Raw genomic sequence first — 144,179 nt, 5'->3', positions numbered from 1 at the left:
AAAATAATGAAGAAGAAAAACATTTTAAAAACCGAGGGCGAATGCGGAGCATGAGCGTGAACCATAGGCGTGAACAATGGTGGCAGCACCCTCAACACCAGCATTGGTCAGTCGCAAAAGGCAAAGCCCCGTATGGGATTATTTCAAGTACTGTACATTGCTGAAAAGCAAATGTATTGTGGTGTCAGAAGATGGCAGCATATGTGGAACGGAGGTAAAAGGGAAAAACCCAACCAACCTTAAAGTTCATCTGAACAGCTCCCACAAGGTGAGACAGCTATTTCTTTATTTTTGGAATTTGGTCAGGAGTTGACTCCTGGTATCGTATGAACACACATAAGACATGGAAAATTTGTAGAATTGCAGGAAATTAGCTTTAAAACTGCTAAATGTTCTATCCGCTTGATGGAATAATATGTACAATTGCAGAAAATGAGCTTTAAAACGGCTAAATGTTCTCTCTGCCAACTAGAAGTGTGTGAACAGCTTGAACAGTTTGGGGTCGCATGGGTTGCGAGGTGGGGGTTTGCTACTACGCCAATAAATGACAATATCCATCAGGACCTTTACTGCCTACAGATGTAGGATCTTAATTTGAGCCAGTTTGCTACAGCAGGAAAATAATCCTGCAGCAACAGGATATGTGAATTATTATGTGGATTATAATTAATGGGCATTTTTGTAGGGGTTGAACAATTTTCGTAAGGGAAAATAAAGTCCAAAATGTGACTTCAAAAGCCTTTTTAAACCTCAAATACACTACACGTTTAACATTTCACGCTACTTTTAACACTAAAGCTGAAACAAAATAATATAAAAACTAAATAGAAATGTGTTTATCAAACTGAAACTGAATAAAAACGAGTAAATTAAGACTGAAAACTAACTGAAACAAAACTGAAATTCAAATAAAATGTCAAAAACTACTAGAAAGTCACTAAACTATAATAACATTGCTTCATACTGTCTCCGTAAATAAATTATAAAAAATAATAATTATAATCATTGTAATTCATCTCCTGCTACGTCTGGTAAAAGAACATGTCTATCTGCTCATGCTTGGAAGTCAAAGCAGTGGATGTTGTGCAACACTCGGTCTCCAGTGGAAAATGTGTGTGTGAATGTTGTAATGTGCGTGTTGTAATGCAGCATCGACAACACTGTATCCCGAGTGAGGAGAGGTTTCACCGCTCGAGTGTCTGCATGACGCTTGAACTCATTTAGCTGAACATATGGAACGTGTCATCACGTTCCCCCACTGTGGTTCCTATAGTTCCCTTCCCACTACAGACTCCAGTGTGTACACACTTTTCATGTTTCATCTACAAACCACATGTACAGTAAATCACACCGGCACAGGAGGAGAACCAACCAAGCTGCTGTCTGCGAATGTACAATAAAGCATCCACCAACCCATCTACTGTATATACATGGTTCTGTGACAGGTTCTGCCTACAAACGCTCAAGTTGACTGCAATTAGAATTTTAATTGCAAGCTGTAGGGCAGATAGCTTAGTGCAGATATGGCAGAGAGAAAACCAGGGTTTATTTGCATATGAGTTCAAATGCAAATGAGAGCGTGATACATCAGGGACAGTGAAAAAGATCTAATTATTACTCCTTTGGATGTGTTCATGTCTACCACAATATATTTGATTATATCAACAATGTTAGTGTTTGGATTGAGATAGCCTACTTTTGTTGTCAGTGGTTGCTCCATAAAGATTCAAATGTTGATCATGATAATGTAATGCCATTTCATATTAAGAACAATACGTTTCACATTATGTATAAAGTAGCATTATGACCTCTGGGGAAGTCTTTGGAAAGTTATTGAATTTCCAACAGAAAAATAAACCTACTAAGCAACATTACACTATGTACCTGACCTCCAAGAATGACCCATGCATGAGAACCTGCCAGTCCTAGATCACGTTGGAGGCCTACTGAAGTCTGTTAATACAGTTCAGAAGGGTTATGCCATATCACGGTGTTGGCAGCTCCAGTAGGCCATCAGACTGAGCAGAGAGTGATACCAGGCCGGCACCATAGAATGATTAGAGTGGGAGAAGCCTGTCTAAGACCACATGGCCGTTCAAGAGAAATGGTAGAAAAATGGTTTCTAATTTTTTCCAGCTGACTCCTCCTGTCCTCTGTGCACCTATCATTCAGGGACGGTGTCAGAGAAATGACATACAAAATATCAAAACCTGATTCAAGAAAGAGAAGTGAAAATCACTGGCCATTATCCTCCTTCTTCTGCATCTTTTGTTATTTTTCTCCAGTAGCTTTCTCAAGCATCCACTCTTTTTTGTTTCAGGGCCACACCGTATGACACGAGTGTGAGAAATCCTGTGCGTGAGCGTTTCCATGGGACCGCTTGTATCTATCTTTCAGAAATATAGAGACCTATTTCCACTTTCCATTGAGAATCCTTCTCTGCTGTCTGTGTGCCTTGTAAATATATAGCTACAACATTGATGGATATCACATCTCTACTGAGAAATTGGTTTTGGAAAGTAGCCTGATTGGATGGATGGTGGAGGCCCACTGGCACTTACATTAGTTATCATATGAATAACTATAGGTGCAAACATGAATGATACAGATCTTTACTAGGCTAGGGGGAGTATGGATAAAAAGTATCATTTCTCACAAGCAGTCACATTGCCACAGAAATAACTGGGATAACTTTCAGTGAGACATCCAGCACATACATTCTGCAGCTGTGCATGTCCATTGTTTGCTAGTCTCCAACAGAGCTACTGTATATGGCTCTCCACAACACACTCCACAATGCAGTCATCATACTGTGTAGCATTCTCCATGGCAGGAGTTTTATAAACTGCTTACAATGCTTATTCAGACTTGCATAAAAGCTTACCTTATGCCATCTAGGAAAAGTCACAGAAATAGTAAAGTCCTCCAGCTGCAATACCATGTACATACCTAATCACATAAATAATGATTCATTATATTAATTCATTCATTTATATTGAAATTCCTCATTGCAATTCTTGGTTTAAGAGGTACTATTTTTGGTCAAAAGTAATGCACTTTATAGGGAATAGGGTGCCATTTGGGACACACAGTATGTTGATTTGCTCCCGAGTGGCACAGCAGTCGAAGGCACTGCATCTCAGTGCTAGAGGCGTCACTACAGACCCCGGTTCGATCCTGGGCTGTATCACAACCGGCCGTGATTGGGAGTCCCATAGGGCGGCGCACAGCGTCGTCCGGGTTAGGGTTTGTCCGGGGTAGGCCGTCATTGTAAATAAGAATTTGTTCTTAACTGACTTGCCTAGTTTAATAAAGGTTAAATAAAACCTAAAGAAGTGACTTTTAAGAACCTCTGCAGGGATGTATTCCCCATCTCCCTCAGGCTAGCCTCTTCATTAGCTTATTCCCATCTTCCAATCACAACACTCCTCAAAGGAAGGACTAGATAACATTGTTATGTACTCAGTGTTCTGTGGATCAAGAGAACAGCTTTGTAAATTACATTGTTCTATATGCAAATCGATTTACCTAAAGCACATTAGTGCAGATTTGTATTCATAATCCAAGTGGTTAATACCGAATTATTATAGTTCTTCAGTTCCCAAGAGAATAGAAAAGCAATGGGGGGGGGGGGGGGTTGTATGCCTAAAAATACGTTATAAGGGTATACAGGGGCATCATGCATCCCCAAACGCTGAGCGGGCACAAAGTACTTGAAGATGGCTTGGCGTTGGATATTTTTTTAAACACCTGAAACAGATTTTTTCTGCAATCTATCTAGTCATTAAGCTTAATTTTATTAAATACATTTGTATTTTTCTGCATATCTAAGCATACATCTTGAGCTGTCTGTATCCTCCTGATCGGTGTCTCTTTTTTTAAAGAAACTAAATATGCTTCTCTGCATCTAAAATGTGGGTAAAAGATTGAAAGGAATGTGAGTCTAGCTCAGTTATCGCTTGCTTTTCTAAAGTCTACCAACATTGCCAGCAGGCATGCCAGCTAATACAGGTAGACAAGCTAGCTACTCTAACTTGATTGATAGCCTGAAATTGCTTTTTGGTAGCTATGCTGAACAAAAATATAAATGCAACATGCAAAATGTTGGGCCTATATGTTTCATGAGCTGAAATAAAAGATCCCAGAAATTTTCCAAACGCACAAAAAGCGTATTTCTCTCAAATTTTGTTCACAAATTTGTGTACATCCCTGTTAGTGAGCATTTCTCCTTTGCCAAGATAATCCATCCACCTGACAGGTATGGCATATCGAGAAGTGGATTAAACAGCATGATCATTACCCAGGTGTACCTTGTGCTGGGGACAAAAAAAGGCCACTCTAAAATGTGCAGTTTTGTCACACAACACAATGCCACATATGTCTCAGGTTTTGAGGGAGCATGCAATTGGCATACTGACTCCAGGAATGTCCACCAGAGCTGTTGCCAGAGAATTTAATGTTAATTTCTCTACCATAAGCCACCTCCAACGTCATTTTAGAGAATTTGGAGAGTACGTCCAACCCACTGGGGAGCCAGGCCAGGACCACCCCATCCAACTTCTTCACCTGCGGGATCGTCTGAGACCAGTCACCCGGACATTTGATGAAACTGAGGAATATTTCTGTCAAATAAAGCGCTTTTGATTGGCTGGGCCTGGCTCCCCAGTGGGTGGGCCTGGCTCCCAAGTTGGTGAGCCTATGCCCTCCCAGGCCCTGGCTGCACCCCTGCCCAGTCATGTGAAATATAATTAATTTATTTCAATTGACTGATTTTCTTATATGAGCTATAACTCAGTAAAATTATTGAAATGATTGCATGTTTTATTCAGTATAGGTATGAGGTTTGGAGATTGGGAACCTACAGTACCTTCATAAAGTATTCATACCTCTTGACATATTCCACATTTTGTTGTGTTACAGCCTGAATTAAAAATGTATAACTTTTTTTTTTCACGGATATACCCCATGATGACAAAGTGAAAACATGTTTTTATAAATTTCTGCAAATTTATTGAAAATTTAATACAGAAATATACCATTTACATAAATATTCACACTACTAAGTCAATACCTGTTAGAATCACCTTTGGCAGCGATTACAACTGTGAGTCTTGCTGTGCAAGTCTCTAAGAGCTTTGCACACCCGGGGTGTACAATATTTGCATTCTTTAAGCTCTGTCAAGTTTAGTTGTTGATCATTGCTAGACAGGCATTTTCAAGTTTTGTCATAGATTTTCAAACCGATATCACGCCCTGACCTTAGTTATCTTTGTTTTCTTTATTATTTTGGTTAGGTCAGGGTGTGACATGGGGGATGTAGGTGTTTTTGTCTTGTCTAGGGGTTTTGTATGTTTATGGGGCGTTGTCTAGTCTAGGTGTTTGTATGTCTATGGTTGCCTAGATTGGTTCTCAATTAGAGGCAGCTGTTTATCATTGTCTCTGATTGGGAACCATATTTAGGCAGCCATATTCTTTAGGGATTTCGTGGGTTATTGTCTATGTATTGGTTGCTTGTGTCTGCACTTTATATATATAGCTTCATGTTCGTTTTGTTGTTTTGATTAGTTTGTTTAAGTGTTCTTCGTTTCGTGTTAAATAAATAGAAGAATGTATTCGTATCACGCTGCGCCTTGGTCCTTCACCTCTTCCTCCATACGACGAACGTGACAGCCGATTTAAGTCAAGACTGTAACTAAGACACTCAAGAAGATTGTATATCATATTGGTAAACAACTCCAGTGTAGATTTGGCCTTGTATTTTAGGTTATTGTCCTGCTGAAAGGTGAATTTGTCTCCCAGTGTCTGTTGGAAAGCAGATTAAACCAGGTTTTCCTCTAGGATTTTGCCTGTGCTTAGCTCTATTCCGTTTCATTTGTTTGAAAACTCCCTAGTCCTTAATGATTACAAGCATACCCATAACATAATGGAGCCACCACCATGCTTGAAAATATGAAGAGTGGTACTCAGTGATGTGTTGTGTTGGATTTGCCCCAAACATAATGCGTTGTATTCAGGACATAAAGTTAATTTCTTTGCCACATTTCTTTGCAGTTTTACTTTAGTGCCTTATTGAAAACAGGATACATGTTTTAGAATATTTTTATTCTGTAAAGGCTTCCTTCTTTTCACTCTGTCATTTAGGTTAGTATTGTGGAGTAACTACAATGTTGTTGATCCATCCTCAGTTTTCTCCAAGCACAGCCATTAAAATCTGTAACTATTTTAAAGTCACCATTGGTCTCATGGTGAAATCCCTGAGCGGTGTCCTTCCTCTCTGGTAACTGAGTTAATTAAGAAGGAAGCTTGTATCTTTGTAGTGACTGGCGGTATTGATACACCATCCAAAGTGTAATTAATAACTTCACCATGCTCAAAGGGATATTCAATGTCTGCATTTTACCCATCTACCAATAGGTGCCCTTCTTTGCAAGGCATTGGAAAACTCCCCTGGTCTTTGTGGTTAAATCTGTATTTGAAATGTAATGCTCGACTCAAGTACCTTATATATAATTGTATATGTGGGGTACAGAGATGAGGTGGTAATAAAAAAATCTTGTGAAACACAATTATTGCACACAGAGGGAGCCATGCAAATTATTATGTGACTTGTTAAGCACAGTTTTACTCAAACTTATTTAGGCTTTCTATTACAAAGAGGTTGAATACTTATTGACTCAAGACATTTTTGTTTTTCATTTGTAATTAATATGTAAACATTTCTAAAAACAGAATTCCACTTTGACATTATGGGGTATTGTGTGTAGTCCAGTGACTCAAAAGCTCAGTGTAATACATCTTTTATTCAGAATGTGGAAAAAGTCAAGGGGTGTGAATACTTTTCTGAAGGCACTGTATCTGGTCTAGCTAAAGCCAACTTCCTAAGATGTATAGGTGGCTAGTAGTATTACAGAGAAACAACAACACATTATATTATTATATATGTATTTTTTTTTTTAAATAGGACAAATATGAGGGTGCACGTGCCCCTGTTGCCCCTATGGGCATGATGTCTCTGAGGGTATATGGGCATTCTATGTTCTATTTTCTATGTTTTTGTATTCTTTGTTTTGGCCGGGTATGATTCTCAATCAGCGACAGCTGTCTATCGTTGTCTCTGATTGGGAACCACACTTAGGTAGCCCTTTTCCCTCCTTTCTGTGTGGGAAGTGACTTTGTTTGTGGCACATAGCCCTTACGCTTCACGGTTGTTTTGTATTGTTTATTGTTTTTGTCGGGGTCATCCTAATAAAAAGGAATATGTACGCTCACCACGCTGCGCTTTGGTCCAGTTCTTTCAACGGCCGTGACAATATGACTGACACTTGAACTGGTTATTGTCATTATATTGATCCAACGTTACAGTATTCACATGCTGTAGGTTCTCAGATTGCAGTGTAAATGTTTGCACATCTGTGGATATCTTACATATTACATATTAAACTAAAGTAAATCTATTGAGCACCTATTGCATATTAAACAAAAATGTATCTGTTTTATATCAGGTACCTATATGTATTAAACTATTGCCTAATCAGCCATCAACAGCAGAGCTTGCCATTTCCACACGGCCAATTGCTTTTCTGACTTGTTGAAAATGGTGTTTAATTTCGAAATGTCACCCTCATACATATGTATGATATGGCCTTTTGTATTAGCTGAGAAACAAGAGATACAGCAGTGTGTGTGTTTGCATTTCCCTCCGATATTAGTGTATTCTAGATAACAGAGTTCAGAACACAAAATGTAGCTTCTGAAGTTATCTACTAGATAAAGTGAGGGGTCAAGGCACTACGGCAATCAAGGGATTATTAGTGACAAAGACAAGTAAAATATAGCAATAAAAGTAGCACAATAAAAGAAAAACAGAGGTGCAGTGAATTATTGTGATATGATTCTTTTGCGCCTTTTTCTCGCTTGTTAACACTAAAGAAGGACTCCCTACAGACAAAACCAGTAATGTAGAATAAACTCTAGTGCCCTCAGCCTCTCCCTACAAGACGGATACAAAAAAATCTGTGGGAGGGAGAAAATGGAGAACTGCCTTTTTGTACCTCTTTTGTATAACCCTGATTATTTAACGGCTCCTGCGGTCACACTTTCAAGCTGTTTAAATGAGGTAAGATGGTGGGGTCAAAGGCCTGATAACTAGGTCTGCCTTCTGCACTGTTTCCCTTCCTGAGAGTTCTCAGGTAAATGTTAAGATGAGGTTCTCACCACCATCTACTATTATGTGGTTCCACTATGCCGTATGCCAGGGAGGATTCACACAGCCTGGTTCTTAGGCCAATTTAACCTGTCAGAACCACTGTGAACTGCTTGGTAATAATGAGGGTCTTGCAGGCTATAGTAGTTCTCTCCTATGCTTTTTTAGTGCTTTGTCTTTAGCTTTTGAGGATGTAATGTACTGTAACTCAGCCAACCAAAAACATTCCCAGGAAATGAGCTTTTAATGCTTTAAAAAAATGTTGCACAATAGTTTTATCTCATAATAAACACTTGGGAATTTAGTTATTTTTTACCATAACTAAACATATCCTATGTATTCATTTATTCGGCAGGTCTGTTCCCTGATTCTTTCTGCCATCACCGAACTGAAGGCAGCTAATGGACTTGTATTCAGTCAGGGGAGAATCATTGGAGGGAATCGATTTCCTGATGTTCCTCTGAATGTTTAAATGGATATTTAAATGTCAGCAGCCACAGGAGCACATCAATACCGAGATCATCAGAGGAATGCACAGAAAACACCAGGATAAAAAAGAACGAGCTGTCTGATGAATAAACACATTGGAGATGGCAGAACTGTTCAAAACTCAATAGGTCTCCAGGGTCAGTTGTCTGTCTTAGAGCCCACACACTCATAAGCTCCACCATGTACCTTTATTCACAAACAAACAACTGACCTGAAGTGACCTGACGAAGAACCTTGCAGGATTGAAACATTGTTTGCTTGTGAATAAAGGTATGTGGTGGAGCTTATGAGTGTGTAGGCTCTATTTCTTTTATACCAACTTTTTACACTTTAAAAACTAAATAAAGGATGTGCTTGTGATCCCACTTGACTCAGTTATCTGTCGTCCCAGCAAACCAATATTGGTTAGGTTGCGGCAAACGTTCTCAGAACACAAAAACTGTCCAATCGTGCGGATGACTATACAATATCTGTATAAAAAATTTGCCTGATGTTGCAAGAATGTTACCAGTACATATTTAATCTGTTCTTTAAAGGTTCCTAGAATGTTTCATTAGGTTGTGGGAACAGTCTTGTGGGAATATTGTGGGGCATTACAAAGGATAAACTGTCTAGTTGTGCAGATGATTATACAATGTTTATTTTCAGGCGCAAAAAAAACATTCTCTTGATTATACAAGAACGTTCCCAGAACACATTTTTTATGTTCTTTAAAAGTTCCTAAACACTGTGGGGATATGGCAAGAGAAGTTTACATACACCTTAGCCAAAATACATTTAAACTCAGTTTTCAATTCCTGACATTTATTCCTAGTAATCACAAAACATATTATTTTATGTGTTATAGCCTAACTAGACTATATGGCTATAAAGGCCTGGGAAAAGCTGTCTAATTTAAATTAAACCAGAGAGGAAGAGGCAAACTTTAGGTTACTTTGGTGAATTGGCGAGGCATGCAAGATAAGACATGCAAGACATATGCGCACGGTTCTGCCTGCCTCTCCTCTCTCCGTCGCGCTGGCCTGCCTGCTCTTTCTCTTCACTAGGGTTTCCACCATTTACGAATTCGCCAGATGAAGTTTCGCCCCCATTCATTTTCAATGGGAGCACGCCGAGCAATGCGCATGGGATTGTGAGAAGGTGAGCGGCGTGAACCCTGCAATATAAAAAGTTAAGCTCTGCTCTACTTTACGCAAATTGCACGCGGCCACCGCTGCCGATAATGAAACATACTTCCGCCTGTCATTAGTTCCGGGAAAGGAGAACCAAAAAGCATGGAGGAAACCCAATCATTGCTGTGTCTAGTTTTCCAATTCTATATGATTTTGCTATGCTAGAATACAGAGACAAAATCATGAGGTCAATGGCATGGAGGAGGATTGCAGAGATTGTTGTTGTTGATGGTGGGTGAAGAGAGATTTACACAACAACGGTTGCTTGTGCTGCTAGCTAGCAATGAACATCAAGCAACCAAAACCTCAACACTGCGATCAAAAACACCATTTGTAAATGTGTTGAGTAAATTAAATTGTGAGATTTGTCAACCAAAGGATAGAAATCACCCACCAGTAACATACATAATAACATTGTAAATGATACACTAAGCATGAATTTCCCATGTGATATGCTACCAATTGGATTATGGTTTCTTCAAATTATGATTATAATACAGAATATTGTAGTTTATGGCTCTTTCATTATACTTGTGTCATGACATTGATGATTATAGCTCACTTCCTGTAAAATACATTGGCCTACATGCAGATTAATGGGTACTTTGGGTAAAGTAAATTGTGGCTTTGACTTGCAAACATTGTTGTGCACATCTGTCTTTACCCTCCATCAAATCAAATCAAACTCTATTTGCCACATGTGCGTGTAACGATCTCCTTCGTCTGATGAACAGGAAGGATCGGACCAAAACGCAGCGTGGTAAGTCTTCATGCTTTGTTGAAAACTGAACACTAAATACAAAATAACAAAGTGAATAAACGAAAATCGAAACAGTCCTGGAAGGTGCAACAACACAAAACAGAAAACAACTACCCACAAAACACAGGTGGGAAAAGGCTACCTACAGTGGGGCAAAAAAGTATTTAGTCAGCCACCAATTGTGCAAGTTCTCCCACTTAAAAAGATGAGAGAGGCCTGTAATTTTCATCATAGGTACACTTCAACTATGACAGACAAAATGAGAAAAGAAATCCAGAAAATCACATTGTAGGATTTTTAATGAATTTATTTGCAAATTATGGTGGAAAATAAGTATTTGGTCACCTACAAACAAGCAAGATTTCTGGCTCTCACAGACCTGTAACTTCTTCTTTAAGAGGCTCCTCTGTCCTCCACTCGTTACCTGTATTAATGGCACCTGTTTGAACTTGTTATCAGTATAAAAGACACCTGTCCACAACCTCAAACAGTCACACTCCAAACTCCACTATGGCCAAGACCAAAGAGCTGTCAAAGGACACCAGAAACAAAATTGTAGACCTGCACCAGGCTGGGAAGAATGAATCTGCAATAGGTAAGCAGCTTGGTTTGAAGAAATCAACTGTGGGAGCAATTATTAGGAAATGGAAGACATACAAGACCACTGATAATCTCCCTCGATCTGGGGCTCCACGCAAGATCTCACCCCGTGGGGTCAAAATGATCACAAGAACGGTGAGCAAAAATCCCAGAAACACACTGGGGGACCTAGTGAATGACCTGCAGAGAGCTGGGACCAAAGTAACAAAGCCTACCATCAGTAACACACTACGCCGCCAGGGACTCAAATCCTGCAGTGCCAGACGTGTTCCCCTGCTTAAGCCAGTACATGTCCAGGCCCGTCTGAAGTTTGCTAGAGAGCATTTGGATGATCCAGAAGAAGATTGGGAGAATGTCATATGGTCAGATGAAACCGAAAAAGACTGTGAAGCATGGGGGTGGAAACATCATGCTTTGGGGCTGTTTTTCTGCAAAGGGACCAGGCCGACTGATCCGTGTAAAGGAAAGAATGAATGGGGCCATGTATCGTGAGATTTTGAGTGAAAACCTCCTTCCATCAGCAAGGGCATTGAAGATGAAACGTGGCTGGGTCTTTCAGCATGACAATGATCCCAAACGCAACGAAGGAGTGGCTTCGTAAGAAGCATTTCAAGGTCCTGGAGTGGCCTAGCCAGTCTCCAGATCTCAACCCCATAGAAAATCTTTGGAGGGAGTTGAAAGTCCGTGTTGCCCAGCAACAGCCCCAAAACATCACTGCTCTAGAGGAGATTTGCATGGAGGAATGGGCCAAAATACGAGCAAAAGTGTGTGAAAACCTTGTGAGGACTTACAGAAAACGTTTGACCTCTGTCATTGCCAACAAAGGGTATATAACAAAGTATTGAGATAAACTTTTGTTATTGACCAAATACTTATTTTCCACCATAATTTGCAAATAAATTCATTAAAAATCCTACAATGTGATTTTCTGGATTTTTTTTCTCATTTTGTCTGTCATAGTTGAAGTGTACCTATGATGAAAATTACAGGCCTCTCTCATCTTTTTAAGTGGGAGAACTTGCACAATTGGTGGCTGACTAAATACTTTTTTGCCCCACTGTAAGTATGGTTCTCAATCAGAGACAACGATAGACAGCTGCCTCTGATTGAGAACCACACCTGGCCAAACACATAGAAATAGAAAACAAAGAACAAAAACATAGAATGCCCACCCCAACTCACGCCCTGACCGAACCAAAATAGAGACATAAAAAAGGAACTAAGGTCAGGGCGTGACAGTGCCGAAGACAACAAGTGTACACTTTACCGTGAAATGCTTACTTACAAGCCCTTAACCAACAGTGCAGTTTAAGAAGAAGAAAATATTTACCAAATAGGCAAAAATAAAAAGTCATAATAAAAAGTAACACTAAGAATAACAATAACGAGGCTATATACAAGGGGCACTGATGCCGAGTCAGTGTGCAGGGATACAAGCTAGTTGAGGTAATCTGTACATGTAGGTGGGGGCAAAGTGACTATGCATAGGTAACAAACAAACAGCGAGTAGCAAGTGTACAAGGGGGGGGGGGGTCAATGTAAATTGTCCATGGCGATTTTGATGAATTGTAGAGGAGTCTAATGGATTGGGGGTAGAAGCTGTTGAGGAGCCGTTTGGTCCTAGACTTCAAACCAAGGCGCTCTGGTACCGCTTTTCGTGCAGTAGCAGAGAAAACAGTCTATAACTTGGGTGACTGGAGTCTCTGACAATTTTATGGGCTTTCCTCTGACACCGCATATTACAGTTGAAGTCGGAAGTTTACATACACTTAGGTTGGAGTCATTAAAACGTGTTTGTCAACCACTCCACATACGTCTTGTTAACAAACTATAGTTTTGGCAAGTCAGTTAGGACATCTACTTTGTGCATCACACAAGTAATTTTTCCAACAATTGTTTACAGACAGATTATTTAACTTATAATTCATTGTATCACAATTCCAGTGGTTCAGAAGTTTACATACTCTTAGTTGACTGTGCCTTTTAACAGCTTGGAATATTCCAGAAAATTATGTCATGGCTTTAGAAGCTTCTGATAGGCTAATTGACATCATTTGAGTCAATTGGAGGTGTACCTGTGGATGTATTTCAAGGCCTAGATTCAAACTCAGTGCCTCTTTGCTTGACATCATGGGAAAATCTAAAGAAATCAGCCAAGACCTCAGAAAAAAAATTGTAGACCTCCACAAGTCTGGTTCATCCTTGGGAGCAATTTCCAAACGCCTGAAGGTACCACGTTCATCTGTACGAACAATAGTACACAAGTATAAACACCATGGGACCACGCAGCCGTCATAATTCTCAGGAAGGAGACGCGTTCTGTCTCCTAGAGATTAACATACCTTGGTGCGGAAAGTGCAAATCAATCCCAGAACAACAGCAAAGGACCTTGTGAAGATGCTGGAGGAAACAGGTACAAAAGTATCTATATCCACAGTAAAACGAGTCCTATATCGACATAACCTGAAAGACCACTCAGCAAGGAAGAAGCCACTGCTCTAAAACCGCCATAAAAAAGCCAGACTACGGTTTGCAACTGCACATGGGGACAAAGATCGTACTTTTTGGAGAAATGTCCTCTGGTCTGATGAAAGAAAAATAGAACTGTTTGGCCATAATTACCATTGTTATTAGGTGGACGCTTGCAAGCCGAAGAACACCATCCCAACTGTGAAGCACGGGGGTGGCAGCATCATGTTGTGGGGGTGCTATGCTGCAGGAGGGACTGGTGCACTTCACAAAATAGATGGCATCATGAGGCAGGAAAATTATGTGAATATACTGAAGCAACATCTCAAGACATCAGTCAGGAAGTTAAAGCTTGTGGGTCTTCCAAATGGACAATGACCCCAAGCATACTTCCGAAGTTGTGGCAAAATGGCTTAAGGACAACAAAGTCAAGGTACTGGAGTGGCCTTCACAAAGCCCTGACCTCAATCCTATAGAAAATTTGTGGGCAGAACTGAAAAAGCGTGTGCGAGCGAGGAGGCCTACAAACCTGACTCAGTTACATCAGCTCTGCCAGGAGGAATGGGCCAAAATTCACCCAATTTATTGTGGAAAGCTTGTGGAAGGCTACCCAAAACGTTTGACCCAAGTTAAACAATTTAAAGGCAATGCTACCAAATCCTAATTGAGTGTATGTACATTTCTGACCCACTGGGAATGTGATGATAGAAATAAAAGCTGAAATAAATCATTCTCTCTACTATTATTCTGACATTTCACATTCTTAAAATAAAGTGGTGATCCTAGCTGACCTAAAACAGGGAATTTTTACTAGGATTAAATGTCAGCAATTGTGAAAATCTGAGTTTAAATGTATTTGGCTAAGGTGTATGTAAACATCCGACTTCAACTGTATATAGGTCCTGGATGGCAGGAAGCTTGGCCCCAGTGATGTACTGGGCCGTTCGCACTACCCTCTGTAGCGCCTTACGATCAGACACCAACATCTGCAATCCTCCTCCATGCCATTGACCTTCTGATTTTGTCTCTGTATTGTCTCGAAAATCATTCTCAGCAAATAAACGAGGTAGAATTACAATGCTCCCCACGGCACATTATTTTCCTTTTTGATATTTATTATTAACCTACAAATTGCCAGCTCCTTATTTTCATGTTCAGTCCTGTACCTAGAATACAAGGGTTGGATTTGCACTAAACAATTTAATGTCACAAAAATGATGTAGAAAATCTGGCATTATCTACTGGTATCATTTTAAATTGGAGAGCTGACAACTGGACAAAAAAAGACATGTTAATTTGAGAAAGCAACACAGACAAATTGGAGACAGATCCCTTCATGCCTTTTTATTGCAGAATTGTGATCTGTGATGAATGAACATTCACACTAGTTCATCTTGTTGACAAATAAAATACATTTAAACACTTCACTTCAATGAATCAACATTGAATTAAATAATTGAATTTGTAAATGTTAAACATCTTAGTAAGTAGGCTATTATTACTAAAGCACAATTTCAGTGGTGGCCAACCTTCCTCCACTCCCTGATCTACTGGGTGAAGAGGCTTCTATTCCAGTCTAGCAATAATAAACATTATTATCAGCTCATTAGGTTTGATAAGTTGAATCGGGTGTGTTAGTGCTAGGCTGGAACAGACGCCTGCACACCCAGCATACCTCCAGGAGAAGAATTGGCCTGCTACAGTTGTAATACGTTTGTAGCCTACATTGTGTGTGACTTTTAACTGTATTGTTGTATACAGCATTTGCTAACATAAGTACACATACAACCCATGGCATACAAGGATCTGCCAGCAGTCTCTTGGGACATTCACTGGGATGTATTCATCTGCAGACAAGCTTTCACAGCTTTCCATATCTGAGGACAGACATCACAAAGAAACAGGTTTCATTTTATTTCAATTAGACTGCCATGACTATTATCTCTCTGTCTGTCTTCATAGTTTTCCTCTCTAGGGACTAAAACTGGAGAATATTTGCATAATGTTCTCCCACAACCTACCCTGTCTAACTAGTAGTACACTGTACTCCCTTTTCTGACAGCTGGAGTAGAAAATAATTTCACCCTCTTCCATTGCTGTTATCTACAAATGCATTTGGAGCATGAGTTTTTAATTTACAACGATTAATAGGCCTACATCAAGATAACACGCTAAGTTAACTAGATGTAGTATGTAAAGTTGGCTAGCTAGCTAATAATCAGCCCATTAGCCTACACACACTGGCCTGCTGTAGCTAGATAATAATACATAGATTTTGTACATTTTCAAAACGCATTTACCTACTTGATTATGTTCACGCCACGCCTACGAAGTGGCCAATCTTTTGGAGCAAAGAGTTGTCAAGCAGAGGTACCACTTCTGGCTGAAACGAACTGTAATGATGCAAGTGTTTGTTCAGTCTTCGGTCGGTTGCCTGTAGAATATCCTAGTTTATGCATGGGGCCGATGTCGGAATACAGGGGTATCTTCAGGACAGTCTTGCGCGCACATGGTACTCATCGTTTCTGAGGGGGTGGGGGTGTTTTTGTCTCAGTAGGCTACTGGTAGCCTGTATCGATTACTCTTTTCAAGGGGAAAGTGGTCCCTAGAAAGCGCCTCGGGCAACGTCATGTTTGTTCGTCTGTTATTAGGTTAGGCTACACAATGGCTTTTTTAATGCCGACATCAAAACTTTCTCTGGAAATATGAACAGCATTTTACTTGTCTGTAAAGTAATGCTGCGACTGAAGTGGGACTAACTTCCATCACTAGGCGACCAGAACTGTCAATCAAGTAATGTTGAGCTGCTGCAGGCATCCTGACTGCCTGCTGCCTGCAAGCAGACTACTCTCTCCTAAAAAAGTACTTTACAGTTCTTTAAATACAGTGACTTAAAAACAGCACAGCAGCACATCAATCAGCAACATGTATTGTTGTCAGGGAAGCAGTAGAACATTTAATGCTGGAGCAGAATTGTACTGTCTGAAAAGGTACAGACTTCTGATGCTGCAATTTTTAAAATTGTCTGAAAAGCTATCTATTCTTGCTATTGACATGTTACTGTAACAGTAGCTGCTTTCTATGATTGTAAAGGGTTGCTGTAGATGTAACTTTATTGCCCAGCCCTAGCGGTCAAACATATGTAATAGGACTATTATTCGACATTGTGAATTGACACGGAATTTTGTGATTTTGTTTCTTATCGTTTTAACGGAAAACCAATAACAAATGTCCATTTAAATTATCAATTTGTCACATCCCTACTTGTAACCCTATATTGTAAGATTTTTTTCCTTCATCACATGTTGAAGGTCTTATCATTTTAGTTGGATATATATTTATAAAGCTTCCTGTCACGACTTCGACCGAGGCAGGCTCTCCTTCCCGTGCGGGTGGCGTTCGGAGGTCGTCGTCACTGGCCTATTAGCTGCCACTGATCCTTTTCTCCCCCTCCCTATGTGGTTATTGGGTTCACCTGTGGTGTATTAGGGTTAATTAGTTGGGCTTATTAGTCAGCCGGCCCGCACGTTTCTTTGTGCGGGATTGTTTGTTTGTAAGTAGTGGTGTTGGTTGTGTGCTACGTGTTTTCTGGACTGTGTTCCTTTCCCCCCCGTGTCTGGGGTTGGTTATATAGTACACCCAGTGTGTTAATAGGGTGGACTAGTTGGTCCGTGTTCATTAAAGAACATTTTGTATTGGCACCTGCTGTTTCCTGCGTGTTGACTCCACACTCCGACACCCAGGCCTTACACTTCCTTTAAAAAAACGTGTGTTCTTGTGTATTCATATAGGCCTACTTCTTAAATACAGGCTCAGGACATTTAAACTACTATAAATAATAAACAATTTGACTTTTTCTCAATTTCAATCAAAACACATACTAATGCATGCAATACTCATTCTGAAAAATTATACGTCATAAATATACAAAAACAAGTTCAGGTTCAATTAATTCATATTTTATTGATTACATGTTCTGTGTTGTTTTAATCTTAATTTAGCACCTTCAGGGATACAAAAAAAAACAGATCATTATTGAATATGAAAAGACTCTGGCGATTAACACAAAATTTAACAGCATTTGGTTTACTGTGCAAAATGGTATATTCTTCAGATGAGCACCATTATGGTCACTATTCATTCTAAAATAAACCCACGTTCCTTGCACCAGTTCTCCTGTGTGGTGCAGAATGTAGTTTGCCCAATGTAAGTTTCCAGGTCTTTCACCTTCACATTCCTGTGATTACGACGGCATGCACCTAAAACCATTAACTGTACTCCTTTTAAATGTCTAAATACTAAATCCTATCACATTTCATAGTCAACTCACAGATTATGACTTCACAAAATTATTTTAAGAGTTTTTAAATGATCGTTTCCCCTTCCACCCCTTGTAGCTGTACTGTGTTATACAAGTTATTTAAAGGAAGCTTTATAAATATCTATCCAGCTAAAATCCCATTTCATGACTTTCAACACGTGATATAGTAAAGTATAGTGTTACAAATACACAGCATGTGAACAGGATGGGAACATTTTAATAACTCAGAAACTGCGTTCTATGTCATGATAGGGTAATATAGTCAATCTATATACAGTAGACTGAAAAAACCCTGCAATACCACAGCTTTCCCCTGGTGGCGCAGAGGGTTAAACAACCCATGTAAGTCAAAGCCCTTAGATGGTGATATCTACAAAGCTAACACATAGAATTGTTAAGATGGCCATACCATGGATCATTTACCTATTTGGTTTAGGATTTTAGGACCCCTGTAGGTATAAAAAAAAAAAAAGTAAAAGTTATTTGATAATCCATTGAATTTGGTCTTTACTGCTATAGCCACATAGAAATGCATTGAATAACACATTTGTACATGGCAAAACAGATAGTAAAAACAGGGAAGTATGTTTGAAGTGTCTGTCCTACAGTATATCTGAGAGATATAAGAAAACTCGAGATTTGTAGATTTTCTTTTTAGATCCATATTAAAGCACTACTCATGACACTTGTCCCCCCCTGTTCACAGTGTCATATTTACAGCCCGGTACTGGGTTACCTTCAGACGACTGCCGTAAAGCATGTGTGCGTCATAGAGCAAAGCACGTGTCCATGAGAGTCTCAGCTTTCGATGGTGGTGTCATATTAACTTCTAGATCAAACAGTTTGGGTTTGACAGGCGGTTTTATGAGAAGAATTGGGAGGTCCACATCAGCGACTTGAGACGACTGCCGTAAAGCTTGTGGTTGTTGTAAAGCGAAAACAACCGACAACCTTGTGTTCATGAGAGTTTCAGTTTTCGTTGTCATATTAGTTTCCAGCTCAAAGCATTCGGGTTTTATAGACTATTTCGTGACAATTTTTATGTCTTGATTTTCTCGTGTCTGGAAAAACACTGTATTCACAAGCCCTAGGTTATGGAAACGCTGACTGGCGGCTGCTGGCGAACTCAGTAGAATATCACAAAGCTTGTGCAAGAAACAGGTCTAGCGTAAACACATGGGGAGCTATTTAATCAAACGTGATGACGTCACGGCATGACGAGCAGGTGTATCAATTGACTGGGGGGGGGTCTCTAAGATGGCAGCTTGAGCACATGCTTCCTACCAAGCTCTGCATACCAACCTTTAAAAGATAGCGAAAAGTGTATTATTTTGAACTACCAAATAAAAATTTCACTTGCTAAAAACACCAGATCATTGATGATTTAAGCAAACGCTTGGATTAACAACTGCCACAACTACAGTATACTACAACTGGCCTGACAGACTCTATGACACTTACAGTGTCAGATGAGTATTTCCTTCCTTGCCTATAACCCCAAGCAAGCCTCCAGCTTCCAAGAAAGGCATGTTTGAACCTTGATGACGCTGCCAATAATTATGTTATCACCACTCTTTCCAGGCTCACCAATACAAGATTCGATGCCATAGAGAAAATGGTCGGCGACAACGCAATGAAAATCGAGGGCTTGAAAAAAATGGTTGACTTTGCATGCATGGAAATCAAGGATGTTAAGAAGAAGGTCGCCTACATCGAAAAGGGTGTCGAAAAAAGGAGGAAAAGATGGACTTGTGCCAAAGAAGAATTGCGGAACTCGAAAGCTGATAATTTGTGTGAGATTCAGGGCATCTAGTTTAGATTGTAGGATGGAAGGGGTGTTAAGCATGTCCCAGTTTAGGTCACCTAGCAGCACGAGCTCTGAAGATAGATGGGGGGCAATCAATTCACATATGGTGTCCAGGGCACAGCTGGGGGCAGAGGGTGGTCTATAGCAAGCGGCAACGGTAAGAGACTTGTTTCTGGAAAGGTGGATTTTTAAAAGTAGAAGCTCGAATTGTTTGGGTACAGACCTGGATAGTAAGACAGAACTCTGCTGGCTATCTCTGCAGTAGATTGCTACACCGCCCCCTTTGGCAGTTCTTTTGGCGGAAAATGTTATAGTTAGGGATGGACATTTCAGGGTTTTTGGTGGTCTTCCTAAGCCAGGATTCAGACACGGCTAAGACATCCGGGTTGGCAGAGTGTGCTAAAGCAGTGAATAAAACAAACTTAGGGAGGAGGCATCTAATGTTAACATGCATGAAACCAAGGCTTTTACGGTTACAGAAGTCAACAAATGAGAGCACCTGGGGAATAGGAGTGGAGCTAGGCACTGCAGGGCCTGGATTAACCTCTACATCACCAGAGGAACAGAGGAGAAGTAGGATAAGGGTACGGCTAAAGGCTATAAGAACTGGTCTTCTAGTACGTTCGGAACAGAGAGTAAAAGGAGCAGGTTTCTGGGCACGATAGAATAGGTTCAAGGCATAGTCTACAGACAAAGGTATGGTAGGATGTGAGTACATTGGAGGTAAACCTAGGCATTGAGTAATGATGAGAGCGATATTGTCTCTAGAGACGTTTAACTTCTCTAGGATAGGGGGCAGCATTTTCACTTTGGATGAATAGCGTGCCCAAAGTGAACTGCCTCCTACTCTGTCCCAGATGCTAATATATGCATATTATTATTACTATTGGATATACAACAATCTGAAGTTTCTAAAAATGTTTGAATGATGTCTGTGAGTATAACAGAACTCATATGGCAGGCAAAAACCTGAGAAAGAAATCCAAACAGGATGTGAGAATTCTGAGGCTGGTCGATTTTCAACTCATCACCTATTCAAATCCCAGTAAGATATGGATCTGTTTGCACTTCCTACGCCTTCCACTAGATGTCAACAGTCTGTAGAACGTTGAATGAAGCCTCTACTGTGATGTTGAGCCGGATGGGAGGTGTTTCAGTCAGTGGTCTGGCAGAGAGCCAGTTCCTGGTCACGTGCATTCCACATCCTTGCGTTCTATTACTTCTGTAGACACAAAGGAATTCTCCGGTTGGAACGTTATTGAATATTTATGATAACAACATCCTGAAGATTGATTCTCTACTTAGTTTGACAAGTTTATTCGACCTGTAATATAACTTTTTGAAGTTTTCGTCCGACGTTCGCCTGGACCTGCGCGAGCGTTTGGACATGTGTACTAAACGTGCTAACAAAAGTAGCTACTTGGACATAATTAATTAACATTATCGAACAAAACAACCATTTATTGTGGAACTGGGATTCCTGGGAGTGCATTCTGATGAAGAACATCAAAGGTAAGGGAATATTTATGATATAATTTCGTATTTCTGTTGACTCCAACATGGCGGAGAAATGTTGTTTATATCTGAGCGCCGTCTCAGATTATTGCATGGTTTGCTTTTTCCGTAAAGTTTAAAAAAAATCTGACACAGCGGTTGCATTAAGAACAAGTGTATCTTTAATTCTATGTAAAACATGTATCTTTCATCAAAGTTTATGATGAGTATTTCTGTTATTTGACGTGGCTCTCTGCAATTTCTCCGGATATTTTGGAGGCATTTCTGAACATGGCGCCAATGTAAACTGAGATTTGTGGATATAAATATGCACATTATTGAACAAAACATACATGTATTGTGTAACATGGTGTCCTATGAGTGTCATCTGATGAAGATCATCAAAGGTTAGTGATTCATTTTATCTCTATTTCTGCTTTTTGGCTGGGAAAATTCTGTGGCTATGTACTGACCTAACATAATCGTTTGGTGTGCTTTCGCCGTAAATCCTTTTTGAAATCAGACATGTTGGCTGGATTCACAACATGTGTAGCTTTAATTTGGTGTCTTTCATGTGTGATTTCATGAAAGATTGATTTTTAGAGTAATTTATTTGAATTTGGCGCGCTGCATTTTTACTGGCTTTTGGCCAAGTGGGACATTAGCATCCCACATATCCCAGAGAAGTTAAACCAGGTGATGTCACCACATATGTGGGAGGTGTAACTTAATGGTTGGTTAAGGCATATTGAGCAGGGCTAAAGGCTCTACAGTGAAATAAGACAATAATCACTAACCAGGACAGTAATGGACAAGGCATATTGATATTAGGGAGAGGCATGCGTAGCCGAGTGATCAATAGGGGCCCTGTGAGTGGTTGGGCTGGCTGGAGACATGGCGATTCAGACAGCTAGCAGGTCGGGGCTAGCAAGCTAACAGATGGGCCTTAGAGGGACATTGCGACAGAGGAAAGTCTGTTTTAGCCCTCCCCGTGCGGTGACGTCGATAGACCAGTCGTGATGGATTAGTACGGTTCCGAGTAGCAGAGGGGTCCAAGTCCTATTGGCAAAATAGGTATAGTGGCCCAAGAAATTAGCTGATGGATCTATTCAGTTAACAGTCCAATATTACGTCGGTCGTCCAGTCGTGATAGATAAGCAGGGCTTCGTTGAGTGAAAGGGGCCCAGGCCTATTGGCAAAATAGGTATAGGGGCCCGAGAAATTGGCCGATGGGCCTATTCGCTAACAGTCTGATATGCTCTAGACAGCTAGCGGGCCGCGGCTGATGACTTTTGTTTATTATGGGAGAATGTGCTGCTTGGTTTCCTTAACGATAATAAGGATAAAGAAAAACTATTTTACCTCTTAAATCTAATTGTGCTAATAGAAAAATGTCATATTCATAAATGTAAATTCACTAATAAAAAACCACTTTTCCATGTTTTCTATTAAGGAGTTAGCAGTACGCTAAGACCATTCTACATTCTTCCAATAAGAAATCTGTTAAAACAATCAATACGTGTGTATCTTTTAAACTCTTTGTATAATCTGTAATTTGTTGTACCGCCTAGCATATGTTATCATTGTCTGTTTGTATACTTCTTGTATGCATACTAGTATTTCTGCAATTATTATTTAAAAAAATGTTTTATCAACTCTAGGGGGTTTTAATGATCAAGTTTCAATCAATCAAGTTTATTTTATATAGCCCTTCGTACATCAGCTAATATCTCGAAGTGCTGTACAGAAACCCAGCCTAAAACCCCAAACAGCAAGCAATGCAGGTGTAGAAGCACGGTGGCTAGGAAAAACTCCCTAGAAAGGCCAAAACCTAGGAAGAAACCTAGAGAGGAACCAGGCTATGAGGGGTGGCCAGTCCTCTTCTGGCTGTGCCGGGTGGAGATTATAACAGAACTATGCCAAGATCTGTCTGAATATCCGAAGATTTCAGGTTCAAACCCACGTGCAGATTGTCAACATACAGAGCTGTCGTAAAGTATTCAGACCCCTTGACTTTTTCCACATTTTGTTACATTACGGCCTTATTTTAAAATGGATGAAATCAAAAACAATCCTTAGCAATCTACACACAATACCCCATAATGACAAAGTGAAACGTTTTTTTTTTTTGTTTGTTTTTTTTACATTTTTGCTAATGAAAAAATTAAATAAAACAGAAATACCTTATTTACATAAGTATTCAGCCCTTTGCTATGAGACTCAAAATTGAGCTCAGGTGCATCCTGTTTCCATTGATCATCCTTGAGATGTTTCTACAACTTGATTGGAGTCCACCTGTGGTAAATTCAATTGATTGGATATGATTTGGAAAGGTACACACCTGTCAATATTAGTTCCCACAATTGACAGTGCCTATCAGAGCAAAAATGGAGAGCCATGAGGTCAAAGGAATTATCCATAGAGCTTTGAGACAGGATTGTCGAGACACAGATCTGGGGAAGGGTACCCAAACATTTCTGCATCATTGAAGGTCCCCAAGAACACATTGGCCTTCATCATTCTTAATTGGAAGACGTTTGGTACCTGGCTGCCTGGCCAAAGTAAGCAATTGGATGAGAAGGGCCTTGCTCAGGGAGGTGACCAAGAACCTGATGGTCACTCTGACAGAGCTCTAGAGTTCCTCTGTGGAGATGGGAGAACCTTCCAGAAGGACAACCATCTCTGCAGCACTCCACCAATCAGGCCTTTATGGTAGAGTGGCCAGACAGATGTAAAAGGCACATGACAGCCTGCTTGGAGTTTGCCAAAAGGCACCTAAAGACTCTCAGACCATGAAGAACAAGATTCTCTGTCCTGATGAAACCAATATTGAACTATTTTGCCTGAATGCCAAGCGTCACGTCTGGAGGAAACCTGCACCATCCCTACGGTGAAGCATGGTGGTGGTTGCATCATGCTGTGGGATGTTTTTCAGCGGCAAGGACTGGGAGACTAGTCAGGATTGAGGCAAAGATGATCGAAGAAAAGTACAGAAAGATCCTAAATGAAAAACCTGCTCTAGAGCGCTCAGGACCTCAGACTGGTGCGAAGGTTCACCTTCCAACAGGTCAACGACCCTAAGCACACAGCCAAGACAATGCAGGATGTCCTTGAGTGGCCCAGCCAGAGTCCGGACTTGAACCAGATCGATCATCTCTGGAGAGACCTGAAAGTAGATGTGCAGCAACGCTCCCCATCCAACCTGACAGAGCTTGAAAGGATCTGCAGAGAAGAATGGGAGAAACTCCCCAAATACAGGTGTGCGAAGCTTGTAGCGCCATACCCAAGAAGAATCGTTGCTGTAATCGCTGCCAAAGGTGCTTCAACAAAGTACTGAGTAAAGGGACTGACTACTTATGTAAATGTCATATTTCATTTTTTTATATATACTGTATATAAATGTGCAAATATTTCTAAAAAACTGTTTTTGCTTTGTCATTATGGGGTGTATAGATTGAGTCAAGGGGTCTGAAGACTTTCCGAAGCCACTGTATGAAGTGTAAAAAATATTGTTGTGTTTGTATGATTAAATGCTGTTCAAATGTCCTATGAATTCAATTAAATGCCATGTGTGTCTATCACAATACAAGCCTCAAATGCGAATTGCCATTGAATCTGGAGAGAAACATAATGGGGAAGTATTACTAGAAATGTGCATACTGAGAATGTTGTGGTAATATTAGGTCAAACTGAAATATTCTGACGACCTCCAAGACAAGCTAAAATATATATTGTGTAAACATCAATGGAATATTATGTTCACGTAAAACAAATATGTCATAAAAAAAGGACTTATTTGGAAATTGTGGAACATTCTACAATATTGTGGGAATATTCTGTGGAACCTCTTTTCTTTTTTTCTTTTTTTTTTTTTTTAAATATGTGAATATCACAAGAACATTCTTGCAACATCCCAGACAACTCCCAATAATGAACTAAATGTTCTGGGAATCTTTAAAGAACTTAGAACATGTGTGCTGTCAACATTCTTACAACATTAAAGGGAAAATTCACCCAAAAGCTGTCATTATCTATCGCTGTTGATACAGACCCAAAGTGTTTTGGATGTTAGCAGTCAAGATTTCAAGATATTGGACTTTCAAGAAACAAAGTGTCACCGGCCACATCATCATGATGATATAAAATGCAACAGTGGACTAATATTTGTTTATGTTTTTGAGTGGTTTCCCTTTAATGGAATGTCCTGTGCAACCTAACTTTAACATTGTATGAATGTCATCACAACTAATAATATTTTGTGCTTTGGGAACCTATCGCTTGTAATTAGGGATGTGCATCTTTCCCTTCCAAGACAATTTGCTATGTATCTATGTATTATGATTAACGAGACGTGGTGTGATCATCATAACAACACACAGGAACTCAAGTCATTCTGTTCACCTGATCTAGAACTCCTCACAATCAAATGTCGACCGCATTATCTACCAAGGGAATTCTCCTCGATCATAATCACAGCCGTATATATTCCCCCCCAAGCAGACACATCGATGGCCCTGAACGAACTTTATCTGACTCTTTGTAAACTGGAAACCACACACCCTGAGGCTGCATTCATCGTAGCTGGGGATTTTAACAAGGCTAATCTAAAAACAAAACTCCCTAAATTCTATCAGCATATCGATTGTGCTACCAGGGCTGGAAAAACCCTAGATCATTGTTATACTAATTTCCGCGACGCATATAAGGCCCTCCCCCGCCCCCCTTTCGGAAAAGCTGACCACGACTCCATTTTGTTGATTCCAGCCTACAAACAGAAACTAAAACAACAAGCTCCCGCGCTCAGGTCTGTTCAACGCTGGTCCGACCAATCTGATTCCACGCTTCAAGACTGCTTCGATCACGCGGATTGGAATATGTTCCGCATTGCGTCCAACAACAATATTGACGAATATGCTGATTCGGTGAGCGAGTTCATTAGGAAGTGCATTGACGATGTCGTACCCACAGCAACGATTAAAACATTCCCAAACCAGAAACCGTGGATTGACGGCAGCATTCGCGTGAAACTGAAAGCGCGAACCACTGCTTTTAACCAGGGCAAGGTGACCGGAAGCATGACCGAATACAAACAGTGTAGCTATTCTCTCCGCAAGGCAATCAAACAGGCTAAGTCCCAGTACAGAGACAAAATCGAGTCGCAATTCAACAGCTCAGACACAAGAGGTATGTGGCAGGGTCTACAGTCAATCACGGATTACAAAAAGAAAACCAGCCCCGTCGCGGACCAGGATGTCTTGCTCCCAGACAGGCTAAACAACTTTTTTGCCCGCTTTGAGGACAATACAGTGCCACTGACACGGCCCCCTACCAAAACCTGCGGGCTCTCCTTCACTGCAGCCGAGGTGAGTAAAACATTTAAACGTGTTAACCCTCGCAAGGCTGCAGGCCCAGACGGCATTCCCAGCCGCGTCCTCAGAGCATGCGCAGACCAGCTGGCTGGTGTGTTTACGGACATATTCAATCAATCCTTATCCCAGTCTGCTGTTCCCACATGCTTCAAGAGGGCCACCATTGTTCCTGTTCCCAAGAAAGCTAAGGTAACTGAGCTAAACGACTACCGCCCCGTAGCACTCACTTCCGTCATCATGAAGTGCTTTGAGAGACTAGTCAAGGACCATATCACCTCCACCCTACCGGACACCCTAGACCCACTCCAATTTGCTTACCGACCCAATAGGTCCACAGACGACGCAATCGCAACCACACTGCACACTGCCCTAACCCATCTGGACAAGAGGAATACCCATGTGAGAATGCTGTTCATCGATTACAGCTCAGCATTTAACACCATAGTACCCTCCAAACTCGTCATCAAGCTCGAGACCCTGGGTCTCGACCCCGCCCTGTGCAACTGGGTCCTGGACTTCCTGACGGGCCGCCCCCAGGTGGTGAGGGTAGGTAACAACATCTCCACCCCGCTGATCCTCAACACTGGGGCCCCACAAGGGTGCGTTCTGAGCCCTCTCCTGTACTCCCTGTTCACCCACGACTGCGTGGCCATGCACGCCTCCAACTCAATCATCAAGTTTGCGGATGACACTACAGTGGTAGGCTTGATTACCAACAACGACGAGACGGCCTACAGGGAGGAGGTGAGGGCCCTCGGAGTGTGGTGTCAGGAAAATAACCTCACACTCAACGTCAACAAAACAAAGGAGATGATTGTGGACTTCAGGAAACAGCAGAGGGAGCACCCCCCTATCCACATCGACGGGTCAGTAGTGGAGAAGGTGGAAAGTTTTAAGTTCCTCGGCGTACACATCACGGACAAACTGAATTGGTCCACCCACACAGACAGCGTCGTGAAGAAGGCGCAGCAGCGCCTCTTCAACCTCAGGAGGCTGAAGAAATTCGGCTTGTCACCAAAAGCACTCACAAACTTCTACAGATGCACAATCGAGAGCATCCTGTCGGGCTGTATCACCGCCTGGTACGGCAACTGCTCCGCCCACAACCGTAAGGCTCTCCAGAGGGTAGTGAGGTCTGCAGAACGCATCACCGGGGGCAAACTACCTGCCCTCCAGGACACCTACACCACCCGATGTCACAGGAAGGCCATAAAGATCATCAAGGACAACAACCACCCAAGCCACTGCCTGTTCACCCCGCTATCATCCAGAAGGCGAGGTCAGTACAGGTGCATCAAAGCAGGGACCGAGAGACTGAAAAACAGCTTCTATCTCAAGGCCATCAGACTGTTAAACAGCCACCACTAACATTTAGCGGCCGCTGCCAACATACTGACTCAACTCCAGCCACTTTAAAAATGGGAATTGATGGAAATTATGTAAAAATGTACCACTAGCCACTTTAAACAATGCCACTTAATATAATGTTTACATACCCTACATTACCCATCTCATATGTATATACTGTACTCTATATCATCTACTGCATCTTGCCATCTTTATGTAATACATGTACCACTAGCCACTTTAAACTATGCCACTTTATGTTTACATACCCTACAGTACTCATCTCATATGTATATACCGTACTCTATACCATCTACTGCATCTTGCCTATGCCGTTCTGTACCACCACTCATTCATATATCTTTATGTACATATTCTTTATCCCTTTACACTTGTGTGTGTATAAGGTAGTAGTTGTGGAATTGTTAGGTTAGATTACTTGTTGGTTATTACTGCATTGTCGGAACTAGAAGCACAAGCATTTCGCTACACTCGCATTAACATCTGCTAACCATGTGTATGTGACTAATAAAATTTGATTTGATTTGATACATGGGCTCCGATAGATAAGATACAGGAACGATACATTTTAGTTTGAAATGATTCGGTGCGATTATGTTTGATTAGAGGACAAATCGATGCGATACGTTACAATGCACTAACATGTGTTGCATAAACATTCATTCATTCATTTTCCATTCTAAATTCAAATCTGCTGCTGATGGAGCTCATGAGTTGAGCTGAGCTCTCTCTCTGTCTCTCTCTCTCTCTCATTCTCATTCTCTCTCTCTCTCTCTCTGTGTGTGTGTGTAAATGATGTACAGTGCCTTCAGAAATTGCCTTCAGAAACTATACCATGAAGTCCAAGGAACTGTCCATAGATCTCTGAGATAGAATTGTGATGAGGCATATATATATCTGGGGAAGGGTATAAAACACTTTCTAGAGTGTTGTAAGTTTCCAAGAGCACAGAGGTCTCCATCACTGGGAAATGGAAGAAATATGGATGGGGAGCTGTTCACCACCACCACCAACACTTTGTTTGTTTCTGAAATCACCATCACCCACTAATTAACATGTCATTTTTGCAGATTATGTGTTTGAGCTAGTAATGTATCACTATGTATAATTTACAAATTAGAATATATAACACAATTTTGGATTTAACCCCCATCTAAAAATCGAATGGTTTTGACAATTTTGAAGTTTTTAGTGAGCTTCTTTTCTCCTCCCGCTTTGGCCATGCAGTCAGTGCGCCTCGCAAAAGGGATTCCTCATTATAAAATTATCAACTTTACCCTATATATCTAAAATTGACCATATACACTGAGTGCACAAAACATTATTGGACACCTTCCTAATATTGATATGCACCCCACCCTTTTCCCCTCAGAACAGCCTTAATTCGTCAAGGGCATGGACTCTACAAGGTGTTGAAAGTGTTCCACAGGAATGCTGGCCCATGTTGACTACAATATGTAAAATGACTAAATCGGGTAATTTTGTATACATTTACATCGGGACGTTTCTGGGGGGGATTCTGGTAATATGCTGGCAATTTCAGGCTGAATTCCGGTAGACGGAAACAACCAGATGTAGTTGGGCTGATTCTGGACAGTCATTCATTTTGATTCTGGGCCGAGTCCGACACCCGGGTTGATTCAATCAGTTCCGGCCCCCCGGAAGAGGGCCGCTTCTGGGCCGATTCCTCATTGCTAGCTGGGATGCTTAGTTCGACACTGAAGGAGAGGACCTATCAGTTGTCACAAAATATTAGGTATTTTCGTAATGTAAAATGAAAGTACAACAAAAAAGTTCATCGCCGATTCGTAACGTTTGAATAGATTTTCTGACCGATGCATAGTACATTTGGATCAGTTTGGGGTCTGCGGACCGATGCAGTCATATCTTAAACATTTACAGTACCAGTCAAAAGTTTGGACACACCTACTTATTCAAGGGTTTTTCTTTATTTTTACTATTTTCTACATTGTAGGATAATAGTGAAGACATCAAAACTACAAAATAACACATATGTATCAAGGCGAGACCCAAATGCAGACACAGGAGGCAGATGATTGGAGTCTTACAATGTTTATTAATCCAAAGGGGTAGGCAAGAGAATGGTCGTCGACAGGCAAAAGGTCAAAACCAGATCAGAGTCCAGGAGGTACAGAGTGGTAGACAGGCTGGTGGTCAAGGCAGGCAGAAAGGTCAGGCGGTTACAAAGTCCAGAAACAGGCAAGGGTCAAAACCGGGAGGACTAGTAAAAGGAGAATGCAACAGCAGGCAAACGGGAAAAAAGCTGGTTGACTTGGAAACATACAAGACGAACTGGCACAGAGAGACAGGAAACACAGGGATAAATACACTGGGGAAAATAAGCGAGACCTAGAGGGGGTGGAGACAATCACAAGGACAGGTGAAACAGATCAGGGCGTGACAATATGGAATCATGTAGTAACCAAATTAGTGTTCTTCTTTTGTTATGTCCCAACAATGTTCCCACCAGACTTTTCCCACATTCTTCGAATGTTTTCAGGGATTTGATCATCTTAAGGTTAGATCAATCTTAGCTAATGTTCTGGGAATGTTCCCATTTTGCTGGGTTTAGACTTCCTTTTGTGCAGAATAATGCACCATGCAGAGTAAGCCATCCTCAGCATATTCTATGCAGAACATATCCATATTTTATGGACATTCAGATACTTTAGAGGTGAAATACATGTTATGAATGTCATCTCATGGCTTTGTCTTTCTGTAAGAACTTCCCATAACTGCCAATCCCATAAAACAGACACAAAGAAGAGGTTTAGCACTTAAGGTGCTGAATACATATTTTATCACCTGTCGTCTCAGCATAGCAAAGATATTCATGAAATCTGTGAACCTAGCATAGTGACCTCCTATTTCATTGATCTTTCTTGGTCAAGGAAGGATTCACAAACAGAATACCTTTATGGAAGATGCTGCTAATGTAAAATGCACTCATCCATGCCTGAGGGTCACTCTGGGGTTTTGTGAAGTGACCCTTATACCCTAAAGGTCACAGATGGGTTCAGCCCAATATTGATTGACATCAAAACGACATAGGATAGGAGGATGGGGAGACGTCATGATATGAAGTGTGATAAAATTATACCCTGACACATCTTAAATTGGTTCACATCTTGGTTCTGTTTTCCATGGTCAGTAGATATTTCTGATAGCTACCTTGACCTATTATCATATTTACATGTCTGTATTCACAACCGATATGTCTCTATATGAATAATTGAGTAAGTCACATTTTAGGAAATGGTCTTAACATAGTTTTCCTGCAAGGATCTGGTAACGAGCAGCGTATAAAGGCCCACGGGATCAGTTGGGATAGTGGGTGAGACAACATGGTGTGTGTGTGTGTGTTGTAAGTCAATGTGCCTCTCTCTACTCCCTGAGCTAGAGACCCTCCTGACCTGCAGTGAGATAATCAGGAAGCCTCAGGGTTTACAGTACTAGCAGATACCCAGATGAGATATTAGTCGGTGTCCAAAGCAGCACCCTCTTCCCTATAGAGTGCACACATTTTGACCAGGACCAATAGGGCTCTGGTCAAAAGTAGTGCACTATGTAGGGAATAGGGTGGCATTTGATCCGCACATAGGCTTTACCCAGCTGCTGGTATCCCCACAACACCCTGAGAGGATGACTGTCATAAGACCAGCGGGTTCTGAGTCAGTCAGAGGAAAGTCTGGGAATGCCCCAATGGCTGGAGGGGCTGGGGAGATGCATCATGGGAATGCCCTAATGGCCCACGGGGCTGGAGAGATGTCAACACAGAGGTCTGGCTGCAACCTGAGGAGTCTGCAGGGAGGACTTTCCCAAACTCTACTACTAACATTAAGTGACATTAAATGAATTATTGTCTCATGTTTCACGCTTTATTCAGGACACCAGTGAATGGATTAACATAAATTGGGCCCCTCTTCTTTTTTCATCTCTTCTGTTGGGCTATGTTGGGCTTTACAAGCATAAATTCATCCTTACTGTAAATACAAACGGAGCCTGAAGTGATTCTGTTTAGCTAGATGGTTTTTTAATGTATGTGTGATGCCACATTTCCACATTGCGCTGAACAAAAACGTTTTTAATTCTAACTTAAATGGAATGTAAGTTAATCAACTGAGAATCCATCTGCACATTTTTTTATTCCAAATGACTAGCTAACATTCTAGACCTTGAATTGAATAGTGGTGAATAAGCAACAAGGCATCTTTAACTAACTCTGAATAGACATACAGTGACTGTTTACACATTTCATTGACAATGTAAGAATCATTGTTTCCCTAGGTCGAAGGTCAGGTTACAGTTTGTAGTCCTGATGGTAGAACAAAACAAGCTTGAATGAACTGAATGTAGGGAATAGACGCTTTGACATACTGTAGCATTCATATGTCAACAAAAGCAACAGCAAGGGCTCTATCCACACTGCCATACAGCATAGTACACCTTGTCTTCTGGTATATTGACTTGACCCTGGCCATTTGAAATAAATGAAATTACTAGTTGCAGGCACTGTATTTTTGCACTGTGCCTTCTGTATGTTCGACATAATGCTAAGAGCATAATTGGTACTTCTTTCTGCAGTGTTCTAACCCTGTGTTTGGTATGTTACTCTAAAAATGGTCCTGAGGAGAGAACTATGCTTGTTTCCATAGCGAGAAAGTCCAAATTGAGGGCATATGTTAAAAATTCCAGTTTTCTAGACAATAAATAATAATCCTGCCATTGATTTATTTCTGGTATCAGGTCTTGTCTCTGTGGTCTGTCCACCAGTGACTGCCCCAGAAAGGCTGACAGCCTCAGCCTGGGTTGCGTCTCTAGCAGTAAGCTCCGGGTAGACCTGCAACCCCCAATTAATCACACAGTTACCAGGTTAAGTCTGGCTTTGAACAATGTTCATTACTCCTCTTGCGATGCTTGAAATGAAAATGCACAGTCTTCCTTTTCATATGAGAAGCAAAGATCTGTAGCTTGGGTACCAGTCTGTTTGTGCTAACATTCCACTGCTTGTTCTCTGAGTCATATGCAATTTTAGCACAACCAGACTGGTACCCAGGTTAAAGAAAATCCTGATTAATATTTAGATGAATTGCGTTGAATTCTGTCTGAAGACTTGAATCAGAGCATTACAATGTTAAAGGGTTTATTGTTTTCTGGAATAAGGGATAGAGTGATATGTAAAAAAATATATATAACTAATTGTATAATGTATGCCAGCCCAGCAACCTGTTCGTAATGTATTCAAATCCACCTCTTCCAATACCTGTAGTTTGACGACAATTATTTCACCAACTTTTATTACACACTTTGCTGAGCTCTCCTTAGATTACATAACATGTAAATGACCACAATTGGATTCAGGTAATAGGATATGTAGAGGTGAAATGACACATTATATTTTATTCCCCTTCAGGACATAATTATTACCTACCTTATTACCTTCAGCAAGTATTCACAGCCTTTTTCCAAATGCTTTTGTGTTACAGCCTGAATTTAAAATGGATTAAATTTAGATATTTTGTCAGTGGCCTACACACAATACCCCATAATGTCAAAGTGGAATTATGTTTTTAGACATTTTTACAAATTAATTACAAATAGAAAGCTGAAATCTCTTGCGTCAATAAGTATTCAACCCGTTTGTTATGGCATGCCTAAATAAGTTTAGGAGTAAAAAATGTACTTAACAACTCACATAATAAGTTCCATGGCCTCACTATGTGTGCAATAATAGTGTTTAACATGATTTTTAAATGACTACCACATATCTGTACCCCACACATACAACTAATTGTAAGGTCCCTTAGTTGAGCAGTGAATTTCCAACACAGATTCAACCACAAAGACCAGGGAGGTATTCCAATGCCTTGCAAAGGGCACATATTGGTAGATGGGTCAAAATAAAAACATTGAATATCCCTTTGAGCATGGTGAAGTTATTAATTACACTTCGGATGTTGTGTCACTACAAAGATACAGGCGTCCTTCCTAATTCAGTTGCCGGATAGGAAGGAAATCTCTCAGGGATTTCACCATGAGGCCAATGGTTAAAAAAGTTACATAGTTTAATGGCTGTGATAGGAAAACACTGAGGATGGATCAACAACATTGTAGTTACTCCACAATAATAACCTAATTGACAGAATGAAAAGAAGGAAACCTGTACAGAATAAAAATATTCCAAAACATGCACATTTGCAACAAGGCACTAAAGTAATGCAGGCTGCATCACATCCGACAGTGATTGGGAGTCCCATGGGAAGCGCACAATTGGCCCAGCGTCGTCTGAGTTTGGCTGGGGTAGGCCGTCAAATGTAAATAAGAATTTGTTCTTAACTGACTTGCCTAGTTCAATAAAGGTTAAATAAAATGATGCTAAAAATTTGGCAAAGCAATTCACTTTTTGTCCTGAGTACAACATTTTATGTTTGGGGCAAATCCAATACAACACATTACTGAGCACCACTCTAAATATTTTCAAGCATTGTAGTGGCTGCATCATGTTATGGGTATGCTTGTAATTGTTAAGGACTGGGAAGTTTTTCAGGATAACAAATACATGGAATGGAGCTAAACACAGGCAAAATCTTAGAGGGAAGCCTGGTTGAGTCTGCTTTCCACCAAACACTGGGAGATTAATTCACCTTTCAGCAGGAAAATGACCTAAAACACAAGACCAAATCTACAGTCGTGGCCAAAAGTTTTGAGAATGACACAAATGTTAACATTGCCAAAGCAAGTGAAGTAGATAATAAACAAAAGTGAAATAAGCAATAAAAATGAACAGTAGACATTACACTCACAGAAGTTCCAAAATAATAAAAATATTTCAAATGTCATATTATGTATATATACAGTGTTGTAACGATGTGCAAATGGTTAAAGTGAAAAAGAGAAAATAAATAAACATTAATATGGGTTGTATTTACAATGGTGTTTGTTCTTCACTGGTTGCCTTTTTCTTGTGGCAACAGGTCACACATCTTGCTGCTGTGATGGCACAGTGGGTTATTTCACCCAGTAGATATGGGAGTTTATCAAAATTGGGTTTGTTTTCGAATTCTTTGTGGATCTGTGTAATCTGAGGGAAATATGTATCTCTAATATGGTCATACATTTGGCAGAAGGTTAGGGAGTGCAGCTCAGTTTCCACCTCATTTTGTGGGCAGTGTACAGTACACTGGAGTTGATTACCAAGAAGACACCATGGGACTCGCATAGGGCGGTGCACAATTGGCCCAGCGTCGTCCGGGTTAGGATTTGGCATAAACACATGTAAATAGTGCCACACATAAACACATACAGCTTTGATATTTGTTGTCCTTGAGGTCTTTTGTTTTTGCATTGTTTTCTGCTGTGGTTTTCCTTTGTTTTTCCCCAATTTCTCTTTTGTTCTTTTTGTTGGTTGTTGGCACATTAGGTGGGTGGTGGTTTTGGTTGGGTTGGAGGGGGATGGTGGCTTGGGGGTGGGGGCAGCTCTCGGGGAGAACTGTGGGTTCAGGTTCCCGATTCGACTTGGTAGGAGATCTGGCGCATGACCCTGGTTACTCCTGTGGGTCGCTCTAGATGGGAGTCTGCTAGATGACTGAATGTAATGTAAATATTGAGCAGCTTCACTGCAGGTATGTTTTGAAAAGAATAATGGGCAAATGTTCTACAATCCAGGTGTAGAAAGCTCTTCGAGACTTACTCTGTAAAGACTGATTCTCTGTAAAGACTGAATACTTATCTAATCAAGATATTTTATTTTTCATGATAAAAAAATGATGTTCGAGTTTTTCTTCCACTTTAACAATAGAGTATTTTGTGTAGAACACTGACAAGAAATTACAATTAAATCAATTTTAACCCCACTTTGTAACACAACAAAATGTGGGGAAAAATCAAGGGGTGTGAATACTTTCTGAAGGCACTGTACGTATGAATCACTGTGAAGTATAAACTGCAAAATGAATAGGGTGGGCGTTTCAGGATAATCACAATGGCCCTCCTACAGCGTGATGGACAGCTGACCTTGGTGCGTACTGGGGTGTATGTGCTGATTATCTTGAAATATTTCAAATGATTTAAGACAAATTACTGGCTGCGTCCCAATAATCTCTAATTTCTCCTGAAATGTATACTCATTCTGTACTTCCCACAAATCTAAAAGCATTGGGTTGGTAGAGGGATGGGCTAGTGGAAGTTTCCACCATATTTCTTATACCAGTCATTTCCTTTCGAATCAGTAAAGGGAAGTAGACAAGCACAAACTTTGGGAGAAGGGAGAGATTATTGGGATACACAGTAGCCACTGTGCATTTATCGCACAACCGTTTGAAAACAAGTTCTGGGAAGGAGTTTGGGGAGAGAGGTTAGTGTTACAATGTTCAAATATGATTAAAACACGGAAAACAAAAAGCACATTTAACCGCTCTTGTACAAGGCATTTATTTAGGTGCAGTATACTACTTCTTTTGTAAATCTTGAATGCAGGCTTGTCAAATATGAATGCATAAAAGATAAGAGGTGTTGGATCCATTTGATATTCTCTGGGAAGCTCGACCGCAGCCAAAACAATTGCGCTGATGGCGACGTTCTATATGGCCGCCGTTTTGCGAGCTCCAACCCAACTTTGCTATTTTGTGATTGTAGCCGCTATTGAATGCTTTTTTTGTCATTATAATTGTTTTTTTCTCCCCTTTTTCTCCCCAATTTCAAACTTGTCTCATCGCTGCAACTCCCCAATGGGCTTGGGAGAGGCGGAGGTCGAGTCATGCGTCCTCCGAAATATGACCCGCCAAACTGCGCTTCTTAACACCCGCCCGCTTAACCCCGAAGCCAGCTGCACCAATGTGTTGGAGGAACACAGGCGCCAGGCCCGCCACATGAAGTCGCTAGAGCGCGATGAGCTAAGTAAAGCTCCCCCGGCCAAACCCTCCCCCTTCTATAATTCCGACCCAATTTTCGGGGTATCCAAGAGGAAACACCAGCAGAGGCAAGAGAGTGGGAGTTCTGTTGAGATTAAGGTGAAAGGAAAACTGGCCACCTCTTCCCCTAGAAGCAGCAAACCTGACTGGGTATGCAGGTTCCCTGCTTCCACAATCAAAAGCCCTGGATTAACACAGAGGTTAGCACTAAACTAAAGGACAGGGCTACCACACACAAGGCTATCACAGACAACCATGAGGCTACGGCTGAGGACAGAAACAAGTACAAGAAGTCCCACGTTGACCTCCACAGAGTCCTGAAACGAGTAAAAGGACAATATAGGATTAAGGTGGAATCAAATGAAACAGGCTCCGACGCCCACCGCATGTGGCAGGGGCTACAGTCCATTACAGATTACAAAGGAAGAGCCAGCCGTGATCTGCTCAAAGATGCCTCTCTACCAGACGAACTCAATGCATTTTATGCACGCTTCGACAATAACAACACCGTGCCACCACCGACCCAGAGGACTGGGTGATTTCGCTCTCCGAGGCACAGAACAGCTGGCAGGCATACTCAAGGTCATTTTCAACCTCTCCTTGTCCCAGTCCGTAATCCCCACATGTCTTATTAAACTGACCACCACAATTCCTGTTCCCAAGAACTCTAAGCCTTAATGCCACAATGACTACCGCCCTGTAGCACTCACATCTGAAATCATGAAGTGCTTTGAGAGGCTGGTTATGGCACACATCAAGTCCATCATCCCAGACACCCGAGATCCACTCCAATTTGCATACCGCCCCAACAGATCCATAGACGACGCAATCTCAATTACACTCCACACTGCCCTCACCCACCTAGATAAGAGGAATACCTATGTGTGAATCCTGTTCATTGACTGCAACTCTGCGTTCAACACCATTGTCTCCTTAATAAAGCTCATCAATCTTACAAGCCTGGGACTGAACACCTCCCTCTGCAACTGGATCCTGGACTTCCTGATGGGCCGAGCCTAGGTGGTGAGAGTATCAACTCCGCCACGCAGACCCTCAACACGGGGGACCCACAGGTGTGCGTGCTTAGTCCCCTCCTGTACTCCCTGTTCACCCACAACTGCATGGCAACACGTGACTCCAACACCATTATCAAGTTTGCTGACGACACGACTCTGATAAGCCTGTCTGAGTTGAGCCTTGTATTTTATATTAAGTATTCTTATATCAAATACTATGCTCACACACACACCCACACACTTCATTTACTCACACAAATAACATGGACACACATTTATACGGACTCTACACACTCACATACGATCATCATATACGCTGCTCCCACTCTGTTTATCATATATCCTAATGCCTAGTCACCTTACCCCTATACATATCTACCTCTATCACTCTAGTATCCCAGCACAATGTAAATATGGTATTGGAACTGACCCTGTATATAGCTTACTTACTTTCCTGTGTTCTTCTTATTTCTTGTGTTTTTGTTTGACCTTTTTGTTATTTTTAGTACTACATTTATATTGATTGCTGCATTGTTGGGTTTAGAGCATGCAAGAAAGGCATTTCACTGTACTTGTGCACGTGACAAAACTTGAAAGTGGGTCAAAACGTATGAACCCTCGGAGAAAGGGGCCACGGGGGCATGGTCTCTTTTCAGCTGGTGTCTTGTCCTGGAAGGTTTGATTAATTATTGTGGTTTCACAGTGCACATGCCCAGTGCCCCCATATTTACAACGTGTTTTAGAGTAGGAGTGCTGATGTAGGAACTGTTTTTCATTATAGATCATAATGAATAAGATTACATAGACAGGGAGGACCTGTTCCTTGATCAGCACCAGAGGAGGCTGGTGGGAGGAGCTATAGGAGGACGGAATCATTGTAATGGCTGGAATGGAATAAATGTTGTTTCCATATGTTTGATGTGTTTGATACCGTTCCATTTATTCCATTCCAGCCATTACAATGAGACCATCCTCCTTTTGCTCCACCCACCAGCCTCCACTGATCAGCACTCCTACTCTGAGACACTTTTTTAAATACGGGACCTCAGATTTATGGTTCTCTATTTGGTTTATATGATTAATGTATCAATGTACTACTACTAATGTGTACCACTCTATCAGAAGTCAGTCCTTCAACCCGGTGCTACAGATGCACAGAGGCTTGTTGTGGAATTAAACTGAACTTCTTTACTTTAGATCAACATGTTAGCAACTCATATAAAATAGTGTGCACCTGTGCACCTACCCTTCACGTGATACATTCTTAAAGCGACTGATTTAATACTCAACTGAGCTAGAACCCCACATTACTGAACACAACAGCCGGGCTCACCATGACAACACTATCCACACGAAGAAGCACCCACGAGGAATGATGAAACTGAATTGAAAGCCTGTGCATTTGACAACGGGTGTGCCTACAAGGCAATGCACTTTTGAAATGTCATTATCTGTACTCACCTTGGCATCGCCGCGCATTAAGGCACATGTCAGGTTGTTGTTGTAAAAGAGAAAGTGTCCTCCAGTCAAATAAAGGAAACAATTAATAAACAGAGACACGCTGTAAAATGAAAGGGTGTGGAACCCTTCGATCTTGTGGGATGTTCTGCAAGTCAAGGGCCACGAAAACAAAAACAAACCAAAAAAGATCAACATTACACTAGTAGGGTGGGATTCAAAACATAGATACAGGACCGACACCACACACTGTACAGATGCCAGGGTGTAAATACACTACCATATAATTCAAATGTCTATGTTAGATACAACATGCAGGCCTGTAGAGCCTAGATCCAGCCAGGTATTTTTTAAACCATCTTTCAGTTATTATTACCATCAACACCCTGAACAGATCTCTCTGCAGAGACTCATTTAATCTGCAGGGAATAATATATTTTAGGCTCTACTGTTCTCTGATTAAAGTGGTGCTGTGGGCAGCCCTAATCCCTCTATGAGGTTCAATTGCTTTTTTATCGCTCTGTCTGCCGTACTGGAAACACACATTGGATACAGTAAATACAGGGCAGCAGGTCTCCCCTCAGCAGGGGAAATGTCGGCCTTGCTGTGGCTTACTGTAATTTAAAAGTGAGTAAAAAGGTCAGTGTTGGAATGAGGTCTACCGTGCCGTGGCCTGCAGCCCTGTGGTAGTAGACAGGGGATTACTCACTCACTGTATCGGCTGGGTGTGTGTGTGTGTGTGTGTGTGTGTGTGTGTGTGTGTGTGTGTGTGTGTGTGTGTGTGTGTGTGTGTGTGTGTGTGTGTGTGTGTGTCACAGGAGGCTGCTGAGGGGAGGACGGCTCATAATAATGGCCGGAACGGAGCAAATGGAATGGCATCAAACACCTGGAAACCACGTGTTCGAGGTATTTGAACCCATTCCAACTATTCCACTCCAGCCATTACCATGAGCCCGTTCTCCCCAGTTAAGGTGCCACCAACCTGTGGTGTGTGTGTGTGTGTGTGTGTGTGTGTGTGCACCCTTGCCAACTCATCCCTAATGGCTGGCTGTGGGATGAAATTCAGAGGACCATGAAGTCACTCCCTCCCAGTGTGAGGTTATAATGGGTTAGTGCATGGCGTAAAAGTATGCTGATGGATGTCCTATATGTTCACATTCATACACAACAGGTGTACAGCTATTTAGATAGGAGAGTGACATCAGAAATTAATTTACAAGAAATCCACACATATGTTGTTCATCCTGGAGGATCAACAGTGTATCACAGCCAAACGAGAAGAACTAAAGCTCTATTTAACTGAATAAAAAGTGATACATTCTGCAAATGAATTATTCCCAGCACTCGCCGGTCCAGCTAACCACACGGTGACAGTCACAGAGCCACGCAACCACGTATCAATGCCACATCCTACTACACAAGCTTCGTTGTTGTTATTTTATTGTGTTACTTATTGATTTTTTTAGCAAATATTACTTCAACTTTGCATTGTTGCTTAAGGGCTTGTGAGTAAGCATTTCACGGTAAGTCCTACACCTGTTCTATTCGGCGCATGTGACAAATACAATATGATTTGATTTTACATACAAACAGGATACACTAGTGCCTCCCTCCGCACCACACAATAACGCACCACACCACAGCTGGTACCATTCTGAGGAAGACAGACAGGCAGCAGGTAAGCTGTAAGAACATGCTGAAAAACATAACGTGAGTGTGGACATTTCCCCAAAGCATTAGTGTGTGTGTGTGTGTGTGTGTGGACGCAAGCTGTAGTTTTCACAATGAGATTCAGTAGCATGCTCCACTTTGTGCTACTGCAGATGGGGAAGGGACCCAGCTGCTCTCTGTTCTTATGGGGTTGGGAGACACTCCCAAAGTGATCCTCAGACAAGACTGTGCATTTTATTGTCTTGTTATGTTATATTTTGTTTGTGTGAGGGATTAGTTTGTCCGCTCAGTTATAAATACCTCGTTTTTATAACCTACAGAAAGCGGCTGCAGTTTTGAGTATACCTCTACTTTTGAATCCTAAGTTGAGATTTCCATGTATGTTACTTGCTCAAATACTTTGTTCTTAAGTCAGTGTGTTGATGGAGCCAGGCACGGTTAAATATAGAATAAAATGTGTTTTTGAAGAGGTACAAAAAAGGCGTGCACTTACTACTACTGTAAGTCGCTCTGGATAAGAGCGTCTGCTAAATGACTTAAATGTACACATATAGGAATTCTCTCTGAGTGTTGTAGCTCGTATAACGGTCATGCAAATAGTATTCTTTAAAATGTGTCATTAATGTTTGTCCCACCTATTGATTTCCTGTGACCTTTTACTTTCTCCATTTCAAATAACAGATTAAATGATTATTAATACAGTACAATAATAATATAAATCATAATGCAATTTATCTGGCAAGAATAAATATGTGTGTACTGCATTTTTCTGTTTACTGATGGGTGTTCATTGTGTGTGTGTGTGTGTGTGTGTGTGTGTGTGTGTGTGTGTGTGTGTGTGTGTGTGTGTGTGTGTGTGTGTGTGTGTGTGTGTGTGTGTGTGTGTGTGTGTTAAACATATTATTTCTCACAACGCCACCACTGCTGTTTCACCTTTTTTCTATGTTAATTAGATTTGATATGTGACCTCTCAAACAAAACCAGATAAAAGACCAGAGCAGAGAGAACATAGACTAATTCAAATAATGTATTATATTCTATTGTATCGATCTGTGTTTTTCTAGAAATACCTTCTGGTCCGTAAAATATAGAGAAGCAGTATAAGAGAGAACCTCTGAGAGCCTGAGGCTATTGTTTCAGGGAGCCCAGAAGAACAATTAAACCATCTTTACCAGCGGGCACATCTTCCTAAAGCACATTCCACACCTCCCAAAGTGCAGGTAAAACACAATCACTGGAAAACCTTTGAACTCTCAAAGTGTCCACTTTCATATCACTGAGTTTAAGGTGGGTCCGGGGAGCAGAATGCCTGCAGAACTGAGCCACTTAAATCTATTTTTCTATTTTTGAGTGCATTTTCATTTCTCTTGTGTGTCTTAAATGTGGATTAGCTCTATCATGGCTCTGTACAGTCTCTCTCAACATCAGAGGCGTCATGCCCATTGGGGGCATAAAGGCACGTGCCCGCTCAGATTTGTCCTGTTTTAAAACATTTCAGATGTTTAATGAATTACTAAACTTCATTTTTAAGCCCACGTTTTATCATAATTACTTTAAAAAAGGTCTGTTAGCTGTATTTTGGAGAGGGGGCACACTGACTGGACCAGGCAAAGAGTACCCTCCCCCTATTCTCCCTATAAAGTGGTTCCTTCCAATGTGCACCATGGAGCAAAACACATAGCATTCTCAATTTTTAGCTGCCAGTGATGAGCAGAACTCGAAGAAGGTATGATAGGTTCCCAATCTCCCAACCTCATAACTAGCTACCAAGCCATTTCAAGCGTTCAATCAAATTAGAGTAGCTTGTCTAACTATCATAGCTGGCATTCCTGCTGGCAAGGTTGCTAGACTTTAGAAAAGCAAGCAATTACTAAATGTATTGAATAAGACACATTCCTTTCAACCTTTTACCCAGATTTTAGCAGAGATGCAGAGAAACAGGAGGATACAGACAGCTCAAGAGATATGCTTAGATATGCAGACAAATAATTGATTTAAGTGTAATCTGGCATCTTATGGTAATAGCATGATATTTGTGTATTATTTATGATGCCATGACATGTGCCTGTTTTGATCATGTGTGTTATCCCATGTACTGTATTGTACTTTAGATATAATACCCTAGGCATGTTAGTGCAGTATATTGAGATGTGTAATTTACAACATTCAGAATAACACCCGCATTAAAATTACAATTGAACAGTCAAAAGGGTAACTCATATAACCTACGCAGAAAAGTATACATCAAATTAGGCATAATGATCGAGTATGGCTTTCGATTGCAGGAAACAGCTATTTCAAGTGTTTGAAAAATGCAAAATGCCCCAGAACCCTTTTTGGTTCCAGAGGGTTCTGCCTGGAACCAAAAAGGGTTCTTCAAAGGGTTCTCCTATGGGGGCAGCCAAAGAACCATTTTAGGTTCTAGATAGCACCTTTTTCCCCGAAGAGTGTAGGTTTATAAAGAGATCAAAAATAAGTAAGGTAAAATCAACTCGGGGCTATGCATTCTATGGAAAATAATGAACAATATGGAAGCTGTGTTCCACAAGCTCACCTTCCACGGAGTTGCATTATTTTCCAGTGTACGCATAGAGCCCCGAGTTGATTGTCCCTTTTATGCCATGGTAATCATTGTTGGTTTGCTTCCTGTCTTTAAGTTTGGGGTGGGTTTTTCTTTTGTTTGCCTCTTCTTGGGCAAATTTAGTAGGTACTCATTATGGGGGTCTATCAGGTTCCAGTTGTTGTTACTAGTCGACTTTCAGCGGACACATCCATGAGTGTCTTTCAGAACCCCTCCTAAAACCCCACCTGTTTCATTTTGGTTGATGGTCAGTGACTCTTTGTTACTTCCCCGTTCTGTTTGAGTGACATTTTTGGGGAACGTAACAACAGGTAAAACATTTAATGTGTTTAGTACAGTCCGTTTGTAACGCCACTCACTATTGTAGCTGTATAGTCTGTTGTTGGTCTTGGCTACCTTAATGTTCCGGTTGGCTAGCTAGTACTCACTCATGTGACTGCTAGCACTGTCCTGAAAAAAGTCATGAGTCCCTACAATATTAGTGTTTTTCTTAGTACTGAGAACACTCGGGAGCAGGCAATGTCAAAAAGTAATCTTTAAACATTTACTTTTCTTAAATGTAGTTTTGTAATTGACTAAAACAAGCAGACAAAAATAAAATTGTGTTTAAAAAAGGCCAAATATTTGCTGCGAGGCAATAGGGTAATTTAGGTAACCACAGGTTGTTTTCCCCACAAGCGGGCGGGGCTGCAATGTTCTATCTAATACCGACTGGGTCTATACCATGGCATTGTTGAATACTCGTTTCTAATTGGCTTGAAGGGCATTTTAGAGCATGCATTATTTCCATATATTGCATGGTATATCTGCACGGTAGAATTCAATGGCTATAGTTCATTTTTACATGTTCTATTTTTGAGCTGCTTTTGAAAGCAAAATTCGAATTGAAAACATTACTGGCATTGTTGAATTCAATTTTCATAATAGCAGGCTTGGACTGCTGGTTTGGTTACCAAGGCAACTACTGTAGCTATCTAGTAAACTTGCTAGCTACTTCAGTGGATGTTGAACACATTTAGAATGGCAAATGAACACATTTCCAGTGGCAAATGTGTTAAATTATAGCAAATTAACACATTTCTAGTGGCAAATGTGTTAAATTATAGCCATGGTATAAAAGGGATAATCAACACGAGGCTCTATACATACTCTGGAAAATAATGCAACTCCGTGGAAGTTTAGTTCCACTCCGCTAGCGCGTCGTGGAACAAACCGTCCACATCGTTAATTATTTCCCATAGAATGCATAGCCCCTCGTTAATTATCCCTTACTTAATTAGCTACTGAGGAAGATAAATATCCAGAATATGGGCTAGATCTTATTATAGTATTGCTTATTTACACATTAGAAAACAAACGTTTGATTAAACCACGAGGTGGCCTCTGTTATTTGTGGAAGATGTTGGAACAAAGGAGACCACAGCCCACTCTCGCCCCGGTCTCCACAGGCAATGTTTATGTCGAGGACATCCTTTCAAGCCATTAACTTTGTTGTTTCTGTTTCTGTTTTCTCCAATATTCCCTTGTTTCATAGCTATGAATACCTTCACAAATACTTTTTTTGTTGGACACAATGCCGGGGATAATTAGGGAGCATTGTGCATGACAATGGAAGACAGAGTGCAAACTCTGGGAGGGAATAAGCTCATTTCATGTGGGAAAGGATGGGTTGTGCTCTGCAGTGTTAGACAAAAAGAGTGAGCGAGATGGTGACAGAGAGAGGGCAGCAGAGTAAGGCTCAGAATTAACTTTCATTCCTCTCCAGCGATGGCTTGATACTGATTGAGGCAGGCAGCATCATTAGAATATGATACAGGCCCAGCATGAGGTCCTCACTAAACATACACAACTCTCTCAGTGATTTCTCCTAATATATCCGGCCCAAAACAAGCTTCCCAATATCATTTATTATTTTCAAAGGAAGTCAGCGGAAACTCGAGCATGGATGCCAGATGAGAGAATTCCAACTCGACAGCTCTGAATATTTGAGTCTCCAGATTCTCCATGCAACATTTAGCATCCCTGTGTTTGAAGACACCTAAATGAATCAGAAGATATGTATTAATTAACACTCAACTGACTTGCTCCACCTATTGGTGACTTGTTAAATGTCACTCAGTACTGCACTGAGGACACTTAACTGATTAAAACCAGGGCCCGATTTCCTAATAGCAATGGAAAGGGAATTTAGGTTTATGAGTGTTTTAACAATGCTTCTTTCTTACAACGGCCGAAGATGTAACATGCATTTCCCAAAATGACCCGCAGTGAGAGCAGTCGCTAAGTGCATTTATACTAACAGGATCGAAAGAAAGGGAGCGCAGGTCCTGGATCACCTTCCTTCATTCAAATATTTCCTTAACATTATAATTATTTCACAATACTGATAACGGATCAGCTCCTAGGGAGATATTACCACCTACGCATTTATTTTAGGGAGATTGCAAAATACAAAACATTAAACACCTTCCTAATATTTAATTCCACAGGTATGCTGCCCATGTTGACTCCAATGCTTCCTACAGTTGTGTCAAGTTGGCTGGATGTCCTTTGGGTGGTGGACCATTCTTGATACGTGATACTCATGAGCATGAAAAACCCAGCAGCGTTGCAGTTCTTGACACAAACCGTTGAGCCTGGCACCTACAGTACTGTACTTACCTTACCCTGTTCAAAGGCACTTAAATATTTTGACTTGCTCATTCACCCGCTGAATGGCACACATACACAATCCATATCTCAAGTGTCTCAAGGCTAGACTAGGTTGAAGATACCACTTAGCGACCTCTACCTAATAATTATCATCAAAAACAAACATTACCATCACAATAAACAAAAATGTGTCAGAAAGTATATTTGGCATGACAGCCAGAAAGTATATTTGGCATGACAGCCAATGTTTATTATTTTTACCATACATAGTTATCCCATAAACCCATCCTCTAATACCACACATTTTCATTTTGTTCTGTGGTTTGGTAACTTCCACTACTTCGACGGACTCTGGCCAGACTGAAGAAGACGCAGAGTTTAGAAAAATTCAAAGTAAGCGGTGTCTGTCTCGCAATAGAGTCTTCAACCGGAAGGGGGCATTGCATTTTCATTCCGTTGGGGATGGTCCCCATTCAAATGAATGACATCCGGCTCAACGTAACAGAGTGCTTCTGGGTGAATCAGGCATTCGATTACGAGTGTTTTCAAGTGCAATGTTATAACGATGTTTTGGGGAAACAGCTCTGAGATTTAACAATGCTACTACAAAGGTTCTAAAGGTTAATTTAGCTTTAAGATGCTTTTGGGAAACCGGGCCCAAATTGGGATGATTGCTTTCGACAATATCAACTTCAATTTGAGTGTACACATTTCTAAATCAACTTCAATTTGAGCATAGAAATGTATTACATTGAGGTGTGCAGGGTTGCCAATGGAACAAATATGTTTCTTACAATGTTTGTGGTGGCAACTCATGCCTACTTTGAAACATCTTCTTAACCTAAAGCTGTTTTCCCTGAAAATAAGGGAGAGCTGTGTTCTTTCTTATCAATTTCTAAGCTTAATTAAAGTGTATTTCTAAGATGGCGCCGACAGACATGGCAGCTCTGCTTCTAGCTCCTAAGCAACTTGGCAGTATTTTTTTTGTGTGTGTTATTTCTTATATTATTAGCCCAATTTTTTGGGGTGTTAATACATACAGCCGGACAGAACTTTTGGATACCAGAGCGGTGGTAACCCAGCATTACGACCAGGAATACGACTTTCCCGAATTGGATCCTTTGTTCATACCCCCCAGGGCAATTTAACTTATTCCAGAGGTTGCTCCAAAACAAAGCCGGCAGAGAAGAGGTATTCAGAGTGAACTTCTAGCCCGACTCAGGAGGCGTACACACCATCCACCGCTTCCGAGTATATTACTCGATAATGTTCAGTCTCTGAATAATAAAGTAGACGAGCTCAGGGCGAGGATCTTCTTCCAGAGAGACATCAGGGATTGTAACATACTCTGTTTCACGGAAACATGGCTCTCTCTGGATATACTGTCCCCGTCCATACAGCCAGTTGGGTTGTCAGTACATCGCACAGACAGGAATAAAGAACTCTCCGAGAAGAAGAAAGGCGGGGGTGTATATTTCATGATGAACTACTCATGGTGTGATTGTGATAACATATAGAAACTCAAGTCCTTTTGTTCACCCAACCTAGAATACCTCACAATCAAATGCTGACCGTATTACCTCCCAAGAGAATTCTCTTCGGTTATAGTCACAGGCGTGTATATTCCCCCTCAAGCCGATACACGACGGCCCTCAAAGAACTACACTGGACTTTATGCAAACTGGAAACCACATATCCTGAGGGTGCATTTATTGTAGTTGGGGATTTTAAGAAAGCAAATTTAAGGAAAATGCTACCGAAGTTCTACCAACACATTGAATGTAGTACTCGCTCTGGAAAAACATTGGACCACTGCTACTCAAATTTTCGAAAAGCCTACAAGGCCCTCCCCCGCCCTCCCTTTGGCAAATTTGATCACGACTCCATTTTGCTCCTCCCTTCCTATAGGCAGAAACTCAAACAGGAAGTATCCGTGCTAAGGTGTATTCAATGCTGGTCTGACCAATCGGAATCCATGCTTCAAGATTGTTTTGATCACGCGGACTGGGATATGTTCCGGGTAGCTTCTGAGAATAACATTGACGAATACACGCATATGGTGGCTGAGTTCATCAGGAAGTGTACAGGAGATGTTGTACCCACTGTGACTATTAAAACCTACCCAAGATGGTAGCTGAAACTGAAAGCGCAAACCACCTAATTTAACCATGGCAAGGGGACTGGGAATATGGCCGAATAAAAACAGTGTAGTTATTCCCTCCGCTATATAATCAAACAGGCAGAAAGTCAGTACAGAGACAAAGTGGAGTTGCAATTCAACGGCTCATACACGAGACATATAGTACCAGTCAAAAGTTTGGACACACCTACTCATTCAAGGGTTTTTCTTTATTTTGACTATTTCTACATTGTAGGATAATAGTAAAGACATCAACACTATGCGATAAAACATATGGATTCATGTAGTAGCCCAAACATTGTTAAACAGATCAAAATATATTTGAGATTCTTCAAAGTAGCCACTCTTTGCCTTGATGACAGCTTCGCACACTCTTGGCATTCTCTCAACCAGATTCATGAGGTAGTCACCTGGAATGCATTTCAATTAACAGGTATGCCTTGATAAAATATATTTTGTGGAATTTCTTTCCTTCTTAATGCGTTTGAGCCAATCAGTTGTGTTGTGAAAAGGTATGGTGGCCGACGTGAGTAAGACATTCAAGCATGTTAACCCTCGCAAGGCAACCCTAGTCGCATCCTCAGAGCATGCAGATAAGCTGGTTGGAGTGTTTACGGACATATTCAATCTCTCCCTATCCCAGTCTGCTGTCCTCACATGCTTCAAGATGTCCACCATTGTTTCCTGTACCCAAGATAGCAAGGGTAATGGAACTGAATGACTATCGCCCCGTAGCACTCAATTCTGTCATCATGAAGTGCTTTGAGAGACTAGTCAAGGATCATATCACCTCACCTGACACCCTAAACCCACTTCAATTTGCTTACCGCCCCAATAGATCCACAAACGATGCAATCACCATCGCACTGTACACTGCCCTATTCCATCTAGACAACAGGGAATACCTCTGTAAGAATGCTGTTAAATGACTATAGATCAGCAGTCAACACCATAGTACCCTCCAAGCTCCTCATTAAGCTCAGGGCCCTGGGTCTGAACCCCGCCCTGTGCAACTGGGTCCTGGACTTCGTGATGGGCTGCCCCTATGTGATGAAGGTAGGAAACAAAACCTCCACTTCGCTGATCCTAAACACAGGGGCCCCACAAGGGTGTGTGCTCAGCCCCCTCCTGTACTCCCTGTTCACACACGACTGCGTGGCCACACACACCTCCAACTCAATCACCAAGTTTACAGATGACAACAGTAGTAGGCCTGATTACCAACAATGACGGGACCGCCTACTGGGAGGAGGTGAGGGCCCTGGGAGTGTGGTGCCAGGAAAATAACCCCCACTCAACGTCAAACAAAATAAAGGAGCTGATAGTGGGCCTCAGGAAATAGCAGAGGGGGCACACCCCTATCCACATCGACGGGTCCACAGTGGAGAAGATGGAAAGCTTCAAATTCCTCGGCGTACACGTCACTGACGATCTGAAATGGTCCACCCACACAGACAGTGAGGTGCTGAAGGTGCAACAGGGCCTCTTCAACTTCAGGAGGCTGAAGAAATTTGGCTTGGTCCCTAAAACCTTCAAACTTTAACAGATGCATAATTGAGAGCATAATGTATGTATCACCGCCTAGTACGGCAACTGCATCGCTCGCAACCGCAGGGCTCTACAGAGGGTGGTGCGGTCTGTCCAATGCATCACCGGGGGCAAACTACCTGCCTTCCAGGACACCTACAGCACCCAATGTCACAGGAACTGCTGTGAACTGTTAGATATTACTGCACTGTTGGAGCTAGGAACACAAGCATTTTGCTACACCCACAATAACCTCTGCTAAATATGTGTATGTGACCAATTCAATTTGATTTGATTTATGTGTGAGAGCAGAGCCATACTCTGACATTGATTGCTCTGCCTGCAGCCTTTCTCAGTGGCTGAGTGAGTTAGTCCCATGTCTACTGGTATTGATTTAAACTAAACCTTCTTCTCTGTTCCTCCTTGATCTAGTCTAGACAAAGTGTTTGTCTTGCGTTCTTTTTGGTCGTTTTAGTCTTTCCCTTTAAAGTCAAATCTGCATTTGCTTGTTTTTTCCCATCGCCTCCATGAAAGTACTTTTGAAACTTTTTTCAAGCGTGAAAATAAAATTGGTATGAAAAAGATGAATGCATTAGAGATTTGCAGGGGGTTACTAAGACATAAATGCAAAGGACGTACAAAATGTAAAGTTGCCAAATCTATGATCTGTGTATATGTACATAATATTCAATATTCTGCCGTGATCAGCATAACCGTATAACAGACTTAGAATTTGGGTCTCGACATGTCAACACAAGGCCTTTTCAGAATCGAATCATGGGTATATTAGTCAAATTATTAAAGATTATTAAAGATTGCACCTCTCATGATGCTCTGCGGTATGTTATTATGAGATGGGATTAAATTCAGTCACTCATCAGCAAAAACACTCCCTGACAAGCCAAAGTGCATTCCCCTGTGAGCTGCTTCAGTATTTCCACTATCGCTTTGAGCCCTGGGTGTTGGTTTTATACGTGTTCAAGATTCTGGAACAGCTGCCAATTGGACAAATACACTTTTCAAACTACTGTGCCAAGCTGTACTGCGCTAGCCTGGTTACGTAATCCACCATAATTTCTGAAGCCAATCTGTAAAGGACAATGTGATAATAAAATATCCAAGTCAGCAAGGTACAGCTCAGATTGGCACGGTAATGTAAAAAGAGTATAAAAGTATGGGAAGGCATCAGTTGGAGAGAGGGGAGTGGATGCTCTGGGTCTATTCCTATTTGGGTGAGCTGTTCTGCTCTGTTCTGCGTTGAACTGTGATGTTATGCATTTCATAGACTTCTGTTATGTCTACACCCTAAAACATTGTGTTCTGGAACTGTTTCGTGTATAAATAACTTGTGTAAACAACATGATTGCTTTATCACCTCCCACTATATGAGGTAACCATTTCCTCTTTGAGCTCCTTCCATGAATGAGATTAGAGAGGGATCTACCTTGCAGCTGTTGTATTAAAGATTCACTATCATACTTTAAATTAGTCTCTGCCTAACCTTTAGATCGAACTTTCCACAACATTCGGTGCTGTGACACGGAAGTGATCCGTTTCGCTCGACTTGGACCCAGACATCCATCTGGCCACAACTAAAAAAAGATAAGAGACCTTATTCAAACATCTCCCAGGGGCTGTCTGTTTTCCAGCCGAGCCTTAACAGTGAAAGATCGCCTGTCCTCCTCATCCACAACATTTAAGCGTTCAATTTGGCAGAACTATTTCCCTATAATAATGAATCTGGCTGAATACCATTGACCAATGGGAGCACAGGGGTGTCTCCAATAGTAGGGATTGGTTTTCCTACAATCACGTGAATACTGTTGGATCAGTATATAAATAGGGATTGGTTTCTCTACACTTGCAGGTGAATACTGTTGGGTCAGTATAAAAACTGGTGGGTCAGTATATACTGTATATACAATCGATTTGTACACAGAGGGTTAAGGAAGTGAGAAGGATTGATTATGTCTAATGAAGTTGGTCAAATATACCGTTTTTAACATTATTAGCAGAGATTGGATAGCCTACAAGAAAGTAAACAGTCGAATTATCTATCTCTAGGAATTGGTTGGCCTACAATTGAATATATATATATATATATACATATCGTTTTGCCTATAAGGTAGTAGGAATTGGTTTGCCTGCATGAGAGGAGAAAGCGGAAGGTAATTACAGAAATCTGACTAATAGTTTGGTTGGTAATAGGACAGGTTGAGTATAGAGAGGAAGGGATAGACCAGTGGTCGGATAGAATTGTGTCTGTTAAGAGACGTAGTTGGATAAAGAAAGATCGAATTGTATGTGTGTATATGTGTATAGGTTACTAGGTGTGTGGGTTACTAGATGTGTATGGGTTACTAGAGATTTGGTGTAATAATACAAGAGTAAGAAGACAATTAGAAATCATGGGAGATAAACCCTCCAAAATCACCAGTGAAAGTGCTGATCCGGGCGAATAAAAAAAAAAAACTTGTGCACCCGCACGTAGACGTACGTAAGTGGGGTAGACGTTCTCAGAGACGTTCAGAGTGGTCCCCTTACGGATCATTTGATAAAGATAAGGTTAAAAGCACTGCATGACTGTCTAAAAAGGTTTGGGAATAAAAGTCTCAGACAAAGATTGGCATAGCTTCCGCCGAAAAATATAATCGTCAAGATATCAGAACCTTCGTCAAGAATTTAAATACATTAAATCACTGGAACACTTTAAATTACAATGTCCCTATGATTTTCCTCATCCTCTTTCAGCATATGGAGATGATGATGATGATTTGGCCTGTTTAGGTGCTATAAATATAAATATAATATGTACACGTTGATAATTACGAAGTGATTCATCAATAGCTCTTATTCTGATTCGGACAGGCGAGATGGAGAGAGACAGGGCGCTGCCACTGTCGGGTGAGCTACTCACCAATAGTGCATGAGTAGTGTGAGAAAATCCTGTCTCTAGTCTATTTGACTTTTCCTTCAATTCCCTTATGGGATAAAATTATTTCCTTATGAGTTATCAAGGGTTGTAATTCAAATGTTATTTGTTATTCTGATGAGTTTATTTTTTTTAAATCCTTCTGAAGAAATGTAGGGGGGCAGTAAAGCAAAGCTATTCCTACACATTCCTATGCCCTCATAGAAATGTCATCCTGCAGGTGGTTTCTGAAACTAATTCAATGTTTGTAAGAATCCATTGAGCTCCCTGGTTAGGGAGGGTTTCCTCCCAGGGTTGAGAGAGAAAGGCCTGTTGTGTACTCCAGCCAATAACAAGCTACTCTAATCAGTGGTTGATTACTGTAACCAATTATATCAATTTCATACTCTGTTGGCTACATATGGGGAGGGTTTTACGATTCGCCACCGACACTGTTGGGTTACCTTGGAAGCATGTATCACGGTGTGAGTCATGTGTCCAAAAAGTGAATGGTCAGTGCATGCAGAAAATGTACTACATGCACCGATTTGCCAGGAACACAATGCAGGAGAACGAGTACCCACTTCCTTGTCTTGACTACCAGTCCCCTGGGGCCCATTAGTAAAATATGCAAATTGATTTGGCAAGGCCTATGAGAACCCCAGCATCCCCTCCATGTGCTATCCTAGATCTGCATCTGTTGGATGACACTATGATGAAGTACTGTATAGCTCTCTGACTAACTGTATCCGAGCTGTTCACTCACAGGTCTCTGATGCCCAGACTCCCCCAGATGACCGTCCCCATCACGATCTCCAGTCTGGAGATTGGGTAATGGTCAGGAGGCACAACAGAGGTAAAGAACCCTTAAAACACAGGTGGATGGACCACATCAGATCGCCCTCACCACCCCAACAGCGGTAAAGTGCTTAGGAAAAGACACCTGGATCCACGCCTCCCACTGCAAGCAAGTAGCAGAGCAGGAAGAAGATGTTACTCCTGCAACAAAGGAAGGGCACTCTGCTCATCCTGGGACTCGCAGCTATTGTGGCTGTGGGCATCCTCTGGGTGAAAGCAGACTCCGAGGCAGGTGAAAGTGCTAGTAACCTCTCCCCGACCTCTCCGCTCCAACAAGGCCCGGCTTCCACAGGGTAAAGCCAAGAAGAGTACATATGAAACCTGCCTGGACTCTGATGACCCCACAGACCTGAAGAGGAAAAAAAGAGGACATGAACATGGGGTTTTCCCCAGGTCAAACACTTTCTTACATTTAGCTAGTAATGTCTCTGTACTACAGAATGTATCAGATTGTTAGGTTTGTGGATTGTTACTAGACAGTGCTGAGACTATGCCATTACGAGCTATACCCCTCGGTGCTTATCAAATATTGATGTGGACCAAAGCAGGTAACCATGTTTGATTGGGTGGAGGATGAGGTGTTTTATATGAGAAGATTTTAATAAACACACCTCTCTGCCCAAGCAACCCATAACCCTTGTCTACTCTCCCCCAGGTTATGTGTTATATAGCAAATGGAACCGGTCTTCAGTTGGGGGAAAGTCATTGTAAGTATAACCTTTCTGTCTACAATAACATAACCCTGCCCTTCCTGTTGAGAAATGGAACATTCCACCCTAACATGTCATTAGGAATACATTATAAACTTAAGAATGTCAGTGTGTATGCTAAACGTATACTACCGTTCAAAAATTTGGGGTCACTTAGAAATGTCCTTGTTTTTGAAAGAAAAGCTAATTTTATGTCCAATAAAATAACATCAAATTGATCAGAAATATAGTGTAGACATTGTTAATGTTGTAAATTACTATTGTAGCTGGAAACGGCATTTTTTTATGGAATATCTACATAGGCGTAAAGAGGCCCATTATCAGCAATCATCACTCCTGTGTTCTAATGGCACGTTGTGTTAGCTAATCCAAGTTTATCATTTTAAAAGGCTAATTGATCATTAGAAAACCCTTTTGCAATTATGTTAGCACAGCTGAAAACCGGTGTTGTAACGGCTGTCATATTCGTTCTCCTCCTCAGACGAGGAGGAGCATGGATCGGCCCAACACGCAGCGAGGTATGTAGACATAATGATTTATTAAATGAAGACGAAACACGAAGAACACTTGAATAAACTACAAAACAACAAAAACGACGTTAAACAGACCTGAACTTGTGAACATAAAAAACAAAGAACGCACGAACAGGAAAGAACGAACGAACGAACGAACGAGACGAGACAGTACCGTGTGGTGTAACAAACACAGACACAGCAACAATCACCCACAAACAAACAGTGAGAACAGCCTACCTTAATATGGTTCTCAATTAGAGGAAACGTCAAACACCTGCCTCTAATTGAGAACCATATCAGGCAACACATTTAACCCAACATTGAAACACATAACATAGAATGCCCACCCCAACTCATGCCCTGACCAACTAAACACATACAAAAACAAGGAAAACAGGTCAGGAACGTGACAGAACCCCCCCCCCCCCCCCCCCCTCAAGGTGCGAACTCCGGGCGCACCACCTAAAGTCTAGGGGAGGGTCTGGGTGGGCATCTGTCCACGGTGGCGGCTCCGGCTCCGGACGTGGTCCCCACCCCACCATAGTCAAACCCCGCTTCCGTAGCTTTCTCCAACTGGCCACCCTCCAAATTAACCCCACTGGATTAAGGAGCAGCACCGGACTAAGGGGCAACACCGGAATGAGGGGCAGCTCCGGACTGAGGGGCAGCTCCGGACTGAGGGGCAGCTCCGGACTGAGGGGCTGCTCATGGCTGGCTGACGGCTCTGGCTGCTCATGGCTGGCTGACGGCTCTGGCTGCTCATGGCTGGCTGACGGCTCTGGCTGCTCATGGCTGGCGGACGGCTCTGGCTGCTCATGGCTGGCGGACGGCTCTGGCTGCTCATGGCTGGCGGACGGCTCTGGCTGCTCATGGCTGGCGGACGGCTCTGGCTGCTCATGGCTGGCGGACGGCTCTGGCTGCTCATGGCTGGCGGACGGCTCTGGCTGCTCATGGCTGGCGGAAGGCTCTGGCTGCTCATGGCTGGCGGAAGGCTCTGGCTGCTCATGGCTGGCGGAAGGATCTGGCTGCTCATGGCTGGCGGAAGGCTCTGGCTGCTCCTGTCTGGCGGAAGGCTCTGGCTGCTCCTGTCTGGCGGAAGGCTCTGGCTGCTCCTGTCTGGCGGAAGGCTCTGGCTGCTCCTGTCTGGCGGAAGGCTCTAGCGGCTCCTGTCTGGCGGACGGCTCTAGCGGCTCCTGTCTGGCGGACGGCTCTAGCGGCTCCTGTCTGGCGGACGGCTCTGAAGGCTCAGGACAGACGGGCGGCTTTGAAGGCTCAGTACAGACGGGCGGCTTTGCAGGATCAGTACAGACGGGCGGCTTTGAAGGCTCAGTACAGACGGGCAGTTCAGGCGGCGCTTGGCAGACGGACAGCTCAGACGGCGTTGGGCAGACGGGCAGTTCAGGCGCCGCTGGGCAGACGGCAGACTCTGGCCGGCTGAGGCGCACTGTAGGCCTGGTGCGTGGTGCCGGAACTGGAGGTACCGGGCTAAGGACACGCACCTTCAGGCTAGTGCGGGGAGCAGCAACAGGACGCACAGGACTCTGGAGGCGCACAAGAGGCTTGGTGCGTGGTACCGGAACTGGAGGTACTGGGCTGGAGACACGCACCACAGGGCTAGTGCGTGGAGGAGGAACAGGGCTCTGGAGACGCACAGGAAGCCTGGTGCGTGGTGTAAGCACTGGTGGTACTGGGCTGGGGCGGGGAGGTGGCGCCGGATATACTGGACCATGCAGGCGTACTGGCTCCCTTGAGCACTGAGCCTGCCCAACCTTACCTGGTTGTATGCTCCCCGTAGCCCGACCAGTGCGGGGAGGTGGAATAACCTGCACTGGGCTGTGTATGCGAACCGGGGACACCATGCGTAAGGCTGGTGCCATGTATGCCGGCCCGAGGAGACGCACTGGTGGCCAGATGCGTTGGACCGGCTTCATGACATCCGGCTCAATACTCAATCTAGCCCTGCCAGTGCGGGGAGGTGGAATAACCCGCACCGGGCTATGCACACGTACAGGAGACACCGTGCGCTCTACCGCATAACACGGTGTCTGCCCGTACTCTCGCTCTCCACGGTAAGCTCGGGGAGTTGGCGCAGGTCTCCTACCTGACTTCGCCACACTCCCTTGTAGCCCCCCCCCCAAGAAATTTTTGGCCTTGACTCACAGGTTTCCAGCCTCGCTTCCGTGCTGCCTCCTCATACCACCGCCTCTCGGCTTTAGCTGCCTCCAGCTCTTCACGAGGGCGGCGATATTCTCCTGGCTGTGCCCATGGACCTTTTCCGTCCAATATTTCCTCCCATGTCCATGAATCCTGCGATCGCTGTTGCTTTCTCCCACGCCGCTTGGTCCTTGGTTGGTGGGTGATTCTGTAACGGCTGTCATATTCGTTCTTCCTCCTCAGACGAGGAGGAGCATGGATCGGACCAACACGCAGCGAGGTATGTAGACATAATGATTTATTAAATGAAGACGAAACACGAAGAACACTTGAATAAACTACAAAACAACAAAAACGACGTTAAACAGACCTGAACTTGTGAACATAAAAAACAAAGAACGCACGAACAGGAAAGAACGAACGAACGAACGAACGAACGAGACGAGACAGTACCGTGTGGTGTAACAAACACAGACACAGCAACAATCACCCACAAACAAACAGTGAGAACAGCCTACCTTAATATGGTTCTCAATTAGAGGAAACGTCAAACACCTGCCTCTAATTGAGAACCATATCAGGCAACACATTTAACCCAACATAGAAACACATAACATAGAATGCCCACCCCAACTCACGCCCTGACCAACTAAACACATACAAAAACAAGGAAAACAGGTCAGGAACGTGACAGGTGTCCTGATTAAAGAAGCAATAAAACTGGCCTTCTTTAGACTTGTTCAGTATCTGGAGCATCAGCATTTGTGGGTTTGATTACAGGCTCAAAATGGCCAGAAACAAAGACCTTTCTTCTGAAACTCGTCAGTCTATTCTTGTTCTGAAAAAAGAAAGCTATTCCATGCGAGAAATTTCCAAGAAACTGAAGATCTCATACAACGCTGTGTACTACTCCCTTCACAGAACAGTGCAAACTGGCCCTACCCAGAATACAAAGAGGAGTGGGAGGCCCCAGCGCACAACTGAGCAAAAGGACATGTACATTAGTGTCTAGTTTGAGAAACAGACGCCTCACTAGTCCTCAAATGGCAGCTTCAATAAATAGTACCCGCAAAACACCAGTTTCAACGTCAACAGTGTAACGGCAGCCTTCCCTCTCTTCACGAGAAGAGAGGGTGTAACAGGGATCGGACCAAGAAGCAGCGTAGTTGGTGCTCAACATATTTAATAATGATAAACAGTGAACACTTAACAATTACAAAATCACAAAATGTGGCAAACCGATACAGTCCTAGCTGGTGCAGAGAAAACACAGAGACAGGAAACAACCACCCACAAACCCCAACACAAAACAAGCCACCTATATATGATTCCCAATCAGAGACAACACAAAACACCTGCCTCTGATTGAGAACCATATTAGGCCAAACATAGAAACAGACAAACTAGACACACAACATAGAATGCCCACCCAGCTCACGTCCTGACCAACACTAAAACAAGCAAAACACACAAGAACTATGGTCAGAACGTGACAAACAGTGAAGAGGCGACTCCGGGATGCTGGCCTAGGCAGAGTTGCAAAGAAAAAGCTATATTTCAGACTGGCCAATAAAAAGAAAAGATTAAGATGGGTAAAAAACACACACTGGACAGAGGAAGATTGGAAAAAAGTGTTATGGACAGACAAATCTAAGTTTAAGGTGTTCGGATCACAAAGAAGAACATTCGTGAGACGCAGAAAAAATGTAAAGATGCTGGAGGTGTGCTTGTCGCCATCTGTCAATCATGGTGGAGGCAATGTGATGGTCTGGGGGTGCTTTGGTGGTGGTAAAATGGAAGATTTGTAGAGGGTAAAAGGGATCTTGAAGAAAGAAGGCTATCACTCCATTTTGGAACACCATACCATACCCCGTGGACAGCGCTTAATTGGAGCCAATTTCCTCCAAACTTTTGAACTTTTGAATGGCAGTGTATGTCCTCAGTAAGTGGAACTATGTATATGTGGGGGGAACTGTGGGGGGAACTATTATCTGCCTAAAAATTGGTCAGGATCATGCTATGCTGCCTATGTTGTTCCTGCTGTGCGTACTATCCCAACATCCACAAATCACCCTTTCTCCAACTTGTATAGGAGGACAATTGCATCTTGTCCTGCAAAATGTAATTTTTTTCTGCATTAATCCCTAATTATGTCTTGACAGTTGCACTTGATTCCATTAGAGAACTAGCAAATAATGGGCAATGCTACTACTATTGAATAATTTACTGCTGAACTTGTGGCTATGCGTACTATGGTCTTACAGAATAGATTGGCTTTGGATATTCTCCTAGCATCTAAGGGAGGCACCTGTGCGGTAGCTGGTTAAGAATGCTGTACTTATATTCCAGACTCCTCTATGGGTTTTGCTGAGTCATTTGCCACTATCAGACAGATGGTTGATACTGTGGCAAAGCGAGATAACGAGTGGGGTTGGGTTCTGTTTGCATATGTGAAAGCTAGCCTTTGGGAACATTGGAACTCTTGTGTTGCAATGTCTCCTGGTACTGGTTGGATTCCTTCTGCTATTGTTCTCTGTTCTCATGCCTGACGACCTTGGTGAGGAGATTGTGTGAAAATAGCAGTATCCCCTCCCCACCAGATGGTCATGACCACAGAACTCAGCTTAAAATGACCTGACGGATCTGGCCACTGTTTCATCCTTTCACCCAGATTGCCCTATCACAGATGATAGTACCTACTGTCATCGAAATGACCCCGATCCCTATGAACCTCCCTTTTCCCCAGATTATTATTATTAAGTTACCATTCAGGAGTTCCATTCAGACTACCCCTTTTAGTGTAAAATGAAAATGTCCTTTTTCCAGAAGGTTTTAAGTTCTGTCTGACAGCTCAGATATATCGTGTATGGTGATGATTATGGTTTTCATGGCATCAAAGGGGGAATTGTGGTGGCAGAATTGGGGTGAGCTGTTGAAACGTCTTAAGGTTTATGCTCTGTTCTGATGTTAGGCATTTCATAGACTCCTGTTATGTCTGCACCCTAACACAAGACCATTGTGTTCTGGAACTGTTGCTGTATAAAATAACTGTTCCTGAGATTTATTTTATCTCCTAAACAGGACAAACACTTCAAAACCTTGATTCTTATTATTTATTTTTATTTGTTACTTTTTTTTTGGTATTTATGAATGTGCGTTTCTCTGGGCTAGTAGTAAAGGCCTAATTCAATATTTTATCAAATAATTTTGAAATATATATTATTTTTTTACCTAAAGGGGTTCTAAAATAAAATAGCTATGATCCCCCTTAGACTTTAAATAGTCTCTGCCATATCTTTGGATCGAGTTTTTCACAACACAACACTGAGTCCCCTTAGTGAGGACACTGATATCTGACTGCTACAGCAGCTTCCTCCTCATGTCCTTCAAACACTAGCTCCCTATGGTCCCTCTCTGATACACAAACCAGTACCTCTGATACACACACCAGTCCTTCAAGCACAGAACGTCTTCTTTCACATCCCTTCTGATTAAGGAATATAGATACATCTAAGAAATTGATACTACCATCCATCTTATTAGCAAAATTGTATCCAGGTCTCTCTTGAAAAAGCAATTTTCATCTCAACGATACCGACTTGGCTAATTAAAGGTTAAATAAATGTATTATATATATATTATTCCATCCCATCGTTTGCTCACTGTAATATATGTGCCTCTGCTCTCTACTGTTTGATGACACATGGCGTCTGATCTGAATGGAGACATCACTACAGTATAGACCTAGTAAATCCAATTCTTCTATCCCCCACATCTTATGCATTAGATATCGGCCCAGTCAGCAGACAGTACACGACGAAGAGCGGTTCCGTACTTCACTCTCCACTTCATTCTCCACTCAGCTCAGCAGCTGCCAAGCAACCAGGCGACATACAGTACACTACAAACCATGGGATGCAAGACCACCAACACCAGGAGCATCTGGGACCAGGCTACATAAACACACCTTTAGATCTGTAGGAATGCTGTGATGTAGATGGGTGTAGAGGTGTCTGATTGGCCCACGTCTTTCACCTGTCACCTACTGACAACGCCTGGTATTGTTGAAGATTTGTGAAAATGTGCCTGTATGTGTCACGTCTGCTCCCGCTCTTCCCTCCCCCTGGCGCTTGAGGGCGCCAGAATGCCTTGCATCACTCACTCCTGCCATCCATCACGTACACCTGCCTTTCCTTGTCACGCGCATCAGCGTTATTGGACTCACCTGGACTCTCTTATTACCTGTTCATTTCCTCCCCTATATGTGTCAGTTCCCCAGCTCTGTTCCCTGCTTCTGCATTGATTGTTTTTCTGTTTGCTAAGCTGTTTATGTCTCGTTCCATGTCCGTGATTTATTAAATGTTACTCCCCGTACCTGCTTCGTCTCTCCAGCGTCATCCTTGTGATAGATCGTGACAGAATGCAGAAGCCATCACACGAAGCATCGGGGAGTACTGGCGTTCTGGTTGGTATAGTGGCATCGGCTCTGGGTCACCACCGATGGAACCGGGGGTGCCTAGCCTGCTCGTCGGGCTTCCACGCCCTAGCAGGCTCGAGAGGTTTCCTTGCCCCGGTTGGCTCGGATGGCGCCCATCCCACGTCGGGCCTCAGCTGGATCGTCAGTTCTTGTCTGCCCAGCCTGTCCAGGAGTTTTTTGTTTGTTTGTTTTTTGTTTTGTCGGTGACGTCGGGGGTGGATTCTGCCGCCGATGGAACCGGGGGTGCCTAAGCCAGCCCGTCGAGCTTTCATGCCCTGGCTGGCTCGAGAGGTTTCATTGCCTCGGTTGGCTCGTTGGCTTCCCATCCCACGTCACAATCCACCGGATCATCGGGTTTCCTTAGCGGGATCGACAGGCGTCTGGACTCAGCCGGATCGTCAGGCTCCCATGCCTCAGCCGGCTCGCCAGGCTCTCACGCTCCAGCCGGTTCGTCGGGCTTCCACGCCTCAACCGGCTTGCCCAGCGCCCATGTCTCGGCCGGTTTGCCCAGGTGGGACGCCGGGTGGCGCCCCTAGTGGGGGGGTACTGTCACGTCTGCTCCCGCTCTTCCCTCCCCCTGGCGCTTGAGGGCGCCAGAATGCCTTGCATCACTCACTCCTGCCATCCATCACGTACACCTGCCTTTCCTTGTCACGCGCATCAGCGTTATTGGACTCACCTGGACTCTCTTATTACCTGTTCATTTCCTCCCCTATATGTGTCAGTTCCCCAGCTCTGTTCCCTGCTTCTGCATTGATTGTTTTTCTGTTTGCTAAGCTGTTTATGTCTCGTTCCATGTCCGTGATTTATTAAATGTTACTCCCCGTACCTGCTTCGTCTCTCCAGCGTCATCCTTGTGATAGATCGTGACAGTATGTGAGTACGTAGTGTCTGTTAGTATGTTATATGCTTGTCTTCGTGTGTAAAGCATGAAGTGTGTGTGCTGCCATAATCAGGCATAAAGAGCATTGCTTTGTAGTACAACGTAGTAGCCTACATCAGGCAATTATGAGTCTACCTACTTTAACTACAGGCAAAATAAACTAAATCTAATGCAAATTGATGCAAGCTTTTCCTAGCTGATATAGGAAACTTGGCAACTGCTCGGTATGAAAACTGGTTCAGATGTGTGTGCATGAACCTGACACCAGAGGTTGCCTGGGGCAACATTAGGTATAAATAACTAAGGTCAGACAAGAAAAAAAAATGATTTTCCTCCTAGGCAATGAGATAATTAGATGTCAAGCTGCAGTATGGGTAATTAATATGGAAAAGTGTTATTACATATGAAACAAATCAACACCATAACAACATGTTAATTGTTATACTTCCAACTGTTGCAATGAATGAGACTAACATGGATAGCAAGTTTGACTGAATCAAAGTAAAACTGAATTAAAAAGTAATTGAGTGAACGTAATTATTAACTCATATACTGTAGTCACAAAAAAGGGTCGTTTTCAACAAGGTTGATATAGTTTGTCTTGTCTGTTGGACTGAATGAAAAGGAAAGCTCAATCGCTCTATTGGCTGACCTATAGTTCACTGCTTATTAGTTTACATTGAGCCTTTCTATAGACCAATGACTGTTTAAATGAATGGACAAAGCCATTGATCAAATTACACTACTAATTCTTATGTGAAGACTCAATAGCGCATTGAAGCAAAATGAAGTCGGTTAAGATGGAGAGTAATGGAGACATCCCTTTACCTAACATGCGCAGTTTGAGCTAAACCAGGAAGGCTAGTTCAGTGTTGCCCCCTCTCATTGAGTAAACAAGTTGAAGGCCGACTAGGGTACTACAGGCTGCCATTAGCAACTAAATTATCCTTAATTTCTTCTGTGTGCGAATTTAAAATAATCGGACATATACAGTGCATTTGGAAAGTGTTCAGACCTCTTGACATTTTGTTACGTTACAGCCTTATTCTAAAATGAATACAATTTTAAAAAATCAACACAAGACAAAAAATGTTTATTTTTATTTTTTTGAAAACCCCCCCCCCCAGAAATACTTTATTTACATAAGTATTCAGAACATTCGCTATGAGGCTCAAAATTGAGCTCAGGTGCATCCTGTTTCCATTGTTCATCCTTGATGTTTCTACAACTTGGAGTCCACCGGTGGTATAATCAATTGATTGGACATGATTTGGAAAAGGCATACACCTGTCTATATAAGGTCCCACAGTTGACAGTGCATGTCAGAGCAAAAACCAAGCCATGAGGTCGAAGAAATTGTCTGTAAACCTCCAAGACAGGATTGTGTCAAGGCACAGATCTGGGGAAGGGTACCAAAAAATGTGTCCAGCATTGAAGGTCCCCAAGAACACAGTGGCCTCCATCTTTCTTAAATGGAAGAAGTTAGGGTCCACCAAGACTCTTCCTAGAGTTGGCCACCAGGGAGGTGAGTAAGAACCCGATGGTCACTCTGACAGAGCTCCAGAGTTCATTTGTGGAGATGGGAGAACCTTCCAGAAGGACTACCATCTCTGCAGCACTCCACCAATCAGGCCTTTATGGTAGAGTAGCCAGACGGAAGCCATTCCTCAGTAAAAGGCACATGACAGTCAGCTTGGAGTTTGCCAAAAAGCACCTAAAGACTCTCAGACCATGAGAAACAAGATTCTCTGGTCTGATGAAACCAAGATTGAACTTGTTGGCCTGAATGCCAAGTGTGACGTCTGGCGGAAACCTGTCACCATCCTACCGGTGAAGCATAGTGGTGGCAGCATCATGCTGTAGGGATGTTTTTCAGTGGCAGGGACTGGGAGACTAACCAGGATCGAGGAAAAGATGAATGGAAACAAAGTACAGAGAGATCCTTGATAAAAAACCTGCTCCAGACGCTCAGGACCTCAGGGGAGAAGGTTCACCTTCCAACCGGACATTGACCCCAAGCACACAGCCAAGACAACGCAGGAGTGGCTTCGGGACAAGTCTCTGAATGTCCTTGAAGGGCCCAGTCAGAGCCCGGACTTGAACCAGATTGAACATCTCTGGAGAGACCTGAAAATAGCTGTGCATCAACGCTCCCCATCCAACCTGACAGTGCTTGAGAGGATCTGCAGAAAAGAATGTGAGAAACTACCCAAATACAGGTGTGCGAAGCTTGTAGCGTCATACCCAAGAAGACTCAAGGTTGTAATCGCTGCCAAAGGTGCTTCAACAAAGTACTGAGTAAAGGGTCTGAATACTTATGTAAATGTAATTTTTTTTTTTTTTTTTTTTTTTTAAATATCTTTATACATTTGCCAAAATGTCTAAACATCTGTTTTTGCTTTGTCATTATGGGATATTGCGTGTAGACTGATGAGGGGGAAAAAACTATTTCAAACATTTTAGAATACGGCTCTAACGTAACAACATATGGAAAAAGTCAAGGGGTCTGAATACTTTCCAAATGAACTGTATTTGGTGTATTAGAAGCAATTATTGGTACCATGAATGTCTTCGACAAAAATATTTTATTTGCACAAAGATTGACCACAAAGATCTGCATTTCTCCATTCACTATAATGGGGGATCCTATTTTCTGCTAACATTGCCCTCAATACCGTGGTCGGCCTTGAACTTTCGTGGCTTCAATGAGAGGGGGCATTCGTTCTCCCATGCTATATACAGGCCACGTGACACAACATGACACCAACACAGTACACCTCAGACTTGCTATAGGGTTACTGTCATGCAGGACAAGCCAAGTGGTCAGCCAACAAACATAGAGACAACACCCCATGTCACGATTTACGAGTGAAAAGGGAACTTTTACAATTCCGTTCCATAGTGGATTGGTGTACCAGGGATGTTAGTATGATGTGACTTTCTTTTGGTATTCCACAAGCCTATACCTCTGACCTCAAAAAGAAACAGAGGCTAGGCTAATCGCAAAGGCTCATTTCATTACAATGCCCCCGCGCATACTCCCTTACACGCCCTAATTTATCTGACACTTCAAAAAGAGGCTGCTTGTTTGACCCAGACCCTTTGCTCTGCGCCAGGTCTTAGGTTAGGATAATAGACCAAGATTTGCTTTCACTTGAATTATATTTTTGGTTTTTGAGAGACTTGGACGCTGTGTGACATCTTAATCGCTACGCACGCACACACAATTATCATATGACGGAGTGGGAAGTACTGTAAGTGTGTCAGATCTTCTCAGTCACTGGTTGGTTGGTTTAAAAGTTCATTGGAAAGAGGATGGGGATGGCTAAGAGGCTCGGCGTTTGATCTGCACCCTTAAAAGGTCCTCTCATCTTTGATATCCTCAGACACTTCTGGGTCACTGGTATATTATGGATAAACTACAGCCCTACGAAAAATGAACATTAACTCTAAAAGGGACAGCATTACCAGCTACATGGATATTTGGGCAGTCAAAAAACTGTATTAACAATCTGTCAAGTTATTCAACACTTAACCCAATCTGTGGGCCAAACATGGTTGAACACGGATGTTCCATTATTGGCTGTTTACTGTTAGCATGCTTCCATAGATATTTGGTCTTGAGTACAATGTCACAAGCTCTTTAAGGTCAAACCAGGTCAAGCACTAGGCCATGTGAGGCTGACTTTTTTTTTGTTGAGCCAAGACTTCCTTCAGGCGAAGAGGAGGCACAAACTCAGGACACAGCTATTTCTTTACGATAACAGTGGAACAGTGGTCTTCTTGTGTTGTGAACAATCATCGACAAGGACTCCAGCATGTAGCACAGTTTACTATCTGATAGAAAACAGCACGGATAGCACTTAATCCAATGGAGCCACCACAGATCCTCATCCTACGCTTTGCATGCGCGCTGGTTTGGAGTTGTTGACTGGGGTAACCATAGTTACCAAAAATAATACAAGTTTACAACAGGAATACATGCAATGCTCAATATAATAATAATAATTTAAACAATGCGCCTAATAGGAAATAGCACAGCTAGCACATAGCAATGCAGCCGCCACAGATAATCATCCTACTCTCTGCACACGCTGTAGAAAAGACCTGACCCCCCCAAACACATTGAATAACCAGCATTAGCTGAAATTATATTCAACGAAATGCACCGCAAAAGAAACACCACATCTCATGTATAATAATCCGCCAATGTTAATAACAAAATTGATATAACTTGTGCATTCCGATCTGCACTGAGGAGTATAAAAATCACTTTTGATGTACAGTGCTTTGCAACCATTAACTTACCGCTGGTTTGACGCTTGTTGACTGAGATGATTCTAACTCAAACACCGCCCCTCGTAAGCAAGCCACACAAACCAGCCAGTAAGAATCTATATTGAGTAGGTGGAGGCAAGACTAAACAAAAACAAACAAAAAACGTTGGCTGACAATAGAGTGGCAAGGGGAATCACCAATAAAAACTCTGTTACACTAGTAATATTGCAGTAAAATTACCGTTTGATTATTTTCCAATTATACTCCTCAGGTGTCCCGTCACAAACACTTAGCTCCCCTGCCTCTGTAGAGTACATGAATCAGAAGCAGCCAGCAGCCACTGAGCCCACTCTGTGTAATTAACCAGATATGTTGTGACACACCTCCTTCCACAGGTGTGTGTGTGTGTGTGTTTAACCCTGGATATTCTGTGACACACACTCCTTCTTCCACAAGTGGATTACATTTAGAGCTGCTGTGAATGTTTTTTTACTGAGCTTGAAAACCAAAGCAGAGATCTAGCTATTGAACCCCTTGACTCACAAGTCTCTGCTAGATATACTAGTGAACCCAGGGTGGATGCCCCTTCAAATGTTAATGAAATAAGATCTCCTCAAAGGCTATTTGTTTCAAGCAGTGAACAGTGAACAGTATTAAGTGCATAGACACAATTTCTTATCTGAACACAGGAACATGTGAAGCTGCTCACTTTAAGTATGAATCCCATTGCATACCTAGCATCAAACACACCATAATAAGAATCATTCCTGCCTTTCACTGGAGCTGTCGAAACACCTCTTAATCTATCCTTCCTTCATCACTCCCCAGTGGACCAGTGATGACAGAGGAGAAAAGGGCAAATTAATAGGCCTCTGTTGCAACACCATTTCACTGCTGGGTGTACTGAGCCCCCTTTCAATTACTTGGGGTTCAGCGGATTCTCTATTTAAATTTGGCAAATGGAACGTTATTGTTTAAAATAAATGTCAACTTGCAGATTCGGAGTCCTCCGCTTAATAAAACCACATAACCTATTTCAGAACTCATTATGATGTAAATTGAACCCTTGAGAAGGTCGTTTTAAATACAGAAAAATAATACAATGAAACAACAACAAAAAACGATCACACAGAGAAAGAACAAAAAGAGTTGCAAAAAAAACAGTTTAGAAACAAAAGAGTTTTCTACAATGTATTTCCTGTCATTTGTGGAGCGGCAGTGTTACAGCCTGCAGTGGGATGCTGGAGGAAAATGGAGCTACTTACTGTACAGAGAGGCCGAGAGGTGCTTTGTGACAATGAAGTGACAGGGAAAAAACTATTATGAGTCAGAGGCTGTCACAGTTTCTCTTCCATTAGTGTGTGTGTTTGTGTGTGTGTATGTGTGTGCCTGTATGTCACAGTGTCATACCATTAGCAGGAGGTAAGGCTAGATGAAAATGAACTCCGCTGTCATGAGGCAATGTTTCTCTCAGGAGACCACAACCTTTAAATTAAGTCAACTTCCCGATCTGCAATACACTCCTCTGACAGTGAATAATTTGCAGTTTATTAGCAGCTCGATCTGAGCCGAACAGGAAGAAAGAACACTATACAAATGTCTGTGTGTGTCTTTCAGAACCAGATTAATGGCCATAACACCGACAGTAACACCTTTAAGAAGACACATAAATCTCTGTAGATGGACGGTGTCAGAATGAAGCTTTTAACCTAAACTTTACTTCCTACAATCAATACAACATACATTGACATTCTGATTGTTGTACATGTACGTTCTTTTCAAATGTTCCTGCTGTAATAATTATATGCCTGTTGTTACAAACAGTAAGACAAGCAGAGGGGATAGAGAGAAAGAGGGGGGGGGGCATTGCGTTAGGGGTTGTGGCAGTCAGAGATTTCTGAATTGGCCTGGACAACAAACCACCTGATGAAAATGTGTTTCCCTCTTCATCTCTGCAAAACATTTTTGGGGAAGAACTGCCTCCTTGGCTAAGACCTGCAAACAGTAGCCTAGCGTAATAAGGCAGACAAAGCATGAACTAGAGTGTGGCATATGGACTGGCCCTCATTTCACAGATCCCCTCCCCTCATTTCACCTATCCCCTCCCCTCATGTCACTGATCCCCTCCCCTCATGTCACCGATCCCCTCCCCTCATGTCACCGATCCCCTCCCCTCATTTCACCTATCCACCCCTATAATTTCACCGATCCCTTCACCTCATTTCACAGATTCTCTTCCCTCAATTCACCAATCCCCTCCCCATCATTTCACCAATCCCCTCCCCATCATTTCACCGATCCCCTCACCTCATTTCACCGATCCACCCCCGTTATTTCACCGATCCCCTCACCTCATTTCACCGATCCACCCCCGTTATTTCACCGATCCCCTCGCCTCATTTCACCAATCCCCTCGCCTCATTTCACCGATGTAATAAATGTATCACTAGCCACTTTAAACAATGCCACTTTATATAATGTTTACATACCCTACATTACTAATCTCATATGTATATACTGTACTCTATACCATCTACTGCATCTTGCCTATGCCGTTCGGCCATCACTCATTCATATATTTTTATGTACATATTCTTATTCATTCCTTTACACTTGTAAAGGTAGTTGTTGTGAAATTGTTAGGTTAGATTACTTGTTAGATATTACTGTATGGTCGGAACTAGAAGCACAAGCATTTCGCTATACTCGCATTAACATCTGCTAACCATGTGTATGTGACAAATAATTTGATTTGATTTGATCCCCTCACCTCATTTCACCGATCCCCTAATTTCACCAATCGGCTCGCCTCATTTCACCGATCCCCTCGCCTCATTTCACCGAACCCCTCGCCTCATTTCACCGAACCCCTCCTCTCATTTCACCAATCATTTCAAATCAAGTCAAACTTTATTTGTTACATATGCTGAATACAACAAGTGTAGACTTTACTGTGAAATGCTTACTACAAGCCCTTAACCAACAGTGCAATTCAAGAAGAGTTAAGAAATATTTACCAAGTACACTAAAATAAAGTAATAATAAAAAGTAACACAATAAGCTTACTGGATGGCAGTAAGCTTGGCCCCAGTGATGTACTGGGCCGCTCGCACTACCCTCTGTAGCGCCTTATGGTCAGATGCCGAACAGTTGCCATACCAGGTTATGATGCAACCGGTCGGGATACCCTCGATGGTGCAGCTGTAGAACCTTTTGAGGATCTGGGGACCCATGCCATTTCCACTCATTTCACCGATCCAATCCTCTCATTTCACCTATCCACTCCCCTCATTTCACCTATCCACTCCCCTCATTTCAACGATCCACCCCTGTCATTTCCCCGATCCCCTCGCGTCATTTCACCGATCCCCTCCCCTCCCCTGATTACACAGATCCCTCTTTTCACTGATCCTTTCCCCTCATTTCACCGATCCCTTCATTTTACCGATCCCCTCATTTCACCAATACCCTAATTTCACTGATCTCCTCGCCTCATTTCACCGATCCCCTCACCTCATTTCACCGATCCCTCAACTCATTTTACTGATCCCCTTCCCTCATTTTACCGACCCCCTCCCGATTTTACAGATCCCTCATTTCACTGATTCTTTCCCCTCATTTTACTGATCCTGTCTCCTTATTTCACCAATCCCCTCATTTCACCGATCCTCTCCCCTCATTTTACCAATCCCCTCCCCTCATGTCACCGATCCCCTCCCGATTTTACAGATCCCTCATTTCACTGATTCTTTCCCCTCATTTTACTGATCCTGTCTCCTTATTTCACCAATCCCCTAATTTCACCGATCCTCTCCCCTCATTTCACCGATCCCCTCCCCTCATTTCACCTATCCACCCGCGTCATTTTCCGAATCCCCTCCCCTGATCTTACTGATCCTTTCCCCTCATTTCACCGATCCCCTCTCCTCATTTCACAAATCCCCTCCCCTCATTTAACCAATCCTCTCCCCTCATTTCACCGATCCCCTCATTTCCCCGATCTCCTCCCCTCATTTCACCGATCCCCTCCCCTCGATCCCCTCCCCTCATTTCACCGATCCCTTCCCCTCATTTCACCGATCCCTTCCCCTTATTTCACCGATCCCTTCCCCTCATTTCACCGATCCCCTCCCCTCATTTCATCGATCCCCTCCCCTCATTTCACCGATCCCCTCCCCTCATTTCACAGATCCACTCCCCTCATTTCACCTATTCCCTCCCCTTATTTCACCGATCCCCTCCCCTCATGTCACAATACCCTAATTTCATCAATCCCCTCATGTCTCCAATCCCCTCGCCTCACGTCACCGATCCCCTCGCCTCATGTCACCGATCCCCTCGCCTCATGTCACCAATCCCCTCGCCTCATGTCACCAATCCCCTCGCCTCATGTCACTTATCCATCCCCGTCATTTCACCGATCCTTTTTCCTCATTTCACCGATCCCCTAATTTCAGCAATCTCCTCCCCTCAATTCACCGATCCTCTCCTCTCATTTCACCGATCCTCTCCCTTCATTTCACCGATCCCCTCGCCTCATTTCACCGAACCCCTCCTCTCATTTCACCAATCCCCTCCTCTCATTTCACCAATCCCCTCCCCTCATTTCACCGATCCCCTCCCCTCATTTCACCGATCCCCTCCCCTCATTTCACCGATCCCCTCCCCTCATTTCACTGATCCCTTCCCCTCATTTCACCTATCCACCCCCGTCATTTCACCGATCCCCTCCCCTCATTTCACCGATCCCCTCCCCTCATTTCTGTGTTGTATTTTAGAACAAAGCAAGATGGAACCACACATTTTCTTGGATTTCTCTGCAAAGCAGTTGTCCCAAGCCAGGCCAGGGCCCTCAATTTCTAAAGGGAAAGAGGTCGAGCCAAGCCCACAATCCAATCTCAACACTTGGCCAATCTACACATAATATCGGCCTACCCAGTGACTCATCCACTCACAACAAGCTGCCGTCCAATCCAAGAGAAACACATCTTGTTTCTAAACCCATTTGTATGACCTGATCATCTTCCGGTCAGTCACAGCAGATTGTTTCCCCAGAACTCATTCCACCCAATGGACCTTCCTGACCTCCCTTCCTCTCCAGCCACCACTGTATCCTGGGACTCCCCAACCCCCCACTACCACCCAGTAACAGCTGCATGTGTACTCACCCTAAGACAATGAACGTTATTCTGTCCATGTTGTGAGCTATGTAGCAAGTTTTCTTGGATTCAGTTTTGCGTCCTGTTTGCTTGATGTGGTGGGGATTGTTGTAGATGTGGCCCATCTGCCGCTGGTCTCTGGCACACACAACCTGCACACTGCTCCAGCCCTGGCACATGTAGAGGGGAGATCAGGGTAGATGGAAGCATACATCAACAACTGATGGAACGATTCAGAAAGCTACACACGTCATACATGACATAACAAAAAGAACATACATAAAAAACACGAGACAACAAATCTCAGAACTCCACAGTTTGCTGAGGAATCACAGATCAGATATCCACAGTTAGAAGAATTCTGATTGATTTCCAAAACATACAAGGTAAACACATACTGTATAAAGTGAAATGAGGCGAGGGGATCGGTAAAACGAGGGGAGGGGATCGGTGAAATGAGGGAAGGGGATTGGTGCAGTGATTTTTAAACACAAATTCAAACACAAAGACCAGGGAGATTTTCCAATGCCTCGCAAAGAAGGGCACCTATTGGTAGATGGGTAAACATAAAAAAGCAGACATTGAATATCCCTTTGAGGATGGTGAAGTTATTAATTACACTTTGGATGGTGTATCAATACACCCAGTCACTACAAAGATAGAGGTGTCCTTCCTAACTCAGTTGATGGAGAGGAAAGAAATCACTCAGGGATTTCACCATGAGGCCAATGGTGACTTTAAAACAGTTAGAGTTTAATGGCTGTGATAGGATCAACAAACTTGTAGTTACTCCACAATACTAACCTAATTGACAGTGAAAAGAAGGAAGCCTATACAAAATAAAACATATTCCAAAACATGCCTGTTTGCAACAAGGCAAAGCAATTAACTTTTTGTCCTGAATACAAAGTATTATGTTTGGGACAAGTCCAATACAACACATTACTGAGTACCTCTCTCCATATTTCCAAGCATGGTGGTGGCTGCATAATGTTATGGGTATGCTTGTAATCGTTAAGGACTGGGGAGTTTTTCAGGATAAAAAAGAAACATAATGTTGCTAAGCACAGGCAAAATCCTAAAGGAAAACCTGGTTCAGTCTGCTTTCCATCAAACACTGGGAGATTAATTCACCTTTCAGCAGGACAATAACCTAAAACACAAGGCCAAATCTACACTGGAGTTGCTTACCAAGAAGAAAGTGAATGTTCCTGAGTGGCCAAGTTACAGTTTTGACTTAAATCTACTTTTAAAAAACTATGGCAAGACCTGAAAATGGTTGTCTAGCAATGATCAACAACCAGTTTGCCATAGATTAAAAAATATATATTTTTTAAAAAGAAGAAGAATGTGCAAATGTTGCACAATCCATGTGTGGAAAGCTTTCAGAGACTTACCCAGAAAGACTCTTATAGACAGCTATAAGGCAGCTGTAATCACTGCCAAAGATGCTTCTACAAAGTATTGACTCAGGGGTGTGAATACTTATCTAAATGATATATTTCTGTATTTAATTTAATACATTTATTAAAACATGTTTTCACTTTGTCGTTATGGGGTATTGTGTGTAGATCGATGAGAGAAACAAATATATGTAATCCGTTTTGAATTCAGGCTGTAACACAACAAAATGTGAAGTAAGTGATGACTACTTTCTGAAGGCACTGCAAATGAATTATTAACATCTGTTTTTTACGATTTAATATTTCAAAATATAATAGAAGAAACGGGGGGTCTGTGACTAGAGTAATTGGGTGAGATTCAAAGACATTTGACTGGATGTTTTTGCCTAATTGGCAGTAGCTAACGATGTCTGCTAAGCTGAACAAAGTTGGTGTTAATGGCTGTCCTTTTCATGATGCCAATTTAGTAATCCTAGAAATGGAACTGAAATGACAACTTGGTAAAATTGGTTGTTATTTTTGAAGTTGTTTTCTAGTAATTGCAAGAAACCTATTAAAGATTCATAGATTATGAACACACATGATTGTGCTATTTTTGGGTTGTTTGTAACTTATTTTGTACATAATGTTGCTGCTACTGTCTCTTATGACCGAAAATAACTTCTGGACATCCGAACAGCGATTACTCACCACGAACTGGAAGAAGCTTTTTCCTTTAACGAGTTCGACGAAAAGGATATATTGCTTTCCCGGGAACAGGCCCAAATCTATGTCATTTGACGGGGTGCAGGTCGGGCTGCCTTCTGAGAATCTGTACGCGAGCGAGTGAACTCCCACAGCCATCGGTTCTACTGGCTAACATGAAATCATTGGAAAATAAAATTGATGACCTATCATTATCCTACCAACAGGATATTAAAAAATGTAATATATTATGTTTCACCGAGTCGTGGCTGAACGACAACATGGATAATATAGAACTGGCAGGATTTTCCATGCACCGGCAGAACAGATAAGAAGCTACTTCTGGTAAGACGAGCGGTGGGGGTGGGTGTCTTTTTGTCAATAACAGCTCATGCGAGATGTCTAATATTAAAGAAGTCTCGAGGTATTGCTCGCCTGAGGTAAAGTACCTTATGATAAGTTGTAGACCACACTATCTACCAAGAGAGTTCTCATCTATATTATTCGTAGCCGTCTATTTACCACCACAGACCGATGCTGCCACTAATAACGCACTCAACCAACTCTACAAGGCCATACGCAAACAAGAAACTGCTCATCCAGAAGTGGCACTCCTAGTGACCAGGGACTTTAATGCAGGCAAACTTAAATCACTTTTACCAAACTTTTACCAGCATGTCACATGTGCAACCAGAGGGGAAAAAAACTCTAGACCACCTTTGCTCCACACACATGCAAACAAATGCAAACAAAGATCTCCCCCGCACTCCATTTGGCAAATCTGACCATAATTTTATTCTCCTGATTCCTGCTTACAAGCAAAAACTAAAGCAGGAAGTACCAGTGACTCACTCAAAACGGAAGTGGTCAGATGACGCGGATGCTACGCTACAGGACTGTTTTGCTAGCACAGGCTGGAATATGTTCTGGGATTCATCCAATGGCATTGAGAAGTATACCACCTCAGTCATCGGCTTCATAAATAAGTGAGTCGACGACGTCGTCCCCAACCAGAAGCCATGGATTACAGGCAGCATCCGCATCGAGATAAAGGCTAGAGCTGCCGCTTTCAAGGAGTGAAACACTAATTCGGACGCTTAAAAAAAAAATCACGCTATGCCCTCAGACGATCCATCAAACAAACAAAGTGTCAACACAGGATTAAGATTGAAACCGGCTCTGACGCTCGTCAGATGTGGCAGGGCTTGAAAACTATTACGGACAACGAGCCTACCAGACAAGCTAAATGCCTTTTATGTTTGCTTCGAGGCAAGCAACACCGAAGCATGCATGAGAGCACCAGCTGTTCTGATTGACTGTGTGATAACGCTCTCAGTAGCCGGTGTGAACAAAACCTTTAAACAGGTCAACATTCACAAAGCCGCGGGGTCAGACGGAATACCAGGACGTGTACTCAAAGTATGCGCGGACCAACTGGCAAGTGTCTTCACTGACATTTTCAACCTCTTCCTGACCGGGTCTGTAATACCTACATATTTCAAGCAGACCACCATAGTCCCTATGCCCAAGGAAGCGAAGATAACCTGCCTAAATGATTACCGCCCCGTAGCACTCACGTCGGTAGGAATGAAATGCTTTGAAAGGCTGGTCATGGTTCACATTAACAGCATCCTCCCGGATACCCTAGACCCACTCCAATTCTCATACTGCCCCAACAGATCCACAGATGACGCAATCTCAATCACACTCCATACTGCCCTTTTCCACCTGGACAAAAGGAACACCTATGTGAGAATGCTGTTCATTGACTACAGCTCAGCGTTCAACACCATAGTGCCCACGAAGCTCATCACTAAGCTAAGGACCCTGGGACTAAACACCTCCATCTGCAACTGGATCCTGGACTTCCTAATGGGCCACCCCCAGGTGGTAAGGGTAGGCAACAACACATCTACCACGCTGATCCTCAACACTGGGGCCCCTCAGGGGTGTGTACTCAGTCCCATCCTGTACTCCCTGTTCACCCATGACTGCGTGGCCAACACGAGTCCAACACCATCATTAAGTCTGCTGATGACACAACAGTGGTAGGCCTCATCACTGACAACGATGAGACAGCCTATAGGGAGGAGGTCCGAGAACTTGCAGTGTGATGCCAGGACAACAACCTCACCCTCAATGTGAGCAAGACAAAGGAGATGATCGTGGACTACAGGAAAAGGCGGGCCGAACAGGCCCACATTAACATCGACGGGGCTGTAGTTGAGCGGGTCGAGAGTTTCAAGATCCTTGGTGTCCACATGACCAACAATCTATCATGGTCCAAACACACCAAGACAGTCGTGAAGAGGGCACGACAAAACCTTTTCCCCCTAAGGAGACTGAAAAGATTCGGCATGGGTCCCCAGATCCTCAAAAAATTCTACAGCTGCACCATCGAGAGCATCCTGACCGGTTGCATCACCGCCTGGTATGGCAACTGCTCGGCATCTGACCGTAAGGTGCTACAGAGGGTAGTGCGTACGGCCCAGTACATCACTGGGGCCAAACTTCCTGCAATCCAGGACCTATATAATAGGCAGTGTCAGAAATTGTCAGTGACTCCGGTCACCCAAGTCATAGACTGTTTTCTCTGCTACCGCACAGCAAGCAGTACCGGACCGCCAAGTCTAAGACCAAAAGGCTCCTTAGGAACTTCTACCCTCAAGCCATAAAACTGCTGAACAATTAATCAAATGGCCACCGGACAATTTACATTGATACCACCCCCCCCCCCCACCCCCCTCTCATTTGTTTTGTACACTGCTGCTACTTGCTGTTTATTATATATGCATAGTCACTTCACCCCTACCTACATGTACAAATTACCTCAACTAACCTGTACCCCTGCACAGTAACTCGGTACCAGTACTCCCTGTATATAGCCTCGTTATTTTTATGTTACTGTGTTACTTTTTATTATTTTTACATTAGTTTATTTGGTATATATTTTCTTAACTCTTCTTGAACTGCACTGTTGGTTAAGGGCTTGTAAGTAAGTATTTCACGGTAAGGTCCACACTTGTTGTATTCGGCACATGTGACAAATAAAGCTTGATTTGACATGACAGAGTTTAAAAGGGTTAATCAGCAGTTGAAAGACAAACAAAGTGCCCTCCCCGCCACTGTTTCGATAAAAAGCTGAGGGATAGGGATGGAGAAATGTAATCACTCTCAAATTCATAGGCAGAGCTAAGGATGCCAGGACTGATCATCCATGATATCCAAAATTATAGTTTTAACCATGTTTTGAGGTTTTAACCAGTGTTTGTTAATATTTACTTTGTTTACAAGCATTGGACTAAAGCAAGCTTATGTTTTGGGTTCTGATGGGGTATGATAGTTGAATTAAGCACAAGGCATTTCTAACTTATATTCTTCAATAATCAATGGGTACATATAATTCATTTAGTCAAAAAAATGTATGTAACAACTGCTGATTGCCGCTTTAAAGAGTTCCAAAACGAACTGTCAATGTTAACCTGTTGTTTTTTTCTGTGGTGAAAACACACCAAGCAATTTTGAGAATGCTTTGTTTTTCTATAATAAATATTTATTCATGTTTCCCCAAGTTTTACATCATTTCTGTTAAATCTACATTCCATCACCTCTTAAAATAATTGCTGGCGTTCCACCATTTCAGCCCATAGCCTACCGTTGTCGACATTTCAGGCTCTAAACACACTGTCTGTAAAGTGCACATTTGTTAGACTCACGAGGTAGAAGTTCATTTTATTTCCATCAAATGCGTTAGCTCCTTCATATGTGTCAGGTTCGGACGTTGGCTTAGGAGCCTTTAACCAGTGCTAGCACAGTCGCATTCCTATAGGCCGACCTGGCTTTCCTACGAGGATGATACCAGTTGTGTGGAGAGTATGTCCCAGTGAGGGGCTAAGACAATATACAGATGTAGGATCTTAATTTGAACAGTTTCTCACAACAGGAAATGTGAATTATTATGTGGATTATAATTAAATGAACATTTTTGTAAGGGTTAATGCTTTTTTCATTGGGGCAAATCAAGTCTGAACATTTAAAGTGGAAATTATAAACTTTAGAAGCCGCGGTCTGGCGGACTGATTTCGGTAATTGGGAGGAGAGGCTTAGGCCTATAGCCTCCTGGGTCCGAATGGAGTAGACAGGTTTGCCTGCTCCAAGGCATTAAAGTGTTTTTTTTTATTATGAAGTTGATTTGAGAAGTATGTAGGCTAGATATCATCGTTTTTTGCAAGTCTGGACCACCTGATTCATCGGGAAATAAAAGCACTGTAGACTACGTTTGCACTTGATTCTGCCTGTCTTCAACTGCAACATTTCTGTCCTTCCAACTGCTACAAGGTCCCTATTTTACCTTTTCACTGCTCAACTGTGCTGCTCATATGATTATGCACAAAGTCATTATCCAAAGGTGATTACCAAGAAAGAAGCAATAACATCACATTAAGAAGTACATTTATCATCCAATCAGTCAGCGTGCTGATAGCTTGATGTACAATATGATTACAAAATGTCCTCGATTGAACCAAACTATCTCTGGCTCATGCCCCTACCCCTATTACTGTATGAGAATGTTGGTGGCTATAACACTATAACACTGAGTCAGTTTTCTATGCAGAGGTTACATTGGCTACATTCTCTGCCTGTATTCTTGTAAGTTAAAAATAATGAGTGTTATGTGAACAAAGAGATAATGGAATGTTTTGAATCAAATTGTTCTGGGCTGGCCTTCCGTTGTAGTGAACACCTGTTCTTTTAGTGGATGAGAAGTGTGTGTGCGTGTGAGAGAGTGTGAGTGTGATACGTCTAGCGTACAATGTGTGTGTGCATGCATGACAGGAATTTACATCAACTGACACGTTGGACCTCTTGTAGGGAGCAAATTCTATTAAGTGACATTTCCATGATCCATAACAGCTCACAAAATCTAATTTAGCTCTAATTTGCTTTTGTCATCATCATTATTATTGCAATACATGTAAATACAGGAACTCCATATGCCTCAGCCTTTATATGCCTTTATATGTAAATGAGGCTCACTTTTCTCTGTGGATGATCACTGGAGCAAACCAAACTGAATAGCAGTATGTGTGTGTGTGTGTGTGTGTGTGTGTGTGTGTGTGTGTGTGTGTGTGTGTGTGTGTGTGTGTGTGTGTGTGTGTGTGTGTGTGTGTGTGTGTGTGTGTGTGTATGTGTGTGGGTGTGTGGGTGTGTGTGTGTGTGTGTGTGTGTGTGTGTGTGTGTGTGTGGTGTTCATTCTGTTTGCTTATTTCAGTTTATATTTCTATTTGGCTGAAACATTGTCTCCAAACCTACATTATGGTACGAAAGATGCTCTACAATTTGCAACGGTGCTCAGTAGAGCAGCACTGTCAACGCACCGAGCGCTGAGAAACAACATATGTCTCAAATCTTCTCATGAAAAACACATTTGTTGTCATGTCATCCCTCCCAGTGAGTCACACAATCAATGAACAGAAACAATCAAGGAAGTCAATTTCATGCCTTTATAACAGTCCCTCTCCTTGCCCCAACCTGGACTCGAACCAGGGACCCTCTGAACACATCAACAACTGCCTCCCATGAAGCATCGTTACCTATCGCTCCACAAAATCCAACAAACAAATACTTCAAGGTCTCAGAGCGAGTGATGTCGCCGATTGAAATAATAGCACACACCGCTAACTAGCCTGCCATTTCACACCGGTGTTGTGTCTTTGGCTATGCCGGATTAAGTGATATGACATGCAATTCTATAAAATCATTTCTCTGTAATTCATATCACCTGATTAAGCTAATCAGGTGAATGTAATTAACTAGAAAGTTGGGGCACCACGAAATAATGTTTATAGAGCTGTTATCTTCCGAATAAACTCTTAAAGACCTAGTAATCTTTTACATCAATATGATGGCTGCTCGGCCATGGAAACCCACTTCATTAAGCTCCCGACGAACAGTGATTGTGCTGACGTTGTTTCCAGAGGCAGTTTGGAACCCGGTAGTGAGTGTTGCAACCGAGGACAGACGATTTTTACATACTACGCGCTTCAGTGCTCGACGGTCCCGTTCTGTGAGCTTGTATGGCCTACCACTTCGTGGCTGAGCCGTTGTTACTCCTAAACGTTTCCACTTCAGAATAACAGCGCTTATAGTTGATCGGGGCAGCTCTAGCAGGGCAGACATTTGATGAACTGACTTGTTGGAAAGGTGGCATCCTCTGACGTTGAAAGTCACTGAGCTCTTCAGTAAAGCCATTCTACTGCCAATGATTGTCTTTGGAGATTGCATGGCTGTGTGCTCAATTTTATACACCTATCAGAATTGGGTGCGTCTGAAAACGCCAATAATTAATTTGAAGGGGTGTCCACATACTTTTGTATGTATATATATATGACATGATAACATGTCTTGAGATGTTACTTTAATATAGACACAATTTTCCTGCCTCATGATGCCATCTATTTTGTGAAATGCACCAGTCCCTCCTGCAGCAAAGCACCCCCACAACATGATGCTGCCACCCATGCTTCACGGTTGGGATGGTGTTCTTCGGCTTGCAAGCCTCCCCCTTTTTCCTCCAAACATAACAATGGTCAGTATGGCCAAACAGTTCTATTTTTGTTTCATCAGACCAGAGGACATTTCTCCAAAAAGTATGATCTTTGTCCCCATGTGCAATTGCAAACCGTAGTCTGGCTTTTTTATGGCGGTTTTGGAGCAGTGGCTTCTTCCTTGCTGAGCGGCCTTTCAGGTTATGTCGATATAGGACTCGTTTTACTGTGGATATAGATACATTTGTACCTGTTTCCTCCAGCATCTTCACAAGGTCCTTTGCTGTTGTTCTGCGATTGATTTGCACTTTTCGCACCAAAGTACGTTCATCTCTAGGAGATAGAACGCATCTCCTTCCTGAGCGGTATGACGGCTGCGTGGTCCCATGGTGTTTATACTTGCGTACTATTGTTTGTACAGATGAACGTAGTACCTTCAGGCATTTGGAAATTACTCCCAGGGATTAACCAGACTTGTGGAGGTCTAAAAAAAAAAAAATCTGAGGTCTTGGCTGATTTCTTTTGATTTTCCCATGATGTCAAGCAAAGAGGCACCTCCAATTGATTCAAATTATGTAAATTAGCCTATCAGAAGCTTCTAAAGCCATGACATCATTTTCTGGAATTTTCCAAGCTGTTTAAAGGCACAGTCAACTTCATGTATGTAAACTGCTGACCCACTGGAATTGTGATACAGTGAATTATAGGTAAAATAATCTGTCTGTAAACAATTGTTGGAAAAATTACTTGTGTCATGCATAAAGTAGATGTCCTAACCGACTTGCCAAAACTATAGTTTGTTAACAAGAAATTTGTGGAGTGGTTGAAAAACAAGTTTTAATGACTCCAACCTAAGTGTATGTAAACTTCTGACTTCAACTGTATGTTAGGCTTTGGTTGACATTTGAGAAAGCAAGAAATGGTAGTTATGCTGAGCTCATAAAAATGTACCTCTTCAATTTCTCTCTCCAAATGACTTTAGGACCGTCAACTGTCCGAGCCACCCAAGAGGATCAGTCTGATTCTCTGTCCTTGAGTTGGAGCAGGTAAGTCCAGGCCCTGGACTAGAAGACACTAGTGAGGTTCTCATCACTAGTGTCTAACAGGGACAGGTAAGGCCAGCTGCTCTCTGTGGCCGGATGGAGGACCTGCGGGGGGTCATTCTTCCGTCACACTCCTCGTTAGACAATTTTACAATTGATCATGCTCAAGCTCTTTTGCAGGTGCAGCATCCAGAAGTAGGAGGCCTCCTCACGGTGGGAGGCATCGCCATGCTGTCAGCAGTACCAACACTGGCCCAGGGGTTTTTCCAGATAGTCAACCTCAAGGAAAACCACTGGGTCACGGTAAATAACCTTCGCTGCCAGGTAGATACTGTTAAGGTGTATGACTCCAGTGGTCATGACACCACCCAAGAGTTTCTCTCACAACTCACCTCTCTCTTATCTTTTCCAAGGACCTCTCTGACTGTGGAGTGGCCGGCAGTCCAGCAGCAGAAAGGGGGCACAGATTGTGGGCTGTTTTCTATTGCAAACAGTCTTACTCTCTGCAGAGATGAGGAACCCTCCATTGCACGATACCATCAGAAATCCATTTCCCAGTGCCGATTCCAGTCCCCGTCCTGGGTCCAGGCCTCCCAAGGTCAGCGACCACTGCTTCTGTCTGAAATACGTGAGAGAAGGTAAGGAGGTGGCCCGATGCAGGAGATGCGGGAAGCATTTTCATGTGTGTTGTTTGTCTCATGTCGTCAATGTGTGTGAATTTGTCTGTCCATCGTCCGTCATCTGTTTTGTCTGATGTTTTCCCCACACTTGTTTTCACTAATTGGCCTGCTCCCCACCTCAAAACGATAGGTATTTTACTACATTGCATCTTGTTGTATATTGTATGTTATTGTAAATAACCTTAATAACCTGTTGTAATATTGTTTAAAATGTGTATAAAGATGCGTTTTCTTGCAGACATTGGCTGTGAAGTTGGTAAGTTGTTTGGTAAGTATATAGCATATGTAATCTGTCTTGTATTCAAAGTAATGTTTACTTATTTTTCCATTTGTTTGCTGGTAAATATTTGAAACTTGCTCAAATTGGCTGTAAATGTATACATTTGCATATTAAATGTATTCATTGCAAGTAACATTTTCAATTGACTGAAATGGACAGTTCAATTGCCTAGTTATTTACTGGTCCTTAACCCCTTCTCCCTAACCATTAATCTTTCGTGTCCAATTCCAAATCAAATTTTAGGCCAGGGTTGGTATGGAATTGGACATTGGTTTCTAGTTAGTGTTTGCATATCTGGAGGTTCTAGATTTGTGTATGTAATATGGCAGAAGTCTCCCAGAGTCCATTACACAGCAGGGTTGAGTCATCACCATATTGCTACACCTATCCCAGCCCCATCAGGTCAAACACTACAAAGATAGAGTAGGGAGTTTAAGGCCTTAATTATAAACAAAATACTGCTCTCGGCCTTGACGTGGTGAGAGGGCTTCCAACTCAACCAGGCCCATGTTATTGAACCCATGACTGAAACTGGCTGCCTGTCGAGGACAAGTGACAGGAAGAACTAGCCGCAGCATCTCTTGATTCCGCCTCTTTCCTCTCTCCTCATCCTTTAACTCTTTCTCTCCTCTCCCTCCTGATGAAATTCTGCATCTAGTGACTTCTGATTGCCCAACAATCTGCACACTCATCCCATCCCTTCCTCCATCTCATTACATCATTTTTATTTAACCTGTATTTATCTAAAGCTACTGTTATTGTCATGTTGTCATTATTTGCTAATAATGTTTGCTATGCACGCTCACAGGGCCCTACAGATTTACGTGCACTGACACTCCAACGCATACAAACACTCACTCCATCATTTGCTCACACACACATACAGTAATATGCACATACAGTGCATTCAGAAAGTATTCAGACCCCTTTACTTTTTCCACAAGTTACAGCCTTATTCTAAAATTAAAATAAATAAAAAGGTCCTCATTAATCTACACACAATACTCAATAATGACAAAGTGAAAACAGGTTTTTAGAATTTTTTGCACATTTACTACAAATAAAAAATACTGGATAATCTCTTGAAATAGTTGAACACGTTATTTTTATTAATTAAATTTTTATTTAGCCTTTATTTAAATAGGCAAGACAGTTAAGAACAAATTCTTATTTACAATGACAGCCTACACCGGCCAAACCCGGACGACGCTGGGCCAATTGTGCTCCGCCCTATGGGACTCCCAATCACAACCGGTTGTGATCCAGCCTGGATACCAACCAGGGACTGTAGTGACACCTCTAGCACTAAGATACAGTGCCTTAGAGTTGCGCGGCGGTTATTACTCCAACCTGGTGAAAGTGACAAACTGACTGAAGTTTTCATTTTCACCAAAAACAACCTTATATCGAAGAAAAACCTTTGATTTAACGGACTGCACATGCGCAGTTCGGCGAGAGACGACCGTTAGACCCGATGTTGTGTTTCTATGCATGAGCTTAGTTAGCCAACATCGCCATGACATCGCTTACAAGTGTGATCGGGGATTTCTATTGGAGAAACAGTTTCTGCATATCTTAATACTGTACTGTCTTTGATTAAACTGTTATTGTTCCTGTGGTATAACACTAAGCAACATTTTATTGGCACGATGTTAAATAATAATTTGGTAATTGCATTTTAATTGCATAACAGTGAGTTGAGAGTTTTTAAAACTACTCTACACTACTTTATTCAACTTGTGTGATAACTCAATTATTAAGCAATTAAAAAGCCATTTCTAAAGTCCTATATAACAACAATGTTGCTATTGTAGAAATCATAAAGTTACTACATGAACTTGATGTCAAGTTTTACTGTATTAGCTTACATGTATGTCTCACTCATTATGATATATTTCTTAGTCATTTTGAAAATGCAAAACTGTTCTACTCTAATTTTGAGATGAGTCAATTTATGCCTAGATCTAGCTTAATGCCTGAAAGTGTAATTTATCACATTTTTTCAGGCCTAAACATTTGTCTTGTTTGTACATTTGTAGCATTACTTTCAATTCTTTTGATTGATAAATGTTAAAGGTAGACTCAGCAATATGACGTAGATTCACTAAGTAAACAGCATAGTGTGTCAATTTCTGCAACACCTAAGAGCGTTGAAGCGCGAGGCTAAACTTCTCCGCTGTTTTGGTCCCGTGGTTCAAGCAAATCTGTGCACATGCACAGTGTGATTGTGTGAGAGTGAAGTCTTGCATCTCACTCATCTCAATATTTGGTGCTGTTCGTAAAATGTTCTCCAATCATTAAGTATTTAATTCTAGGATATATATATATATATATATATATATATATATATATATATATATATATATATATATATATATATATATATATATATACAGTACACACACATACATACACACACACACATACTGAACAAAAATATAACGCAAGATGTAAAGTGTTGGTCCCATGTTTCATGAGATTAAATAAAATATCTCAGAAACATTCCATATGCACAAAAAGCATATTCTCAACAATAACAAAAATCTCAGAAATGTGTTTACATACCTGTTAGTGAGAATTTATCCTTTGCCAAGATAATCCATCCAAGAAGCTGATTAAACAGCATGATCATTACACAAGTGCACGTTATGCTGGGGACAATAAAAGACCACTCTAAAATGTTCAGTTTTGTCATACAACACAATGCCACAGAAGTCTCAAGTTTTGAGGGAGTGTGCAATTGGCATTCTGACTGCAGAAATGTAATGTTAATTTATCTACCATAAGCCGCCTCCAATGCCATTTTAGAGAATTTGGCAGTACGTCCAACCGGCCTCACAACCACAGGCCACGTGTAACCACGCCAGCCCAGGACCTCCTCATCCGGCTTCTTCATCGTCTGAGACCAGCCACCGGGACAGCTGATGAAACTGAGGAGTATTTCTGTTTCTAATAATGCCCTTTTCTGGGTAAAAATGTATTCTGATTGGCTGGGCCTGGCTCTCAAGTGGGTGAGCCTATGCTCCACCAGGCCCACTGATGGCAGCGCCACTGCCCAGTCATGTGAAATCCATAGATTAAGGCCTAATGAATTGATTTCAAATGACTGATTTCCTTATATGAACTGTAACTCTGTAAAATCGTTGAAAATATTGCATGTTGAATTTATATTTTTGTTTAGTATTAAGTCCAGGCACCACACCCTCATAGGGTAATTTGGCTGATAAATGCTGATATTTGCATATAGCACAAATCCCTGTTTTCTGGACACTGGATGTCAGCCTAAATATTTTGGTTTCATTTTGTTAAGACATTCCTGGACTGGACCTTCATCCTTCTATCTGTAAAATACTAAAGACATGTACGTAAAATGCATTTTTGGCCGTCTAGAAGCTGTCTTTTGCTGTTTTAAAGTTAATTTCCTGCAATTCTACACATTTTACTATCTCATATGCAGACTGGGATAGACTGGCTAGACCTGATCTCGTTACAGTAGTGCAGCCTCGTGCTACAATGTAGCGTCTTGTCACCATGGAGACACCCCGACTCAAATGACTAGGGAACTTGACTGTGGATTTTAGCTAGCAGACTTTGGCATTTGCCAGTTAGCTAGCAAACATTGAAACTCACGGATGAAGAATTATTTCGAGAATTTGCTCTGTTTTGGAACACTCCCGTGGCCAGCGTGCCGACAATCTTTGACTGTAAAGCCAACACTGGACTGATGGCTAGACACATGCATGCCGAGGTTAAATAAAATGACGTTAGCCAGCTAACGTTACTGTAGCCAGCTATTGGAAGTGGTCAAATACCAGTCCAGAATGTTATCTAGCTAGCTAACATTAGTGGTTGACAAAGGAAAGAAGATATCCTACCTGAAACATGTTTAAGAACGAATATCAGGTAAATCTTAGTTTAACAAATCTTCAATGTACAACATAGCCTGACCGTTACCTCTCAAACACTCACTGTCTGTGTCATGAAAACGAATGGCATTTCCTTCAAAGGGTGGAGCTGCTGTAGAGATCTTCAGTGCACAAGGGAAAGATCCTGTTGCAAAATGGAAACTTTGTGGAGGAAAATCAGCTATAAATAAAGTGAGTTGCATATTGAGCCAGACATATTGCATGATTTTTCACATTCAATTGTAGGTTGGAAAAAATAGCACCCTCCCCTCTCTGTGCTTCTTCCTGTTCTCTGTATGTCTCCCTGCCTGTCTGCGCCTTAGGTTATACGTTATAAAAGCCAAGCCGATTTAGGCTGTATTGCAAATTAGTGCCTGTCAAATGTGTTCCCCTGAATCAACACTAAGTGTTAATTACTATTACAGGGCACCAGACTAACATTTTACACTTTTAAGGTTGGTGGCACCAGCCCATGATTTGGTCAGACCCAAATCCTGATCACACCCAAATCATGAGTAATCATCTTATGAAGTCATTCATATGTTTTACTAATATTAAGAAGTATAATAAATAGACTACTGAGGTAGGCCTATTCATAAAATAAGTTGTTTCATCTAACACGTCCAAGCAGGAATGCATAATTCAAGATGTTTTTATGTGCTAACCAATTCCAGTCATTGTCATGAATTTTGGGTTGACAATGAAACTATAGTTGTTATTTTACTGTCAAAATAGGACTCCAGAATTTTTATTTTTTGTTCGTCATAGATTAATTACATACATCTTTATGTGCACTAACTAATATCATAGGCGTATTAATTTGCAATTCAACACTATGCTATTACCCATGGGACATACAGTGCATTCGGAAAGTATTCAGACCCATTTACTTCTTCCACATTTTGTTACATTACAACCTTATTCTAAAAAGGATTAAATACACACAATACCCCATAATGACAAAGCGAAAACATAAAAAACAGATACCTTATTAAGTATTCAGATCCTTTGCTATGGGACTTGAAAATTGAGCTCAGGTACATCCTGTTTCCATTGATCATCCTTGAGATGTTTCTACAACTTGATTGGAGTCCACCTGTGGTAAATTCCATTGATTGGACATGATTTGGAAAGGCACACACCTGCCTATATAAGGTCCCACAGTTGACAGTGCATGTCAGAGCAAAAACCAAGGCATGGGGTCGAAGGAATTGTCCGTAGAGCTCCGATACAGGATTGTGTCGAGGCACAGATCTGGGAAGGGTAAAAAAAAATTGTCTGCAGCATTGAAGGTCCCCAAGAACACAGTGGCCTCCATCATTCTTAAATGGGAGAAGTTTGGGTCCACCAAGACTCTTTCTAGAGCTCGCCGCCTGGCCAATCGGGGGAGATGGCCCTTGGTCAGGGAGGTGACAAAAAACCCAATGGTCACTCTGACAGAGCTCCAGAGTTCCTCTGTGGAGATGGGACAACCTTCCAGAATGACAACCATCTCTGCAGCACTCCACCAATCAGGCCTTTATGGTAGAATAGCCAAAAGGCACCTAAAGACTCTCAGACCATGAGAAACAAGATTCTCTGGTCTGATGAAACCAAGATTAAACTCTTTGGCCTGAATGCCAAGCGTCACGTCTGGAGGAAACCTGGCACCATCCCTACCGTGAAGCATGGTGGTGGCAGCATCATGAGCATGAGGGAAAAAAACAATTTAATTAATTTTAGAATAAGGCTGTAACGTAACAAAATGTGGAAAACGTCAAGGGGTCTGAATACTTTCCGAATGCACGGTATAGGCCTATGCCCGCGCAATGGCATGTGCAAAAAATGGTCCTGCCAATCTGGCATTTGCCAGATGGCCAATCTGCCGCTGCTGATATGAATAACCTGATCATCATAATCTAGCATTTTTGCATTGCTCTGCTCTAGGAGTTTGACAAAGAGGTCAAGAGCTTTGTGTACAGTCTGGAGGGGAGCAGCCAAGCTATTAAAATGCAGATGCCAAAGGATGGAAAAATGGCTCGTAAGTCTCAACCATATACTGTTTGAACGAGACCTAAGAATATTGTACCCAACTAGTCCTATTGAAAAAAACTAACTATTACTAATTTACTGTAGGTTGAATAATGTTTGTTTGTTTGATTGTCATTCCAGTTGGACTGGTACAGAGATTCTTGGTCCTCCAGGTGAATGTTTCCCAATGTAAAGACTTCTCTACAGAGCTTGTGTAAGTAGCCTACCAGACCAATATCCTCTTATTTTCACTTACTTCATGGCCTTGCTTCATACCAGAAAAACCACTGTAATCACACATCTTTAACACTGAAGCTGTCTGTCAGCCATAATCTAACTGCCCCTGGTCACATGTATTCTCCCTCCTCCCAAGATGAGTTGATAATCTATATCCAGCCACTAATTCCTCAGGAAAACAGAGTGACAGTTTTATTGGTTCCAAAAGACATCCATTACCTTTTAATGTAGACATACGCACGCATGCACACAGACTCTCTCTCTCTCTCTCTCTCTCTCACCCTCATTATAATGACAGTGAGTTAGTATTGGATAATTCTGTAATCTTTTGTCTACTGAAACTTCATTAAGTTAAGAATAAAAGCCCACAGTGATGGTGTGTCTGAACTGAAGCAATGTGTTTGATAGGACCTGACCATTTTAATGAAGGGACTGACGAGATTTATCTCTGTGACACATTATACTGTGTCACGCTGGGCAGGCACAGGACCTTTATAGTGTGACCCATTAGGAAACTCTGTTCTGCAGGCAGTAGTATATGTAATTACAGTAGCAGATCATCATGTTGAAGGTCGGGTTAGCTTTACACAAAAGGATTACACATTGTTCACAGAGCAGCAACCATATGCACACACATCTAAATGCACGCACATGCACACACACTTTAATTAATTCATTCACACATTCTCACACACACACACACACACACAAACTTAAATCAGTGTGCTTAGTACACAGTAAAGGAGAGATGGTATACACTCTAAACTCTATGTGTAATCCTGTCATCCGAAGAAGAATTTCCATAATCAGAATTGCTCAAATCAACACTTCCGATGAGGTGGATATTAAAAAGTTATTATAAACAAAAGTAATCAGGTGTTACATTATCTAGAGTGATTCAATTCAAATGTTCTTTTTAATTCAGCAACCTTTTTCTATTTGAGAGAGACAATAACACATTTGTAGAATTGGCTTTTAGCAAGAAGATAATCCATTGTGCTGCAAAACTAATTTCCAGATTAGAAAACAGGCGCTGGCAGTTGATCATATTCAAAGCCCTGGCTTGATTTGTAGTCACAATAATGAAGAGGGTGAAGTAAGTGAAGCAACGGTCTTGGCTGCACACTTTCTTTGCTGGTAACTTGCAGTTCATTCGGTTGAAATGGAAACTTAATCAGTTTGGGACTTTCGGTCTGCCAAATGTGTTCTTCAAACACTTTTGTGAATTGTTCTAAATTGAGTAAATATAGGCCTTAATGTATTACCGGTATATATAGGCCCTATAATGGGCCGAGAATAGGCCCTATATCATTCGACAGAGCAGACTTGTTGGTCCCGCTGCAGTGAAAACATTGATGTGATGTTGATGAATTTCATGCATCATCTTTCTGTGTAGTGTTTGTTATTCTGAAGCACTAATTAATAAAGATGCAATAATGGAAAAACGCAGCGTTTCGATTGTGTCCTGGTCACCGGTACCGTGTAATTATGTAAAACTCCAGGCTGGAGAAAATGCAATCCATTAGAGACATTGGTCATGGTTACTCGCTAGTGTTAATGAAGCTATCGTTCAGATGGAGGAGGGGGCTGTGTGGAAAATGGGCCAGAAGAGCTACTTTAGGCTTTCAGTTTGCTTCTTTCCCTCTATTTCATAAGGTCCTCCTCTCCTACTTTCTCTCTCTCAAACTCCCTCCCTCCCCTTCCCCCCCCCCCTCCCTCCCTGCAGATGATGAAGATACACTACATGACCAAAAGTATGTGAACATCTCATTCCAAAATCATGGCGTTTAATATGGAGTTGGTCACCTCTTTGCTGCTATAACAGCCTCCTCTTCTGGGAAGGCTTTCCACTAGATGTTGGAACATTGCTGCGGGACTTGCTTCCATTCAGCCACAAGAGCATTGGTGAGGTCGGGCACTGATGTTGGGGTGATTAGGCCTGGCTTACAGTCGGTGTTCCAATTCACCCCAAAGGTGTTAGATAGGGTTGAGGTCAGGACTCTGTGCAGGCCAGTCAAGTTCTTCCACACCAATCTCGACAAACCATTTATGTATGGACCTCGCTTTGTGCACGGGACACTGTCCGCCAAATTTACAGTTGGCACTACGTTCTCCTGGTATCCGCTAAACCGATATTCATCCGTCGGGACTGTCAGATGGTGTAGCGTGATTCATCACTCCAGAGAAGACGTTTCCACTGCTCCAGAGTCCAATGGCGGCGAGCTTAATACCACTCCAGCTGACGCTTGGAATTCCTCATGGTGATCTTAGGCTTGTGTACGGCTGCTTGGCCATGGAAACCCACTTCATGAAGCTCCCGACGAACAGTTCTTGTGCTGACGTTGCTTCCAAAGACAGTTTGGAACTTGGTAGTGAGTGTTGCAACCGAGGACAGACGATTTTTACGCTCTACGCGCTTTAGCACTTAACGGGCCCATTCTGTGAGCTTGTGTGGCCTATCACTTCGCGGCTGAGCCGTTGTTGCTTCTAGACGTTTCCACTTCACAAAAACAGCACTTACAGTTGACCGGGATAGCTCTAGTAGGGCAGAAATTGAACAAACTGACTTGTTGCAAAGGTCATCCTGGCATGATGGTGGCATGATGGTGCCACGTTGAAAGTCACTGAGCTCTGCAGTAAGGCCATTCTACTGCCAATGTTTGTTCATGGAGATTGCATGGCTGTGTGCTCAAATGTATACACCTGTCAGCAATGGGTGTGGCTGAAATAGCCAACTCCGCTAATTTGAATGGGTGTCCACATACTTTTGTATATATAGTGTAGATGAATAATAGCATAGTACATTATGATTGCATTCAGAACTGAACACAGTAACAGTAATTGGTGCTCACCAGTGTAGTACCCTGACATTGGGCGAGGTGAGGAGATGAGATGGTTAATCATATCTGCTAGGTGGAGAAGAGGTAACTTTGTTCAGGGGCGGCAGGTAGCCTAGTGGTTAGAGCGTTGGGCTAGTAACCGAAAGGTTGCAAGTTTAAATCCCCGAGCTGACAAGGTACAAATCTGTCGTTCTGCCCCTGAACAAGGCAGTTAACCCACTGTTCCTAGGCCGTCATTGAAAATAAGAGTTTGTTCTTAACTGACTTGCCTAGTTAAATAAAGGTTAAAAATGTAAGTCGCTCTGGATAAGAGTGTCTGCTAAATGACTTAAATGTAAATGTAACAAGTGAAAGGAGTAGAGGTAACAGGTGAACACTGTTCCAAAGCCCATTACAGAGGAAAGACATGCTGGGAGACAGAGGATGTCCCAAATGGCACCCTGTTCCCTATATAGTTCACTACTTTTGACCGGAGTCCTATGGGCCCTAGTCAAAAGTAGTGCACTATAAAGGGAATAGGGTACCATTTGGGACCCTGAGAGAGGCTGTTTAGCATCAGGACAGCCATATTGATAGGCCTTGTCATAATTTGTGTCTGTGTGAATAGAGGTTAAACACACCATCTCAGCTGTAAGTAGAATAAGGTCTTAATACTGTAACGCTGTCGTAGGCCAGATAGCTTGATCAGTTGTTAACGCGCGCGCGCGCGTGTGTGTGTGTGTGTTGAGGACGGAGGAGAACCCAAGCCATGTGCCATATTCTTACGTGTTTTTGCTTAGAATCATTTCACGAGTAGGGTTGCAAAACTACCAGTAATTTACCAAAGTTACTGGAATCTTCAGTAATTTCTTCTGTATTTTCGGTTTAATTTTCAATATTTTGGTCCATATTGTCCATGAGTTTTTGGTAGATAGACCATATAGTTCAACAGAAAATAGCCTCATTAATAAGGTTGATGTTCGTGTTCCCTTCGTAAATCTAATTAGCATAATAAAAAAATCCCCATAAAAATGTGTCAGTTTAAGCTAGAGATATCAGTTGGATGCGTCTCAATCCACCGCATCCGCCTATGTAACACTTCCGAAAATCGGTCTTCTCACAAAATCGTCTGAACGGTTTGGCCTAGAAAAACTTTTATTATGACCCCTCTATGGAGAGATGAGACTCTCAAGAACACGATGGTTTTCTCCGTGTTGCTCTACGACCCCCACACGTGTCTTGGGACTAGTCTGAAGTTGGTACAGCCGATCTGCCAACTTCTGTCTGTCAGTTTGAACTACACTCTAATGTGACCCCTCTGTGTTAAGGTGAAACTCACGAACACGTACATGCCGGTTGTTTTGCTCTAGGACGCCCACAGGCCTCACAAGTCTCGTCTGAATATCCCCAATGTACCAGTTGTCAATGTACCAGTTGAAAAAAATGTGGTTAGACAGTATATATTTAGTGACAAAAAAAATTAACAAATGTTTCCTGATCCACAAAAAAAAATCAGATTCATTTTTGATACTTCAAGGGGTCTTAAAATTCTAAATCAAATAGAAGAATTATCCTAGGTATGACCGTCTTTAAAAAAAAAATGCAAATAGCGTATGTCACGCCCTGATCTGTTTCACCTGTCCTTGTGCTTGTCTCCACCCCCTCCAGGTGTCGCTTATTATCCCCGGTGTATTTATCCCTGTGTTTCCTGTCTCTCTGTGCCAGTTCATCTTGTTTGTCAAGTCAACCACCGGTTTTGTGTCTCAGCTCCTGCTTTTCCCAGTCTCCCTTTTCTCGCCCTCCTGGTTTTGACCCTTGCCTGTCCTGACTCTGAGCCCGCCTGCCTGACCACGCTGCCTGCCCCTGACCTCGATCTTGTACCGCTTGGACTCTGACCTGGTTTATGAACTCTCGCCTGTACCCGACCTGCCTTTTGCCTACCCCTTTTGCTATAATATATATCGCAGCTCAACTGTCACGTTCCTGACCTTATTTTCCCTTATTTTGTATTTATTTAGTATGGTCAGGGCGTGAGTGGGGGTGGGTTGTCTATGTGTGTTTTCTATGTTGGGTTTTTTGTGTTCGGCCTGGTATGAGTCTCAATCAGAGGCAGCTGTCATTCGTTGTCCCTGATTGAGAATCATACTTAGGCAGCCGGGGTTTCACGTGTGTTTGGTGGGTGTTTGTCTTCCGTGTATGTAGTTGTGCCACACGGGACTGTTTGTCGGTTAGATTATCTTTTGGTTATATTGTTTCGTGTAGTGTTCAGTTTAATTGTTAATAAAACATGGACACTTTCCACTCTGCGTTTTGGTCCGATCCCTACACCTCCTCTTCCGACGAAGAGGAGGAAATCTGCCGTAACATCAGCCATCTGCCTCCTGTGTCTGCATTTGGGTCTCGCCTTGTGCCCTAATAGCTAAGTAGTACCTCTCAGCTTTGTCATTAAATGTTTTATTTTAAAATCATATTATTTAATTATTTTATATATTTTACATGTGATAAGGCCACACAGAGGGACAGGAATAAGCACAGACACCTGTGATAATCTGAAGTACCAAAAAAATGCCATTAGATATCATCTTGTAAAATTCCCCCAAAACCTTGAAAGCTACAAAAGTTCTAGTAGTTTACTGGTAACATTTGCAACCCTAATCATAAGTAACATGCTTACTTGCACACACATAACTCAAAATGGTTTAAGTATACAACAGTTTTTCATCAATCTCTGTGCCTCAGATCACACAGTCCTCAACTTGTGACAAATCCGAACTTGAGTTGGCTCAATCTGCCGAAAGCTCTCTGTACCCAAAGTAGCAAATGTTTCATTGTTCGCATTGTTCAATTGAAGGTTGTGTCAGTTTCGTATCAATGATGCATGTATACTTAATTCAGAATAACCATATAACCTTGAGACGGAGAGAAATGATTTGTCCTCTGCCTTTGAGCCATTTGGCTTTTAGCCCCCGGTGCTATTATGCCACTATGATTACCAAACTGTAGACGGAATTACCATGCTATTTATTTTGTACTATGCCCTTGCATCTAAGATGTAACTTACTCTTGCATGTATCCAGAAGAATTTGGTGTCACATTTGTTACTTTTACCACCACCAGCCAAGTGAATTTACCAGAAATTGTGGGTCAACAGTGTGTTTGTGTGTGTGATCTCCCCCTGGCTTTTAATTATTATTTTTTTTACACCTATATGATTTTTTTAATGAAATCCTGTGTATCTGTGTGTGTCTTTGCAGAGAATGCACGCAACATACAATGAATGCCTTAAAAGATAGGCCAATATACAAAATGTTATTATAATGACACTTTGTTTGATGTCTTAATAACACACCCTCGGGTGCTTTAAGCTAGCTGTAACATTACATTTTCACCCCTCAACACATCTTCATTCCTCACACAAATTGAATTCTGTTTTAGGGGTGGGGATCGGTAGATAGGTGCTATAATTCAGTGGAGGTGGTGAAAGTGAATTAGCATGTAAATTGATTAATTCCCTCTTCTCTTCTACCCTCCACCTCTAACAATGAAGGGGATGCATCTTATCACGCTGATACAAGACAATAGATTATGCTCCTGAAAGCTGTGTGACTGGAAAAATAGGCCAGCTCTCCCTCACTGTTAATAGGCCAGCTCTCCCTCACAACAATGGCTTTGGTTAACAGCTGAGGGACGGGCCTGGAGAAATGTTATTTGTTAATGAGCTATTGATGCAAGGACCATCCAATATATCAAAATTATAGTTGTAAGCATATATTGAGACTACAGTTTTGTGTACATTTACAATGTTTACAAATATTGGAGAAAAACAAGCTTATATTTTAGGTTCTGATGGGGTACGACAGTTGAACTAAGCTCATGAGGCATTTAATAATTTTATTCTTCAAGAATCAATGAGTATATATCATCAATGTATATGTCCAAAAATGGATGTAGCAACTGCAGGTTTGTTCCTTTAAAAGATCAATCTTATTTTTCTTATTAAAACCATAGCGTTTCATTTCACATTTTAGTCATATAGCAGATGCTCTTATCCGGAGCGACTTACAGGAGCAATTAGGGTTACCGTGCATTCAGAAAGTATTCAGACCCGTTGACATTTTCCACATTTTGTTACGTTACCGCCTTATTCGTTTAACGATTGTCGTCTGGAGAAGGAGAGGAGGACCAAGGTGCAACGTGGTAAGTGGTCATATTTTTTTTTATAAAATACGAAAACACTTGACAAACAACAAAAACGACAAACGAACAGTCCTGAAAGGTGAAACAAAACACTAAACAGGAAACAACCATCCACAAACAAAAGTGGGAAAACAGGCTACCTAAATATGGCTCCCAATCAGAGACAACGATAGACAGCTGCCTCTGATTGGGAACCACACCAGGCCAAACACACAGAAACAGAAAACCTAGACCTACAACATAGAATACCCAGACATAGAATACCCACCCACATCACACCCTGATCAAACTAAAAATAGAAACATACAAAGCAATCTACGGTCTGGGCGTGACAATTCTAAAATCGATGAAATTAGTTTTTTACCTCAATAATCTACACACAATACCCTATAACGACAAAGTGAAAACGGGTTAAAAAAAAAATGCTAATGTATTAGAAATAAAAACAGATACCTTATTTACATAAGTATTCAGACCCTTTGCTATGAGACTTTAAATTGAGCTCAGGTGCATCCTGTTTCCATTGATCATCCTTGAGATGTTTAGATTGGAGTACACCTGTGGTAAAATTAATTGATTGGACATGATTTGGAAAGGCACACACCTGTCTACTGTATAAGGTCCCACAGTTGACAGTGCATATCAGAGCAAAAACCAAGCCATCAGGTCGAAGGAATTGTCCGTAGAACTCCGATACAGGATTGTGTCGAGGGTATCAAAAAAGGGTACCAAAAATTTTCTGCAGCATTGAAGGTCCCCAAGAACACAGTGACCTCCATCATTCTTAAATGGGAGAAGTTAGGAACCACCAAGATTGTTCCTAGAGCTGGCCGCCCGGCCAAACTGAGCAATCGGGGGAGAAAGGCCTTGGTCAGGGAAGTGACCAAGAACACGATGGTCAATCTGACAGAGCTCCAGAGGTCCTCTGTGGAGAAGGGAGAGGCTTCCAGAAGGACAAACCTCTCTGCAGCACTCTACCAATCAGGCCTTTATGGTAGAGTGGCCAGACTGAAGCCACTCTTCAGTAAAAGGCACATGACAGCCCGCTTGGAGTTTGCCAAAAGGCACCCAAAGGACTCTCAGACCATGAGAAACAAGATTCTCTGGTCTGATGAAACCAAGATTAAACTCTTTGGCCTGAATGCCAAGCGTCACATCTGGAGGAAACCTGCCACCTTCCCTACGGTGAAGCATGGTGGTGGCAGTATCATGCTTTTGGGATGTTTTTCAGCGGCAGGGACTGGGAGACTAGTCAGGATCGAGGGAAAGATTAATTGAGCAAAGTACAGAGAGATCCTTGAGGGAAAACCTGCTCCAGAGAGCTCAGGACTTCAGACTGGGGCGAAGGTTCACCTTCCAACAGGACAACGACTCTAAGCACACAGCCAAGACAATACAGGAGTTTCTTCGGGACAAGTCTCTGAATGTCCTTTAGTGGCCCAGCCAGAGCCCGAACCCAATCGAACATCTCTGGAGAGACCTGAATATAGCTGTGCAGTGATGCTCCCCATCCAACCTGACAGAGCTTGAGACAATCTGCAGAGAAGAATGTGAGAAATTCCCCAAATACAGGTGTGCCAAGCTTGTAGTGTCATACCCAAGAAGACTCGAGGCTGTAATCGCTGCCGAAGGTGCTTCAACAAAGTACTGAGTAAAGGGTCTGAAAATGTATGTAAAAGTGATATTTCAAGGTGTATGAATACATTCCGAATTCACTGTAAGTGCTTTGCTCAAGGGCATATTGGCATATTCTTCACGTAGTCAGCTTGGAGATTCCATCCAGTGACCTTTCGGTTACTTGCCCAACTCTCTCAAGGCTACACTCTTAGAAAAAAGAGTTCCAAAAGGATTCTTCAGCTGTTCCCATAGGAAACCCGTTTTTGGTTCCAGGTAAAAAACACAATTTTGTTTCAGGTAGAAACCTTTTGGGTTCATGAAGCATGCTCTTAGGAGAGGGTTCTACATGGAACCCAAAAGTGTTCTTCTCGGAACCAAAAAGGGTTCTTCAAAGGGTTCTCCTATGGGGACAGCCCAAAGAACCCTTTTAGGTTCTAGATAGCACCTTTTTTCTAAGACTTGAAAGCTTTGTTGTAATATATAATTCCTGTTCACTATTAACTCATGAATTCCTTCACTTGTTTTTCAGGATAACTGATTTAGGTCATCTGAAAAGGAGGCTGTACCTATCCACGGTTCATAAGGAGTTCTCTGCTACACCCTTGCATGCAAGGATACCTTTAGGTCTGAAACGCAACGTTGTGAGTATTGCCCTCGCCTCCACCGCTACCATAAGTACAATATATCGAGGTTGCTTGTGACTTAAGAAAGTTCTGCCAATTTCTACCAGTTCGAAAGATACTATCCCAGCTTACAATTCTAGGGAGAGAGAACATTTTTGCAATGTTATCTGTAATGTTCTCCTGATGTTTGAGTGTCCAGATTTCCATTAGTTGTAGGAACATTCTATCTATGTCAGCAAAAACCTTATGAGAGCCTATTTAGCATGTTTTGGTGTTAGAGTTAGGACAATTCCTTAATGTCAAACATAACTTACCCAGAACGTGATTACCATGTTCTCAGAATATTCAATATTAGCGTTCAAGACACGTTTCATGGGACGTTGCAAGAACATTTGCGTGTCCTGTTTTCTGAGGGTTCTGAGAATATTCTATCAATGTCACACCAAACATACACAGAGCATGGTTGCCATGTTCTTAGAATATAAGATATTTATGTTTTAGACACATTTCATGGGAGGTTGCAAGAACATTAATGTTTTCAGTTTTCTGAGGGTTAGGAGAATATTCCATCAACATCACGCCAAACATACACAGAACATGGTGCCATTCTCCAAATATAAGATATTAATGTTAAAGACACGTTTCATTGTAACATTGCAAGAGCATTCCTGTGTTCAAAGACATTTAAAACATAGGACATTCTGTTATGGTCCCCTGGAGGTTTTTGTTTAGTTCCCGGGTTGTTCCGGGTGACTTCCCCAAATACGTTTTTCAGGATGTCGCCTGATGGTCCCAAAGAAACGTTCTTCCCCCCAAAAAATTTTTCTGATGGTCCCCCGGTTGAAAAAATTAATGGGAGTATATATTGTACCAGGTATATATTGTACCAGTCAAAAGTTTGGACACCTACTCATTCAAGGGTATTTCTTTATTTTACTATTTTCTACATTCTAGAATAATAGTGAAGACATCAAAACTATGAAATAACACATATGGAATCACGTAGTAACCAAAAAACAATCTAAATATATTTTATATTCTTCAAAGTAGCCATCCTTTGCCTTCATGACAGCTTTGCACACTCTTGGCATTCTCTCAACCAGCTTCACCTGGAATGCTTTTTCAACAGTATGTTGACCACTTCAAATGCTGAGCACTTGTTGGCTGCTTTTCATTCACTCTGCAGTCCAACTCATCCCAACTCATCCCAAACCATCTCAATTGGGTTTAGTGATTGTGGAGGCCAGGTCATCTGATGCAGCACTCCATCACTCTCCTTCTTGGTCAAATAGCCCTTACACAGCCTGGAGGTGTGTTGGGTCATTGTCCTGTTGTAAAACAAATGATAGTCCCACTAAGTGCAGACCAGATGTAATGGCGTATCGCTGCAGAATGCTGTGGTAGCCATGCTGGTTAAGTATGCTTTGAATTCTAAATAAATCACTGATAGTGTCACCAGCAAAGCACCCCACACCATCACACCTCCTCCTCCATGCTTCACGGTGGGAACCACACATGCAGAAATTATCCGTTCACCTACTCTGCGTCTCACAAAGATACAGCGGTTGGAACCAAAAATCTCAAATTTTGACTCATCAGACCAAAGGATAGATTTGGTGTCCTTTAATAGTGGTTTCTTTGCAGCAATTCAACCACGAAGGACTGATTCACACAGTCTCCTCTTGATGTTGAGATGTGTCTGTTACTTGAACTCTGTGAAGCATTTATTTGGGCTGCAATTTCTGAGGCTGGAAACTCTAATGAACTTATCCTCTGCAGCAGAGGTAACATCAAAGCGCTTGGTTTTTGCAACTGCACTTGAAGAAACATTCAAAGTTCCGGATTGAATGACCTTCATGTCTTAAAGTAATGATGGACTGTCGTTTCTCTTTGTGTTCTCAGCTGTTCTATCTTCTGTATACCACACCTACCTTGTCACAACACAACTGATTGGCTCAAAGAAGGAAAGAAATTCCACATATTAACTTCTAACAAGGCACACCTGTTAATTTAAATCCATTCCAGGTGACTGCCTCATGAAGCTGGTTGAAAGAATTCCAAGAGTGTGCAAAGCTGTCATCAAGGCAAAGGGTGGCTAGAATCTCAAATGTAAAAAGAAATTGTATTTGTTTAACACTTTTTTGGTTCCTGCATGATTCCAAATGTGTTATTTCATAGTTTTGATTTCTTCACTATTATTCTACAATGTAGAAAATAGTAAAAAACAAAGCAAAACCCAGGAATGAGTAGGTTTGTCCAAACTTTTGATTGGCACTGTATGTAGACTGTTTAGTGACAAATATAAACCGTTAAATACATGTAAAAAATATCTAAATAAATGTTCTGAAGTGTCTATCCTTAGAGATAAGATCAGAATCTTTCCTATATCTCTAAGGATAGACACTTCAGAACCAACTTCCTTTAGATATTTAGGGGGGGACTATCTGTTGTTTCTTATTGTATCTGTCTCTTTCTTATTCAATGCGTTTGTATGTGCTAATAGCAGTAAGGCCAAATAAATAAAACAATTCCAATTCATTTTTGATACTTCAAAGGGTCTTAAAAATTCAAAATCAAATAGAAAAAAGGATCTTTGGTATGACCTTTTTATTCCATATAGTTTAGTAGAACAATCACAGTAAGGTACTTAATTGTTACCCACAAATGATTTGCTATTGAGATGAAAACGTCTGCATTGGACCTGTAAAGGAATGTTCTCTAAAGTTATGGGAGCATTTGTTGTTCGCTGGGATATTGCTTCAACAAACTTTTTAAACAAAAAAACAGGGACATGGAGGACAGCTGTCAACTGTTTAAATTGCTTTAGATAGTCTGAACAAAACAATTTCCTTCTCTTCCCTCTTTTCTCATCTCTAGTGGTGCAACATGTGCATCGACCTTGTGTCATTCACCAGTGAGCTGTTTAAAGGTGCAGGGTTCTTATCCCTGGATGGAATCACTGTCTCTGCCAGCTGTAAGTTACGGAGAATCTTCACCATGAAGACTGAGCCTGCAGGGGCTTCTGATGGAGGTAAGACATTCAGTCAGTCAGTCAGTCAGTCAGTCAGTCAGTCAGTCACACCAAAACACTCTAAACGCTCCATCATGGCAAGACATGTCTTCTTCATTTTTGTCCATTCCATGGATATTAAACTGTAAATTTTTATTCTGATGAACATTAGGCCTTTTTGAAAATGGCCTACCATTGGCCTACCATGGTAGGTTGCTTGGCCTAACATGGTAGGTTGCTTAAACAGTCATGGTAAGCCGATGTGTATCATGTGAATAGCCTCTTCCTACATGGTGAATCAATGACACACCCCAGGGCGAGTCCAACTTCACACCTCCATCCCTCACAGAGCATGTTGAGAACTGTTGATGAGAACTGATATGGCACAGCAACACCCACCTTGAGCAGCAGATTACTGGTGTGTGTGTGTGTGTGTGTGTGTGTGTGTGTGTGTGTGTGTGTGTGTGTGTGTGTGTGTGTGTGTGTCTGTGTGTGTGTGTGTGTGTGTGTGTGTGTGTGTGTGTGTGTGTGTGTGTGTGTGTGTGTGTGTGTGTGTGTGTGTACACCCATTACACTGCCTGCTAATTCATCTGGAAAATGGATAGGCCTGGAATAATTTATTTTTTAATGAATTATAATGCAAAAGCTTATTTTCGCTTCCTTGAGAAAGCCAATACCTCCATGATTATGTTTTCAGCTAGATCACTTTTGGTTTATTTCATTCTCTTGTTTCATGCTTAGTTTTTTGTTTTCCCTCTGTAGACCTATATATTGGTGGAAATGGTCCCATGGACTCGATCCCTCGGAGCTGCCAGTTTCCCCCTGACGTCCACCAGGTGATCCAGGTAATGAACATGGAGCGGCTGAGACTGGCAGACCTGAAGACTTGCCCTCTCAACTCTGAGTCTGGTGGGTGAGACAACAAATCTATGAAGTAAATAGATATAGAACCTACATCCCTTCTGTGAGGTGTTGAATACAAGTAAAAAAGAAAGTTGCACACTCAAAATCATGTGTGGGTGTGACTTTCTTCATTTGAGAGAACAAATGTAACCACATTGCAATCTGTGTTTATTTCTAATCCCCCTCTTTGGTTGGAACAAGCACGTTATGGTTGGGATAGAGCTTGAGTTCTTGTTCATCTGAGTTCTCAAGTGTCAATAGCTGACCAAGTGATTGTCCAATAATAGTAACAATAACCCAGTAATACAAAACAATCAAATCAAGTCTAGTATTTATTTTCATCAAACAGTTCTAGGCTACGTCCATTTTGTTCCGTCTTTGACCAAGAAACAAATAATAATTCAGTTCAATTAATTTCCATATAAGCCAGAGTTTTCCATTTGTTTCAAACAGACACCAGTAATTCTCTGAAATTGGTTTGCCCTTTCTGGCTCCTACTGTTTTTCTTTCCCTGATTGGATATGCTTCATGACTGGCTAAACTCAGCCTCAGACCCCCACATCTAACCAAAGTAAACATAGTCCCATAGTTGCAAACAGTTTTCCATTTATTGAAAGCAGCGTATTACAAATCTTTATCTTTGAAATGTAAAATGTGTTTTGTTTTTCAATATGTCCATAACATGTTTAAACACAAATAAACAGTCAAATATAGATTGTGCTTTTCCAGACACTTTTGTTGCATGTAATCATGAGCAGATAGTTTGCTTGCCTCTCATGGCTTACATAATAATCTGTCAGTTCATCTCCTGTTGATTCCTGAGCTGCTATCACAGATGGTACGTAAAGTCTAATAGAGTTTCTGAGGGATTAAATACATGAAGACAGGGCCTTAAAGGCATACCCAGGAAGACAGCATCATCAGAGTACAGCAATGCCCATTGAGATTATGTGGCTTTACGTAACCATTCCTTCATAACTTTGAAAGGCGGTCAAAGTTCCATTGTTGTTGTTTTGTGTACATTCTTTTGTTGTTTTATGGTTGAAAGCAATGAAAAACCAGAACAGGCAGTAAGTAGTACTTTAAAGGACTTGCCTTTATTCTCACCTAAAAGCTTCCACTCTGCTGCAGGCGGCACAGTGTGATTGTTGCACTCTAAAACCCAGGTGGCCTTTGGAATTTGGCTCGCACATCACCCCGCACCTGTACACCCAGAGAGAGAGAACAGCAATTATATGTGTTTATGAGGGAGAAAGACATGCGCCAGTGATTCAGCAGCCCCACTCTGCTCCCCTACAGACAGACAGTACCTCTGTGGCCTTTTTATCAGCGCATATTTATTTGTTCTGACAGCTGTCTCCAGCATGTTGAGTCACTTGGCCGTGCCATTAGAAATGAACAGTAATCACATGCACACACACACACACACTTGGACGCATGCATGCATACACACACACACACACACACACACACACACACACACACACACACACACACACACACACACACACACACACACCAAGAGAGAGACACACACACACACACATTCACACACATGCAATGCACACACTCGCTCACGCACACACCGTTCGTTTTCTTGTAAATTAGTTCTCATAATTGGTTGGTCTAGTTATTAGCATAACATGCCTAATAATGATTAAAAGGGATTGCTATTAAAGTAGACATCCAATCTAATTGTGTAAAAAAGACTGTTGCTAATTACTGTTTCTTGAGTTTAGTACATTCGTCAGCCAAACAGCAAATTAAAAGATGAAACATCTATAGAGATTTTTTGTTGTTGTTGAGAGAGAACAGTTGAACCAATTGCATGCTGGGTTTTGTCTTTTCAACAATGGTGTGACCTTGTCTTTAGGTTCATCCAATTATCACTAGGCACTTTGCTATGGAAAAGTGTAGGCGGGTTGTTCCCTTTTGGGCAGTGTGGTGAAGAAAACCTTTATTTCCCCTAATTTTAACATTCTGTCATGATGAGCACATGTTCAACTTTTTAAAAAACTATCTCAAGAGGTTATTATTATTATTATTTATTTGTTATATGGTAAGTGCCTATTAAGTGCCAAAGAAAGTAACGGTGTTGAACGCAACAGAGTTGACGATTTCATCTTAAATCAGCCATAAATCCCCATGTGACAGGGGGAATGGAAGCTCGTTGTGTGCAACAATTAGGGGCAATTGGATGCAAGCTTCACAACACCAAAAAATATAGTGAAAAAATTATTGCCTGTGTAATGCTCAACCCACTCAGTTTTCCACCACAAAACCAGAAAATTGCAAAAAAAAGTAGAACCAGCTCACCTGCTTTGACATTTTTTTACATTCCAGTCATTTCGCAGACCCTTTTATCAAGATCGACCTACAGTAGTGAGTGCATACATTTTCATACTGGTTCCCTGTGGGAATCGAACCCTCAATGCTGGTGTTGCAAGTGCCATGCTCTACCAAGTGGGCCACACAGGACTGATGTTTAATGTTTCTTTTGAAAAATAATATTTAAATAGGAGTAGTTTCACCATTATTAAAATGAGTTGTTTTTTTAACCTTAAAATAAATCAATAATCACATTAAATAAATGATCATCTTTAGAAACTACTGTATGAAAGCAACAAACTAACAAGGGGTTTACAAAAATCTGATTTATTGAATTTTCCATATGGTCTATATTAAAGAGCACTTCATTTAATATAACAGGCATCATTTCTACTTAAAATATCAAAAGGACGCAAAAGGGACTCATTTTGTGGAACGACCCAGGCCTGTAAGTTGTGGTGTTTCAAACCAATCAGACTCAAGTTTCTGCATTTATATAAAGGAAGCTATGGTGCTTATTTCCCACTCCCAATATTCCTCCGATTAGTTATACCACAGTTTCTATAACATAGCTACAGTTGAAGTCAGAAGTTTACATGCACCTTAGCCAAATACATTTAAACTCACAATTCCTAGTAAAAATTCCCTGTCTTAGGTCTGTTAGGATCACCACTTTATTTTAAGAATGTGGAATGTCCGAATAATAGTAGAGAATGATTTATTTCAGCTTTTATTTCTTTCATCACATTCCCAGTGGGTCAGCAGTTTACATACACTCAATTAGTATTTAGTAGCATTGCCTTTAAATAGTTTAACTTGGGTCAAACGTTTTGGGTAGCCTTCTCCAAGCTTCCAACAATAAGTTGGGTGAATTTTGGCCCATTCCTCCTGACAGAGCTGGTGTAACTGAGTCAGGTTTGCAGGCTTGCTCGCACACGCTTTTTCAGTTCTGCCCACAAATTTTCAATAGGATTGAGGTCGGGGCTTTGTGATGGCCACTCCAATACCTTGACTTTGTTGTCCTTAAGCCATTTTGCCACAACTTTGGAAGTGTGCTTGGGGTCATTGTCCATTTGGAAGACCCATTTGCAACCAAGCTTTAACTTCCTGACTGATGTCTTGAGATGTTGCTTCAATGTATCCACATAATTTTCCTGCCTCATGATGCCATCTATTTTGTGAAGTGCACCAGTCCCTCCTGTAGCAAAGCACCCCCACAACATGATGCTGCCACCCCATGCTTCACGGTTGGGATGGTGTTCTTCGGCTTGCAAGCATCCCCCTTTTTCTTTCAAACATAACGATGGTCATTATGGCCAAACAGTTCTATTTTTGTTTCATCAGACCAGAGGACATTTCTCCAAAAAGTACAATCTTTGTCCCCATGTGCAGTTGCAAACCGTAGTCTGGCTTTTTTATGGCAGTTTTGGAGCAGTGGCTTCTTCCTTGCTGAGTGGCCTTTCAGGTTATGTCGATATAGGACTTGTTTTACTGTGGATATAGATAATTGTGTACCTGTTTCATCCAGCATCTTCACAAGGTACTTTGCTGTTGTTCTGGGATTGATTTGCACTTTTCGCACCAAAGTACGTTCATCTCTAGGAGACAGAATGCGTCTCCTTCCTGAGCGGTATGACGTCTGCATGGTCCCATGGTGTTTATACTTGTATACTATTGTTTGTACAGATGAACGTGGTACCTTCAGCCGTTTGGAAATTGCTCCCGGGGATGAACCAGACTTGTGGAGGTCTACAATTTTTTTGGCTGATTTCTTTTGATTTTCCCATGATGTCAAGCAAAGAGTCACTGAGTTTGAATGTAGACCTTGAAATACATTCACAGGTACGCCTCCAATTGACTCAAATTATGTCAATTAGCCTATCACAAGCTTCTAAAGCCATGACATCATTTTCTGGAATTTTCCAAGCTGTTTAAAGGCACAGTCAACTAAGTGTATGTAAACTTCTGACCCACTGGAATTGTGATACAGTGAATTATAAGTGAAATAATCTGTCTATAAACAGTTGTTGGAAAAATGACTTGTGTCATGCACAAAGTAGATGTCCTAACCGACTTGCCAAAACTAGTTTGTTAACAATACATTTGTGGAGTGGTTGAAAACGAGTTTTAATGACTCCAACCTAAGTGTATGTAAACTTCCGACTTCAACTGTATGTCCGTTTTTTATCAATCTTGGTTGAAAGGGGTGTAATTTATGTTTGTAAATGAATTATGTGCAGAGGGGTGCTAGTATGCCACTGTAATATCAAGCTCAAATCCATATGTTAAATCAGCTGGAATCCATTTGCAATGTCAGGATATCACTGCCTTTTACATAGGCGGCGTTTGTCTCTTGCTATGTTATTCTTAGCCTTGAGTAATATTAATGAAACACAAATAAGTGCAAAGTGGTGACTGTGTGAGAAACAGTTTAATAGTAATAGGCTGCTGATATGCTACATTAAGCCTATGTGTAATGTGTTTGAGCTGGTTACTTGAAAATTACACAAAACAGCCAAACATTGCTGTTGATCCCTATCACAGTCACGATCACTATCTATTTTCCCAGTATTACATTGAAAGAGATGATCCTATGCGTTGTAAACATTGATAACAAATGAGTATCCAAATGATCTGTTTATTTTTGTACCTTCCAGATCAGTCAGGCAGTGTCAGGGTAGCCAGTGTTGCTCGAGGCCCCAAGATCCAGCCGGACGCCTCCCACATCGCATTTGGGTCGAGGGTTTTAGGACCCCCTCCACTGACCGGAAGGAAGAACAGTGGACTCTCAGAGGGACAGGGACAGGACGGGAGGACACAGGACGGGAGGACACACCGAAGCATGAATATGGTAATACTCCCCTGAGAAGGGAGCTTGCTGTCCAAACATGGGTTGATTTCATATATAAATATATTGCATGCTGGAGTCTCTCTTTTGAATACCCACATGAACACATTTATCATACGATGTGACTCTTGCATTTACCAATAGTGTGAAAATAAGTGTTGGGAGGAGCTGTTATTATTTTATTGTAGCGCTGGCCCACTCTCCAAGCAGAGATATCACATCCACTTTTTGAAGAGCAAACTAAAAGAGACCTTTGTGAATAGTATTTTAGGTATTCCTGCTTTTGTTTCTCTTTTTCTCCAATAGTTTCATGATGATAAGAATCAACGGATGTTGTCTTGAGGCACCGGGAGTTATTTGGTCTTTGACGCATTCGGAACTATTTCTGTATTATTATCCACCTGTAATATCTCCCCTCATTGGAAAGCCAGTGCTGTGTCTTCTAGGACGCCCGGTGAGAGATCCGCTCTGTGATCCTCTTTTGTTTGTTTTTGCTTTGCTGTTTCAGTCTTTAGTGCTCTGATTTTATTTATGTTTTATAATATGTTTTTAGACCTCTCTCTCTCTCAATTCAATTCAAAGGGCTTCATTGGCATGGGCAACATATGTTTACATTGTAAATAGTAAGCATTACACTCACAAAAGTTGAAAAGGAATAGAGACATTTATGGCTATGTACAGTGTTGTAACGATGTGCAAATAGTTCAAGTACAAAAGGGAAAATAAATAAACATAATGTTGCCCTTTTCTTGTGGCAACAGGTTGCCAATCTTGTTCTCTCTCGCTCTCACTCTCTCTCTCTGTCTCTGTCTCCCTCGCTCTCTCCCTCTCTCTCCTTCTTTCTCTCTGTCACAGGGGTCTGTCTCTGGTGCAAAAACAAATAGAACAGCTGCTTCAGAGAGACATCAGGATCATGGAGACTGGAGCGAGAAACAACCTGGTCCCAGTAGCCAGAAGAATGACTCTGTTTATGAGCTGGCAGGTAAGGACAAGTCTGTTCCACACAACGTCAAGTAAAAATGCCAGACATTTACATTCAACTGAAATGCTCAAATCAACCTACAACATTGTTTTACATGTCGATGTTAGGTAACCTTGTTGAATGTTAGGACAATACTTTTAGAACATAATATTTGAAATTGTTCAAGCTTAGAGAGATGTGGCCGCAGCCATATTGAAACAGCGTAATAGGAATGGTAGAGCGTCCGCGCGCCTACTTTACTCATGGCCTTTGGTGTCCGTTCAGCGAGCAAGGTCTAGCTGTGTTAAACATTACAGTAGTTTTGACATGTGCATCGGATCATACTGTGTTTGCCAGCAAGCTAGCTAACAGCAAACAAGGTTAGTAAGCAAGCCAACTGCATGGTAATAAAGTCACTTTTGCAGATCGTGTACACTATGCATGAAACGGTATTCAATCTGGTTTGCAGTGAGGGACTTCACTGCAAACCCAGTAGACGCTCGCAAGCTAGCTGGGCTAGAAACAGCTGGCTAGAAAAAGGAGTATTGACGCTAGCTAGGTGTCTGATCTGAAAGATTTAGCAACAGACATGTCGGGTTGTTAACAGTGTCCACTCGTATTAAATCAATTGCAGCTAGTTGTAAGATTTATGAGACCAAATTATGTTACCAATGTCCATAGTGAAATCCATAATCCATAATAAAATCCTGCTCTGTAGCAAGCTGTTCCGATAACGACACTAGCATGCAAAATATCCATCAAGGATAGCTGAGCATGCCGTGGTTTTGGACTAGCTGGCTATGATAGCCCACAACGCACAGTATAATTTTTTGGTCAATTTATCATGCCATATCACCTAGTTTAGGGATCATCTAGATTCAGCCGCGGGCCGATTTTTTTCTTAAGCCTATGGTCAGGGGGCCGGAACATAATTACAAATCATTTGTAAACTGCAGATTGACCGCAAGAAGCACAAACGGATATAATATATAACTAAAACAGAATAATTTCAAACCTTGCTTACATTTGTATACGATCGCATACTGTATATCTCTTTATTATGTGTGGGAATACATTGGAACAGATTTCCAAAATTAAAATCACTCTAAGCTGATTTGCAGGTGTTTTTACAGTCTTTTATGTCCAACAAGAAAATATATATATTTTTAAATAAAAAATGTTTTCTTAAATTTTTGCAAAGAAAAAAAATAAAATCACCAGCGGGCCAAATTCGTCCAGTGGGCCGCCAGTTGGGGAACCCTGACCTAGCTAGTCTATAACAGGAGAGCCTTCTAAAAAGGGACTTATTTTCATTTTTTTTTTTATTGTTGTCAAAATGAAAACATTGTCAATGAGGCTCTAACATGCATTGTAATCTGGGCTGCCTGTCAGATGAACCTATCAAGTGATGTCGTTGATGACACATTATCAACATGGCAACACACAGTCATTTTTTTATTTAACCTTTATTTAACTAGTCAGTTAAGAACAAATAATTTTTTACAATGAGAGCCTACACCGGCCAAATTGTTTGCCATCCTATGGGACTCCCAATCACGGCCGGCTGTGATAGAGCCTGGATTCAAACCAAGGTGTCTGTGGTGACGCCTCTAGCACTGAGATGCAGTGCCTTAGACCGCTGCGCCACTCGGGAGCCCGAGTAGTCATAAATATATACATAAATACATAATACATAAATACATAAATATTAGTTTTTCAGCAGTTTTAAGGGTAGGAACATGCTTCTTTATCACATTTGGTTATCGAAATCACCTTAACTTACTAAAATGTTTCAGTTCATCTTTAATACTTTTGTCGTTAAGCAGACACTCTTAACCAGAGCGATTTACAGTGCAATCATCTTAAAGTAGCGAGGTGAGACAACCATATATCACAGGCATAGTAAACATGAGGGTGCTGTGGGATTAATCAAGATATTTTTTTGATAAGGTAGGTTTTCAGACGTTTTAAGACGATAGGGCTTCCAGATGTCTGTCAGTGTGGATCCCACACTGTAGTGTCGACCGTTTTCATTAGCATCAGCAAATCTCAAATCGTTGTAAGAGAAATTCAAGCATGAACTGAGAGTTTTTTTTATAGGCCATTAATAATTTGCATGTCACACTACTACAGAAACCATACATTCATTCCACAGTGTGCTTCCCACACTGACCAATAGTCACAGACATGACTTGGAAATTGTGATTTGGCCAAATCTGAAAAACAACTTCCTCCTTAGTTTTGCCTAGCTTGCTTTATTCAGCCCAGTTTGTCGAATTACTGCTCCCGTAAGAGAAGTTAAATCAGTGGGTATATTTAATGTACTTTCAACAGCTGTCCTCTTCCACCAAGCTAACTAACTGTAAACACTGGTTCATTAGTACAATGGTATGACAGAATCATTGACTCCCCAACGTTCATCATAGTTATGGTTTCCCTTCTCAAATCTGAGTGCGTAATTGAAATATTACATAAGTATGTCTGGTTAGCATGCTCCTTTATGTGATAGTAATTCATCCGCACACTGACTCTATACACTCACTGACCTAAATTCAACTATATTAGACTTGGTAATGCAATACGTTTGAAGTGTGATGGAGTGTATAAGAAGATCATTAAAATATCTAGCTTTAGTTGTGCATAGCTAGCTTTATTTAGTCTGCTGCACTCGCTATTGATGGATTGGACAAAGCTTGTTTTCTGAAATACCTTTTATTGAGAATGAAAGATGGTTTTACTGTGGCATACTATTCAGTACTCCGTAAGCTGTTCCGCTAGCCATGAACAAACTGCTATCTGCTCAGGTTCTAAAGTTGCATTATGTGTTTGTCAGGCTATTATTGTGACCCGTGTTTTGAATGTAACCTCGTTGTGCAACGTACAGGGAAGCCAGGGAGCCTGCAGCCGCGACCACCTAAAGACAGAGCGTCATCAGACAAGGCGGGGTCCAGGAAGCTACGGGTCCACAGTGCAGGGAAGGAGAAACTGGCGCCTGGCTCAGGTGAGCTGTGTATGTATTATGAAAGCTTTAGAGAGCCTGTCTGTGTGAACTGGATTGTGTGTCTAAGTGTGAAGTGTGTGAAGTGTGGTGGTCTTAGGGTAGATGTCCTCTTTTCTGTTGTAAATTGGACCCATAGACGCTGGACTTAGCCACCATGGAGACAGGAACCAACAACGTTTGACCCCCAGTGAGATGAGTGGAGACCAAACAGCAGGTCAGACACTTCTCTCAACTGACACACTTTTTAAAATGGACACAGCCGGGCTCCGGCTAGTGCTTCTGTTTCTGATTTGGGAGTGAAGTGAAGACACTTTAACCCCTTTATCCAGTTCCTACTCCAGAGCAGACATCCAACCATCACAATCTGGAGCTACAGTATGTGGCAGATGGCTTATCTGGCATGACACTTCCAAGGATGGTTCTTACCAAGATTTACTTCCATCTACCTCAATTAATTGGCAAGTTGAGCCAACTTTAGCCATTAGTATATTTGCCTCAGTAGTTTCCAGCTACAGTAATAGTACCCAGCTTCTGAAGTCTCACCCATTTCTACACATTTTATGCAGGATTATTGCTAAGGCTATGAAATACTTGTCTGAGTTTTTTTTGTTAACCCCCCACCCCAGCCACACTAAATGCACACTTTTTTTGCTCTAAGCACATTTATGGGCTGTTCCCATCTCCAAAAGCCTGGAGCAGTCCCTGTGCAGGGCAGGAGGCAGCACTGCAGCCCTCCCCTCTTACTCTCAGTCTAAGCGCAGTACGTTCATTAATGGTAATGGCACATTAAATAAGAGTCAGAGGGGGAAGTCCCGTGGGTTTGGCTCAGGGTCTTCCACACAGCAGCACAATTAGAAAAGGTGATTATAGTGTTGAGACAAAAGTGCGCTGAATGTTCATAGACACTTCATACCGCTGAACTACTAGGCTGCATCCCAAATGACACACTATTTCCTGTATGGTAAGTAGCCTCGCGCGAGCCAGAATGGCTCGTAGGAGCAGGAGTCAGTAGCTTGAGGCAGCTTGATGTACAAGTACACCCCTTGGACAGGACAATAGTCTATCACAGGGGCTTACTCCCAAGCAAAGAAGCATCAAATCAAATTCAAAAAAAATGTAAAGTATTTTTTAATTTCACCTTTATTTAACCAGGTAGGCCAGTTGAGAACAAGTTCTCATTTACAACTGCGACCTGGCCAAGATAAAGCAAAGCAGTGCGACAAATACAACAACACCGGGTTACACATAAACAAATGTACAGTCAATAACACAAGAGAAAAGAAAAATAGAAAAATCTATGTACAGTGTGTGCAAATGTAGAAGAGTAGGGAGGTAGGCAATAAATAAGCCCTAGAGGCGAAAATAATTACAATTTAGCATTAATACTGGAGTGATAGATGTGCAGAAGATGAATGTGCAAGTAGAAATACTGGGGTGCAAAAGAACAGAAGGGTAAGTAATAATATGGGGATGAGGTAGTGGGGTGTGCTATTTACAGATTGGCTGTGTACAGGTACAATGATTGGTAAGCTGCTCTGACAGCTGATGCTTAAAGTTAGAGAGGGAGATATAAGACTCCAGCTTCAGAGATTTTTGCAATTCCTTCCAGTTATTGACAGCAGAGAACTGGAAGGAAAGGCAGCCAAAGGAAGTGTTGACTTTGGTGACCAGTGAGCTTAGATAAGGTGGGGCTTTACCTAGCAAAGACTTATAGATGACCTGGAGCCAGTGGGTTTGGCGACGGATATGTAGTGAGGGCCAGCCAACGAGAGCATACAGGTCGCAGTGGTGGGTAGTATATGGGGCTTTGGTGACAAAACGGATGGCACTGGGATAGACAACATCCAGTTTGCTGTCTATTTTGTAAATGACATCGCCGAAGTCAAGGATCGGTAGGATAGTCAGTTTTACAAGGTATGTTTGGCAGCATGAGTGAAGGATGCTTTGTCGCGAAATAGGAAGCCGATTCTAGATTTCATTTTGGATTGGAGATGCTTAATGTGAGTCTGGAAGGAGAGTTTACAGTCTAACCAGACACCTAGGTATGTGTGGTTGTCCACATATTCTAGGTCATAAAAATGTTGTGCGCCGAATACAACAGACCTTACCGTGAAATGCTTACTTACAAGCCCTTAACCAACAATGCAGTTCAAGGAAAAGAGTTATATATCTACTAAATAAATTAGAGTATAAAATAAAAAGTAACACAATAAAATTACATAACAATAACGAGGCCATATACAGGGGGTATCGGTACAGAGTCAATGTGCGGGGGGTACAGGTTAGTTGAGGTAATTTGAACCTGTAGGTAGGAGTAAAGTGACTATGCATAGATAATAAACAGACGTGTAGCAACAGTGTAAAAAAGGGGAGGGGGGGGGGGCGCTCCGGTACCGCTTGCTGTGCGGAAGCAGAGAGAATAGTCTAAGACTTGGGTGACTGGAGTCTATGACAATTTTGGGCCTTCCGCTGACACCGCCTAGTATATAAAATTGAAGTAGGAAGTTTACATACACTTGTGTTGGAGTCATTAAAACTCGTTTTTCAACCACTCCACAAATTTCTTGTTAACAAACTGTAGTTTTGGCAAGTCGGTTAGGACATCTACTTTGTGCATGACACAAGTAATCTTTCCAACAACTGTTTATAGACAGATTAGTCCACTTATAATTCACTGTATCACAATTCCAGTGGGTCAGAAGTTTACATACACTAAGTTGACTGTGCCTTTAAACAGCTTGAAAAATTCCAGAAAATGATGTCATGACTTTAGAAGCTTCTGATAGGCTAATTGACATCATTTGAGTCAATTGGAGGCATACATGTGGATGTATGCCTGAAGGTACCACGTCTGAAGGTACCACGTTCATCTGTACAAACAATAGTACGCAAGTATAAACACCATGGGACCACACAGCCGTCATACCGCTCAGGAAGGAGACACGTTCTGTCTCCTAGAGATGAACGTACTTTGGTGCTAAAAGTTCAAATCAATCCCAGAACAACAGCAAAGGACCCTGTGAAGATGCTGGAGGAAACAGGTACAAAAGTATCTTTATCCACAGTAAAACAAGTCCTATATCGACATAACCTGAAAGGCCGCTCAGCAAGGAAGATGCCACTGCTCCAAAACCGCCATAAAAAAAGCCAGACTACGGTTTGCAACTGCACATAGGGACAAAGATCGTATTTTTTGGAGAAATGTCCTCTGGTCTGATGAAACAAAAATAGAACTGTTGGCCATAATGCCCATTGTTATGTTTGGAGGAAGAAGGGGGAGGCTTGCAAGCCGAAGAACACCATCCCAACCGTGAAGCACATGGGTGGCAGCATCATGTTGTGGGGGTGCTTTGCTGCAGGAGGGACTGGTGCACTTCACAAAATAGATGGCATCATGAGGCAGGAAAATTATATTGAAGCAACATCTCAAGACATCAGTCAGGAAGTTAAAGCTTGGTCGCAAATGGTTCTTCCAAATGAACAATGACCCCAAGCATACTTCCAAAGTTGTGGCAAAATGGCTTAAGGACAACAAAGTCAAGGTATTGAAGTGGCCATCACAAAGCCCTGACCCCAATCCTATAGAAAATTTGGGGCAGAACTGAAAAAGCGTGTGTGAGCAAGGAGGCCTGCAAACCTGACTCAGTTACACCAGCTCTGTCAGGAGGAATGGGCCAAAATTCCCCCAACTTATTGTGGGAAGCTTGTGGAAGGCTACCCGAAACGTTTGACCCAAGTTAAACTATTAAAGGCAATGCTACCAAATACTAATTGAGTATATGTAAACTTCTGACCCACTGGGAATGTGATGAAAGAAATAAAAGCTGAAATGAATCCTTCTCTTTGCTATTATTCTGACATTTCACATTCTTAAAATAAAGTGGTGATCCTAACAGACCTAAGACAGAACATTTTTACTAGGACTAAATGTCAGGAATTGTGAAAAATTTAGATTAAATGTATTTGGCCAAGGTGTATGTAAACTTCCGACTTCAACTGTAGGTCCTGGATGGCAGGAAGCTTGGCACCAGTGATGTATTGTGCCGTACACCCTACCCTCTGTAGCGCCTTGCGGTCGGATGCCGAGCAGTTGCCATACCAGGCGGTGATGCATCCGGTCAGGATGCTCTCGATGGTGCACCTTTTTGAGGATCTGAGGACACATGCCAAGTATTTTCAGTCTCTTGAGGAATAGATGTTGTCGTGCCCTCTTCACGACAGTTTTGGTGTGTTTCAACCATGATAGGTCCTTAGTTATGTGGACACCAAGGAATTTGAAACTCTCGACCCGCTCCACTACAGCCATGTCGATGTAAATGGGGGCTTGTTCGGCCTTCCTTTTCTTGTAGTCCACAATCACCTTTGTCTTGCTCACATTGAGGGAGAGGTTGTTGTCCTGGAGGTCTCTGACCTCCTCCCTATAGGCTGTCTCATCATTGTCAGTGCTTGGCTACAAAGTCGTGGGTGAACAGGGAGTACAGGAGGGGACTAGGAACGCACCCCTGAGGGGCCCCGGTGTTGAGGATCCACGTGGCAGATGTGTTGTTGCCTACCCTTACCACCTTGGGGCGGCCCGTCATGAAGTCCAGGATCCAGTTGCACTGGGAGGTGTTTAGTCGCAGGGTCCTTAGATTAGTGATGAGCTTCATGGACACTATCGGGTACCATTTACAGTCTTTGTGTGACTTGGCCTGGAATCGAACTCCCAACCTTCCAATCTCTGGGCGGACACTAACCAGAAGGCCACTGAATTAATATTCCAAATGTAGTGCACTACTTTTTTAACCAGAGCTCTATGGGCCCTGGTCAAAATAAGTGCACTAAATATCAATCAAATTTATTGATAAAGCTCTTCTTACATCAGCTGATGTCACAAAGTGCTGTACAGAAACCCAGCCTAAAACCCCAAACAGCAAGCAATGCAGGTGTAGAAGCACGGTGGCTCTGAAAAACTCCCTAGAAAGGCCAGAACCTAGGAAGAAACCTAGAGAGGAACCAGGCTATGAGCGGTGGCCAGTCCTCTTCTGGCTGTGCCAGGTGGAGATTATAACAGAACATGGCCAAGATGTTCAAATGTTCATAGATGACCAGCAGGGTCAAATAATAATAATCACAGTGGTTGTAGAGGGTGCAACAGGTCAGCACCTCAGGAGTAAATGTCAGTTTGCTTTTCATAGCCAATCATTCAGACTATCTCTACCGCTCCTGCTGTCTCTAGAGAGTTGAAAACAGCAGGTCTGGGACAGGTAGCACGTCCGGTGAACAGGTCAGGGTTCCATAGCCGCAGGCAGAACAGTTGAAACTGGAGCAGCAGCACGACCAGGTGGACTGAGGAGTCATCAGCAAGGAGTCATCAGCAAGGAGTTATCAGGCCAGGTAGTCCTGAGGCATGGTCCTACGGTTCAGGTCCTCCGAGAGAGAGAAAGAAGGAAAGAGAGAAAGAAAGAGTGAAAAAGAGAGTGAGAATTAGAGAGAGCATACTTAAATTCACACAGGACACCGGATAAAACAGGAGAAATACTCCAGATTTAACAGACTGACCCTAGCCCCCCGACACAAACTATTGCAGCATAAATACTGGAGGCTGAGACAGGAGGGGTCGGGAGACATTGTGGCCCCGTCCGACGATACCCCCGGACAGGGCCAAACAGATAGAATATAACCCCACCCACTTTGCCAAAGCACAGCCCCCACACCACTAGAGGGATATCTCCAACCACCAACTTAGGGAATAGGGTTTAATTTGGGAAGCAGCCGTAGAGCCTAGCTAGCTGAAAGTATTAGGATTCTTTAGTTACGTTTGGTCTGATGAGAGTCACTTGAACATAGTGGATGGATGGGCTCTTGAGTGTGTGAATCACAGGAGTTTGGAGACACCTTAATTGGGGAGGACGGGCATGTGGTAATGGCTGAAGCGGAATAAGTGGAAAGGTATCAACATCTGACACATGGTTCCCATGTGTTTGATACTATTCCATTCGCTCCATTCCAGCCCTTATCATGAGCTGTCCTCCCCTCAGCAGCCTCCACTGGAGTGAATGAACATGATGTGTTCAAAGTCTGGACCTCCTAAGTGGGCCTGGACTCCATTGGTGAACATTTCACAGCATACATACACATACAGCCAATGTCACTGTCTGCAATAAGCCAACACTACTATTAATCAGCTTGGATGACATGCAGTCAGGCCTCTGGAGCAGTGTGTTCCTGCCTGGGTGTTTTCTAATGCCAGGGCCTGTAGACAGACCCCATGGGCAGAGGTATGGGTGTGTGAGCGATGATTCTGCAGCAGAATGGCGCCCACACTACTAATGATGTCGTTTGTGTGCCGGCGGGTGAGCCCCGCTCTGCCAAGGCGAAGCGTTTTTCTCCCCCAGTCCCTCCCTGCATACCACAGACAAATACATTCGCAATCGTTTTCAATGCTTCGGCTTCCACTTATGCATATTTGGAATGCTCATTAAGGCATTATGCCTCTATTAACAAAACCCTGACCAAAATATATACATCTATGCAGGAGTGGAAATTAACGCAGGCCCGCTTTTGGCAACCATGGCATAATCGAATTCATTTCATTCTGCCGTACTGTGATTAGGCAGTAGTTATTTGCATATCTGAAAATGAACCCAGGCAGGCAGAGAACAGCAGGAGGTTTTCCTGATGATGAAGAAATGAAGATGGATCCATTGATCACTGCAATAAGATCTCTGTCATTATTCTTGATTCATCATCACCATTACGCGTTGACTCAAGAGGAGTGTCTTACACAAGAGGCTTGGGCTGTGCATTAGCAGCCTACGCACTCTGATATTGAATACTCCTTATGGATTGTGCAATCCATTCACCTGAGGTTAGGCATTGTGTTTTCATTGTATGAAGTTAGTAAGGTGGAACTATTTAGTTTTAGAGTCAATGATACAGTTGTAGCTAACGATCACGGGACGAGCAAATCGAGTCAACAAGAACCATTGGAGAAGACAATCAGAGCAGTCTCATGTTTTTATTGACTGTAAAGCTGTTGTTGTTGTTGTTATTCTTCTCTTAGACAAGTTGTTGTCTCCCAGACCTGTTGACGAGGACAGAGCCTGTTTGGAGCCCTCCAAATCTTCTCCAGAGCTTCTGTCTGGCCAGTCGACCCCTGTCCCTGACCTCCCCCCATCACCATTACCCCTGCAGGACTCGGACAGTGATGACAGTGAAGGGGAGAGTGATGTGGATGAAGTCTCTGAGCCTCAGTTCTCAGTGGAAGACGTGTTCACCTTCTCTTCTCGGCCCCACTCAGCCAAGCGAGGCCAGGGACAAGGACATGGAGACCAGGGACAGGGCCAGGGACATGGAGAGACCTGCTGGACTGAGGAGGCAGCTCAGGCCGCTGACACCTACGGCCAGCAGGACACGGGAGGGCACAGGGGGGCCAGGCCAGACGACGACTTCCTAGCCAGCGAGAGTGAGGAGGTATGTCTATGTGTCTCAAACGACTGGGTCTGTTCCAGATTTGCTGGAGGATGAAGAGTACACACACACACACACACACACACACACACACACACACACACACACACACACACACACACACACACACACACACACACACACACACACACACCCTGTGCCCCATGACACAGTCCTCTCAACATCATTGTTTTTCTTCTTCAAAACATTTAGTTGCTCTGGTACATTTAGCTTCAATAGAAACCTCAATAAAAACCTCAACAATAGAAACCTCTCAGAGATTGTACAATAGAAACCTCTTAGACCCCCCATGACCTTCAGATCCCCTGAATAAGCAGTCCTACCACCGCCACACAACAACTCCAGTAGGAGCTGCTTCCTTAAAGCAATTGAGACACTCTATGGGCAAATAAAAGGATAGATTTTAAACGTAACCAAAGCATAAACTAAGTGTATATAATAACTAACTATACTCTTAAATCTTATATCTGAGACCGTTAGTGCAAAGTGATTGTGATGTGTTATTGTCTTACCTACTTATCTTAAGATGAATGCTCTAATTGTAAGTCGCTCTGGATAAGACCGTCTGCTAAATGACTCAAATGTAAATATAAAATGTAAGAAAGTGTTTACACAGCAATGTAACCCAGTAATAAAGAGCTGCTGATAAAGAGCTGCTGAGGAGAATTTTTATAAGTAATGAGTACAAAGGCTATTACCGTTAGATGTATTCAAAGGAAAACGAATTGTCTTGACTGGTTTTAAATTTAAGAAGGAATATAATTATTCAGATTTAAGACTTTCATTAATAGTCAAATTCAGAATAAATGACTGGTCCTTGAGGTGCTCATTGTTCTTTTCTTGGCTTGGCCTAATGGATTCCACAAGGAGAGAAAAAAGCAGTGAGGGTCAGTTATTTTATACATTCAGTCCATTTCTATATGAAAGAAACTGAATCATGATTCAGTTTTTTTTTTTTATGGGTCCTGTATGAGAAATATAATTCAGTTTGTTGTGTGAGAAACATATCACTCAGCTGGCTCAGACTAGATAACTTCCATTAGAATTGAGAATATATATTGTTCATCCTCAATTCAGTTGTGTGTGAGATAGAGAAAGATAATTGAGTTGTTGTGTTGATGCGTCCCTCTCTCTCTCCTCTACTGTCCTGAGGGAAATCAGTTTCATCTTCAACATACATATGCTCTGCTACTGTTAATTAGGCCACTTTGATTGATGTGTGTGTGTGTGTGTGTGTGTGTGTGTGTGTGTGTGTGTGCGTGCGTGCGTGCGTGCGTGCGTGCGTGCGTGCGTGCGTGCGTGCGTGCGTGCGTGCGTGCGTGCGTGCGTGCGTGCGCGTGCGTGTGCGTGTGTGTGTGTTAGCTGCTCTGCTAGTCTAGAAGAACACATTGTAAAACCTCTGGTGCTTTCTATTTTTCTTTCAATTCCCATCTTGTTCTGTTTGCTTGTTTTCAGCCAATCATCTTACTCTGGGAGACCAAGGTTAATTTGAATAAACAACAGACTAGACAGTAGACACACAGCATGTTTTAGGTAATTCATGGGTTCAAATATCCAACATCACAACTTACTACCATATCCACAGGTAGTCCCAGTTGGCCTTAAAAAACTCTGTTATTAAACACTGAAAATAGCTTCCTCTTCTCCCTAACCTACAGTACCAGTCAAAAGTTTGGACACACCTACTCATTCAAGGGTTTTTCTTTATTTGTACTATTTTCTACATTGTAGAATAATAGTGAGGACATCAAAACTATGAAATAACACATATGGAATCATGTAGTAACCAAAAAAGTGTTAAACAAATCAAAATATATTTCAGATTCTTCAAAGTAGCCAACCTTTGCCTTGATGACAGCTTTGCACACTATTGGCATTCTTTCAACCAAATTCATGAGGTAGTCACCTGGAATGGATTTAAATTAACAGGTGTGCCTTCTTAGAAGTTAATTTGTGGAATTTATTTTCTTCTTAATGTGTTTGAGCAAATCATTTGTGTTGTAACAAGGTATGGGTGGTATACAGAAGATAGCCCAATTTGGTTAAAGACCAGGTCCATATTATGGCAAGAACATATATTTGAGATTCTTCAAAATAGCCACCCTTTGCCTTGATGGCAGCTTTGCTCACTCTTGGCATTCTCTCAACCAGCTTCACCTGGAATGCTATTCCAACAATCTCGAAGGAGTTCCCACATATGCTGAGCACTTGTTGGCTGCTTTTCCTTCACTCTGCGGTCCAACTCATCCCAAACCATCTCAACTGGGTTGAGGTCGGGTGATTGGGGAGGCCAGGTCATCTGGCAAATAAAGAAAAACCCTTGAATTAGTATGTGTGTCCAAACTCTTGACTGGCACTGTATGTCGGAACCAAAAGACAGATTGCCTAAAAGTGTAACTTGCAAAAGACATAAAATACAATGTTACCAATGAGGGAAATCAGATTATTATCCCTTATTTATTCCATGTGCAACTCTGTGTTGTTGTATGTGTCGAACTGCTGTGCTTTATCTTGGCCTGGTCGCAGTTGTAAATGAGAACTTGTTCTCAACTAGCCTACCTGGTGAAATAAAGGTGAAATTAAAAAATATAAAAAATAAATGTATCCCTGATTATTACTAGATAATTAATTCATATGGACATACTTTTTTCAGAGTTGTCCACATTCGACGCCTCGTCCAAGTTGGATCATGCTTAGTAATTGGCCATGCCAGAGGTGTTGACTCTAAACTGCGTGAGGCCTCTATCACACCACTGACATCAGTGCCCCACTCAATGACATACGATTCTGAGCATGAAACGAAAAGCAGCAGAAGAAAAAGATGAGAGAGAGGTAAAAAGGGAGGAAGAGGAGGAGTGAAGAAGAGTCAATGGGGTTCGGGCTAGGAGTCAAACTTAACATGCCCTATCACCAGGTTGTCCTCATTAGTGAACCAGGAACCAGAGCCGTTTCAAGCCAAACCTACCGTTTCAAGCCAAACCTACCGAGACCATTAGCCGGGATGAAAGCCTAGCGCTTTACACTACTTTAAAGCCATTTTAGCCTCTGCCAGCTAAGCAAGACTAATATTGAGTCTTTTCAGATAGCCTGCTGCCATAGTTAATTGCAAGTAATTTGGGACGTGGGATACCAGCCCACGGCTAGCCGCCAGTATGGAATCGTACAGTACAGCCGTAGCAGTTTATTAGCTAGCTGGCCGGCACGCGCATTCTTTTGCATTCATCTGTGGCAGGTTGTGCTATAATTCCCTTCTTGAGGCAGACGTCTTTTTCTTTCAAGGTGTTGCGTCAGTGCCTCCTCTGTCCTTTTAGATATGTCTGCCTGGCTACCATTACTCATATTCTAATAATAAAATAAATTTAAAAAATCCTATTTTTAAACTGTTCCTCTCTATTTCTCCCAGGAAGAGACCTCCTCTAGGTTCCTCTATCAGAGGTCCAGTGTCCCCCCCAGCCCTGGTACTCCTGGTGTTCCCCCCAGCTCCACCCCTGGTATCCCCGGATCATCAGGCCTAGATGAGGACACTCCGCCCAGAGCACGGCCTGGGTCCAGTGGGTTCAGTGGGTCCAGTGGTGCGGACCGAACATTTACCATAGAGCGAACCCTAACCCACACAGACCCTGCAGGGTGTAAAACCAGGCTGGCTCCCCACACTGACTCCCAAGCATACAGGAGAACATTAGAGGTGCCTGGGGTGGTCCCAACCCGCTGCCGGTCACCCTGTCAGAGTACCAGGCAGGGGCAGAGACACAGCAGTCTGGGCCAGTCTGGACCTGGGGGAAGAGGAGGGGGAGCGAGCCAGACTCCGGACAGGAGCAGCAGCAGGACATCACTGAGCAGGAGATCTCTGCGAGAGATCATCCCCCGAGGAGACGCCACATTAGACAAGGTTAGGGACTGTCTGTCTGCAGCCAGGCATTTAGTATTCACAATCACATCCTTATTATCGCACTGTCTTCGTCAGAAGCTCTTACCCGCCCTGTGGGACAGAACAGAAACACATGATTTACCAAGAGAGAGAAAGTTCTGCTGTTAACTCCGCCATCTTCCATTTCCTCCTATACTTCTCATGTTATAATTAAGTGAGCAGCTGTCAAGTGACCATCAGTCCTGACTGTCTCTTGCCACTCTGGGATGGAGGCCCTGGGTGGAAGGGAGGCCCTGGGTGGGATGAGAGGGAGGGAGCCCCTAGGAGAGAAGGATGAGGGGGGAGCGAGAAAGAGGGAGGGAGAACCTGTCTGAGAGTCTAATTGAGCAGCCAGCCACATGCCTGATGACACAATCCGGCAGGGATTTACAGTTGTCAAAGCACATCAGATGTGCCACCGTGTGATTCCACCCCAAGACAACAGACTGATGCCTCATCAGTAACTTCAAGTTATAGCCTAGTAGTCACATATGCAGGACATGGATGTATCACATTCAAGTTATAGTCTAGTAGTCACATATACAGGACATGGATGTATCACATTCAAGTTATAGTCTAGTAGTCACATATACAGGCTATATGGTACTTTATTTAATCTAGAGTTCTCTGTGATTGTTTTTCTTCAGTGGTCTGTGTTTACAGTAGTATACTGTATAGTAGTTTTACCAATAGAAAAGCACTGCAATTTCCTGGATTTTCCCCCTCTGAAAACATGTAGTTACAAGTCTGCCTGTTGAATTGTCCCAGGCCAGCTTAAAAGAAATCTCTGTTTTGATACAGATAGATACAGTGAGTTTGTCTGTGCCCCTTGTTGATCCTCATTCTCCCACAGACATATCGCCAAAGCTTAATAATAGATAGAAAACAGGGAATCAGTGGCGTGGGTGGAGGGATACACAAAGAGCGAGGGAGTGAGAAGAAAAGAGGGAGCAGAGTGCATTTTGAACGAGAGATGTAGAATTATCACTGGGAACTGTAGGAGAGAACAGTCATTCCCCTTGACCTCTCACAACAGAAGAGCCCACTGTTTAATTAAAGATGTGGTGTGTGTCCCAAATGGCACCCTATTCCCTGTAACATGCAATTCTTTTAACCAGGGCTGTGGGCAAAAGTAGTGCACTATATAGGGAATATGGTGCCGTTTGGGACACAGCCGGGAAAGTCTGAGAAGTCTGAAGAGAGTTTTCAGGAAAGAGGAAAGGTCCCTTTTGACAAAGAGTGGATGTGACAGTCATGTGGCTGCCTGCTTTGTGCCAGTCTTTCTTCTATGGTCGGGGTTGACTCCTCTCCGATGCTCAAGTGGTTGCAGTCAGGATGGGCTTAGATAGAAGAGAGTGAGGAAGAGAAGAGAGAGAGAGAAGCTTAGATAGAAGAAGATTGAGTGAGGAAATGTAGAGAGAAGCTTGTTAAAGGGCTTGGCATCGTGCTGTTCAGCTTCTGATGGCATGATGACACGCCGTGTCGCACCCGCCCGCCTGCCTGCCTGTCTCTCCGCTCATCCCTCGCTTCCCCTCATCTCCTCTGCTCACATTAAAGTGTGTGATGTACATAGCAGAGCAGAGCAGTGATCTAAGAGCAGGTTTGTCAGTCATGCTGTGCTGAGGAGAAGGATTCTGCGATTTAAAATAGAGAGGGTGAGAGAGAGGGTGAAGAGAGGTGGGGGGCTAGCTGTCACACCTTGAGGTGCCCGGGGCCCACTCCCTTCCCGCCTTCCAGCCGCTCCTCCTAAGAGGAACCAGGGGATCCATGATCAGAGCACAGTATTTTGTATTTTTTGAAATATTTTTTAGGGATCCTCATTAGCTCTAGCTGACACAGCAGCTACTCTTCCTGAGTTCCACAAAAGACAGGGGAGTGGAGGGATCCCAAGCCCACAAAGGAGGCCTGCTGCCTGGGTCGCTGATGAGGCTCAGACACCCCCCTCAACCCTCACCTCATTGTAGTGGAACACAGCCCAGTAAGCTGCAGTCTTACAACCACTGACACACCCTGCTCCATGTCCCCAGCAGGTAGCCAAGTGAAGGCTGTTGAGCTGTCCTCTCATCAAGTCAAATCAAATTGGATTTGTCACATGCGCAAATACAACAGGAGTAGAGCTTACTTACAAGCCCTTAACCAACAATGCAGTTCAAGGAATAGAGTTAAGAAAATATTTACTAAATAAACTAAAGTGAAAAAATCTAATCAAAAAGTAACACAAGAAAATTACATAACAATAACAAGGCTATGGTTAGAGCGTTGGGCCAGTAACTGAAAGGTTGCTGGATCGAATCCCAGAGCTGACATGGTAAAAATCTGTTGTTCTGCCCCTGAGCAAGGCAATTAACCCACTGTTCCCCGGGCGCCGAAGACTTGGATGTCGATTATGGCAGCCCCCTGCACCTCTCTGATTCAGAGGGGTTGGGTTAAATGCGGAAGACACATTTCAGTTGAATGCATTCAGTTGTACAACTGACTAGGTATCCCCCTTTCCCTATATACAGGGGGTACCAGTACTGAGTCAGTGTGGTAGCCACTGAGCTAGCCTATGGTACAGTAGAGTCAGGGTCCTGATTGAAATATTGTCAGAGAGAGAGAGAGAAGACAGAGATGATTGTTGCGGTTCCCACTGGCCTGTGAGGCTCTCTTTCACGCCAGCAGCCATTGATCCTCTCTCAACCTCCAGGGTTTCCCCAGTCCTTCCTTTCGGACAAAGCCAGTTACCACAGAGCTCCAAGCCTCCAACTGAATTGATAGCTGGACGAGTTACTGTACACACACACACACACACACACACACACACACACACACACACACACACACACACACACACACACACACACACACACACACACACACACACACACACACACACACACACACACACACACACACACAAGACCCTGTGGGTGATATCCAAGCCTGGGCTGGGCCCTGGATGGGAACACTGAGACATGCTGTTTTAAACACACTGATTTCTTATCTTTGTTACACTTACACAGGGGTTGGTTGGGCTCAGGTCATTGACCTGTTTCTTCTTATTGGACGGATCGAACAGAACTTGCTATTTGTGGATGTGATGAAAAAGGATGATTGAGATTCTTGATACACACCATGGTCAAACCACAAAGCCCATTAAAAAAAGCTGTCAAATTCCTTTACTGTAATGTCTGGAATGCAGTGTGTAATCCATCTTGATTTTGTTTGTTGTCGATTTGAAGGTGGGAGAGGGGAGAGCGGAGAGAAGGCATGAGCCTGTTGGGTCCAGTAGCTGTGATTTGCGTCTGTTGGACAGCCTGCGTATGCAGGAGGAGGAGGAGGAGCTAAATATGCTGGCCAGTCTACGGCGGGAGCAGGAGGAAGAAGAGGAGGGGGGAGGAGCAACAGGTCTCAGTGCCTCTCAGATCCACCAATGTAACGTCAGCATCAGCACCAGCAGTGATGAGACATCCACCTGGACACACATACCTATGGTGAGTCATGTACTCCAAAGATGGTGGATAGATGAAGATGTCTTACTCAGGACGTTTGCCATTGACGTAGGGGGTTGGTGTTGCTCATTTCATACTCACATACTGTAATTTGCAGAAGCAATGAAGTGGGCCCAGATATCTATTATGCCTTCCCTTGTCCTTAAGCCCTTATTTACAGGCAGCTCTCCTGAGTGATACATCAAGGTGCAAATGGGGCTTATTCAAACAAGCTCTCTCTCTCTCTCTCTCTCTCTCTCCCAGGCTAGCTGCTCACCTTTGTTGTGGAAAACTCGATCCAAAGATCAGGCAGAGACTAATTGTATTATATAATAGTGAATATTTTCATCAAGAAGCTGTAGGGGAGATCCACCTCTGGTTTCACAGGGCAGAACTCAAAGAATAAATGGTTTCATGTCCCTTATATAGTGGGAGGTGATAATACAATCATGTTGTTTACACAACAGTTATTTCAATCCAGCAACAGTTCCGGAACACAATGGCCTTGTGTTAGGGTGCAGACATACCAGGAGTCTATGAAAAGCAGAACACAGAACAATAGCATAACCCTTGAGAAGTTACATCAGCTCACCCCAATTCTGCCATAACAGCTTGATGTGCTGTAATCATATAGCTGCTTTTTCGACTGTAACATCAGTGTCACGCTAGGGTATACACCGTGATGTTATACTAGAGAAACGGTGTTTCCGTAGCTAGGGCTGACCGTGAGGACCTGTGGAGAGTAAAATCAACAAACTCTACATAATCAAAACAGTTGCTTTATAAGAAGGTGTTGAATTTCACAGTTAGCCAGTGTTATGTAATTGCCAGCTGAAAAGTACCAGTGGCCTGGTTTTGGCCCCAAGTGAGAGCAGGTCCGCCGGAGCCATGGCCCAGTGAGACACGGGTGCCGGCCCGCGTAGATGGAAACAGAAAAGTCAGAGCCTTTTGGGTAAAACACTGGGGTAAATCCTGTATGGAAATGTGCCATTATAGAGTCATGAGATAAATACTGAGAACCTTTGCACTCTGTAGTAACATATGTAGCCACAGCGCCCCCATCAGGCAGCTGAGGGAGGTGCACTGAAGCTTTTTTTGTTATTACGCAGATTGTGATTTCACATAATACTGTATGAGATAGTTAGAAAAGATAGCAACATGCTAAATGTGTGTGGCGGGTATCTTTTTATGTTATTAGTCTCTGGTGACTGACAGCCTTTAAATTAAAATGTTAGCGGCCAGCCTGCATGCGAGACTTTCTTCTGGGTGCCGAGATTAGAATCTGAATGATTATAGCATCGCTGGTAGATTATGACGTTCTCTTTTCCTCATTCATTGTGTTCTGTTGTTCTCAGCCGGCCAAACAGGGCCATCACTACCAGAAGGAAATGAACCCACTCTTACACTCCAATCCAAGGTGAGCATACCTCAAATCTTGTCCCCAAAATAAACAACACATAAACAATGTTTTGTCTTTTAAAAAGGGGGCAGAGGTTTTTTTAAATTATTATTATTTTTATTTCACCTTTATTTAACCAGGTAAGCTAGATGAGAACAAGTTCTCATTTACAACTGCGACCTGGCCAAGAATAAAGCAAAGCATTTCGACACATACAACAACACAGAGTTACACATGGAATAAACAAACATACAGTCGATAATACAGTAGAAAAAAGTCTATATACAGTGTGCAAATGAGGTAAGATAAGGGAGGTAAGGCAATAAATAGGCCATGGTGGCGAAGTAATTACAATATACCAATTAAACACTGGAGTGATTGATGTGCAGAAGGTGAATGTGCAAGTAGAGATACTGGGGTGCAAAGGAGCAAGATGAATTAATAAATACAGTATGGGGATGGGGTAGTTGGATGGGCTATTTACAGATGGGCTATGTACAGGTGCAGTGATCTGTGAGCTGCTCTGACAGCTGGTGCTTAAAGCTAGTGAGGGAGATATGAGTCTTCAGCTTCAGTGATTTTTGCAGTTCGTTCCAGTCATTGGTAGCAGAGAGCTGGAAGGAAAGGCGGCCAAATGAGGATTTGGCTTTGTGGGTGACTAGTGAGATATAACTGCTGGAGCGCGTGCTACGGGTGGGTGCTGCTATGGTGACCAGTGAGCTGAGATAAGGCAGGGCTTTACCTAGCAGAGACTTGTAGATGACCTGGAGCCAGTGGGTTTGGCGATGAGTATGAAGCGAGGGCCAGCCAACAAGAGCGTACAGGTCGCAATGGTGGGTAGTATATAGGGCTTTGGTGACAAAACAGATGGCACTGTGATAGACTGCATCCAATTTGTTGAGTAGAGTGTTGGAGGCTATTTTGTAAATGACATCGCCGAAGTCGAGGATCGGTAGGATGGTCAGTTTTACGAAGGTATGTTTGGCAGCATGAGTGAAGGATGCTTTGTTGCGAAATAGGAAGCCGATTCTATATTTAATTTTGGATTGGAGATGCTTAATGTGAGTCTGGAAGGAGAGTTTACAGTCTAACCAGACACCTAGGTATTTGTAGTTGTCCACATATTCTAAGTCAGAACCGTCCAGAGTAGTGATGCTGGACGGGCGGGCAGGTGCGGGCATCGATCGGTTGAAGAACATGCATTTAGTTTTACTTGCATTTAAGAGCAGTTGGAGGCAACGGAAGGAGAGTTGTATGGCATTGAAGCTCGTCTGGAGGTTAGTTATCACAGTGTCCAAAGAAGGGCCAGAAGTATACAGAATGGTGTCGTCTGCGTAGAGGTGGATCAGAGAATCACCAGCAGCAAGAGCAACATCATTGATGTATACAGAGAAGAGAGTCGACCCGAGAATTGAACCCTGTGGCACCCCCATAGAGACTGCCAGAGGTCCAGGCAACAGGCCCTACGATTTGACACACTGAACTCAGAGAAGTAGTTGGTGAACCAGGCGAGGCAGTCATTTGAGAAACAAAGGCTGTTTAGTCTGCTGATAAAAATGTGGTGATTGACAGAGTCGAAAGCCTTGGCCAGGTCGATGAATACGGCTGCGCAGTAATGTCTGTTATCGATGGCGGTTAAGATATCATTTAGGATCTTGAGCGTGGCTGATGTGCACCTGTGACCAGCTCGGAAACCAGATTGCATAGCGGAGAAGGTACGGTGGGATTCGAAATTGTCGGTAATCTGTTTGTTAACTTGGCTTTTAAAGACCTTAGAAAGGCAGGGTAGGATAGATATAGGTCTGTAACAGTTTGGGTCTAGAGTGTCTCCCCCTTTGAAGAGGAGGATGACCGCGGCAGCTTTTCAAGATTTGGGAATCTCAGATGATACGAAAGAGAGGTTGAACAGGCTAGTAATAGGGGTTGCAACAATTTCGGCAGATCATTTTAGAACGAGAGGGTCCAGATTGTCTAGCCCGGATGATTTGTAGGGGTCCAGATTATGCAGTTCTTTCAGAACATCAGCTATCTGGATTTGGGTGAAGGAGAAATGGGGGAGGCTTGGGCGAGTTGGTGTGGGGGGTGCCGGGCAGTTGACCGGTGTAGGGTTAGCCAGGTGGAAAGCATGGCCAGCCATAGAAAAGTGCTTATTGAAATTCTCAATTATAGTGGATTTATCGGTGGTGACAGTGTTTCCTAGCCTCAGTGCAGTGGGCAGCTGGGAGGAGGTGCTCTTATTCTCCCTAGACTTTACAGTGTCCCAGAACTTTTTTGAGTTTGTGCTACAGGATGCAAATTTCTCTTTCAAAAAGCTAGCCTTAGCTTTCTTAACTGCCTGTGTATATTGGTTCCTAACTTCCCTGAAAGTTGCATATCACGGGGGCTATTTGATGCTAATGCAGTACACCACAGGATGTTTTTGTGCTGGTCAAGGGCAGTCAGGTCTGGAGTGAACCAAGGGATGTATCTGTTCTTTGTTCCACATTTTTTGAATGGAGGATGCTTATTTAAGATGGTGATGAAGGCACTTTGAAAGAATAACCAGGCATCCTCTACTGATGGAATGAGGTCAATATCATTCCAGGATACCCCAGCCAGGTCGATTAGAAAGGCCTGCTCGCTGAAGTGTTTTATGGAGTCGTTTAGACCCATTACGGATGCATGCAATGAGGCAGTGATCGCTGAGATCTTGGTTGAAAACAGCAGAGGTGTATTTGGGGGGCAAGTTGGTTAGGATGATATCTATGAGGGTGCCGTGTTTACGGATTTGGGGTTGTACCTAGTAGGTTCATTGACAATTTGTGTGAGATTGAGGGCATCTTGCTTAGATTGTAGGATGGCCCAGGGTTTTAAGCATGTCCCAGTTTAGGTCACCTAGCAGCACGAGCTCTGAAGATAGATGGTGGGCAATCAATTCACATATGGTGTCCAGGGCACAGCTGGGGGCAGAGGGTGGTCTATAGCAAGCGGCAATGGTGAGAGACTTGTTTCTGGAAAGGTGGATTTTTAAAAGTAGAAGCTCGAATTGTTTGGGTACAGACCTGGATAGTAAGACAGAACTCTGCAGGCTATCTCAGCAGTAGATTGCAACTCCGCCCCCTTTGGCAGTTCTATCTTGGCGGAAAATGTTATAGTTAGGGATGGAAATATCAGGGTTTTTGGTGGTCTTCCTAAACCAGGATTCAGACACGGCTAAGACATCCGGGTTGGCAGAGTGTGCTAAAGCAGTGAATAAAACAAACTTAGGGAGGAGGCTTCTAATGTTAACATGCATGAAACCAAGGCTTTTACGGTTACAGAAGTCAACAAATGAGAGCACCTGGGGAATAGGAGTGGAGCTAGGCACTGCAGGTCCTGGATTAACCTCTACATCACCAGAGGAACAGAGGAGAAGTAGGATAAGGGTACGGCTAAAGGCTAATAGAACTGGTCGTCTAGTACGTTCGGGTCAGAGTAAAAGGAGCAGGTTTCTGGGCGCGATAGAATAGATTCAAGGCATAATGTACAGACAAAGGTATGGTAGGATGTGAGTACATTGGAGGTAAAACTAGGCATTGAGTAATGATGAGAGAGATATTGCCTCTAGAAACATTTAAACCAGGTGATGTCATCGCATATGTGGGTGGTGGAACTGAAAGGTTGGTTAAGGCATATTGAGCAGGGCTAGAGGCTCTACAGCGAAATAAAACAATAATCACTAACCAGAACAGTAATGGACAAGGCATATTGACATTAGGGAGAGGCATTCGTAGCCGAGTGATCATAGGGATCCAGTCAGTAGTTGGCAGCTAGCAGCTAGCAGGCCGGGGATAGCAGATGGGCCTTAGAGGGACGTCACGACAGAGGAAAGTCTGTTTCCGCCTCGTTGTGTCGTTCCGTCGATAGACCAGTCGTGATGGATTAGTAGGGTTCCGTGTAGCAGAGGGGTCCAATTGGCAAATGGATCTATTCAGCTAACAGTCCAATATGCTCTAGATAGCTAGCGGGCCGCGGCTAGCAGATGGGCATTCAGGGGACGTCGCGACGTATGAGCCGGTTGAGTAACCCCCTCGAGCAGATTGCGTATTAGGTTGGGTGGAGGAGGTTTCGTCCTTTTTGAATTTCCTAACTGTACGGGTCCTCCGCCAACTGTTTAAAGGTAGCCAATATGTTCAGCCTGTAAATTATGTAACCTCCCTTTCCATCAAATCTCTTCTGTAATGTTATCTATGATGGGAAATCGGGGAGGCAGGTAGCCTAGTGGTTAGAGCGTTGGGCCAGTAACCGAAAGGTTGCTGGATTGAATCCCCGAGCTGACAACGTACAAATCTGTCGTTCTGCCCCTGACCAAGGCAGTTAACGCACTGTTCCCCAGTAGGCCGTCATTGTAAATAAGAATTTGTTCTTAACTGACTTGCCTAATTAAATAAAGAATACATGAAATAATTCACTGATCCTGAAGTGAGAATGGATGGAGGGTGCATTCATTCTATCTTCCCATTCAGAATCAGTCAAGAGACCCAGGGCATGGAACCCTTCCTGACAAGTGTATGAAACCGTACACAAAATGTAAATATGAACACATACTAACAGATTCCCACCTGTAGCAGTGCGTCAGTGTTCTCATTAGCCAAGGCTGTCCCGGATGATTAGCACAGAGTTAGTTAGTGTTTCCGTTGGCGCAAGGCCCAAACACACAGAGGTCTAATACACCAGTCACCTGGCTGTCATTACTTGGCTGTCATCACCTGGGCTTGGGTCTGGCTCACCTCACCTCATCTTACAGGATGCCATTGCCATTACTCATTAGAACTCTTCTTGTCATCCTCTCTGCTCGCCTCTCAATTAGATGCAGGGCTGTTGTCACTCATTAGCACACAACCCGCTCTCTCGCTCGCTCTGTCTTTATGTTTTCAATTTCTTTGTGGGTCTCTCTCTCCCTTTCTCTCTCTCTCTTTCTGTCTCTCTCTGAGGACACACATGCAGCGCCACCAACATGTTACAAAGGATGACAAAAGTGTTGCATCACCTGTCTCCAAGTTGAATTATGCATTGTTCCTGTTGGCTCAAACATGTCTGATTTATTGATGAAAGGCAGGGAAGGCTTCCTGGTGTATATATCTCTGTCTCCATGATGTATTAAGTGCTCCTTTTTGGTGTAAAACCACATGACTGTTGAATGAACCTGGCAACAAAATTGCAGTCATGTAGGCTAGTGTTTTTGAGGTTCAATTTTGTTTGTATTATACTTCTGTTTCATTTCACACAAGCTCCTAAACCTTCTGTCCTTGAGACTGTCTCTGTCTTTCAAATGTTCAGACTGAGTGCTTGTGTTTCTGCTTGACTGCGCCTTGAGGCAGATTTGAGTACACTCTTAGAAAAAAAGGTGCTATCTAGAACCTAAAAGGGTCCCCATAGAACCATTTTTTCTTAGAGTATACTCAAGTATAGGCTTATATTTTTTAAGTATAGGCTTGTTAACCGAACCCTATCCACTAGTGGCCTGTATTTACTACAGCAATACTACAAACACTAGATAGGTGATGACTGAATTTGTGTTACTGTATTCAAGTACAGCTGCAGTGGATCTGAGAGGTGTGTGATGTAGCATGCCAACCAGCTTTAATTATCTCTCTGTCAGTAGAAATCTTGTTTGTTCTTTCTCTTCTCCTCTCTTTTCTTCTTTCTTTATTTTGTATTCAGACAGACCCCCAAAAGTGAAATCTTCGGTCTTAAGTGTCCTGACTGGCACCACTGTCTGCAAGGCTCCACTGTCAGTTATCTGGAGTGGTACAGTTTGACAGTTGAAACACTGCTGCTGTTCCCTGCTATAGTTTTGTCAGTGCTTTTCTGACACATTTACCATGTTCCTCTGTGTGTGATATCTGTGCCTTCTGCCTCTGGCTGGTAAACAAGCGTTGCATCTCCTAAACACCCTGTCATGGAGATATTCTCACTGAACACAGAATCTGAGGCATTCTCACTGAACACAGAATCTTCTTTTTACAAAGTCTATTTTCAACAGAGGTAGAAGTGCCAACATCCGTTTTCTTTCTTCTCCAGCTCCAAGCACAGATGTATTGTAGGAGTATACCCAGCAAACCGGGAATATTGGCAGAACATTAGCTAAGATTACCATGAAGTTCTAGTTAGGGTTTTTTCTAACATCAGGATGACAACATCTCAAAATCTTTCAAATAATGTTTTTGATTAAAAAAAATAAAGATGTTTAAAATTAAATGTTCTCCTAACATAAAAATAAATCCCAGCAAATCAACGTTTTAAAGAACTCAGAAAGGCTGTTCTGTCAACATTCTTGCAACATCAAATTCATTTTTTGTGAAATCTGATACTAATATTATCTGAATGTCAGCACAACTGAACAGGTTTTTTGTTTGTTTTGGGTGTGTTTTGGGTGTGTTTTGGGAACCTATCTCTTGTCATATCCCCACAATGTTCTCACCTTAATAAATATTTTAGGAACTTTTAAAGAACAGACAAAATGTGTTCTGGGAACGTTCTTGCAACATCAGGCGTATGTTTTATACAAACATTGTATAATCATCAGCACAACTGGACAGTTTTTGTGTTATGAGAACATTTGCCGCAACCTAACAAATGTTCTGGGAACTTCTGCAGAACCAATGTTGGTTTGCTGGGTACACTATAGATCATGTTTTTGTTTTTTTACACTAACCGCAAGGTAAAATACTTACTAAAAGGGACCTTCATCTTCTGTCAGGTTAAAAAGGCTAATTTATTTCCTCCCATCCCCAGTTCACTTTTATGCCATGAATATAATGACTTAACAATTCAATCTACAGTCTCTCGTCCAGTCCCACTTAACAATTTCCTCTCCCTGCAGGTAAGTAGCTGCTGTCTGCAGCGTTGAGCTGCGTTGTCCTTGAAAATAGCTTCCATTAAATCTGCCTGTGCTTTGTACCTCCCAGTGTGGAGTCAGAGGGAAGTGGGAGGGTGTAAATGGCTCTGGTAGGGGAAGGAAAGATTATTTGGAATATATTTGATTTTTGCTTCGGTCTGGAGAAGAAGTGATCATCTATTTCTAAGGGACACAATGGGGGAGGGTTACTATCTAGTCCTTGAAGTTGAAATTGAAAATCAAGTAGGATCTATATCTGACAGAAGTATAGAATGGCTGTATTTATGAGTGTGTAGATAGATGTATTTACAAAAAACTAATTCAGTGGAAGCATGTTGTTTTCCCAGTTTAGAGATTGAAATTCGAGAAGTCCATATTTTGCCGAAATGTATTCCGCAGCCACACTGTTAGAATGGAGGAGAGCGCTACACATCTCAGTCAAGTGATGATATCATATCAACCTATAGTGACTGTTCATTTTGAATATCAAAGATCAGAGCTAACTGGTGGAAGAGAAGGGGAATCCAAGGCATAGAGGAAAGCAACTATACCTCTCCAATGGAAAATACTTCTTAGCTGTTATCAAGTTCACAAATGTCCTAAAATCTGTGGACAGTTTACTTTCGGATGTGTTCAAACTATCAGTGACTTACTTGACTCATTCCTTTTAGCTCCTAGTTGAACAACTGGCCTCAAGCCATCATTAAGACAGGGTCTTTTTGAGATTGTCAACTAGGAATCAACTTCAACCATAAAGGTGCCATTCTGAAAGTCAGAGTTTAGGAGACAGGAGGCTAAAAGTAGTGGGAAGGAGATAGCCTTTGGTTCTGTTCTGTTGCATTGACCTCTGATATAAATGGGAGGGAGAGAGCCCTGCTGGTAGCAGTACGGTGACACACACAACACACACACAAATATACACACACGCTGATGCAGTCTGCAGTGCTCCTTCACCCCCATCTCTCGTGTGTAGGAGGAAGAGTATTGCTCCTCTCAGTACGTCTGTCCCCCAGCAGTACAAGGTGTAATACTGTCCCTCTGACTACCACAAAGACTAGTGACACTCAATTTGAACAATTAAATCCATTTTAATCCCACTTTGAAACATGATCCCACTTTGAAAATAAATTAAACCTTCGAGAAGAAAATAAGTTAAATTCAAAACTTCATAAACCTCCCATGATGTTCTCTGAAGCAACTTTTACCCTGAGGCAAAGAAAGTACAAAAGAATTGAAGACGAGCTTAAAGTGGATACGTATCTGGATGGTGTCTAATGTAGTAATTTACTATACAATGATAATGCCTAGCCTATTTTTCTCCAGTTTCCACCTTACATCACTGTATACTTACATTTAATTGTTTAATTTCTACAAACAGTAGTGCTGGAAGGGGAGAATGGAGCACAGGGAAGGCAGTATACGGGCCTCTTGCATATATACAGTATATGTGTTATATGTACAGTGCCTTCAGAAAGTATTCACACCCCTTGCCTTTTTCCACATTTTGTTGTGTTACAAAATTAGATTAATATGGATTTAATTGTAATTTTTTATCAAGGATCTACACAAAATGTATGGAGAATAAAACACTCTTGATTAGATATATTAGTATTCTACCCCGAGTCAATACATGTTAGAATCACCTTTGGCAGCGTTTACAGCTGTGAGTCTTTCTGGGTAAGTCTCTAAGAGCATTGTACACCTGGATTGCACAATATTTGCCCATCATTCTTTAATATGGCTGCAAGGGGCAGTATTGAGTAGCCAGTTAAATGGTGCTCATTTCAAACGGCCTCGTACTCAATTCTTGCTCGTACAATATGCATATTATTATTACTATTGGATAGAAAACACTCTCTAGTTTCTAAAACCGTTTGAATTATTTCTCTGAGTGAAACAGAACTCATTCTGCAGCACATTTCCTGACCAGGAAGTGGAATGTCAGAAATCGATGCTCTGTTCAACTTCCTGCCTATACATGGGCATGATACGTAAGAGTCTACGTACACTTCATACACCTTCCCCTGGTTGTCAAGAGGCGGTGAGAGAAGAAATTTCGTGTTTATCTTGGTCTGAGGTGGAATTAAAGCTCTTTGTATGACGTGACCGTCCATTTCCTGTTTCTGGAGCGCGCGAAAGGGGACATGGATTTGCCTTCTGTTTAGCTGTCGTTATGGACGACTAACATCTCCGGTTTAGATTTTATTTGATACATGTGACCATATCATCGTAAAGTATGTTTTTTCAATATAGTTTAATCAGATTATTGAAATTTTTTCGGGAGTTTTGCTGTGTTCCGTTCTCTGACTTTGTTGACGTTGGAGAGATCCGTGCCACTTCGCAAGTGCCCATGCTAAATGATGAGGGAAATTTGCCGTTCCAGATCCAAACAACGACTGTTCTGGACAAAGGACACCTTGTCCAACATTCTGACGGAAGATCACCAAAAGTAAGAAACATTTTATGATGCTATTTCTAATATCTGTCGTGCATGTGAACTGGTCGTCGGCGCCCAAGTGTTTCTGGCTATTGTGGCTACGCTAATATAACGCTACATTTTGTTTTCGCTGTAAAACATTTAATAAATCGGAAATATTGTCTGGAATCACAAGATGCCTGTCTTTCAATTGCTGTACACTATGTATTTTTCAGAAATGTTTTATGATGAGTAATTAGGTATTTGACGTTGGTGTCTGTAAATATTATGGCTGCTTTCGGTGCAATTTCTGATTGTAGCTGAAATGTAAACTATGATTTATACCTGAAATATGCACATTTTTCGAACAAAACATATGCTATACAATAAATATGTTATCAGACTGTCATCTGATGAAGTTGTTTCTTGGTTAGTGGCTATTTATATCTTTATTTGGTCGAATTTGTGATAGCTACTGATGGAGTAAAAAACTGATGGAGTAAGAAAAGTGGTGTCTTTTGCTAACGTGGTTAGCTAATAGATTTACATATTGTGTCTTCCCTGTAAAACATTTTAAAAATCGGACATGTTGGCTTGATTCACAAGATGTGTACCTTTCATATGCTGTATTGGACTTGTTAATGTGTGAAAGTTAAATATTAAAAAAATATATATTTTGAATTTCGCGCCCTGCACTTTGAGCTGGCTGTTGTCATAAGTGTACCGACGTCGGGCTTGCACGCCAAACAGGTTAAACAATTATTCAGGCTCTGTCAAGTTCGTTGTTCATCATTGCTGGACAGCCATTTTCAAGTCTTGCCATAGATTTTCATGCCGATTTAGGTGAAGACTGTAACTAAGCCACTCAGGAACATTCAATGTCGTCTTGGTAAGCAACTACAGTGTACAGTTGAAGTCGGAAGTTTACATACACTTAGGTTGGAGTCATTAAAACTATTTTTTCGACCACTCCACAAATTTCTTGTCAACAAACTATAGTTTTGGCAAGTCAGTTAGAACATCTACTTTATGCATAACACAAGTCATTTTTCCAACAATTGTTTACAGAAAGATTATTTCACTTATAATTCACTGTATCACAATTCCAGTGGGTCAGAAGTTTACATACACTAAGTTGACTGGGCCTTTAAACTGCTTGGAAAATTCCAGAAAATTATGTCATGGCTTTAGAAGCTTCTGATAGGCTAATTGACATCATTTGAGTCAATTGGAGGTGTACGTATGGATGTATTTCAAGGCCTACCTTCAAACTCAGTGCCTCTTTGCCTGACATCATGGGAAAATCAAAAGAAATCAGCCAATCAGACCTTAGAAAAACATTTGTAGACCTCCACAAGTCTGGTTCATCCTTGGGAGCCATTTCCAAACGCCTGAATGTACCACGATCATCTGTACAAACAATAGTACTGTCACGTCCTGACCTTAGTTCCTTTTTTATGTCTCTATTTTGGTTTGGTCAGGGCGTGAGTTGGGGTGGGCATTCTATGTTTTTCATTCTATGTTTTGTATTTCTATGTGTTTGGCCTGGTATGGTTCCCAATCAGAGGCAGCTGTCTATCGTTGTCTCTGATTGAGAACCATACTTAGGTAGCCTTTTCCCACCTGGTGTTGGTGGGTAGTTGTTTCCTGTTTTGTGTTGTGTCACCTTTCAGGACTGTTTCGCTTTTGTTATTTTGTATTTAGTGTTCAGTTTTAATAAATTTAACATGGACACGTACCATGCTGCATTTTGGTCCGATCTTTCCTATTCCTCGTCCGAAGAAGACGACGATCGTTACAAGTACGCAAGTATAAACACCATGGGACCACGCAGCTGTCATACCACTCAGGAAGTAGACGCGTTCTGTCTCCTAGAGATGAGCGTACTTTGGTGCGAAAAGTTCAAATCAATCCCAGAACGCGTCTTTTCGTGAAGATGCTGGAGGAAACAGGTACAAACGTATCTATATCCACAGTAAAACGAGTCCTATATCGACATAACCTGAAAGGCCGCTCAGCAAGGATGAAGCCACTGTTCCAAAACCAGATTACGGTTTGCAACTGCACATGGGGACAAAGATCGTACTTTTTAGAGAATTGTCCTCTGGTCTGATGAAACAAAAACTATAACTGTTTGGCCATAATGACCATCGTTATGTTTGGAGGATAAAGGGGGAGGCTTGCAAGCCGAAGAACACCATCCCAACTGTGAAGCACGTGGTTGCAGCATCATGTTGTGGGGGTGCTTTGCTGCCCGAGGGACTGGTGCACTTCACAAAATAGATGGCATTATGAGGCAGGAAAATTATGTGGATACATTGAAGCAACATCTCAAGACATCAGTCAGGAAGTTAAAGCTTGGTCGCAAATGGGTCTTCCAAATGGACAATGACCCCAAGCATACTTCCAAAGTTGTGGCAACAATGTCAAGGTATTGGAGTGGCCATCACAAAGCCCTGACCTCAATTTATAGAACATTTGTGGGCAGAACTGAAAAAGCGTGTGCGAGCAAGGTGGCCTACAAACCTGACTCAGTTACACCAGCTCTGTCAGGGGGAATGGGTCAAAATTCACCCAACCTATTGTGGGAAGCTTGTGGAAGACTACCTGAAACATTTGACCCAAGTTAAACAATGTAAAGGCAATGCTACCAAATACTTCTGAACTTCTGGGAAATTGATAAATAAATAAAAGCTGAAATCATTTTCTCTACTATTATTCGGACATTTCACATTCTTAAAATAAACTGGTGATCCTAACTGACATAAGACAGGGAATTTTTAACTAGGATTAAATGTCAGGAATTGTGAAAAACTGAGTTTAAATGTATTTGGCTAAGGTGTATGTAAACTTCCGACTTCAACTGAATATTTGGCCTTGTGTTTTAGGTAATAGTACTGCTGAAAGGTGAATTTGCATGTGTGTTCATGCCATAATATGGACTTGGTCTTTTACCAAATAGGGCTATCTTCTGTATACCACCCGTACCTTATTGGCTCAAACACATTAAGAAGGTAAGAAATTCCACAAATTAACTTTTAACAAGACACATCTTTTAATTAAAATGCATTCCAGGTGACTACCCCATGTGGTTGGTTGAGAGAATGACAAGATTGTGCAAAGCTGTCATCAATGCAAAGGGTTGCTACTTTGAAGAATCTCAAATATAAAATATATTTTGATTTGTTTAACACTTTTTTGGTTACTACATGTTTCCATATGTGTTATTTCACCGTTTTGATGTCTTCACTATTATTCTACAATGTAGAAAATAGTAAAAAAAATAAAGAAAAAGCCTTGAATGAGTAAATGTGTCCAAACTTTTGACTGGTACTGAGGTGGACAGACACTTGTGTGAAATCACAGCATGTGTCTGTGTCTGACGAATGTTCCTCCAGCCAAGTTCTCGGTTGTTGAGCCAGTTAGAACAGAACAGAGGAGATGGGTTGGGAGGCTCAAGGGCAGTGGACGGGGAGGTTAGTGGTGGCCCATGGTGGTCTAGTCTAAAGAACAAAAGAGATGGGAGGCTTTGGTGGGCCTCGTGGAAAGATCATCAGGTGCGATCCCTACAGTATTTTATTTATTTTATTTCACCTTTATTTAACCGGGTAGACTAGTTGAGAACAAGTTCTCATTTACAACTGCGACCTGGCCAAGATAAAGCAAAGCAATTCGACACATACAACAACACAGAGTTACACATGGAATAAACAAACATACAATCAATAATACAGTAGAAAAATCTATATACAGCATGTGCAAATGAGGTAAAATAAGGGAGGTAAGGCAATAAATAGGCCATAGTGGCGAAGTAATTACAATATAGCAATTAAACACTGGAATGGTAGAATGTATTCTTCCCTCCCAAATCTCTTTGATTGGTGTTGGTAACAGGTATTGGGAGTTTCCTGATTGATTAAAACTGTCCTCCTTTTTTGACATTATCCGCTATTCATAAATTGTTTATTGACCTACACCGCAACTAATATTATGAATTTCCTAATTGTCTTTGTAGTCCTGATAGCATCTCTGTAGTGATGACTGTGTTCTGATGCCTATTGCCTCTAGGGAATGGATGGATGTCCTCAGCCCTCCCATTATTCCTCCTAGCCAGAAGAAAGGGAAGGGGTCAGAGGGCACAGGGGACCATCGGAGGGGACCCCCGACCAGAAGTACAGGCTTGGCTCAACACACACACGCACACACATGCACACACACACACACACACACACACACACACACACACACACACACACACACACACACACGTAAACCTATAGAATCCATATTGTTTTTTATTCTCAGAAACCTGTGTAATGGCACCACCGTCACATTCTGCTAATGGAAATGTTTCACAGGTGTCAGAAGTTAGGCAGGCTGAAATGTTAAGGCTCTCTTTAAAGAAGACACAGGGTGGAAACGAGGCAGAGCGAGGAGACCCATAAAACTAGGACCAATTAGGGCTATAGATCCCAGGAGGCTGCAGCTTTCTGTTCTCCCCGTGACTCCACAGGTCAGAGACAGTCTCGTTACAAGGCTGCGCTTCTAAAGACACGCCTGCGGGGTTAATTGGCAAAACCTTTCCAATTTACAACATCATTTTAAACCTCTGACACATTGTGTCTCATAATTAGTTTTCATTATCATCCATTGGAGTTTCCAATTAGACACAATGTTTCTCCCAGAGCATTCCATTACCTTTTTAAGTAGTTAACTGCCCGTCAATTTAACAACTAAAATAATGGCGGTTAAAGCAAGGGGTTGGAAATTACATCACCTTTTTATTTAACAGCTTTCAGAATGTGTCTGTGCGGTATTCTGAGGTATGAGGATCCTAAACGTGGCTGTGCTGATTGATGTGAAGAGAGTGTCTGAAATGGCAGAGGAGAAGTTAAGATTCACCTGGGTCCCAAGGTCAGCAGACCCTTACAGCCTCCCAGGAACCATTTAATTCCGCTAAATAGTTCTGTTCACAGGGTAGTAGGGGTACAGATTCATGGCTTACACAGCATGTGTCTGGTGTTGGCAGTCTCTTCAGTCGTGCACTTACAGTTCATACAGGGTCTTGTTCAGTTCTCGACAAAAGGAATATTTCCTAAGAGGAAATCAGAACGCTTGTTCACTCCAAAGGAGGCTGGTAGGAGGAGCTATAGGAGGATGGGCTCATTGTAATGGCTGGAATGGAATAAATGGAACAGTCGAACGTGGTTTCCATATGTTTGATGTGTTTGATATAGGGTTACTAAAAGAGGGTATATTATTGGAAACTTTCTAAGTTTACCAGTAAACTACCAGAATTTTGGTATATTTCAAGGATTTTATGTAATCTATCACAAGACATCTAGTGGCCCTTTTGGGTACTTCAAATTATCACAGGTGTCTGTAATAATCACGTGTAAAATATATTAAATAAGATGATTTTAAAATAAAAAATAGAATGACACAGTTGTAAAACATTATATTAAATATAAATCATCAACTTAGTGAACACCATTGGTGTTTAATATGAGGGCTTCAGCATGAAATATCCTTTATATATTTTTTTACACATTTTATTTATTTTACTATGTCAATATGTATTTGATGTCAATATTTTGGCGTCAAACTGGTGGCAGTATTATATATTAATTTTTAAAAAGTTATTCAGGTATAAATTACCAAAGTTAGAATAGATTGCCATCGATTTTCTGTTAATTACAAAACTTTGGTAAATTCCAGGTAGCTTTACAACCCTAGTTTGATACCGTTGCATTTATTCCATTTCAGCCATTACAATGAGCCCGTTCTCCTATAGCTCCCCCCACCAGCCTCCTCTGGTTCAGTTGTACTCTTCTATTTATATATGGGGGGTAATTTATAATGTAGTGAGCTAAATGACCGAGTGGCGCAGCGGTCTAAGGCACTGCATCTCGGTGCTAGAGGCATCACTGCAGACCCTGGTTCGATCCCGGGCTGTATCACAACCGGCTGTGATCGGGAGTCTCATAGGGCGGCGCACAATTGGCCCAGTGTCGTCCTGGTTAGGGGAGGCCGGGGCAGGCCATCATTTTAAATACGAATTTGTTCTTAACTGACATGCCTAGTTAAATAAAGGTTAAATAAAAAAATGTAAACGCCACCTTTGCAATCTCATCAAAAGGTTTGGCACTTGTGAGAGAAAAAAATGACAAAGGAAATAAAAAGGGTTGGACCTCTTAATGTAACCGGTTAAGGTGTTGGAAATTGGAATAGTAGGGAGCCAGGTTGACGTCCCAGTCGGGCTACCCCCCCTGGTGTATGTGCATGTTATGGTATGTCATAACTGCATGTTCCTCCTGTTTGTGTTTCAGGGGCTGATGGATCAGTGAATGGAGGAAATGAAGACGAGGAGGAGTACCTGAATCTGCTCTATGATCCCTCTCTTAACTGCTACTTTGATCCCCAGTCTGGGAAATACTATGAGCTGGTCTAATTCATCAAGCTTTTTGATGAGCAAAATGCAGGAAAAGAACAGAATGTTCATGTTCACTGCTGGAAAAATAGATTTTTTTTGTTTTACTTAATTACGCTTTTGTGAACTATTAATGAGCCTTAGAAAATATTTATACCATTCTGTTATCCTCGGTTGTATTTAATATGGAATGGTGAGGATGCTCTTGTAATTAATTGTTTATACAGTGACTTTTTTAAGTGTTCTGTACTGTATAGTGTGTATGCAGTAGTGTGTGTGTCATGTGTGTCCTCTACACATATTTGTGATTAAACTTGTTTGTTTTATCCTTGGCTCAAATGTTTTTGTCCTTTGTTCAATTTAAGTGGTTAGACTTAGCCAGGGGCGGACTGGGAGAAGAATTTGGCCCTGGCATTGGATCCACACCAGCCCACGTCACTGTGTGTGCCGCCAACTCGCCGTATCTGTCTCAGCATCTTCTCTGCTGTCACTCTGTGCTTCTTCTTGTTCTCTGTTTGTCTGTCTGTGTCTGTCTTGCCTGTCTGCTTAAGCCTTATACGTTATAAAAGCCAAGCCAATGAATTAGGCTATATTGCAGATGAGTGCCTGTCAAATGTGTTCCCCTGAATCAACAGTAAGTGTTAATTACTATTACAGGGCATCAGACTAACATTTAGTGCCACCAACTTTTACAGTTTTTTTTGCCACCAACTTTTACAGGCACCGGCCCATGTTTTAGTTTGACCCAAATCATAAGCATTCATCTTATAAAGTAATTCATAGTGCTTTATTAATATTAAGAAGTATAATAAATACACTACTGAGGTAGGCCTATTCAAGAAATTAGTTGTTTCATCTAATATGTCCAAGAAAAAAATATTTTGGTGTGTGTCAATTTCAACCAGCCCATCTAACAATAAAATTATCCAGCCCATCTGGCATTTTCCAGAAGTGCCAGATGGCCAATCCACCCCTGGACTTTGCCTACACAAGGCTTACAAGACAAATCAGGACTGCACTTAAATAGATGATCTTCATTTTTCCTGCACTCACTCTATTACTATGTTGATTTCACTGCTTATGAAATGTTAATATTATATTATAAACATTTATTTCAGACAATTTCCCCCCCCAAATATTCCCTCAATTTATGCAG

The 144,179-nt window shown here is 42.2% G+C and overlaps 1 protein-coding gene across 1 annotated transcript; it reads left to right on the top strand.

The window, feature by feature from the left end:
• The first annotated feature begins 86,492 nt into the window (after nt 1-86,492).
• cfap20dc (CFAP20 domain containing) lies at nt 86,493-143,044 on the top strand. The gene is made up of 15 exons (XM_038965466.1): nt 86,493-86,513; nt 86,618-86,707; nt 88,442-88,535; nt 88,667-88,739; nt 97,925-98,036; nt 100,896-101,073; nt 106,941-107,110; nt 107,963-108,089; nt 110,953-111,069; nt 118,115-118,524; nt 121,946-122,431; nt 125,671-125,922; nt 127,275-127,336; nt 140,662-140,765; nt 142,923-143,044. The coding sequence occupies exons 1-15, from the start codon at nt 86,493-86,495 to the stop codon at nt 143,042-143,044; spliced, it is 2,418 nt and encodes an 805-aa protein (XP_038821394.1).
• Nucleotides 143,045-144,179: the final 1,135 nt, after the last annotated feature.

This window comes from Salvelinus namaycush, chromosome 2 (genome assembly GCF_016432855.1).
Source record: "Salvelinus namaycush isolate Seneca chromosome 2, SaNama_1.0, whole genome shotgun sequence".
Classification (NCBI taxonomy): domain Eukaryota; kingdom Metazoa; phylum Chordata; class Actinopteri; order Salmoniformes; family Salmonidae; genus Salvelinus; species Salvelinus namaycush.
The sequence above is the reverse complement of the archived record's forward strand: the minus strand, read 5'-3'. Positions and strand labels throughout refer to the sequence as shown.

Excerpts from the sequence above, each read along its gene's own strand:
- cfap20dc (XM_038965466.1), top strand. The coding sequence starts at position 86,493 with ATGTTTAAGAACGAATATCAG. Across the intron at positions 86,708-88,441 it reads GAAAATCAGCTATAAATAAA|GAGTTTGACAAAGAGGTCAA; the intron begins GTGAGTTGCATA and ends GCTCTGCTCTAG. Across the intron at positions 122,432-125,670 it reads GAGACGCCACATTAGACAAG|GTGGGAGAGGGGAGAGCGGA; the intron begins GTTAGGGACTGT and ends GTCGATTTGAAG.